Genomic DNA, 141,428 nt, shown 5'->3' with positions numbered 1-141,428 from the left:
TAAAAGCTTTGAAGAGAAAGGAGACGAGGAAAGGTGAATGGAAATCAGAGGGTGATGTGAGCACAGCAGTTGACAGCAAGAGGTGCTGCAGCCTCAGGGCCTCTGGGTCGGCTCCACGCTGGGAGCGGAGCTGGCCTGTGCCATGATGCAGCCGCAGCTGCGCTTGCCTCCCTGCATCAAAGCCCTTTGCAGTCCATGCGCCGCAACGTGGCACAGGGCCTCGGCCGCGTTCACCGTGGATTGCCCTCAACGCCGGTGCGCTGGCATCCTTGCCGCTAGCAGAGGGCTTCAGGGATCGTGGCCACCCACCCTGTCCCCAACAGGACACCTCACCTGAAGGGCAGCTTTTGCAGGGGGGGCTTGGAAGTCTTTCCCCTTCTGAGACTGAAGCCACGGTGCTATGAGCTCCAGTTGCAGACCCTTTGCTCAGCCTACACAGCCTCTGCTCTACCATCTCTTTCCAATGATACCTCCCCTCCTGCTTCTGATTCAAGCCCCTTGTCCCCTTGCCTGCTTATGACCCCATCTGTACTCTGTCCAAGTTTGCAGATGACACAAAGCTATGGGGAGAAGTGGACACGCCGGAGGGCAGGGAACAGCTGCAGGCAGACCTGGATAGGTTGGACAAGTGGGCAGAAAACAACAGGATGCAGTTCTACAAGGAGAAATGCAAAGTGCTGCACCTAGGGAGGAAAAATGTCCAGCACACCTACAGCCTAGGGAATGACCTGCTGGGTGGCACAGAGGTGGAAAGGGACCTTGGAGTCCTAGTGGACTCCAAGATGAACATGAGCTGGCAGTGTGACGAAGCCATCAGAAAAGCCAATGACACTTTATCGTGCATCAGCAGATGCATGACAAATAGGTCCAGGGAGGTGATACTTCCCCTCTATCGGGCACTGGTCAGACCGCAGTTGGAGTACTGCGTGCAATTCTGGGCGCCGCACTTCAAGAAGGATGCGGATAACCTGGAGAGGGTCCAGAGAAGGGCCACTCGTATGGTCAAGGGCCTGCAGACCAAGCCCTACGAGGAGAGACTAGAGAAACTGGATCTTTTCAGCCTCCGCAAGAGAAGGTTGAGAGGCGACCTTGTGGCTGCCTATAAGTTCATCACGGGGGCACAGAAGGGAATTGGTGAGGATTTATTCACCAAGGCGCCCCCGGGGGTTACAACAAATAATGGCCACAAGCTAGCAGAGAGCAGATTTAGACTGGACATTAGGAAGAACTTCTTCACAGTTCGAGTGGCCAAGGTCTGGAACGGGCTCCCAAGGGAGGTGGTGCTCTCCCCTACCCTGGGGGTCTTCAAGAGGAGGTTAGATAGGCATCTAGCTGGGGTCATCTAGACCCAGCACTCCTTCCTGCTTATGCAGGGGGTCGGACTCGATGATCTATTGAGGTCCCTTCCGACCCTAACATCTATGAATTTATGAATCTGTTGAAATCAGAGGCCATGTTTTGTAACCATGAAAATGGAGGCAATATTGAGTGATAGCCCCCACCGCACTGGCCAAAGAGCGAAGCACTAAAGGTGAAAGCCACCATGCCCATAGCAGGCTGGGGCATGAGACAGCCCAACAGTTGTGTGCATCATTCGGCTGGTGAGGGTCCGTGGTAACCCCAGCGGTGCATCCTCCCTCCTCAGCCCCGCGTGACATTTGCAGAGCCTTCCCACAATCCCGTGCCAACTCTTTTAAAGCTCCTGCTTGGCAGCTGCCAGCCCAATTAGCTCCCTGTTATTTGACAACGCCAACACTTCCCATTCGCCTGACGGAGGTGACAGCTGCGCTTCCCTCCCAGGCCTGGAGAAGGAGATGTCAGGGCAGGTGGGAGATGCCGTCTTCCTACGTCCTTTGTGGAGGTTAACCCCGGTCTAATGACACGACACTTACCATCGTGCCAGCGCCGTGGCTGCGATGCGGGCGCCTGTCTCCAGGCTGTTGCATGCTCTCAGCCTGCAGAGTTTCACACAGGGCCATCTTCTTCCTCTTGACAGGGATTCAGCTAGATCAGCTGCTGAGCTGGGACCCAGCAATCAAACCTGCTAAGGGATCTGCTTCCAGTGCCACCATGCCCCAGCCTCGCAGCTGCAAATTGCTCCCCAATGGTCACCTCCTTGAACCTTGCAGGTGCCGGAGGGAGCATGAGGTATCCTGGCGTGGCAATAGGTCAAGCCCATCAGGTCCTGCCCAGGCCTCCAAAACCACGTGCATTGCAACCACATCTCTGCTGGTTATTTGTAGGATGCCAGAGGCTGCCCAGTTCGTCGGTACTGCCTGACAGCAGCAATGTGGCATGGTGGAAGGAACCTGTATTACAGCCAAGCAGGGCGACAGGGAGGAGATGCAGACAGAGGCTGGGTTCACAGAGCTTTATTCATAATCAAACAGCCACTCCTGAAAAAGTTTCACCTGCTTTTGAAACAGTCCCTGATAAAAGAAGTCCGAGACGGCCAGGCCACACCACGGCTTGGTCCCCGGCTTGCAGCTGAGCTGTCAACCAGGACCTGAGTGTTAGCAGGCATCATCAGAGCTGCAACCACAGCATGGCTCTCCGGGCATGGCTTTTCTGGTAGGGGATCCTGGAGTCCTAGGGGTTTTCCTCCCACACAGAGACTGTGGATCAGGCCGGCCAGTCTTTGCAGTGGCTCGCAGGCAATCCCTGCAGCTAGCACCATTGGGATCCAGCCACATGCAGCAGCACAGGGCACACTGCTTGGGCTGGGTAGTCTGGAGGGAAGGACTTCCTTCAGCATAGACCCGCTGGGCAGCCTCCGCACTGGAGACCTTGTCTCCATCCCCCAGGTCCTCCTGCCTGTGTGTGGGGCTCTGGAGGCACTCGGGCAGCCCAGGTGCAGAGCAGCCGGGCGCAAGCTCAGGTCAGGCTGAAGGAAGAGCTCAGGGAAGAAACTGCGGCAGGAGGCAGGTTCCCATCAGAGTCTGGGGGCATCTCCACCTCCACAGGCTGCCTCATGCTACAGCTCTGGTTCTCCCTGGTTTCTGGGGCTGCCCTACGACTAGCCACCTGCATCATTTCTAAGGGCAGGACCTCAGCCTTGAAGTGAGCAGCGCTTGCAAGTCTGCACATCTGGGTACTGGGAAGGGCACTGGCATTCCCAGCCTTTCTGGGGGGCACAGGTGAGATGGTCTGGCTTATCAGCAGCCACTATTGGCTACTCCTCCAAACCACCTGGTGCTCAGGCTGTCTGAACCCTTTGCCTCGGGCCTAGATCCTCGCCTGTCATGCACAACAGGGATTGCCTGCAGCTAGAAATGTTGGTGCCTTCCTTCCAGATGCCTTGAAACCTGGAGACAAACAGCCGTCAGCCACCCCTGAGAGGAGGGGCAGCAAGCTACAGCCCTGTCCTCAGGGCGACGGGGTCACTTGGTCCTGCTGGGTGATGCTCCTGCCAGGCCCCCACTGCAGCATCTGCCCTGCCACATTATGGATGACCCGCAGGCTTCGCAAGGACAGCCCACTCCATCAAAAAGAAATGCAAAGGGGAAAGGAGCTTGGAGGCAAAGGGAGGAAAGAGCTCCCTCTTGCCTGGCACTTGATTTAGCTTCGGCCTGAGTCGAGCCTGTTTACAGTGATTTAAGCCACTGAGGGGAGGCTGGAAATGGCAGGCTGGGCCCACAATGGAAAAACTCCCTATAAATCACAGCAGTGTGGCACCGTCTCCCCCCGCTCGCCCCGAATCCAGCCCCATCCATCAGTCCCATCGGCTGCTGCCAGAGACGAGCTGCCTGGCTAATTACTTAACATGCCACAGCTTGCTGGAGTTTGTAATAGTGTGAAAGTCCCAGCAGTGAGGTATATGCAGATCCATTAATAAATCTTTAATAAACCCAGTCCGAGGGAAGGAGCGGGGGGAAGAAGAAAACAGAATACACGGTGCAGATGGACTCCCAGGCAAGCTGTTCACAGCGTCTGAGAAATAGCACGGGTGCTTTAATGCGCTCTCCAGCCTCCCCTCGCGCTCGGCGCGGCTTGTATTCTCACAGCATCTGTCTCAGCAGTTGTTGCTCAGAGGATCTTCACCTGGCTGCCTGGTGTCTCTCGACAGCGCCATGCCCGTGGGGGTAGGAGGTGTGATGATAATAGCCGGGACTTTCAGGTGTTTGTCATTCAAGGCGGGTGCCTCGCTGCTGCCGCCACCACTTCCACTGCTCACGCACGTCTTGACGCCTAGAGAGCAAGATGAGGGGAAGACAGAGAGCACGAGTGAGTCAGGGCCGTCGGGGAGCAGATTGGGAATGGGGCAGGGACAGGGCATTAGGGGTCTGCCAGATCTTTTGTGCTTCTGCATGGCTGGGCATTGCAGGATTGCCATGCGTTATGTAGGCATGCTACATGGAGCGATGCCTGAGGCTCCCGAGCTGGCCATGAGGCAGTAGAGCTGCCTTGGGGTGGCCCCGCAGTCAGCCCAGGAGCAGCCCCGAGCATGCACCAGGCAGCTGAGACGGTGCTGGACGCGTGCTCATGACTGCTTGCAGCCAGGTCATTCCTGACCATCAGCCCACATGGAGTGGGAGCGAACGGGTGGGACGTACGTGAAGGCGTGCCTTTAGGGACCCCAATCACAGCCCCGGCTCCACGGTGCTAGGTGCTGTACAAACACAACCCTGGGGACAGCCTTGTCTGGCAGCACCCCACTTCGGGTCACACGTAGGTAGGAAACTGGGACTGTCCCAGGAGAGCCGGCATTTAAAAAGATCAAAATTGAATCACTCTCCCCTGCCCAACACAGCAAGACACCTTGGTGCCCCTCTCGCTACAGCCCAGTCTGGTCCCATAAAATCAAAGGGAAAGAAGTCACGCTCTTAACCAAACAGGTTGTGCTGGGATAGACTGGGTTATATAGCTAACCTGCCATCACAAAGATACAAACGTCCGAGGGGGCAGCTTTCATTCCCATGCAGGCTAGAAGATTTGGTGAGTTAAAGGAACTTAAACTCTGCGCTGAATGAACAGCATCCTCCAGGGAGCCCAGACTTTTCTCCTGCCAGGGGGCAGTGGGACAGGTACCCCAGGAAGGTGAGGAAACTCACCCTTTCCAACAGGTTTTCTAAATCTGGCCAGAGAGGCTCCCTCCCAGCCCACCCACCACCCCCTCAGTGTGCTGCACCCCAGAGCTGGGCGCAAATGCTCCCTCCTTCCTCCCAGTGAATCAGCCCACGGAAGCATCAGAGAATCGGACCCCCTCTCCCATTCATGAAAACCCCTGGAAATCCTGGAGCCAGAGCTGCCAGAGGAGAGCAAAGGGCTTTTTTCTTGCCTTGAGATTTTATTGTCATAAAAACCTGGCTAGTGGGAGCTGAGACCCAGCCCAGAGGTCAGCCCAGAGACCCTGACAGGTCTCCCAAGGCGGGGAAGGCTTCTGGGATGCAGGTGCTGCCATGTCAGAGAGCTTTATCCTTGAGCCAAATGCTGAACCGTTTTGGGACCCCCTGCAACGTCTTGCTCAGTGGCATCCAGATGCAGGGAGCTCCACTGGTTTGTCCTGCCTTGCATTTCCACTACCCGCCATCCTTGCTGTCACAGCAGGGCGGTGCGGGGACGGGGACTGGGAAAGCTTGTCCCAGACTAGGCCTTATTTCGTATTCCTTGATCATCTCCATTCCCAGCCATGCTCCAGCTGCACGATGCAGCCTCCGGTCTTTTGCTGCCCTCCCCATACCTGTCCCCTTTCCCCCTTGGTGGAGCTCAAGGGACCCGCTCCTTGCCTGACTTCCTAGCACCCCCATCTCCCCGCTGCAGGCCTACCCCCATGCTCTGGAGGTGAGACAGCATGTGCGGCACTCCCCAGGATACCACCCTGCCTGCTGTTCTCTAATGCGGTAAGATTGATCGCTCCTCCAGTCCTTCAGATGCTGGGCCATATGGGGAAAGCCTGCTCAGCTATGCCGGGTACCGCCGAGCAGCTTGGCTATGCTTTGCAACACCCCGCAGCACATCTCGGCATGGGAAAAATGACCTGTGGTTATCCCCTGGTAGTTACATGACACCAAAGAAATGCCAGGCTTCTGGGAGCATGTCACAGAGGGGATGGAGCAGAAGCAAAGGGATTAGAAACAGCATGTCAGTGCTTTGCACGGCAATGAGCCCAGCGGCCAAAGATGTCCCGCGAGTGCCTTCTAGTGGGCAGACGGCGGGCACGCAGCTCCCCTCTGACCGGGGTGCGCAGCTTACAGAGGTTCACTGATGAGAAGAAAATGTGTAATTAAGGCTTTTCCCAGCCATGGTGCTTGTTGGCTGATCTAGCTGGAGTAATTAAAAAGCTGCGTGGTGCAGGCTAGTCAGGAAGGGAGAGTATGTCAGAGCCATGCGGCGAATAAATAAAGGCCTGAGAGTCTGCTGGGAGGGCAGTCCTGGGTGGTAACATCACTTAGGGTCTGTAGCTTGTAAACTCGGCAGGGGAAGGGACCACAGCCGGACTCCTCCTCCTACACATGGGCCTGTTACCCCATCTTCAGAAGCTGAAGAGGAGCCAGCTCTTGTTGCCAAAAAAGCCAGACACATCCTGGGTGGCATTAGCAGGAGTGTTGCTTGCAAATCAAGGGAAGGGATTCTTCCGCTCTATTCAGCTTGGGGCTAGAGGGGCTCAGTTTTGGACTCACGCTTCAAGAAGGATGTGGCCAGACTGGAAAGAGTCCAGTGCAGAGGGATAAAAACGACGCGAAGCACGACTTAATGCAGAAAGGCTGAAAGAGCTAGGGTTACATCGTCTGGAGGAGGAAGACTCGGGGCAGATCCCTGAAGGATGACAACACAGAGAATGGAGGCAGATTATTCCCTGTGACCATAAGGGACAATGGCCACAAGCTGCAGCAGAGGAAATTTAGGCTGGAGCTGAGGAGGATACTTTCCACAAGGGTGCTCAGGAGCTGGAACGAGCAGCCTAGAGGCGCTGCGGGATCTCCATCCTTGGAAGTTTTTAAGAGCAGGGTGGACAGACCCTCAGGTGCGGTGCATTAGTGAGGAATGACCCTGCCTGGAGCAGGTGGGGGGCTGGAGTAGACGTGACCATGTGAGGTCCCCTCCAGACCTGCTTTCCTATGATCCTAGCAATGCACGTCTGTCTGCGCACAAATGCTGCCATGATACCTTCCAGTCAATAGAAGACCCCTGGAAGGTATCTGAGCCCATCCGTGCCATCCCTTTGATGGCCCGAGGAGGGTGCTATTGAAAGACAGTCAACCCCCTGCACAGAGCTGCTCCAAAGTCCCCATCTGTTTAGATGGGTGCTGCCCAGGCTACAGCTATGTGCACCCAGGGCCCACACCCAAGGGCCTTACAAGTCTCAAGCACTTACAGCTGCCAGATATCCTTGCCATCCACTTAACCCAAGAGCTTTCAGGCCTCCCAAGCCAGCAAGTCAGCCCATTTTGGATCCACCCACTGCCGGAAACCTTGCCATTATCCGTCACCCCAGCGAAGTGCAAGGGGCACATGCAGCACTGACCGTGCCACAGCTGCGTGGGAGCTGAGATGAGACAGGGCAGCTTGTCTGCAGTGCATCACTGCACAGTATTGCCAACCTGGAGGCAAAGTCCTCGTGAATAAAGGAGCCCCCTGCTCTAGGAAAAAGCAGCTGCCATGAGGATGGACGGGGCTGGGAGACACGTCAGGGGACTTGTTTTGCCTCATCTCCAGGCCACCAGAAGGAAGTTGCTTTGACAATTTTGGTGGAGCCCGGACATATTGGGGGGCAATTTCTGCTCAGCAGAGACCAAAGGGAAGGTGCTGGGATGGGGGTGAGCGGGAGAAGAGCAGGGGCCTGCATCAGGCATGCCTAGAAGGAAGCAAGGCAGTTCCACTTCTGCATCCCCTGTGAATGCACCGAGCATGTAAACCCCAAATCTGGTTTTGGACTAAAGAGCTGTGTTTGGGTCAGGGTGGGGCAGTGGGTGGGTACGTGGGAGCGCAGGGGAGAGGGTGAGTTTGTTGTAACGGGGGCGCGGGTTCCTTAATGCGGTTTAAGGTTGTGATGGAAAGTTGATGATGGAGGATGTATATATACACCCCCTACCACCGAGCAAATGAGTGTTACGGGACCCATGCAGGTGTCTGTTAGGGGCTTGCACTCCCTAAGTCAGCTCTGGGGATGCCGGGGCATGGGCAGTGCCACCATGTGCCCTTCTTACACCCACAGCACGGTCATCAGGCACAGGCCCCCCTGCAAGGATGTGAGAAAGGGGTCAGAAGGGGAACAAGGAGAAGTGCATAGATGCATGGCAACCAAATGCTGGAGCAGACCCATCTTCAAGGCTGGGGTGGGGTGGAGGAAAATGTCTGTGTGGCTGGCCCATGCCTTAGCTTGTCACCTGCCTTTTCACCCCCCCCCCCCCCCCGGCTTTATTCAGGAAAGACCCTGCTGCTATTCATTCAGCAAGAGGTAAGCAGAGGGCTACAGGCCTGGGCCTCCTTCCCCTCCCCATGAATGCAGCCACCTCTGGGGTGGAGCGCAGCAGCAAGCCTCTGTGAACTGGAACAACATGGGCCAAAGCCCTTTCATCACCAGAAACCAAAGGACATGGACCACAAAGGCCCCCCAGGCTGCCCAGAGCATCTGAGGAGGGACTCTAGCAGCTACCACCTTCCTTGCCCCCTCCAAAAGGTCAGGGGAGGCCAAGCCCCGCCGGCAGCACCATCATTATACCCACTTCAGCCTGCTGCCTCCCACCTTGTCCAGCACAGCTGCTCATTAGCTGTCCCGTGGGCACCAGGGAAAGAGGCAGGCAACCAAAACAATAATTAAACAGTCCAAGGGACTGCAACCGGATCTACAGGCTGGTGCCTCAGTTTTCCCTTGCTGAGAGCCCTCCCTCCAGACCCACAGCCCTTCAACCCTATTGCTCTGGGTGTGAGGTTTAGCTTAGCAGGACTCTCTCTGGCCTGTGCCAGGCCCTGTGAGGGGGTCTTATGTGGCCTTCAGTTGCCACCACCTCTCTACCCAGCAAGCTCCCACCCGTCTCAGCAGACCCCACTCCCCAAACCTAAGCCAGAATGGCCCTACCTGCTCTCAGGCTGCCGTTATATCCCCCAGCTGGCCCGGCCCCACCCCAGGCTCCTCCCCTCACCTGTGCAGGTGCCCCAGGTGTGTGCAACCCTGTCCCTCCTCCAGGCCCACTGGCAGGTACATCCCAGCACCTGGCCCCTCACCCCCTGGAGAGATCAGAGGCTTAATCTGTTTTAATCAAGAGAAAAGCCCTTGATGGGAGTGGGAGGGCGGAGAGACAAACAGCGTTAACTCTTCAGAGGCAGGACAAGCCCGGTGGGGACAGCCCCTGGTATTTTTAATCTCTCTTTAATTATGGATAAAGCCTGCTCTGAGTAAGAGGCTGATTGCATTTTTGTTTTTTTAAGGCTGAGAAAGAAATGAGAGGGTGAGGGGGCCGGGGGTTTAGAAGGGGCGACAGCTGCTCTGAATAGCCGCTGGCACATGCACTGGGAGAGAGCTCACCTGGGAGCTGGGCTTGCACCTGCTCTGGGACCTTCTGCACGAGCTCTCCGGCCTCCACCTGCTTGGTGCTTCCCTCCAGGAAGGGATGCAGAATGCAGCTTGGAGGAGACTGCCTCCTGCTAGCCTTCCCTGAAGCACCCCCAAGCCCTGAGGGTTGGATCTGAGACCCTTTCTTAATGGACCTAAGCCTGGACAGAAGCTATGAAGCAGCATGAAAGCATCTGCTGGCAACAGGACCGGGCTTGTTGCCCTGGAGAAGGAAGCTGGCGTGGCCTCGTGGATGGCATTCAGATTAGCTCTATGCTCTGCCACTGACTGCCCTGTGTGACCCTGACCAAGTTGCTTAATCTACCCCGTGCCAGCATAACCTACCCAGCATACAATGGAGATAGCACATGCTCAGAGGAGCTGGACTCGATCAAGGTTTGCACCCAAATAATATCCTTTATTGCCTTGTATACTGCAGCACCAGGCCCTGCTTTTTTTGGCTGTCTGTATATTTAAAATATGAACCTATCAGGGTGGGGACTCTCTCACCTCTAACTCTGTACAGGGCACAAAGGGGGCTCTGATCCTTCTTGTGGCGGGACCATCAGATAAATACTTACTACTACTAGCCATAGAGGGGGCTTGGCTCCAAAAAAGACAGAGCTGAAGCTGTCTACACAGCCAAGTCGGGGAGAAAATCCATAACACCACCCGCACACAGTAAGACAGAGGAAACCTAGGCGGAGGGGTTTCTGTCCAGCCAGAGAGGTTTAAATGGACCAGAAAAATCAACCTTTAAAGCAGGCGCCCGCAAAGGGGCTATTAAACCGCCAGGGCGAGTGCAGCTCTTTTGCCTTCATAAATATTAAAGGCATTTTTGGAAAACTTTTCTCCGAGGACCGCGGCAAGCTCGTACATTAGCCAGGCCCGGGGTGGGGGAAACCTCTGCTCCAAAGTAGCTCCAGCCCCTGCTGTTATGCTCTGCATGTCAGATCATTGATCATCCAGGATTTACTGCTGCCCGCTGCTAAAGCAGGCCGTGCGATTTTATCAGAGCAGTTACAGGTCTGGGCTGGATCTGACAAGACCGGACGTCTCCAGCAGCTGCCGAATCCCAGCAGCAGCCTCAGCCATAGGAACAAAGCCTCCAGCTGGTTTTCCTCCGCCGTGGGTGTGTTGGAAAGGTGTTGGCTCAGGTGCTCGTGGGCATGTACAGCACCTAGCGCAATGGGACCCTCGTCTTTCTTCACTGCCCATACCCTCCAGTGGCAGCCTGCTTGCAGATAAGATATGTGTGTGATACACAAGTGCATGTATTTGCAGCCGGCACGTACTTATGAGCCTTTTTTCATGCAGGGGACTCTGTGTGTGTGTGTGCGTGCGCACATGCATGGGCTTGCATGTGGCTTCCTTTTCCTGGTCACGTGTACGGTGATGTCTCAGTGGCATGCTCGCTTTCTCATGTTGCCTAAACCACAACTGCTGCTGGCCATGCTATAGCCTGGGGCGGGGGCTGACTTCTCACCTCTGCCCGCACATTGCACCCAGCCGCTTACTGCAATTTTGCTCCTAGCATCGGCACCCAGGTGAGCTATGTCATGCAAATGTCTTTCCAGCAGCACAACACAGCTGTGCTCCCCACTTCACACCCCGCTGATAACTGCAGCCTCATGTGATGTACAGTAAATAGGCATGAAAGAATAATCAACCTCAAGTCTTTCCACGGCAGTCACCCAACACCTTGCTTCCTGCAGCCACTGCCAGGATTAGCACCACCAAAACATCCCCCCACCATCTGTATCAGGGGGTTGGACTGCCCCCATCTCACCATCGCATCATGGAGATTTCTATGACTGAGGGTTTATCTTGAGACACCCTTGCTAGGGGAGGAGCGGGGAGATGGCAGCAGATTAAACTGGTAATCTCCGCTGCATCAGCAGCTTGACCGGAGCGGGTGTGACTCTAAGAACCGAGCACGGGTGGCTTACTAGGAAAACAGTAAGAAAAAGGAATAGGCAGGAACGGCGAACTCTGGGTTAACCTTAGGTTTCCTCCCCACCAAGCTGGGATCAATGAGAGTTGGTCACTGGCAGAGCTGGGCCTTAGAGAGGGGCTTTAGATGCTGGAGAAGTAATGGTGGGAGCATCCTAGAGCAGCTGAGCCATGGGACCCATTAGCCAGTGCCCCAGCTGGCCCACGGGGAAGTCGCGCCAGCTGGGAACTTGCAGTCTAGTCTGGACCATGCACGGAGGGAGGCTATCTTGTGGTGGAAGACATGGGCTTTAATGATCTCCACTTTTCCAGCCGACGGCGTCATGGGTTTGCAAACAGGACCTGGGAACCCTGCCCGGACCAGGTCTCTGTAGGCAGAGTGTGCGCATGTCTGTATGCACACAAGTGCAAGCTCTGGATCCACCACTGATTTTTGCAGGAGGCTTGTCCCATCTCCAAATGCCAGAGGGTTTTCCGTGAGCCCTGTTCCCTTCCCTAGCGACCAGACCTGCCACTTCCAGGTCGGTGCCAGGGACTCAGCCTCTCATCTGTTATTAATGAAGATTGATGAGCGGGCGGCAGGGGGTTGATGGAGACCTCTGCTGTGCTGACAGAGGAGCATTTCTGCCCGGGCTAGGGAAGCACGCCTGCAAATGTGTTGCCTTCAGACATGCATGCAAATGTGTTGCTTTCATATGCGCAAACATATCCCCTTCACGCACACGTGCAGGCCATTTGGCAAAGGGGAGAGTTTCCTTTTGGGAATCCATGGGACTGGGTCATGGAGCCCAGGCCCTAGTACACGGGACCGGATGGGACTCCTGGGGTCATGGAGCCCAGGCTTTGGCTGTCAGACCCAGCCACCTCGTGGCATCCCAGCCCTCATCCCTAGCAAGCTCCAATTTCCACGTGTGCGTGAGCTCCACCAGCTCCTTGCAGATCATCACATTTCTCCCAGCCCCTCCCCACTCCCCTCTGTGGTGCAGCTTGGCAGGAGCTGCTCCTTTAACCAACTCTTGCTCCGCGGAGGGGGGAATGAGTTATCCGCCTGGCCTTTCTCTGTGAGCAGAGGGGCTTCCTGCTGGTCCTTGCTTTAGCCACCTTCTCCCTGCCCAAGCAGAGCTGGGAGTGGGGGGGGGATGCACCATCTGGGCTGAGGCTGTTGGCCAGCTGGGGTTTGCCGGCAAGTGTCTTTGCCCCTCAGGGCCCTTGAAAGGTTGATTTTTCTGGTCCATTTAAACCTCTCCGGCTGGGCAGATGCTATAGGGGGGTTCTGCAGTGAACCCAAGAGCCAGCCCCTCTCCTTGGAGAGGATCTTCCTGCCCGCTGGCGAGGCCGCAGGACGGGGCTGGTGGGGCAGGACGGCGCGGGACGTTCCCAGGAGGGTCGGCAGGGAGAGAAGGGCTAGAGCCGGGTCAGCAGGTCCCTTGGAAAGCCGCTCCCCAGGCTGCAGGGTGAGGATGGGAGCTGAGCTCAGGGAGCTATGAGTCACCTTGCAGGGGAACCGGTGGCTGGGGAGGGGCTCTGGCAAGGCCAAAGGGGCAGGCGGCTTAGCTCATCCACCCTCCCAGCCTGGGTTGCATGCACAAGGAGCTGGCACGCGTGTGTGCCAGCTACCCGCCCGCCAGCCACCGGCCCGCACAGGCACGTCCCGCTGCACCAGCCCCCCGCCACCTTCCCTACCGAACCCACTGGTGAAGCTGGCACTGGGCAGCTCTGAGTGGGGCCAGACGGCAGCCCCTGGCCGCTCGGCCCAGCTGCCGAGCTCCCGGGATTGGCATCGTGCCCAGCCGCCTCCTGCCAACGGTGGTTTTAGCAAGATGGAAAAATAAATCACCAACAGCTTCCAGCTTCCCTTCAATCTCCAACGCCCGTGTCACCGAGCCACCAGACACCCCACTGCGCCAGCCTTAGTGAAACCTGGCACCTACCACCCACGAGAAGGGTCTGTGCCCACCGCTCACGCTCACCACGGGGTGCTTTGAGCCCTGTCAACACAGCAGCCAAAAACCCTGAGTCTGAGCCCTGGAAATCGTGAGAAGACTCATGATTTTTAAAGCTATTTTGGGTTTTTTGGGCGGGGGGGGGGGGTGGGTTTCAGCCTTCTGGTTTTTGAACCTTCAAAATAGTTTCACACCATATGGGGTAGAATAAAAGCCATATTATTAAAAAAAGATAAGAAAGGAAACTGAGTTTCTCATTTCGTCATCACGGGCCTCCGGGAGCTGGAGCCTCGAAGGATAACGCAGAGTCGCTCCGCGAGAGCTGGCCGCGTGGCTGGGCTCCCTGCCTGGCTTGGCTGCTGTTTTCTCTCTGACTTCTCTGCATCGGGTTCCCCGGGCTGATAAAAGGGGATAGCTCTCGCCCACATCTTGCAGGACCCCTTGAGGAGGCGCCTCGCACCCGGCACCGCGGATCCGGGGTCCCGGGAGGAGGCAGGCGCCTCTCTCGCAGGGTCCGCTCCGTTTTCAGGCCGCGTTGGTGCGAAGGAAAGAGGCCTCTGCCGGGGGATGCTCTTCTCCCAGGTGAGGACCCAAGTGCAGCCATCGGCCGCCCGCAGAGGATGCAGCGGGGGGTGAGACAATTGTGCACCCCAACTCTCCTCGGCATTTATAAGGCCTTCTAATAACCTCCCTTCTTCGCACGACGCCCGCACCCCGAAGCCCCCGCCGACATCCGTGCCAGACGCTGCACACGCACCCTGCCACAAAGACCTTCTGACCCAAGGAGGCCAGAGATGTCTCGCTACCTCCATTTTACAGACAAGACGCTTGGGTTGCAGGGGGGAGCTGTGGTCACAGCAGGGGCTCCCCAGAGCCAGCCGGTGCCTTAACCACAGACCAGCTCTCCGCTGTGTTGTGAGAGACAGGAAAGGTCCGTGACTGGATTAGGGAGCTGGGGCACTTGTGCCCCAGAGGATGGAGCTGCTACGTTTGCAAGACTGCTCAGGGTGGCTCTCGGTTTCCCATTGCTATCTACAGCCTAGTACAACAGAGATGCTTTCCCCGGCTACCAACTCGGAGCTGCAGCTGCTCCAGCATTTGGAGGGGGCTGGAAACGGTTCCAAGGAAGGAAACCCTCCGGGAACCAGTCCAGTTACTTTGGCCCCCGCTCTGCTCCTCTCCTCGCCGCTGTGCAGGCTGCTGCGAGAAGCAGAGAGGTGCAAAGGGCATCCCAGAGACTTACCTTTCAGGCAGGAGGGCTTAAGTCCCATGTTTTCATCCTTTTAGCGTGGAGTGGCTCATGAATCAAGCCCGCGGTGCCCAGCTCAGCTTCTCTGTTCAGCTCCTGCTGCAAAGAGACAAGCACTTCAGAAAGCGCTGAGAGGGGGAAAAGATCACTGGCAGGTTTCACTTGCTTTGCATCTGAAACGTCGGTCTCTGCCTAAGCCAGAGCGTGTGTGTACACACACACACACGCACGCACATAAATATACACGGCCAGCGCTGAACTAGTGCACAACAGGAAGCCGTGGTTATTCATGACAGCCAAACCACCAACTGATGTCATGGCATTTACCGACTCAATCTCGGTTGTTTAGTTTAAAGGAGAACTTGGGGGAAACTTTTTGGCTGGCTGCTGTTTTGGAGAGAATCCACTAGCTGCAGGTGCTTTCAGCACCGCTTCACCCTGGCTAGATGGGAACACTTGCCTTGCCAAGCCCCTTCTCCCGTTACAGGATCCTGCCCTGCCTGGGACTGTATTTATGATGCTGTTATTGTTTCCGGAGCAACAGAAGAGGAGATGACAAGCAGAGGAATAGGATTATTATTTATGCAACGGCCGTGCATGGCTTGGAGATCCAGACTGAGGGCTGCCCACGCCCATAGCCCTGGGGGGCTGCTTTGGGGCTGCCTCTAGCAGGGAGATGAAGCCTAGGTCCCAAAGAGCCCCCTTTTCCCCTGGGCTGTGTGCCCCATTGCAGCAGAGCTTGGCACTAATTTGGGCAGACATTTGTGCTCCCGTTGATGGTCTGCTAGCTCCGTGCAAGGGGTTCAGGCAGGTGCAATGCAAAGAACAAGGGCTCAAGCCTGTCGCTGGTGGTACAGAGAAGGAGTGTGACGACAGGAGGAGAGGGGCAAGGGGAAGGTCCTGGGCGCCCCTGCACCAATTCAAGCCCATGGACTTCCACAGAGCGACTGCCAAGGTCCTCTTGCACGAAGTCCCCCGCGGCAGGACAACACGCTGCGGATCGCTCTGGGATCCAGCAGGAATTTTCCATCTCCGCGGTTTACGATCGTACACCAAACCCAAGATGGGTCAATATCCACATGAAGCAAACACTCAGAGGATGCAGTTTTGCACGTAATCATTAACTCCCACTCAGCCCCAGCCCTGGCGCCGGGCCGTAAAATGCCCATTTTGCTTTACGTGGATGTTGGGTGGCAACGCGGACACCGCTGCCAGCAGTTTGCTCTTTGGAAATTCCTCCCTGGACATCAGCTACATCCCCAGGGCTTGGGGGAGAAAGGGATTTGGGAGCTGTTTGCACACAGCCAGCTGAAGAATAAAGCCAGAGGTGATGCGTAGGGAGCAGAAAGCCAGGCGTCCCGGCCAGATGTGTAAATACCCAAGACTGTCATTTTCCTCCCCCACAAAAGCGGCCGACCAGACCCAGGCGACATTACTGCCGGGCACACGCTGAGGTTTCGCTGCCTCGCCTGCTCCTCTGCACTGAGGCAGAAGAGATGTCAAATAATCTGTGTGTGTCCCCGGCGCACATCCATCCTAATGAAACACATGGGAGGGAGGATCGGGTGGGCAGCTGCTGTGCTCCAGCGTGCAATGCTGTTGAGTTTTGCTTTCTTAGTGCTCTACCTAAGCCCACAGACTTTACCACTCCTGGGCAGAGAAGCACATGAGAGAGAGGAAAATTAAACACCTTGCTTGGGAGCCTCCTAGTAATAGCATCACAAATTGATGCTGGGTATGCCTTGACCCAGGTGTACTTGCTAAGAAACAGCCTCGTCCCCTCCTTAAAGCCCTGGCTCCTGGCTGCATTACAGTAACAAGAGCCTCCTGCTCCAAGACAAAGCCATTCGCCCAGTGCCTCCCAGCACTTTGCAGAACAGGAATGGCTGAAATGCAGCCATCTCAGGGGTGGAACTGGCTTGCTGCACAGGAACGCGACACATCGTATTAGGACCAGAAGTAGTCAAGTGTGCTAGAAACTGCTGGCTGCTGCCCTGCTGGCGTGGGCCCCAGGGTGCGTTTGCAACACATAGCATGAAACGGCTTGATCTGAAATATTTAACTGCTCGCTTTGGAAGCAGAGGACAAGACTGGATGGAGGACACGGGCAAGGTTTGCACCCCATGCACCCACTCATGCCTGGTAAAACACCCACTCGCTTGCCCTGTTTCCCTGCAGCTGCTCCGGACAGCGCTGCATTTATCTCACTGTATTTTGTTCTCACCTTTTCAGTGCATGTCGCAGATCGGAGTGATGCAACCTCTGGTTTCGTCCTGTTCGGCTATTTAGGCCTGCGCTCAGGTGCAGACTCGCATCCAACAGCCCGTGTGCTGGTGTGGAAGGACACGGCATGCACCGGCAAAGGGGATCTACTGCAACGGGCAGTTTCAGTAAGTTTGGAATTGGTTTTAATTCTGCGTTCTCCAGGCCCCGCTCAGACCGACACGGGAAAGCATCTTTCCCTCCTCTAGCATGTGCGGCAGGCAGAGAGTCTGGGGACAGCCAAGCAGCAAACAAGCCTGGGAGGGGCATGGGGCTTGGGGACAGTCCTGCAGCACGGGAGATGGATGCTCTGCCGGAGAGAGCTCTGGGATGAAAAGCTTTGCTGGGAGGGCTCCTGTATCCCAAGTCAGACTCCTCCTCACCTGGCTGTTCCCTAGCCCCTTCCCAGGCCTGAAGGGCACTGATGGAGACTGGATGCAAACTTTGCGAAATGTTTTAGTCCAGCAGACTATATATGAGAGCTGGTTGGGAGCAATAGGAACCAGCCTCTTCCACCAGATGCTGCCCCTGCAGCCTGGCGCCTCTCTCACAAGGGTAACAAATCCTAGCCTCATCCTCAAAAGACATCTTTATCCCCTCCTCCCCACACAGCCTCCAAAGCCCTCCTGCTCGGGCCTGCGAGGTCCCCAAGTGCTATTAGGATGCTGGGGGCATGCTACCTCTGCCCCTGGGACCATCTCAAGGGGCATGCTTCTCATGGGAGGCACAAGGCAGGCCTGTAGCTGGTCCACCCTGGAGCTGTCCCCAGGCTCCAGCCCTGCTGCTTCTCGCCAGGATCCTGGCCTGTCCCAAATGCCCTCCTCTCCTCTGGATTTGGGAGCTGAGCCTCCCTCAGAGGCATTTGGTGCTGGCTGTAGCCCAGGCTGGGGATGGGGACTGGGCTGTGCCAATGCTCCTGCTGGGATTAAAGGCACTCAGGACAAATGAAACATCTTTGGGTTATTTTTGCCTCCTTTGTTGTGTTTGTGTATGTAATATATGATATAGCAAATTAATGCACATTCCCATAAAGGTTTTTATCTATTTCTTTTTGCAGAAGACCATAAGAATGGCCATTGACTGGGTCGGACCATAGCTCCCTCTTGCCCAGTCCCGTGCCAGGCAGCGGCAGAGAGCGGATGCTGAAAGGGAGAGCGAACAGGGCATAACCAGGGCTTTTCCTCACTGGTCCTCTTACTTACAGCCTCCAGCAATGAAGGCCCTTGCTTCGGAGGCCGTGCCCTTCACCCCTTTCTCAATGGCTGCTGCCCCTGTCCTCCAAGAACTTGCCCAACCCTTTTTGAATCTGTCTAGACTGTCAGCTTCCACCACATCTGGTGGCAACAAGTCCCACCCTTTAATGGCCCACTGGGGGAAAAAGAGTTTCCTTGTGTTAGTTTTAAACTTACAACCTACTGGATCCCTTTTGTGACCCCCTCATACTTATATCAAGAGCTAGTAACGAATAAATCCCTATGGACGTCCACTTTGCTAGTTAGCATTTTGTAAACCCTTCCCATGTTCCCCCTTCAGCATCTCTCTTCTAAACCAAACAGGCCTGGCCTCTTTACTCTCTCCTCCCCTCCATGCCCCTCATCCTCCTGGTTGCCCTTCTCTAGCTTTCCTATATCCTTTTCGAGGTGTGGGAGACCAGAACCGGGCACAGGATTCAAGGTGCGGATGCAGTGTGCATTTATAAAAGGGCACGATGATACTTTCCTCTCTTATTTATAAATCCCTTCTTAATAAACCCTAATTTCAGTCTTAAATGGCTTCAATGTTAAGTTGAATTATACAGCTCTAGGCCCTACTTATTAGTGAAGCGTCTAGTTTCTTTCTGACTGGAGAAAAATGTGTGGTGTGGTGTGCTCTGCGAGATGGTGCGCCACAGCATCTGCACCTCCCCTTTCAAACTCCTAGATCCTCCTGGTAGTTCCTCCCTACCAGGGGCAAAATTCAGGCTTTGCGGCCCTGATCCTGACTCCTAAGGGTGAGAGCTGGGGGCTACGTGCACTTTAATAGCCTTCTGGGGCAGTTGCTCTCACCTGGGGCCCCTTGAGATCCACTCCAGGGCGCCACAGGGTACCACAGTGTTAGCACCGTTAGGGCCACAAGATCGACTCGGAGGTGTCACACAGGAATCCAGGGTGTTGAGGACATTATGACCAATATTGGCAATACGGAAACAGGTAGCATCTCATCCAGCCCTTGAAAACCTCCTTGTGCTTTAGGAACTACCCGCGTGTGAATAGAGCCGGACCGCATGTGAACAGAGATGCCAAGCACCCATCGTTCCGGCTGGGCGGCCTCAGTATCCCACAATGCACTGCTGCCACATCCCACAGTGCATTGCATTGCCTCGGGGATGCCTTACTAGTGTGCTGGGCGTGCAGCCAGCGCTGGCACAGTGTGGTGCCTACACGCTCCAGAGGCTCAGCAGCATCAGCGATTGTGAGTTGACAAAACTGCTGCCGACAAGCCCGTCTGGGGAAGTGGGCATAGTGCTAGCGTCGGGGCCGTGTGGTCGCCGCTCTGTGACAGCTCCAGCCACAGGTCCTGCGAGAGCGGCTAGAAACCTCCTCCCCCTCCTGGTTTCAGTTCTCTTCAACGTGCAGTTGCTCCAGCTCTCAGCCCACGGCAGCCTTGCTGCTGCTAGAGTTGGGCAGAAGGACCGCGTGGGACCGGAGATGACGGGTCATCCTGCACGACTGAGAATAGCAGCCATTCAGGCTGGGCTGGTTGGGAGGCTCGGGTGCGTCCAAGCGGCCGGCCACCTCCTGCGCTTCCTACCCCTGGGGCATCTCAAAGCCTGTAGGCCCCTTGGGAGGTCTAGGACGTGAGAGCAAGTTGCCCCAAATCCCACCCGCAGTTTGCAGACCAGGCGAGGAGCTCTGCTGCCGGTCCCACGCCTTCCTTGCAGCATCCATCAGGCTTCCTCTCAACCACGATGCCAACCCAGTGCCCTCTGACTGCTGTAGCTCCCGCCAGCTGCCTCGGGAGTAGGATTCAGGGTCTTTCCTTTGAGGCCGATTAGGCTCCCCGGCTCATCGGCTGTAGGGAAGGGGTTAGGGCTCGTTGTTCAGCATTTCCGCACATCTCCATCTGTAACAGCGGCCCTGCCGGTCAGGACGGCATCTCAGACAGGACTGGATTGCTGTCTAATCAGATGGCAGTCTTCAGCCAAGAGCAGCCATGCCATGGCAAGCTCCCTTTGCCCCTCGAACGACTGGCTCCAGGGACACAAGCACCACCCCAGCTGTTCCAGGGCAGAGCCCAAGGGCCTGGCCTCATGTAGCACAACCCCTTCATGCTAAGAGCAGCTAGTAGCCCAGCCGAGCCCTGCCTTGCCCTAGGGAAGACAAACAGCTTCCTGAAGAGGCTCATCAAAGCCTGGCTTGGCTCCAAGGGGCAGCTGGAGCTTTTCACCTCTTAAGTGTTCACGGAAGAGTCCTCTCCCCTCGAGTACATTAGCATGAATTATGAATCCAGAGAAGTAGCGAGCAGCGGCATCGCTGTAGGCTCCACAGGGCATTGCCTCCGTCGCATGCAGGCTGTAACCCTCGCTCCGGTCTCCTGCAGCATGGTGTCCTCCTGCGTCCACCCATTGCTTCTTCCCCATTTCCCGCCAGTAGAACGGCCTCCATCCTGCGGCCATCTAAGTCTGAGCTCCCTGCTAGGAGCATGGGGGTCATTCCAGCTGGAGGAGGGAGTTACCAAAGGCTTTTCCTGTTAAATAGGCTCTTTCACTGTCACTGGTATACCGCCAGTACCTCCTTTGCAATCTTATCTGGACTATGAACAACCGTGGAAGCAAGCACCCAAAGGGAGCGCTGGGGAAAGGGGGTGTGCCGACAGCTTGCAGCCTCCATACATCGTGCTATGGGACGCATCTCTGCCCCGTCCTGCCCACATACCTCAGACAGACAGAGGGGTGGGGGCTTGCTATGCAAAGGTTTCCTATCAGGACCCTAAGCTGTCCTACTAAACCATACCTCTAATGCAGTGGGGGCCTCTGGCCAGCTCTGCAACCTAGCACCTGCACGGTACGCACTTTTCTGCCTCCCCTCCCCACCCACCTGCAACTCCGGTGCATCCATGCGCCGAGTCTGCACACCCGAGATTGTATCGCGCAAACCCTGTGCCACTGATGCAAAACCTATAGGAGTGGTTCCCCCATGCTCCTGTCCCCATACCTGTGACCAAATGTTGGGGCTTCCCTAGGCAGGATTGTTTTACCCCTCCTTTAAAATCCCTGGTGGGTCGCAGCAATGCCCCTCTTCACACTAGAAACAGGAGTCCTAGGAGTTTTGCATTTCTTTGAGTCTTAGACCAACACGGCTACCAAATACACCCCTCTTCGCGCTGGCTCCCCTTTGCTACCTTCACTCCAAGACACAGGAGCTAAGAAAAGTTCTGATGTGCCCCAGGCTGAGGCCGGGTCAAGGGAAGACGTCCTGGGTGCTCCTTGTCCATGGGGAGAGGCGGCGGTCTGAACCCAGCTGTGCAACTGGCACAGAAGGAAAGACACCTCCATGGAGCCTTGCGGAGGGTTTGAGATAGAAACAAAGGAAACAGCAGCAGTGAGCAAAAGGGAAGGGACTACATCCCTCGAAAGGCAAAGGAGGCATCCCACGGGTGAGGGGCCTGTGATGGCCCCTGTTTGCAGAGCTGGGTGCCATCATGGCCAGGGATCCTGTAACCAGCCAGGGAGCGATGGGAGAAAGGAAGAGCAGAAATGTAAACCAATGACGGGACTGAAACGATGCAGCTCCAGAGACCCAGGAGCTCTTCAAGCCAACTTGAACCCAACAGATACACCCAGACATGCATCCAAGCAGGGAAGGGGAAGGGAGCTCACAGAGGCTTATTTCTGTATGCTTTGTTTCCTTCGTTCAGAAATGCACCCTCACCTCTGCTGTCTCATCTCCAAACAGGGGCCAGGCACGTGCAGACAGAACAAAGGATCTGCCTTTGGAAATAGCATGCATGGGGGAATCCTGTGGGCTTGCTTACAGTATTCCTGCCTGCCTTTGGTTACAGCTGCCAGTGCAGGTTCAAAACCTCCAGCTGTCAGCAAGGCAGGAAGAGACTCTAGCAACATAAACCAAAGGGTTGAGAGCAGCAAAACACCGACCCCACTGCATGCACCTGAGCGTTCAAAGCCTGTAACTAAGCCTTGCTAGCAATGCAGTGCCTGCCCACGAAGACATGATCTTTATGAACAGATGTGCAATGCAAACATGCAGGGCAAACACAACCACAGCCTGCTGGTTCCCCCAGTCAGAGTCCAAGTCCAGAACAAAGCGCTTAAATCCGGGTCGTGGAGCGAGGTTAGGAATGGCTTTATTGCTAGCCCGGAGAGGTGCTTGGCTTAAAGAACAAGGCAGAAGCAACTCCGATCTCTTGTGTGCAGAGTTTCAGGTTAATCTTAGCCTGGATATCTTGTCCAGCCCCTGGGTCAATTCCAGCAAGGCTCTCAGTCGGGTACGCATTCAGCTCTGATGGCACATCTCTAGGAAGAGGAAGGTCTCCTGTGATCCGCCTGCCACAAATGAGCTCTGGTGGGATCACTGATGAGAACTGGCTGGCAACACGCAGGCTGGGGCAACCTCCAGCTACCTGTTTTCTCAGAAACGATGCATCAGCCACAGCCACCCCTGCCTGTGACAGGGGTAGAAGCAGTGTTTACTGCACTATCCCCACCCACCTTCACCGCGACAATATCCTCTCTGCCATCTGCCACAAATACAACTCGGAAGAGCGTCCGCATATGCTTTGCCACGCCAAGTCCTGCAGGTCTGTCTCGAACTGTCATTTCTTGCACGCTGCCCAGTTACGGTCCTGCGAAGTAGAACAGGTTTGTGGCCTTGAAGCAGCTGGAGGATGACTGCCTCCACACTGGAAGTTTCCAGGATTGCACTAAGTGCCCGGGGACCGATGGCAACGTAGGAGCTGCAAGCTTCTCATCTGAATGCCCCAACTCCTATTCCCGAGCGTGGGCCGGCTCGGCACATGACCCCATCAGACATGGCCTTCTTCTTTTGGGAGTCCCATGACCACTGCTGGTCACAAATCGCCTGCAGTATATTATGGCTCCCATTCATTGCCTATTCCTATTCATGACTGGGTGCTGTGAGAGTTGCTGAAGTCCTGTGGATGAAGCAGCAGGCAGGCACCCTGCTTCTAAATTAGGGGTGCTCAACCCCCAGCCCATGGGCCTACCCACCAGTCCCAAAATTTGGGGGACATCGTGGGCTGTGGCTGTGCGTACAAGATCAGGCCATGCAGGGCAGTGTAGGGTCCCATCCCAAGGCAGGCAGGGGTGGCGTGGGGCCAGCCAAGGTCACGTGGAGGCAGGGTGGGCTCCGATCCAGCCCGTGGACTGGCTCCAAACCACTCGTCTAGCCCATGAGAGCAAGGGTGAGCTCCACTGCTCTAAAGCAAGCACAGACATGCTGATCGGTGCAGCAAGTCTGCTTCCGGAGGTGGAGAGACGGGCACCACCACGAAGAAGAGTACGCTCTAGGAAGGACTGGAGAACTGCAGGAGTGCAAACAGAGGATTATGGGATAGAACAGAAGGAATTGTGGGAACTGGAATATACTAAAAAATGTCCCACGTGGCACTAGGCTGGATGGCAGCATAGGGGTCCGAGGGAGGCTAACCCACAAAGCAGCCCCGCTTTCACCAATGCAACCAAGTGCAGCGAGGACACGCCACACTTCCAAAGGCAGCCAAGCGCGTGCCAATTGTGTACACCAGTGCGCTGCTGATAGCATGGCAAGTGCTACAGACAAACATCCCCTTGCTTCACTCCTTGCCCCACTTCATACCCTCGGGAGTCACCTTTCCCTGCTCACATCAGATCAGAACCGTGATCCAAACCCAAGTGAAACCTCCTGGGTCAGTATGTTCTGGAGACAAATCTTAGTACTTAGACTTAGGAAGACCCCAAATTTTTGTTCTTCTCTTTTTTAAATGGGATACCTGCTCTATTGGACAATTTCAGACATTGCAGTGTTAAAATCTCACATCAGCAGCCTGGGGTGATCATCGCACCTTCCTGGTGGCCATCTAAATCTGAGACAGAGGTTTGGAAGGGCTATGATAAAATCATGGCCCAGCAACCTTATGGCAAGGGTAGGTCTTGAATGACTGCAGGAGCTGGATTCTCCCCGGCACTGCGGTGTGTGATTAAGGGATTGCCCCTTGCCTTTGCAGAAATGACTTCATCCCATTTCAAGGAACCACTGCTGTATGTCCAGACCCTCGCAACTACTGTACGTCAGATCTCCAAGCCTGCTAAGAACAAAATCAAGGTCAGTGCACAGAATGGGAAATATTTGATCTGCCTATACTGAAACTCTCAAGGAAGCTGTTATGTTTCCAAAGAAACTTGAACACAAACCTGTCCCTCTGGTAACCAAAGTCTGATGGCTGAATAATTATTTCAGCGGGAGAGCTTTTGTCTAGGCACGTTCTGTTCAATTATCTTTTGAAGGACTACAGCTTTCACAAACCAGCTTGGAAGAAGAACTGTTTTGTACTTTCCGCTAGGACTCTCCTCAGGGCTCTGTATTACCCTGTGGCTGTACCTTTTCAGTCCATCGCTCCGCCTTGCTCCACAGCCTGGTAAGATTTGCAAAACCAACGAGAACAGCTAGACAAAGGGCATTCAGGGCCACCTTCACACAGTGAAAATGAGGACCAAGCTCACTTTTCATGTGATGCTATTATTGCAACAGCAGCCAAGTCTGTCCCAGTTCAGTGCGCTGGCAGGCCTGTAACCTTTCACAACCACAGACAAAACTGCGAGAGGGGCCTAGCTAGCACAGCAGCCGAATGGCTTTTGCATGAGAGATGTGGGTTAAAACCAAGTGACAACAAAATCAATGGTTTCAGTTAAGTCTCTAGTGGATTCTACATGGCAAAAGTCACCACCTGTTGTGGAAGGCTATGTGGCAAGGAGGTTTGGGAGTTGAATGGCAAGGAACGGTGCATCGCGGGACTCGGAGGCAGTGGAGGAGCAGCGCGAGGACCCAGAGCCCGAGTAATGAGATACTGATGAAGCGTGAGCAGAAGGGAAGAGAAGCAGCAGGTCCCCCCGGATGACTTACAGGCATTAGGCTCCTCTCCAGCAGCAGAACAGAATGCATGGAGAAGTGTGGCTCACAAGTGCTGGGTAAGCATGTTTCCCCTCAGGAACATCCGCTGAGTTAGGAGAAAACACAAGTTCCTCCCAGCTGGCATCCTCTGGCAGCGAGCATCTGCTTGCTGCAGCCAAGGATCTCAAAGCACTTTTCCAGGCAGGGGCAGTGAGTTCCAGCAAGCAGGCCCCTGAAACGGGACTTTGAGCCAAGACAGGACTTCAGACACCACGTTCCTTCAACTGTAATGTGCCTTTGAATGGAAGATGCACCAACCTTTTCTGACTCTCGATTGAAGGGAAAGCTGTATTTGTTGCTTAAGACACATTTACAAGGATATAACCACTGTGATAAATGCGAGAGCTTTTCCCCCGCTCCCCCCAAACTTTGACTTGAATGCAAGACAGGCCATTTTTAGAGTAGTTCACTTTTGAAAAGCGCATCTTATATTCAAAGGAATACAGCAACTAGCTTCCCTCTCTCTCTACCTGTTTCCACTTCCCCCTGCTTGTGTCTTCTCCATTTGGCCCGTCAGTTCTCAGGGCAGTGACCATCTCTCGCTATGAGCTTGTACAGCACCTAATGTACCAGCAGGGCCTCTGTCTCAAGTAAAGCTCTGCTGGGCAGGTTAAAAACACAAATAAAATATCCAAGGAAGCTACCGCAGTTGTTAAGTAGCATTGTCCGCACTGCACGGGGCTGAACACAGATAACAGTTAGAAGCCAAATTTTGGGGGAAACTTTTAGCAAATCACAAACGTGCTGAGGTGCAAGGGCTACATGGTGTTGATCACGGTTGAAAATAAGCTCTGAAATCCCTGGCTAGAGACCTCATAGTGAGTTTGTGGCAGAACTAGGAACAAGAATCAGTTTTCCCCAGTCTATTTATCTGTAATGATGCCCATCAGCTCATTCCTGTGTTTTAACCACTTTGCATTACGGGCCCTCCTGATAGGCTTAGTTGCACCAGCATTAACAGCAACACAAGGCAGCCTTTGCCAGAGGCATCAACTTGCTACAGAAAATCTACCTACAATGGGACCTGAGCACTTGGCCAGCTGTACTGGTAGGAAGAGGGAGAGATCACCCATAACATGGTGAACACTAGATATAGGTATACCTCCCATGCAGTGAAGCTGCCAGCTACCAGTTCCCATTCTTTTAACCATCCCCATTTGTCTGAGCAGGATGGGACACTTGTTCTTCCCATCACCAAACCCTTGAGTCGACCCTGACAAGACTCCCTCTCCCATGGAACTATTCTTGGTCAGACAGCGCCACCCCAGCCAATATTTTCAGTGTCTAGTGATTTGGGGTGACAGTTTATGGGTGCCCAAAAGTAAATACTTCTGAAAGGCCCCCAACTTAGAGGCAAGGTGTTCAACACTCTTTGGAAATCAGATGTCTTTAGTGTCTCAGAAAATCTATAGATTGTTAGCTATTGATGGACTTCTTGGCCAGTGTATTGTGTAGAATTGTAGAACTATCGAAAATTAGGGTTGGAAGGGACCTCAGGAGGTCCCGTCTAGTCTAACCCCCTGTACAAAGCAGGAGCAGCCCCAACTCGATCATCCCAGATGAGGCTTTGTCTACTTAGGTCTTCAAAACCTCCAAGGATGGAGAATCTACAGTCTCCCTGGGTAGCCTGTTCCAGTGCTTTACTACCTTCCTTGTGAGAAAGTTTTTACTAATATCCAACCTCAACTCCCCTTGCTGCAACTTGAGTCCATTGCTCCTTGCCCTGTCATCTGCCCTCACTGAGAACAGTCCAGCTCCATCCTCTTTGCAAGCCCGCTGCAGGGAGGTGAAGGCTGCTATTCAATCCCCCCTCAGTCTTCTCTTCTCCAGACTAAATAAGCACTGTATGCCCTTTGCCTATCATGGGGTCTCTTTGGGTCTTTGGTCAACTCACTATACCTACCTGAGTAGGAAGCAGGATCTCATTCAAACAAAACAAACAAAAAAATAATAATAATAAAAAAACCCAAAAAAACAAAAAACCCGAGATGCTACAGCCAAACCAAGCTCTCTTTCTTACTCATATACTGAGGAAAGGTCTTTGTGCCCAGAAGTACATCTAACATCTCTCCTAACTGGGTAGATGGTCCAATAAAGATAATCACCAAAAAAAAAAGAGTCCTTCTTCACATATATTGCTCTAGAATTAGCACTCATCCCCATGCCTGCCACAGAACTGGATTCAGCAAAGGGTAATCACCACTGGAAACCACTTGCACTCATTCAATAGGCCATTATTCCAACTCATTCAACAGGCCATAATCCCTTGCCCACATTTACACAAAAGCAGAATTTTGCCAAATGGAACCCTTTTGTGCCATTTTCACTCGTTAATTGCTGGAACTGCTTGTCACCAATGTTGCTAACAGCAACACAGGTATCGCCTAATCTCAGGAAGTTGGACTGGTAAGGGCAGGCAAACTAAAGAGGTGACTATTTAAGACCTCGGGTGATGGCGGGCAAAGGAAGAGAAGCCTGAATGGCACTCCTTAATAACCCGCTGGGCTGATGAAGAAAGTTACGTGGCTATGCTCTGAAGGCAGATTTCTTAGTTGGGAGAATCCTGGCTATGACACAGAAGAGAAGAAAACAGAAGAAAGACAATTACCAAGATGCAGTTAATGAGAGATTCAGCCCCCAGGCTCCTCCTGACCACCAGATCTCGTTTCCCCCAGAAGGTTAAAAGGGCGTGTTAGCTTGAATTCCTAAAAAAAAAAATAATCCAGTGGCTCCACCTGCCAAGAACTACCCAGCTGCTTTCACGGGTCAGCTTACTAAATACGCAGCAAAAAATAAATAAAAAAAATCACAATGCAAAGAAGAGTGTACAGCCCTCATGGAGACCAACCGCCTTCTCACTTTTCTTCACAAGCCAACATGAATCAAAGCAGGTTCAGGCTTTGCCTTCATAAAACTGCTGCCTTTTGTCCACCCTTCAATGCAAATGAAGCAGGCGGGATGGGAAGTGAGCCTTGCAACACTGGCCCATTTTTGTTTAAAACCAGCCTCTGCCTTTCTTGGTGGGCACTATGCCCGTTGGACCTCATTAAAAACCTACCAGCAAACAAAAGAACGAGTGAGAGGAGGGAAAAGCATTATATGATACTTCTTTCCCCTCCCTTCCAGCAAAGCCTCTTAGTGTTTAACAATACGCTGCTGCTGCTCAGTTACTAATAGCGTTCATCATGTCTATCAGATTACAGCTCCCAATGATACATATTTTGCTTTGTGCTAATTTTATTTTACAACTGCAAAAATTGATCTGTACCAAACATTTAGCATTTTGGGAAGGCTTAAGAGGGGAAGAGATGAATTCATGCCAGAACAAATTAGAGCATGTAAATGTATATATAGTCAAAAACTTGATTATATGACATCCTAGTTGGGAAGAATGGGAAATACATTTCCTTTAGTTTAGAAGAAATATCAGCTTGCGGTTCAGTGCTGTTTAATGATGTTGCATCTTAAGATAATCTGTCCCTGGAAACAACAAGTTTAGACTTTACAAGATGTGTGCTGAAATAAAGCAAAGGTTTTTGTTATACAATGCGTGCGATTCCTACTGTTTATCCTGGAACGTTATAGTACCTAGTAGAGTTAAAATTGCAGTGGATCTGTAGCATACCAGAGACTAAAATGCATCTCTTACAAGCTGCAAGCTGGATTTCAGTTTCACTTGTTCAATGAAGACTCTGCAGATCACATTCTCACTTCTTGGGAGAATGCTTCTACAAGTCGCTTTGTTTTCTCTCTGAAATAAGAGCACCTGTCATTTCTGTAACCACCCCCTCAACTGCACACACTTTTTAGTGCGGGGCAGGAATTCTGAAAGTGTCACTTCTCAGAGTTGGCTTTTTGTTTGGAACCCTGTGCCAGAACTGGAGGAAAGCAACAAAAAGTAGGAGATTGAGTACTGCGAATCTTTTGTTTTTGTTTTGTAGATAGGCCAACAGAAACAATGACAGGAAGTGTAACTGGGGCGAGAACTCTCCATGCATCAGCTGCTCTGTACTTCCTATTTGTGTCTTGCTTTCTCCTGCAGTAAAAGAACAATCAGACTGCACTAACTTCCCTCTCCCTCACTCAGGGTTAAGCTACCATGACTGAGCTTTCACTGACTGTTGGAAAAGAAGAGGCAGACAGTCCCTGCAGAACAGTTCACGCATGGTCAAGCACCTGGATGCCCCTTACTTGCTGTGCCTCCTTTGCTTGTCCATGCCCTCCATGGACTAAGCAGCATTAATTTGTATAACCCAAGATAGTTCTACTAGAATCAAATCATCTTGCTAATTAAGACTGGATGTTTTGAGATTAAAAATGAGTTTGTTCCCTAACCGCCCTAAACCGAGGCCATTTATCTTGCTCCCCTTCTCTCCTACCCCATCAAAGAGTCCACAATGTCCAAGTGGCGTTCCCCACATCAAGTTTATTTTCAAGTAGCGGGGGGAAAAGCTACAACAGCAGTTGGTCAACTAAAGCATTTTCCTGCCATTTGGAATGGCTGTTACTGTTAAAAAAGTGTTGAGCAATATAAAAATCAATCCTTTCAAGTTCATTAGGTTTGCTAGGTTGCGTTGTTCCAAGTCCTGTAATAATGTCGAAGGAAAGACAGTAAATAAGGTACAATGGCTTTGGTGTACCCGATAGAAAAGAATACATATAAAAATAAGGTCAAAGAAAATGAAGTTATAAAACGTCCCCATCAACTGATCAAGTTGTGCTAGAAACAAAGATATTAAATTAGAAAGATGAATGTAAGATGAAACTGGAGTGTATCTTGGCTCCACAGATCTACCTTCTAGAGACAGATCAGTTGCCCTTAACTTAACAGATAAATATATTTGAATGGACAGTGAATGAATCAGCTCAAAATTAAATATATCCATTTAAAAACCAGATAGAAAGACTGCATATAATTGAAACAGTATTCCACTGTCCTTTCTTATTTTCCTCACTTTTGTCAGAGCTTTTCTATTCATTTAAAACCATTAACAAGCTTCAAGTCCTTTTTTTTTTTTAAATACAAACCACAAGGTTAAGATTAGTTTTTACCTTCGTCGTAACAGTTTTTCAGGCAGCTACCGTGGTTGTATTCCCACTGGCGTTGGGAATCATTGCAGCATTTGGGAATATTGCTTTCAGTATGTTATTCTGTAGCTGTGACATGCTAAACTGCTGCAAAACAAACGCAGTATGTGCGCAGGGCATAATCTTTAGCAGTTCATGTTATTGGACTGCATCAATATAATGCCAGTTAAGAACCAGGTCAAAAGACCAGTTGCCACTGGATTCTGTTTACATATTTGTGACGTAAGAGTTTAAAAACATCTCATCTCGGGATGAGATTCGTTTTTGAAAGATATTTCATAAATCTTTAAAAATTACTCTCTCTAAAGATTACAAAAGGTTAGTCAAAACTTTTTAATATGAACAATTTGGACAAGCAGAAGTTGTTTGGATTCGGAAGGTTATAGCAACATTCAACTACATTTGGGACGGAATCCACAAGAATGGCTAACTGATGATTTGTATTTCTAAGGATCCTCATTAAAAAGAGTTGACTGCTTATAGGCCCTATCACTCTTGACCAAGTGATGTGCCACTTTTAATCTGCTGGGTTTCCACTTAAGGTACTGAATATTATCTTATTTACATTCAAAAATATCATTTTTATATCTTCAGCATACAGTGGAAATGCCAATAAATTAGTCAGTGGGAGCCTTCCTAGCACAGGTGTAGGACAGCTTTGTTGATCTCTGGGTTTGTCCAGTCATTCCGGATGTCATCCAGGTGATTATCAAAATCCACAAGGGTTTCATAGGACCTGCTGTCCAAGAGAGATGCAGAGATCCTCTGGGCTTCAGGCCAGTCTTCACAATAATCCCTAGAATGTAAAATAACTAGGAATTAACAGTAATCACAGAGAAAATAGCCTCCATAATCTGTTTCCATTTGCAAATAAGCCATAACATTGTGTAAAGTGGCTGTAGCTGAGGAAGCAGAAGACTGGCTTTGAGAAAGGGTTTTTATAAGCCATTAATGTTATGAAAAAACAAGGCTTTCAAAGCATGGCCAATTACAGCCAACTCTTTTGTTTTGCAAGTGCTGTAAGAAAATTTTACTTTTTCTGAATATGTATTTGTAATGGGACACCACCCCTTCATCATATTTTAGGGCTTACTCACAAACGTGGGTCTTTGCATCTCCATTTGTTTTCATGATGCTCATACACATGAATAGCGGGCACTATGCACTCCATCGTAACCTTTGTGTTGTCCACCTAAGATGCAACAGAAACAAATAATGGTCTTTCCCCACACCATCCCAAATAAAGAGGTCATGTGAAGGAGGACTATGGTTCTGAATACACTGATGCCGCCTTCTGCTAACCTAATTACTGCTGCATTTTGTTGCAGGCTTTGAGGTATCCACTTTTCAGTGGTTTAAAGTCATTTCTATCTAAAGCATCAACAATCCTTGTTGATGCAGCAAAAGTGGAGCTGGGCTTCTGATACATGCAAGCTGAGACTTTAAATGAGAAAAGGGTTTGGAAGGAGGAAATGAGTCTTTCAGGAAACTCCTCTTTAATTCACATGCCAGAGGCGCAGAATGCAGCAACTTTTTCTAGAACCCATGATGGGTAGAAGCAATCTTTCTTCAGACGGATCAGCAGATCTGCTAGACAAAAGGGGCTTTTGGAAAGCCCCGCAAGGGATTCCCCAGGGCATTCCGAAGAACGCAGCAAATTAATCATTACTAACAGATCCAAGATTTGTACTTAAATGCTCATTTCTGCATTGATAATCTGAAAAAAACCCTGATAAACGGAATTACATACCATTATGAGTGCCGTGTCATTAAAGCCCTCTGCAATCCTGGAAGCTACCTTCTCAGCAACCTGGTTTGGACTACAGAAGAAGGTCAAGTTAATCGTATTCCTTGTACTGTAGCATTTCAGCTGAAACAATATGAAATAATACTGAGAACACACTTGAGAAAAAAAGTACCAACAAACAGGAACAAGGTATTAAATGGAGGCTATGCTTGATTTAAGTCAGACCATGAAAAAAAAACCAAAAAACTAACTTCAGGTTATGATCACTATCTTAAGTATGCTCAAGATTTTTTGGGGGTTTTTTTGCAGCAAATATTTATTGAAGACGTGATGCAGTACGTTGCAGCCATCAACTCCCTCTCACAAGATCAGGAGCAACAGCTAAGTTTTGCTCTCTTCACAGGAGTCTGGAAAGTGACCTTTTTATTTATTTATTTATTTACTTACTTATTTAATTAATTAATTTATTTATGCCGGTTCATTAATTTATTTATTACAGCCGGTTACCCAATCTGTAAAAACACACTCCCTACTCAGGTCCACACATCCAAACAATTAGTGGATGGTTATTTCTTTGAAACAGCAACCAAAGTTTCAAAACTAATAGTCACTGTATGATGAGAGTGTCATTTTAATAACTGAATCCAGAAATATAAGTGAATAGATGCACGGTATTTTTCTAATAAATCTAACCTGCTTAACAATTCTCTTGGAAATTATGTACTTCTCATAAGCTCACAGAAGTCTTTAGCAGATTTAAGAAAGCAGCAATGACCCTTAAACTTTAAATAGGAGGGAAACTTCTCTTTCAGACGCTCTCTTGCACCAGATTACTGCTGCTTACAACAGCCCTATTCATACTTCCTCTGCAACTCTAGGGCTCAGTCGCACAGAACAGGTTGTTTGAGAATAGAAAGCAGAAGACAGGTTCACTTTAATGGGATAAAGCAGGGGAATTCAATCTTGTAGTTTTGCGCTACCTGCATGGAGAGCTTTACATTGCGAAGTCCCAAATCTCTCTCGCTCCCTACGGTGCTGGCTGCTCTATTTTCCCCATGTCACTTCGCAATTTAGTTCTATCTTACCATACTTGTTACTCTGTCAGGGCTGGCGCAGAACATTAGATCACGGCTGAGCTGATCCACAAAGATAAAGCTGTGCAGTGTGCAGACAAGTGTGTGTACTTCAGTGTTGCTAGCCCAAAATGCATCTGGAAGTCTGACAGCAGCCCAGATTGCGCTATCACAGTAACAACACACCGTAGCTTGGAAACTGGCAGGTGCATCATCACCTGAGAAAAAATCAGCTCTTCAGACCACCTGGAAGTGCTGCACAGTAATATATGCACGCAGATTGCTCAGATGGATGAAATATGGTAATATTCACCACATTCAATCTTCATTATAGTTTTCGAATCTTTACAAGAATTTACCCATTTGCGAAAAAAGGACTTATTGCTAATACTGATAGAACAATGGTAGCACAAAAAAGCTGCAAAGGAGATCAAAGCCTCCACTGTGCTAGTCAGTGTGTGTGCTCATAGGGGAACAAGTCTGATGAAAGTCTCTTATGCAACTCATCTTATACCCTGCCACTCTTCTGACACTGTGTAAGTTAATGGGAACCGTTCCATAGGCTCGAGTCCAACAAGACACAGAGCTCAAGAACAAGTAGTACTAATGAAACAAAGTATTTCGGAATTAAATCTCCCTCATGTTTCTGCTATAGGACTTAACAGAGTCCAAATAGAAGCTGCATGAACTTAAAACATTAGCTATCAAACAGTAAGCCCATTCAAAAACTCTTGTGATCTGCCCAAAGATCATGAGTGTTTTCAGTTGTCAATAAGTCTTGAGGCTGAAAGATATTTTGGGCCAAGACGGCTTGACTATTTTCGAATGCTTCAAACAGGATGTTATCATTTAAATAGAGCAGATAAATACTTTCATTTGAATCTTAATATTGGGCAGCCTTAATTTATAGCTAGAAAAATACCTGGATGTATAAGCCTGAAAGCTTACAATGTTGTACCAGAGGAAGGTTCTCTTTTTGATTATATAATGAGCTGAATTCAAAGGGAAAGTTTAGCATACACCTGTTTGTGGATCAGGCTGCAGTTGCACATGCATTTGAGTATAATTTTGAAGATTTTTCACCCCAAATACTATTTTGTTGAACCAGAAAGTCTAAACAACTGCACTGAACTACTTCAGTGACACACAGCAAACAGTAAAGCTATTCTGTCACTCCTGTGCTTTGAAAATCTTGCAAAAAGGACTACAGATAAAATTACCCTGTTTTCCAGCTTTGTATCAGTGCAGCTATATCAGCATAAAGCCAGGTATTAGATGCAATGCCCTGGTATAAGATAGGATTTTCCCTGTTAAATATATGATTCAAACTCCTTTTGGCACAAGCTTTTGCCTGCAGTAGGGGTTTTCCACCAATGTGACTGTACATTAGTACAGTGATATGGATACAAACTTCCCTGGACTGGAAAAACCCTAAGCATGATCTTTAGTTGTAAAATATTTAGGGCACAATTTGTTCTTCAAGTAGGACTGACATGTGACAAAACTGTCTGAGTGAGTACACCTAGGGTAAAAATTTCAGGCTGACTGCAGACTTGATGTAGAGGAGCCCAACTCTAATTTTCAAAACCACCTAAATCATGCTGACCTCCAAGGGAACTTATACTCCTGAATGATTTATGGGCTTCTGAAAGTTTTCCCCCTTGCCAATAAGGACCATTCATCAGGCATGTGATGAGTAAGGAGTCTGGTTACCGCTCTATGTATGTGCTATTCTATTACAAGGCAGCTCCATAACTAAGTAACTAAGAGCTTCAATGAAACTCAGAAGCAATTAAGGATTAAATCACTTCAGATATAGTTCCCAAAGGATTCAGAGATTCATGAATTAGGAGTTCACAAGATATTAGGTAGGCAAGTGAATACGCTTGTGAATTCCAGTTATTTCCCCAATATCTGCCAATTAAATTGGTTGGCAAGCTTTCAAATACCTGGCAATTCAATAATAACCATCAGAGAGGAGTAATTCTGGAAAGATAGGGGTTTCCTCAAACTGCACAAAAGACCTTTCACAGATATCCAGCAGTATGCAGGAAATAAGGTGCAACCACATGACAGTTGTCAAAGTTAATCAACATTCACAGATTTTTTTATGTGCAATGATTTTTGTTGGCAGAGTACAAAGTGCAGCACAAAAGAGTAAACAGAAGGAGATATTGTACCAACACACCTGGCATCTTTCACACGTTCGTTAGCTTGGTAATATCCAGCTATCACGTAACTATTCTCTTTGCACCAAGAATCAATCTGAAAAAGTAATTAAAACAATTGAGCTCAGGAAAACATGACAAAACACGTAAATTATATATCTTTCCTGAGAATAAACTGGCAACTGAAGTGTTGTAATGTGTCAGCTAGCGGCTGCTGAATTTAACCCAGTACTAATATTCTTAACCACGTCAAGGAACAAAAAGTAAGTTAGAGGGAAAGAGATGGAAAATATGAGCCAAACAAGAGAAAGTAGACATTTGAATTATAAGCATTCAGCTGTGCTTTAGCAACAGGATTTGATAGGAAGAGCTTGAGTATATCAACTGACACATATTTTTAAGTCTTTCCTATTACTATTTCTGGCTTTTTTTTTTAAGCAAGTAGTTGGTGATGGAAGGTTGGGCAATGTACAGGATGTGGATGAGGGGCAATGGCACCATTTCAAAAGCCACTTTTACAGATTCTACTCAACTTGCTGGGGAAAAAACCCCAAATCAGATAGTGTTACCATGTATACGCTGTTTATTTTTTTTAAAAGCAACTGATCCCTCATATGAAAATGAAAGATATGGCAAAGAAAAATTCTATCCCTTGCGTCATTCTTTCAACCCACCCTTGTGACTAGGGGTGCTCTGCTTGTATTAGAACGGGATTCTTTTTCCCTTAAGAGTTGATCAGTGAAGATAATCTACCATTGGAACAACTTTAAAGGCGCGTGGGTGGATTTTCTATCACTTGAAGTCTTTAAATCAAGATGGAATGTTTTTCTGAAAATATATTCTTGCTCTACCACAAGGTATAGGCTTGATGACAGGATTACTGGGTTAGATTCTCTGGTCCCTGTTGTGCAGGAGGTCAGGGTAGATGATGTTAAGGCCAAAAGGGAAAAAGACTTCACCCTGTACAAACATCAAGAAGTCTACAACAGCTGATATTGTGTTTTTAAACATAAAGGAACACATTAAAATGACTTGTAAAACAGGAAAGAATCAGTGAAAGACAATAGGTTATATTGACTCTGCATCTGGTCCATAATTTCATTGTTGCTTTGAAACTATACAGTGACCATTTTTCTTGCTCACAATTAAAGAGCATCAGGTCAGGATAACCTGGGGATTTGAGAAAGAGAGAGACCAGCTAGTTTGTCCCCCACCGATATGGCTATGCAATTTAAAAACTCAAAATTGATTTGATTTACAGGATGCCAAAATTTGGTATCAAGTATATTTTGGAATCCATTTTAATCAATCTCTCACACATTTAGCAAAATAATGACAGTATTAAACTCTCTAAGCAGAAGGAAGCCACATGAATAATCCCTCATCTGCAATCTGACACAGATTGGCATTTTAATAAAATATCATCCTTTAGCATTGCTACACAATCAAGGTCCAACCACTGTTTCAATTTTAAACCCCCCTTCAAAGGTTTATGACTGCAGCTTTAATTGCTAGTGGGCTGAAACCTTGGCACAAAAGCCAATAGCCCAGACACATTTTATCAAAGAGCCTGTCAAAAAAGTTTTAAAATAAGGTTGGCTGCTCTTGAAACTGATTCCTTTTAATAGTAGACTTGTTTTCAGGGAAAAGGAACTAACCTTTAGTATTTAACAGTAGTCTGGCTGTGTTCACAATGGCTGCTTTTAAGAAACATCAGGTTGCTATAACAGTACCAATGCTAGCCCTTAGCATCAACAAGACCCTGATATTTTATCGCATTACTGTCTAATCCCGATTGGAGCGGGTCAACATAAGACAAGATAAGACCTAGCACTTATGTAGTGCTTGTCGAGCAGAAATGTCAAGTGCTTACAAAGGGGAAAAAAGTAAATAGCCAGCAGAGGCCAGAGAGAAAATCAGCAGGGAGGATAAATTAGAGGAGCTAAGGGCCAGGCACTGCTAAAGCCCCATCCATAATAATGCCATTCAAGGAAGATTTCATAAGACTTGTGAGTTGAGATGAGCAGACAGGCAGTTTCACAACTGTTCTTTTGAACAGACAGCATCTAGACATCAGCAGGGAGTGAGGTTTTTCCTTTGCTTTGTTTTAAAGAAAACAAATAAAAAACCTCTTTAAAAAAAGGAAAATGTGGTTGTAAAACCACTCCGGTTAACCAGGGGACTCAAAGCCAGGTACAGCCTCCAAACTTATCGTGACTCAACTTTTCTCAAATGATAAGATTTCACTCTGATAAACACAATGCATACCTATTTCCCTCAATCATTTTCAGAACTACTGTACTTAATGACAGAAATGATTGCTGGCTTCCCTCATGAGCACACTGTAGCCAAAGCACCATCCAAAAACTAACATCTCTTTGAACCCAGTCTTGACAGGCCACAAGCACTCAGTGGATGCTGAAGATGCTCGAGTACTTTGCAGGACTCTTCCAATACTCTTTATGGCCTTTTTAAAAAAAAAGATATAAATAGAATGGTAAAGATCTGAACTGAGAAGTGATAACTGTCAATACCCCCTCATTGGTTTTCAAGGAATTTTTATCTTTGTTGGAAGAAAAAAGCCATAACATGCTTTTTTACAGCTGCAGTTTCTGAAAGGGCCACTGGCCAGCGTAATGCATTCCTTCTCCCATGCTGATTTGAAGATGATTGAAGAGGTTGCTTCAACTGCCATCTGAAAAACAGGATTTTGGGGGAGGGCTCTTTCAAACACTAATTTTTAGCGTTCAAAAATGACCATATGGCCAAGTCCTGCACTGAAAAGATCCCCCACCTCCCCCTTGACTAACAAGTATAGAATGATGTCTGGAGATTACTAATTTCATCTAACGCTCATATATAAATCAAAACAGTTTGAGCTGAAAACCATCACTCACAAACGGCCCAATTCACTTTCAGAACAACCGACACGAGCAAAAGTTTAAGGTAACAGTCCCTAGAAAAACTCAATCCTCTAAAGCTGGCCAATGCTTCAAGACCCTTTAACTATCTAAGTGTTTCTGGCTTAGGATAATAGCTTAACTGCATGCATTGCACCGACTTGCTCGTTTAAGCTGGCTTTCTAACTTGGGGCATTTTGCACTCATATTACTACACTGTATGTAAACTGACAAGACAGCCTCTATTTTAAAAGCCAAAACAATGCAGTTGAGCTCTATGAGCGGCTATATAAATATTTACAGCCATCCTTAGCCTTTGCACAAACAAAAAAAGCTTTGTGCTCTTCTTGATGTCTCAACATTGCCAAGGATTATAATTTGCAACCCATATAGATGAGCTTTATAATTAGGACTTGCAGAAACTGATTAACTGTGAAGGGAGAAAAAAAAAAAATCAAATCAAATCAGGATTCCCCCCCCCACCTTTTTTTCCTTTTAAAAATCAATTACTTCGGAACAAATAAAAAGCTTTGAGGAGTCAGCAATGTGAGGACCATAAAGTTTTATTAGCTCTCTGACAATTTCATACTTCTATTTTTCAGCTGTGTAAGAAACCAGATCCATGGAGTAGGACCCAATCCTGCAATAAGCTGTACAAAGGATCAATATGGATCTTTAAAATACTTTCCACGACACGGGCAATTTCCCCTCATAATATAATTACTGACCCATTCTCCTGCATCCTCATTTCAGCCAACTTTCCAAGTACTAAAATACACAGCAAAAGTGCTTGGTACAGCAGTCTCCTAGCACGTTGCGTGCTCGTAGCGTTGGAGTTTGAGTTTTGAACGTGGTTACTCTGGTTCTGGAGCTTAGGCTTAGAAAGGCTTGGCAATGCCCGTCTTGCTCTCGCAGCACCCACTATGGTTAATCACTGGCTTCATAAGCTGATCTGCATACTCCACGTTGCAGGATCGGGGTCTAAGAAACCAAGGCCCCCAACCTGAATAATTTACTGTTAACACTAGAAAAAAAACAAGCCTAAGGAAGACCTTTTCAAACCCAAACGCTTGTCTACGTCCCTCTCAACTACACTGCAGATCCAATAAAAGAAGTCATCCATCCTGCAAAAAGTCTTGCCTCTCACACAAGTGTCTTTGCAATGTTTGCAGTCATTTAAAAAAACAAAGATATCACCATTTTTCACTAGGACCACACTGCTCAAACTCGATCGCTTGCAATTAAGCAGCTAACACCTCGCTCTGCGTGCAACCTGCTCCGAGGGTACAGCCCCGTACACCTCCACAGACGCCCAACTCACAGACCCATCCTCCTGGCTCGGGCAAAAATGTATGTACGTATCTAGGCATCCACATGTGACAGCTGAGCCGCTTCCTGAGCGCTGCCAGAGGTATTACGTGTAAAGAAAGCACAGAGGATTTATCGTTTTTGATGACTGGTATAATTCCCATTTTTCATACGGTGAAAACTCCCGGGCCTATCGGTCACGAAACCGTAGCTCGGCCCGTTCGGGCACGAGCCAGTTTGACGGGGAAGGCTTGCATCGACGTACCGCGAGGTTTGGAAAGTCGCAATTTCAGGTCGTTTAAAGTAAAGGATGAGAAACTCCTGCCAAAACGGTCAGCGTTGGCATGCGTCTGCTTGAACCGACTTTAACGGTGGGGTTTGAAGGCTCGAAGGGACCGTGCCGGCGATCTCATCCGACCTCCTCTACGCCACGGACACCGTAACCGTTACGTCCAGTGCCTCCCGCGCCTCGTCTGGCTTCGGTCTGCGCGCGACGGCCTATCTTCCAAAGCCATCTTGATTTAAAGACGTTACGAACGCACCCAGCACACGCCGAAAAAATACTAACGAAGAAATTTCAACTTTTAAGACCATTAATTTTTTTTTTTTTTTTACTATTCATCTGCAGCCGGATACGTACCTATTTCAGAAGCAGTTAAATCACTGCCTGATTACATGGATGAAAATGCAATGACTCCGATATGATCCAGTAACGTGCCAGTACATAACATGGAGTTAGCTAATTCAGATTAAAGATACTTAAAATTTTTTTTTTTTTTTTGGGGGGGGGGTTGTTGCGGTTTTTTGTTTTTTTTAAAAGAAGTCTGGCACCCCCGTTATGGCGCCGTATTCCCTCCTTTACAGCGCCTTATCCCCCGTTACAGCGCATTAGCCCCTTTTTACAGCGTCGTACTCCCCCTCCTTTTACAGCGCCGAATCCCCCCCCCTTACCAGGCTGAGCGCCACCTCGAGCATGGGCGCGAGGGCCAGGGTGCCGTGGAAGAGCGGGACGCAGTCCACGAAGAGCGTGGGGGGCGCCGAGTCCTTGCGCGCCGGCGGCGGCAGCTTCTCGGCCACGAGCAGCCCGTTGACGGCGCAGTGCGGGTACTTGGCGCCGTGCAGCACCATCTTGCAGTAGGCCTGCGTCGTCAGCTTCATCGTACCCCGCGCGGGCCCCACCGGGCCCGGCTCCCTCAGCACCGCCGTCGCGAAACGGCCGTCAAGCAGCGCCGGGGGACGGCGCGCGGCGAGGGACAAAAAGGGCCCCGCCCCCTCCTGCCGGCCGTAAAGGGCCGCCGGCGGCTGGCGACGGGACGCGCAGAGGGACAAACACAGTCCGTTCTGCAGCGTGCGGCCCTACCCGCATCCCGGCGTGCTTTGCGTTTCCGCCGCGCCTGTGTCTCTTCCGTTCTCGACCGCAGGCCTGGAGGACAGGCCAGGTCGTTGGCAGCGGCGGGTGCGCGGGGTCGGGGCCGGGGCTGTTGCTAAAGGGAATGCGTTACGTGGTGTCGGGGGAGGAGGGGCTGTTGCTAAGGGCACGTTGCGAGGGGCGGTTGCCGAAGGAACACGTTGCACGGTGATGGGAGGGGGCTGTTCCTTCTTAAGGCGTTGTTGCTAAGGGAGCACAGTGCATGGTAACGGTGGGGAGGGGGCTGTTGCTAAGGGAACATGTTGCACGGGGAGGGGGCTGTTGCTAAGGGAACATGTTGCATGGTGGGGAGGGGGCTGTTGCTAAGGGACCACGCTGCATGAAGGGGGCTGTTGCTAAGGGCATGTTGCTAAGGGAACAGTTTCCGTGGTGATGGGAGGGGGCTGTTGCCAAGGGGATGCATTGCATGATGACATGGGGGGAGGCGCTGTTCCTAGGGGCCATTGCTAAGCAAATGGGTTGCATGATAATGGGAGGAGGGTAGGCGGCTGTTCCTAAGGGGTTGTTGCCAAGGGACCATGTTGCCTGGTGACGTGGGGGGCAGCAGGGGGCTGTTTCCAGGCATCACCTTGCGAAAAAGCTATTGCTACGGGGCTGTGTTGCAGGGCGATGTGGGGTAGGGGGCTGCTGCTAAGGGGCAGTTGCTATGGGGATGTGTTGTATGGTGATGGGTAGGGAGCTGTTGCTAAGGGAACGCATTGCATGGTGATGGGGGGGGGCCCCCAGTGCCTGCCCGCTTCCCCTTCCCCTGCAGCTTCCTGGTTCCCTGCAGCTGGGGGAGGGGACCCAGGCGCTGTGTTTAAAGGACAGGGCAGGGCAGGGCAGCTGGTATGGAGCAGAGCCCCTTCGTTGGGGTGGTTTTGCATCCAGCAGGATGAAAGGGGTGCGGTGACCAGCTCTATCTGTAAAATCCCTGCAAGGATATAATGGGTTCAGGCAGAGAATTGAGGCCTCCTCGGTCCTTCCAGCAGGCTGTGTCTGGCAGGTCAGGCGGGAGCGGAGGTGCTGTTGTGGCGTCACCAAGAGACGCTTGCTTTCTGGTCCCTGGTGCAGTCCCCTTGCAAGGTCAGGTGTTCCCTGCCAGGCCTTGAAGCGCGCACACAGTGTTTTTAGGCCTGATGTTACCTTTTCAGACGCCGCTACCTCCTTTCTACATTTTCTATAAATATAAGGTGCTTGTGAGAACTTGTGGCTGAGCTCAGGGTTAATCCACTGAAGCGCTGGCGACCCGCTTCCCTTGACAGCACCTCGGACTAGGCTCTGCGCAGGGGCCAGTGGAAAAGCCTGAATAAGGAGTCCAAGATTTTTGAAAAAGGATTGATTTGTTGCAGTGTTTTTCCTTACGCTTTCTCCACACTTTTTGTGGGTGCAGAAATTTTTTGGGGGGGCATATGCATACCCACCTCCTGGCCCACACACTGAGCGGCTGGAGTCTGGGAGTGGGAGGGGGGCAGCTGTTTGGGAGTGAGGGGCTGCGGGGCTGCAGGTCAAGAGCGAGGCCTTGAGTCCAAAAAGGTTGGGAATGCTGTTCTAATGCATAGGGTGTAGATTTCCTCCATTTATATGTATGAATCTGCCATCTTTGGCTGGTAACTATCTGCTTTTTTTTCCCTCTCCCATAGGATGTTGGCTTCTAGGGCATTTAGTTTAGTTGGCAAGCGAGCCATTTCTACATCCATCTGCATGAGAGGACATGGACAAGGTATGCTGTGTGCTTTTCCTGTTGCACAGAGATAGGAAAAGAGAAAACCTTCAGTTATTTCTATGTCCCCTTATCCTGAGCTTTAAATTTTGACAAATGCAAGCGCCTATCAAATCCAGGTTAATCACTGGTAGAAGTAAGGAGGAGTAGAAAGCTGGCTGACATGTTGTAACAAGACTTTGCTTAGAAAGAACATCCATTTTTTTTTTTTTTTAATGACTACTACATTGTTCAGTAAAATTGTGGTCTGCCCCTTTTCACATTTCTCAAGAGCAAAGCAACATAAAGCTTCCTTAAGACTTAAGTGCACACTGAAATTATAATTACTCTGAGCGTGCACCTTTATTTCCTTTTAATAGCAACTTCTATAGGGCCAAACGTGCTGCATTCAGTGCAGTTATTCTAGCAATACACTCTGTCAGGGATCAGGCCTTTTTTTGGGTGTGTGGCTAGCTGAAGAAATAACATGCTAACGTAGGTTGAACATTTGTGACTTTCTGTGTTTGAAGATGGAGGAATATTAGATGGATATCTAGCAAAAACTACCTGGAGGGGGTGGAAGCAAGACAACAGAAGCAGAACCGAGGAATGGTGAAACACAAGTGCCTGGGTGATTGAAAGCATGTTATTAATCTGTGCCATCACCAGTAGGTGGTGTCAGAGAACAGCATTAGCACTTCAGGGATCCTGGAATTGCAAGATCCAGAGAGAGGGGATTGGAAGAAATTGTAAAGGAAAACATAAATACTTAAAGGAAGATCTACTATTTGAAATGTCAGGGAGAATAGTACTTAGTGGGAGGTGTGCTAATTGAAGCTGGGACACCCTCTGCCAAACTTTGTATTTCAGAATGTTTTAAAATCCTTCTCTTCTTTGCTGTATGATTGATGCACATAAGGTAACCTGGATATAGAGCAAATGTAATCTTCTTGGTTACTGTTATTTCCCCCTCGTTGCTGTTGAAGATAACTTGTCTAGAAGCACACTTCCCTTAAGACTTCTTGACATCCGCTTTATTTGTGGGGAATCTTAATATTGTTGCTGATAGAACTTCAATTTTTTTGGCTCTAGTATGTCAAATAAAAATTCTGAGTTTCCCTTTCTTTCTTCCCACCCTTTATTGCAGCTGTTGTGGGCATGGAGGACGCCAGCCTCCCGTCTTATGTGGATCGTCGTAACATTCCCCTGCCTGATGCGCGATACACGAAGACTCTCTCTGTTGAGCAGAAGGCCCTGAAGGAAAAGGAAAAGGCATCATGGAACGCCTTGACCATTGATGAGAAAGTTGCACGTAGGTATTTCATTTTTGAAAGCCAATCGACCCTCCTGCTGCCAGTCTGATCTCTTACGCATTCACTGTTGATGGAAATGCTCCTGGGAAAGGACAAAGCATACAGTAAGGGTCTAAGGCTAATCCTGTAAATGGATTTTTGTGGGTTGAAAGTCTTGAGGCAGTGCAGAGATACTTGTGGGGGTTAATCGACTGAAGCCGATAGGAAAGAGTGCAGTATCAGCAGTTGGCTAAAGCACTAAACACCTGGACATCTTTGAGGTTTTAGAGCAGTTAGAAGTGCTGACTTAGAAGCAGAGACAAGGGTCATGCAAAGCAACTTTGAAACAGCCTCAAGCTGCTGAGTGCCTGGCTGTTTCAGCCAATAGCTTTTCTTAAGAGCCCTGTTTTCAGAGGTCTTTCTCTTAAGCTGGACTGGTGTGTAGGCCATATCCTGTGCTCATGAGCAGCAAGCATGGCTGGTTTACTCTGCCTTCCTTGGAAATATCTTGTGTGGTAGATCTTTAGATCTCCTGTCTTTCCCTCTTTCTACTTCACCCCTATTTTGCAGCCACCATCTGTGTCTAAGTCCTTCAGTTGGATGGTTCAGACAAAGCCCCTTACATCCTGTAGATGAAGTTGCTGGCTGAAGGAGGGGGAAACTGGAAAGTGAACCTAGGTTTCAAACTTGGCTTAACACTTTGCACCTTCTGACTCCTTATCTAACCCAGCTTTTCTGACATTGCATGGTGCTATGTTCTGTGGTGAGCCAACTGCCAGAAGTTCAAGAAGGTCTTGTACCTTGCTACTTTGAACAATGGCTGATCATATTAATTGCACAGAACTGTAATAAAGTAAGAAACTAACCTAAACATTGCCCTAAGTTTGGTTAAAGTGATGGGAGAGATGAAAGTCTGTTGGTGCAGGTATTAAGTGAGGGCTTTTCAGTACAGGATTGGCACAGAGAATGCTAGTGTCTTTATTAAAATGACTCTAGATGCATGTAGTTGGCCTGCAAGCCATGATGTTCTGTCTCTTCGAAGCATCTCTTAAATGCAAGAAACATTTGATCTGCCCCCGCCACCCCCAGTAACTTTAAAAAAAAGCTATGAGGCTTGACTCAGACCAGAACGGAAATAGCTTTCTTAAAAGCCTTAAGAAACTTAAAAGCGGGGATAAGACCCAGATACCCTGACTCGCTTAGCTGTAAAACCATTCCTGTTCAAACAAATCTGGTGGGTGAATCCGTCAGACTCTTTGCAAGACTTCCAGCAAAAGATCTTTCTTGCTAGTGCATTGGTTTCTCCATCTACAGAGTGGGCAGTGCAGTTCAACAGCATGTATTAACCTTTGTGAAATACCTTAGTCTTTCTGCATGAAAGATGCAGCTTAATTGCAAAGTTGTTATAACATCCTTGTGCTTTAGAACTGGCCTTACAAATCTCTCATCCCTGCAAAGGGGAGACCCATCTGAATGTCTGCAGTGTTTGCACCCTGGAGTATAAAGAGAACATCTTGAAACTTTCTTTTCAGTGTATCATATCAAATTCAATCAGACTTATGCTGAAATGAACAAGGGAACAAAGGAGTGGAAGACTGTAGTTGGTGCCACTGCCGCCTTCCTTGGCTTCTGCGGCTTGTTCCTCGTGTGGGAGAAAATGTACGGTAAGTAAATGGCTTGGAAGAATCACCTTACTACTTTTAAATCCTTCCCATCCCAAAGCTTCTGTGCACTTCAGACAAAAAATAAAATAAGAAAACTTGGAAACTGCCAAAACTCTAGTCTTGCATTACACTGCTGTACTGATAACTACTACTGTTTGTCGTCAAGTGATGATTCACAAAATCCTGAGCCTTTTTGAGCTTTACAGTTGCAGATAAATGACTTAATCAGTGGGGGACTACAACTGCAGAAAGATGTAATTTAGGAAACTGTCTTGCAGCCATCCCACTGCTCTACTTCTCTGCTGCAAAATTCAGGCAATTCTGTACAGTCTGACTTCATCCCTTCCTGCACATTTGGTTCTAACTGGAAAGAAATGAAGAACAGCAGATTCTCCCTAAGCCTGCTTGCTGTGTCAGGCTGCTCTCTGGTTCCTCTCGTGTTCAAAATCTCCAGGCTAGATAAGAAAGCGGCTCCTCTGCCCATCATGTGCACACTGCAGTCAAACTAGCTTTGTGCAGCAGTGAGTCATTAGGACTCCTAGCCATCATATGATCACCTGGTAACGGTGTAGGCTAGCAGGAGAAGGCTGGCTTTTTGTCCCTGATATTTTTGGTAAAATAGCTGTAACAGGAGGCTCAGAATCTGCAGGAAACAAGGTGAAAGCATTTCAGAATAGTTCTCAGGTGACCTATGCTGGGCGGGTATTTGAATATGTATTAGCAATAGGGCAGTTGCTCTGAGAATGGGGAAGAGCATATTCCATTCCCTAGTAACTTTTGTGCCTAACTCCCTTGTATCTCAAAACTCCAACTGATTTTTTGAATTGCAGTTTTTGCGCCTGTCCCTCACACCCTTTCTGAAGACTGGGTGGCCAAGCAGACCAAGAGAATGCTGGATATGAGAGTTAATCCCATTGAAGGCCTTTCTTCCAAGTGGGATTATGAGAAGAACGAATGGAAGAAATAAAATGACTCCCGGAACCACTGGACCTGTTCTGCTTGAATTTGCAATGATTCCATTACGTATCTGTGACCTCATTGCTTCTGTACTGGAACAAATCCTCCATTTCAATATACCTGCTAATAAACATCTGGTTTACTTGAAAGTTTTTTTTCATATTGATCTTAAGTGCTTTCATTGTTGGCTGTAATTTGCTAAAGGACAAAGTCCTTTCTAAACACTACCATGTTGTCATGACTTGATGTATGGATCAGCATTAGAGTTGGCAAAAGGGAACAAAGTGCTCATCTTTCCAGTTCATAGAGGGGGTCTTATTTCTTGGAGAGCAAGATTAAAGATGCAGTTTAAAAAGCTTCAGCATGTGAGCTCGCATTCATTTGTGCTGAGAGTTGGGGGGGTTTTGTGTGTTCTTGCAGTAGTGCAGTGCTCTGCTCATGTACTTCTGTCTGGCAGCAGGACTTCCAGCTTTCATTAGCAGTTCCTGTGCCAAGGTCATAGCAGAGGGATGCTGAAGTGTCTGGGAAGGTTTTTTTCCTTCAGATCCAATCAGAAATTTGTGCTGCTGCCTGGAGTACGCAGAGAAGCAGATCAGTTTCCATGACCCCTGTGTCTTCCTCTTTGGAACAATCTCATTCTTCTCAACATAGTTGCAAGAACCAATCTGGTTTGGATTCGGTGATATTTAAAGGGCAGGGTTGACAATTCACTTTTAACTCAGTTCACCTTCATTGCTTTCATGCTCCTATAGGGGAGGGGAACACTTCCCAGCACTGAGCCCCTTGCTCTGAGGAATGGCAGCAGCACTGCTCCTGTGGAAATACATAGCACTGCCTTGTGTTAGGAAAAAGTTCTGCACTTTTCTCTAGATCCAATTCCCATACTACAAAGAGACAGAGGAGCTTCATTTGGGGGCCTCACATTTAAGAGATGTAAAGACAAAGTACCTCCTTTGTGCAGCTGGAAATGCTTTCACAGTAAGGGGACTTGGTGCTATAGGAAACCCAAGGTAGATAATCCATGTCTCTTTAACATTGTGCTATACAATTAGGTCCTTCACTGCTGACACTGGCATGTGCCATGTGAAGCATCCCATTCCACTTCCTGAATGCTGGTCTGCATTTCTATGAGCAAATTGCTTAGTCTAAAAGGCTCAAAAGCAGCCTTTTGGCATAAGTTTTGCTGTGCTTCAGGAAAGCCTTGTCCTCTGAGTTTAAAGTTGGGCATCTACATTCAGGGACCACTTCTATAAATATGATTGTTTTAATTTCGGCCTCTTTCCCTGCATGCAGAAGTGAAGATAATGCTTCCCTTCCTCCCCTGTTTGCATGTGGATGGCATGAATGCAAGGGGGAGGGCGGCTGTGGAGACACTTGGGCATTAAATGTGAGCATGGAAAGGGGCTAGAGAGTATCTGCCTGAGCCATGGTCAAAGCTTCTTCAATACAGGGCCTGTTCAACATGCATAGTGGTTGGAGGAAGCCTGCCACAGGCAGTCCTACTGACTTCATGGGAGCGGTTCAAACATTTGTGCTCTTGAAAAATCTTCCCTTACCTAAAATGTGCTGTCTTGGGGGCAGTGTGTTAGAGGTGGCTGCAATGTAGTTGGTTCAACTGTATTAGTGGTAAAGATGACTTTTCTGCTGCCTTGGAAAGGAAGGTTGGTGATGAGTTTACCAGGGGGCTGCCCTTTGTGCGTTGCAGTGCCGGTTCGCTAAATGCAGGGAAGGCATTATGCTTAAAGTGTTGAAGGATTATTTCTCCCAGTCAAATTTGGGAAGCTAGAGCTGGGTGTCCTTCCCTCTCCCTCCCCCCACACTGCTTGACTGCTTCCTGAGAATTTGGTCCACTCAAGCAGATTTAGGCACAGAATCATAGACAGTTAGAGTTGGAAGGGACCTCAGGAGGTCACATCTAGTCCTACCCCCTGCTCAAAGCAAGACCAGCCCCAACTACACCATCCCAGCCAAGGCTTTGTCTAGTCGGGTGTGCAAAACCTCCAAGGATGGAGAGTGCACCACCTCTCTGGGTAACCTGTTCCAGTGTTTTACTACCTTCCTCATGAGAGTTTTTCCTAACTTTAGTGCTCCATCTCAGGCTGTAAGGTGGATATTTAACTTCAGGACTTTAACTGTGTTCACAGAGGAAAAGCAACGCAAGCAAATCAGCTGTCTTGACCATCACTTGAGGGCAATTACCCGTATCCATTTTATAAACTTAGATTTCAGGAACGGGGGAATCCAATCTTGTGCTGCTTCAGAGAAGAGCTTGTCTCATCCACTCTGCGGGGAGGGAGGGACAGATGCTGGAAGCCTTCCCTTATGCAAATATATGGTCCATTACTTGATGTTTCAGTGTGGGTCCAAATGAAGATGCTCTGTTACAATACGTGTGCCCGAATCCGATCTCATGCCTGTAAGTGTGAATCAAAATGCCACGTGATTTAATGAAGTGATTCTGCATTTCCATGAGTGCCAACCAGAGAATTTTGCCCTAATCTTGCTTTCAGCCCAGCACTGTCAGGAATAATATTGCTGATTTTAGCAGAATGGAAGGGAATTTGGACCAGGAAGGAAAATAATGGGAAACTTGACTCGTATGGAGGCTTCTGCTACTGGGAGAGCAGTGAAGGCAAATACCTGGAGCAAATCCTGAAAGGGGGAAGGGAAGATTCAAATATTTGGCAGAGGAAGGAGCCAGGCTGCAGCAGAGATGCTACCCGGCTGCACTGGGGAAGGTGTCCTGTTACTGTCTGACTGTGTTGGCTTGGGGCTTTTGATCACCTTCCTGCGAGCTCCAGGGATGAAGGAAGCCAGGTGGCACTGGGGAGTGACAGCGAGATGAGCGACTTAGCTGAGAAAGCTTGGCTGTGTGGGCAGGAGCCCCAGAGAGACAGGGAATCCGGAAGAGAAACCTGAGCCACGGCACGTCCTGAGAACCGTATTTCATCCTCTGCCCTGCAGCAGCTGCAGTCCTCCCCGGTCTCTCATCCCACGAAGAGGCTGAGCCCTGGGCAGAGCTGCTGCGGCTGGTAAGTGAGCTGAGTTTCCTGGGGCTCTGCAAACTCACCTGTGCAGCTTGGCAGGCGGTGGATCTCACGAGCCTGTTTTCTTTTTTCTCTGCAGGTACCCGAGCGAGAACCCACGTCGAGCTGTCATGGGGAGTGGAATGAGCAAGGTACCTGTCCAGCCCTACTCTTGCTGTTACAATCTAGGCAAAAAAACCCTTGTTTTGCTGCTGTCCAGCTTGTGAATCCTGCAGGCTTGCTGGGGGGGGAGAGGGGATAGGAGGGGATCTCTCAGCTGTGAGCTAAGAAGCCTTTTCCTTCTCTTCTCATTGTGATTCTTGCATGTGAGAGGCTTCAGGTGGTTCTCCTTGGGAAAAGCAAAGCAAAAAGTGAGCAGTGATTGTTGGCTTTAAACGTGGGTTGCATTGTGCGGAGACATCTCTATCTGGAGAATGAGAGAAACCCGCACCATTAGCCTCTTATGGGGGCAGCACTCACTCTTCTAGTCCCTTCCTGAATTCCAGGTCAGGGTTGTATTTTGGGGAGAACTTATTTCCTCCCCTATTTTTAACCGCTTTTTTCATTTCTTTTGGATCTAACGGGGGCTGAAAATCATTAAGGGGCGAAGCAAGATTTCAGTGATGTGTTTGCACTTGAGGGCAAGCAGTGGGAGGATCGATTACTGTTTGTGTCCTTAAAAAACAGAGAGGCATGAGTTGTCCAATTTAAAATTAGCTTCTGGATCCAAAACAGAGATCAAGACGGGCTCTGGCTGTCACTGGACACCGGATCAGTACGGGCGCTGCCTTGCATTACTGTCGTGGAGCAAGATGAGGGTTGCACAAATAGGATGCCTGGCTTCCCTGTATAGCAGGCTGTTTTATGATGAATGTAGAGTCCTAGAAAAATAGGAGTAGAAGGGATCCCAGACAGGATCACTCCCTCTCTAAAACACCCCAGAAAAATGCATTGAATCTATGCTTTAAAACTCCCACATATGGAGATCCTATGACCTCCAGGGAACCTGTCCTGAAGTATAACCACCTTCATTGTTAGCTGATCTAAATCTCCTCCACTGCATTATATTTGGCCCCTTTACTTCTAGTTCTGTCCCCTGCAAACATGAGGAAAATGTGACTGCCATCCTCTTGGTTATAATCTTCTGCAAAGACAGTCTCAACATGCTGCTGTGACTGGCCCCATTGCTATTGAGAAAAAGCCCTGCCAAGGCCCACATGCAGAATTGGGTTTGATATCTTGTGGTCCCAAATCCAAATCTGGCATTTGGAAACTTGGTCGCAGCTCGGAGCTGAATGTTGTAGCTTTTCAGGCCTGGTTTGGTTTTAGGGAACTTGCTGTGATGGCTAGCCCAGTACTGGCCTGACCATGCTCATTTTGTTCTCAGATCAGTGCGTTATCTGTAGGTCCCTGATGCTGCAATACAGTTTATTCAGCATCATTCAGATTTCCAAATGGGTTATTTTCAAGGCTATCGGTAAGAGCCGCTTCAGTACTCAAAGTCAGGAACTCCCAGCAGTCATCATACTTAAAGGACCTGCACTTCTACACCTTGTACACCTATTTTGAGGGGCATGTTTCATTGCTAGTTCTTGTGGCGTTAGCTCCTTCAAGTTCAAAGTGGGGTTAAATACTAGTAGCTTACCCTTCCTCTCTCTCTAGTGCAATTTTTCTGTTCTAGCATACGTAGTGCCCTTATACATTGCTGACTCAGTTTGCTATACATAATAGTTGTGCTCTGAGGCTCTTTGATTTGGACATAGCTATTTTTAGAACAACTTCTGTAACCCTAAGTGAAATGCTGTCTTGTGTGAGAAGAGAGGACAGGCGGCAGAAAAGGGGGTGGGCAACGAGAACAACCCCGTGGCATGGCAAAGATCCAGACATGGCAACGTCTCCTATCTCGAGTACTGGATTTTGCAGCAGTGGGTAAGCCATGGGGTGTAACACAGAAAAGCGTGCCCACAGCCCCAGGAGAGGACAGCTGAACTGGCAGGATGACTTGCACCTCAGCAGCCCCAGGACGAGATCACTGCTTCTGTGGAGGACAGAAAATAAGTTCATGGACATGCCAGTGGCATGCGGTTTCCTAACCCTCCCATTTTAGCACCTCAGCTTGCAAGTAAGCGATCGGGGATGGTTAGAAGTCATTTGTAGCAGCAGCAGGAGTAGATTTTTAAATTATTTAAGCAGATCGACAGCTTTTAAACATTTATAGGCCGGGGAGCCAGTGTGCAGGGTTTGGCAGGTTGCTTTCTTGGTAAGGTTACCAAGGTTGGTGTGATGCACACGTTACCTCTGCTGACAAGCAGTGTCAGCGCGGGGTAAGGTGGCACTGCCAGCGTGTGCACTAGAAGTCTTATGATAGGGGTGCCAGGAAACTTGCCGTATAGGTTAGGATGGTAACAAACCCACATCCCCTTAGGGAATGTGATGGCCAGCATTGTGTTACCTGTCATAGGGACAGCACTTTGGCAGCGTGGGTAGATCATGCCACCGCCAGGTGAGCTCTCGGAGAATCTGTCCATGTTTAGCGGTATGGGGTCTCTGACACGTTGTTGCACAGTTCTGAATCCATTCGGTGAATGCCAGTGGTGCACGTGCATCTCATAGCATCTACTACTAGGACTCATTGAAAATTGGCAAGGCAAAGCATGAAAAATCCAAGCAAAACGGCCAAAATCTTGCAATGTTGCTTCATGGAGCCGCTGTATTGCACTTCTGAGGACTTCACAGAGCCCGCCTCCTTGCCCCTTGGAAAACCCCATTTCTGTACTGAAGCCCTCCCTTGAGCCACTCAGCTGGGCTTGCCGATAAGCGCTCAGAGCTCCCTGCACCTGTTCCTACCGCCCAGGAAAGCCTAGGCCAAGTCTGGCGGAAATGGAAAAGGCAGTCACATCTATAACTTGCAGGGCACGCGAGGTGTCTGAGGAGGGGCTGGCTGCCAGTGGCTGAGTGAATATGCTTCTACACAGACCGGGAATTGGGGAGCCAGCTGCCAAGTCAGTGTTAAGGGATGGGCCTCCAAAGCCAGGCAGTGGACTTAAAACAGGAGGTTATCATCGTCATCGTTCATTATAATGCTAGTAGGAATAAGAGCAGGGCTTGGTTTGCCTTCTGGGTTCTGAGCCTCGGATGTGCACTTGCTAGACAAGCCTTTCTCTGCCGTCGTGAGAGGTAGAGACTCACTGATTTCAAAAGACAGCTGAGAGGCTCATACAGTGCCCTCGTTGCAGCTGCTGGGGTGTGTAGGGAAGCACTAACATGCACAAAATTGGTGCTAAAGGCATGGGATGTGGGAGCACGGCAACCTCCCATGAATGCTGGGGTTTCCCCAGTGGGTTATGCTTCTGGGCTGAGCATTGGTGAAGCCCTTTGCTAGTTGTACCCATTTGCCCATAACTGAATGAAGAGCATTGCAGAGGCTGAAAGAGTAAAGCCCTGTGGCCAATGAGTTTGCCCCAGGTATTTTAAATAGAAAAATTCCTCCCTGAGTCTCCTGAGGAGGAGCATGGTCTCGCCCCAGCCCCCACAGACACTCCCAGCTCTGGGTGAGATCACGGTGCTTTCAGCACCGCCCTGGGTCTGTATTTAGAGATTTCCTCTGCTGACCCCCAGCCCCTTCTGCTAGCTTGTGGGATGCTCCAGAGATCAAAAGACACCTGCATCCTTTGAAACTAGGTCCCTCACTTTCCACAAGACAATGCAACAATCCCAGTCAGGGGCTTTGGACAACCCGTTAGATGTGCACCGGTCTGTCCAAACCAAGCCAGCAATACAAAGCAGCCTGTCTCACTAGCTTGGCAAAGGCATGCTGGTTTCTGCAGCCAATAGCACACACCAGAGTGATGTGGCCAGCATCACATCCTCTTGTCTTTGCCTCCCTGGCTTGATGAGCAGGTGCCCTCTCACAGCTAGGTCACAGCCTTTGGCAGGAGTCCGAAGTCAGGCTTGAACTCACAGCCCTGGAGCTGCAGCCAGGCATCCTCGTGGTTGCATTCCAGCATCCTGCAGCAGCACTTCAAAGACAAAGCATAAGGTGCTGGAGAGGAAATATGAAGGAGTTGGAGGGAGATGAGATGGCCTGCTCCACGCACACCCTGATGGGACTGTTGCCTTCTTCATTGACTTAATAGACTGGCACGCTCCTGGCCTGCTGATTGATGGCCTTGTCTAGGCTGGCACTGAGCCTAATGAGCCGAGGGAGGGTGGCACAGGGCCTCCGTGAGGAACACGGTGGCTTTGTACACACACGCGCACGTCGTGCTTGGCAGCAGAGCTCTCCCAACGCAGCCGTGAGCTTTGTCAGACATTACTCACAGCCGCCGCGAGAGCCCCAGAGAAACGCCGTGAGCCATGCAGCAGATGGTCGGGGGCTCGGAGAGCCTGGGGAGGTGCACGGCAGAGCGCTGGGCACAGCTGGGCAGCACAGAGGGTGTTTTTCCTGCATCCGGGGTGATGCATGGTGGCGCAGACACGAAGCAGGGCCCTGGGGACGTTCGCTGCTTTGTAATCCCAGGGAAAGGTATGGACGTGCATCCGCTCTAAGCCCCCCAGCTGCTCCCCCAGCTTCTCCAGCCCTCGCAGATGCTCTCCTGCTGGAGGGGGGCTTCCACTTGCTGCAGCTTTGGGTTCAGTTGCTGGGGTGCAGTGCTACCTGCCCCCTCTTCATCTTATGGTGGGCTCAGTCAGATGCCAATGAGCGATGCCTTTCAGGTTGGCCTCTGTCAGATGTGCCTTGGAGGCACAGAGCCATTCTGGTCCTGCATCGTGTGAAGAGGATGCTTTAGGAAGGGGCTTTTCCACCTGCTCTGTGCAGCAGGAATCCCTCACCTCTTATGGCAGAAATCAGCTGCTTTCACCTTCTCTTCCACCATGGATTTCTGCCTCTGGACTCCCTACTCCTCCTGTCCTGCCCAACCTTCATCATCATCATCATCATCATCATCATCAGATATGCCAGTATAGATGACTCACTGGCTGTCTGATCTTGCTTTGTCTGATCTAGGGGGCATGGGGCTGGAGTTGTGGGCTAGACCCTTTCCATCTGAGCACATCTGGATTGAGATGGGGGCAGAAAGGGCTTTGCGGTCCCCCCATGTCCCTAAGCACACGGGGTTTCATGGCTGTGCCAGGCTGCCATGGCCTCCAAGAGGCTGGGAATCACTGGCAAACAGTGATGCTTTGATCCTGTTTTCTTCTTCCCGGCTTAGCCAATGCTAGGAGTCAGCTCTCTGAGGTCAGAGCCACCTGGGAATGAGGAAAATACCCCCAGCAACCTTCCTCTCACCTTTGCAAAGTGCCCTCAAAGATTATTGCGCTATATAAATATTCATGGCTACCCCCTCCCCTCCTGGTGACCAGCAGCAGAGGGCTGGGGACGAGACCTGTTTGCTCAGAAACGCTGGCGGACGTGTCCTGAGCAGAAACAGTCCGCGCCTCTGCCATCTATTTCCAGCTCCTCCATCCTCCGAGCCAACCTCTCAAACTGTTTGGAAGAGGAGGTTGCCATAGAAATGCAAAACAAAGTCCCCAGTGTCTCCGGGCACAGCCCTTGCTCATCATTCACAGTCAAACCTCCTCTATTAAAAGTTCTCGGTGGGAGCTGTTTGTGTTTTTGTTACCAGGCAACTCAATGTGCCCTGGGCTTTGCCAACATGTTGGGCAAGCTAGTTTGGCACCTGAGTCACATTCCCCGATGGTGTCACCTGCCGGTCAGATAAGCTTTGATGCCTCTTCTTATGGCATCGTGGCAGGATGGGTAACATGCAGGATCTTAGGGGACTGGAGTGCCCGCGGCACAGGCAATGCGGTGGTGGGGGCCTTTTGTGTCTGCTGCCAGTCACTGGGTTGCTAATGACTGAGATAATACGCTTAGGTATGAGGATAAGCTCATGCATCTCGGATTTAATTTGTCTATAAGGCACAAATCTACACTGCCTTCCAAAGACTAAGACTAAAAACAGATATCTTGGTTTCTGTCCCATTGTACAAGCCCATTGTCCCCCTTTGGACCTGTGAAGCATCCAAGATAACACGTCTCCTTGGAACAATCTTGGCTAACAGGAGTTCAAGCTGTGTGTGTAAATCATTATCCCCTGCCTGTTCAGATGCAGTTCAAAGCCTGGGACCATCAGACCCAGGATAAACCCCCCATCTGTTGTCACCCTGAGAGGTATTCCCATGGGTCAGCTATGTGAAGGGAGATGAGGGTCTCAGTCCCAAGTCCAACCGCCACTGTAAAGCCACTTTGTCAGCGGGGCACTGCTTGACGGGAGGAAGACTGAGCCCCTGAATTGCACCCTTTGCATGAAGGCTGAGGAACCCAGCCCTGGCCCTGCAGCCACCTGCACTGCGCAATCAGCAGTGCCTCCAGCCCCGCGCCCTTTGTCCGTGGGTTAGCAAATCCCCTGCATTTCTGTGCTTTTGCTTTATATTCGACCCATGGTGCTTGCAGCCAGAGGTCCTGATCCCATGAACGCTTGCAGCATGTACGTAGGTTTAAGCTTGTGAGTGGTCCCATGGGGTGCATGCAGGGGACCGATTGCACATTATGCCATTCATGCATATGTTATGTCAGAAGTGTTAAGTGCATCCTTTGGGATATACCATCATCCTCACGGTGGTTTCCCCACGGGCAGGGGATGACCACTTTCTGGCATGGGGTAGTACCCGCGGAGGTAATATATAGTGATGAACTCTCCTATGTTCATTGCCCGTGGGAAGATCTTGGCTTTACACCCACTTTATGGAAATGGCTAGTTTGCTCCTGCGGCCTTATGGTTGAGGGTGAGCAAAACCCGGGGGCATCCGAACCTCAAGCCTCTGGGCTTGGGCCTGCACATAGGATGCCTGCCAAAGGGTTTGGAAACATTTGAAGCCCCAGGTGGGGGTGAAGGATGTTTGCCGGTAGCAGGGCCACATATGGTTCTTGAATGACTCATGGATTTGGAATTGATTTGGATGATTTGGCTTGGAACATGAAAAATTTTACTTAAAAAAAAGTGTTAAGTGCATACTTTGGCTTGCAGAGCAGGGCATAAGTGAACAGGCAGACTGAGCTGAGAAAGGAGAGGATGGAAGAAGAGGGGGTCATAGGAAACTCCAGCTGGAAGGGGCCTCGTGAGTCAAGGCAGAATCAGCTCTGGTTTTGCCCTCCTCCTCAGGCCCAGTGAGTCCCAGATCCACAGGGTCTGCTCCCACGGTGGCTCCCTTACTTTTGGGACTAGCTAGCAGACTGTGTAGTGTCAGCCCTTGCTATTTTGTGCAGGCTCAGCATCCCTTTATTACCCAGCTTTCCATTGAAAACATTATAAAAGGTGCACAGGGGTTGGTGCAAGCTGTGGGCAAAGTATTACAGCCTCTCCTACCCTGCTGCAGCCCCAGGTTCAGGGTAGAGAAACTTTTGTATTGTACAGCCCCCAGCGCCCCCCGGACTCCACGGTAATGGTAACAAGACTGTCGTGCTTTATATCACACGTGTTCTTGCTGCATCACGGCCTGTCCTCAGTGCAAACACAGCCCTGTCATCTGCTGCATCTGATGCCCTATCATTGGCACCTGATACCCTCCAAGCAGGTCCCCGCAGCTCTTCCCATTGCCCCGGTTCGTTGCAGGGCTGCAGTTCTCCCTGCCCGAGCTGCAGAACTCCTTCTGAAGTGTCTCTTTCTTTGTCTCCCAGGTGGTTAAAGGTCTCTACCTTGGGAACATCCGGGGTAAGTGTCTTTTGCCAACTGCTTGCTGTTTCCCGGGCACATTTCCTATCACCGGTGTTGTCCAGGATGTCAAGCACAGCACAGTTCCTGCTGCCAGCAGTGAAGAGAGGGCAAAGGCCTGATCCTGGCAGGTGCAAAGTACCTCCCAGAGGATGTGAACTTGCTCAAACAACCATTGACTTCACTGTGAGTTGAGGTCTCAGCACCTCCAGGCTAGGGACCCGGGTTCTTTCTCATCTGTGTTTGGCCCTGAAATCCCAGCCCGGCGGAGCCTGCCGTGACATTGCGCTCGGTCTCGGATCTTCAGCAGCGTGATGTTTGCTTCTGGGGTCGAGGGTCCTGACCTAAGCAAACCCTCCCTGCAGGCTCCAGCTCCTTGCATGCGTGCTGCATATGCAGTCCAGTTTCTAGCAGCCTGGCGGGAGACTCGGTGCTGATATTTGCATGTCATTACCCCCGTGCCCTTCTGCACCAGAGAGCTCACCTGGTGATATAAATGAGGGACATATCCCAGAGCAGGCTGTCTCGAGGGAAGCCTTCTTTGGTACATTTTTCCAGACTGGGCTATAACACTCCAAGGACTCATTTATAAGGTCTTACAGTGCCTTTTCCTCCTCCCTAGGCTTCCTTCAGACCCACCTTAGCTGCGAAGCCTCTGTGAAATCAGCCTGTTAAATGGCTTCGCAGGCAGGCTGGGATATAATTGCCAAGAGATGAGACCCCCAAGTCTCCCTCTAGAACAACTCTTGCATCTCTCTGGTGCTGCTCCTAACTCCTGGCCTCAGTTTCTTGTCTTAGACTATGACTCTACAGGTCAGGCTTCTTGCATGATATGATTCTGCCTCTGACCAGGGCTTCTGCATGCAGCTGCAGTGTATCTACTCAATACCGCTCCTGGTCCCGTTGCTAGCTACCCTGCGGCACGCATGTCATAAGTGGCACAGGAAGCCTCCTGGAATGGCTTGTGGCAGACTGGGGAGGGAGCAGAAAGCAGAGCAGCAAATTGGCCAGGGCAAGGGGATCAGAGTAACACCTGGGGAGGGTGTGGGGCTTAAACTGTGGCACACCTGCCCTCTCCCTTTCCCACTGGCCTGGAGCATCGTAGTGAGTGCTGCAGATGCTGTGCAAGTCTAGGGCAGCAGAAAGGGGCCAGGAGCTTGAGCACCAGCTGGAGACTTGGGGACCGTGCAACCGACCCCTTGTGTAACCTTGGGGAAATCACTTAGCCTCTCTGTGCTCATCAGGAAATCAGGATCACAGTACCGCCCAGCCTAGGAGGGTTATGATAATGGTGAGGGGTGGCCCAGACATTATATTACCAGGGAGCAGGCAGAGAGGTTGCAGGCTAACGGCTGTGTCTTTAGCTCGCTAGCTCCAATGCCAATGGAAAAAGTTGGCCTTGTTATTCAAAGGATCTAATTTCTACCTGGCCAGGAATCCTGGTGCAAAAAGAGACTCTCTTTAAAGGTCAGGGAAAGGCTGGATGGATGTCCCATGAAGAAACGTTCCTCGTGATTATAAACTATTTCTCACCCCAGCCCTCATTTAAAAGTGGGTCAGACAGCTCTTCCGTGACCAGGAAACAGGTCAGGTCCCAGGGCTAATTTAGGCCGGGCGGTGACACTGCAAGGGAAGTGGTGGAGAGAGCAAGGCTGTGGGCTGGTGTGTCTGGGGAGCCTTCCCACCTAGAGACAGCAGAAGCACGAACAGCCTCTGTGTGTTTGCACCCCAGCAGGATAAGGGGGTAGTCTGGCACTACATCTAACACCATCTGCTACAGGTCTCACATAGTCCCCACACTGCTAATAGGGATCGTCCTTTAGGACAGGGGCAAGCCTATCCTTTTGGAGAGGGAAGAAGCTGCCTCCCGTGGTGCTGCGAGGTCCTGAACGAGCACCAAGGTGCAGCTGCCTACAGGCCTTTTAATTCTGCATGCCCCCGGTGGGCGTTAATGCACTAATCCTCACATCCCTCCAGCGACAGGGCTTGGCTTCGGGACGTCCCGTGCAATGGCTCAGTTTCAGACCCTTACTCTTTGCTTTCCAGCCCAGCTAAAAGCTTCACGGTGATGCAGCAGAGGCTCTGCCATGAGTTACCACTGCCCCGAGGCAGATGGGCTGCTCATATGATTGACCCCCATCTTCACAAGGGGGGAAACTGAGGCACAGAGCATCTGAGCAGCTTGCTCAGGCTCACCGAGGGAGCCGGCATCAAGGCCGCTGGTACTGGATTTCTGGCTGTGGGGACCTTTCTGTGCAGAGCTGTACCCCACATGGAAATCCTCGTGATCCACCCTGAGAGCTATCAGAGCCTGTCAGTTTTCATTTTTGTCCAAATTATTCTTGAGGAAAAGTCAAACATTTCTTCTCTAAATGCCAAGAACATGGCATTTTTAGGAGGAGGGGAAAAAAAACCCCTTTCCATTTCCCAATGATTTCTTGTTCCTAGTAACATCAGAGCCATTAGCACCAGGAAAGACCTATTGGATTATTGATTTCATTATCGTGCTCCGGAGACCGATCGGATAGTAAATGGGTGCTATGTGGGATGGTAGCCAGAAGACCGCTGCGTATTTTCAATGCAGCAGAGAAAGTGCTACCCCTTAGAGCTGCGTGAGGCTGATTTTAAAAGAGAGGACGGGCACTTATGAGAATTTTGTATCTGCAGATTCTGAGGACAAAGAAAATTTGGCAAGGAACGGGGTCACCCACATCCTGTCTGTGCATAACAACGCCAAGCCTGTGCTGGAGGTGAGTGTGTTAGGGGCACGGGGATGGGGAGGGGAGGGGGCTTGTGTACCTCTGCTCACAAGTGCTTTTGAGATCCCTGGCCCATGCACGGTCAGGGTCACTAGAGGGCACTGCAGCCCCGTGCAAAGTCACCAGGATTGTTGCAGGCGAGGAAAGGGGCACACGCATGGGCGCAGAAGCTGTACCCACGTGGAGGCAATTAGCGTGCACTTGCAGATAGTTTTTGCTGCATGCACGTGCCCTCTTGCACCCAGGCCCTTTCTCAGCCTCAGGCTTCTGTTCCTGCCACACGCTCTGTTCAGTCGGATCGGCTGGGGCTGCAACCCCTCAGCGTATTGGTGCCTCTCTGGGCACCGGAGTCAGATTCAAATTGGTGCCTCTCTCACTGGGACTCACTGAGGTGGGAGCTGCCATGAGGATTCCCACAGGCGCCTTTGGAGCTGCCTGGGTGAACCATTATGCCCTGGCCAGATGACCTCTAGGCCCAAAGCAAGGACCTCCAGCTGGGTCTGGATGGGGACATCTCCCTAGGAAGAAATAGCTCCTGCCCCTGTCCTCCGCTGAACCTAGTGCTCCATTTCCCAGGTAGGTATAACAGGTCCCCAACCCCATCTCCACAGCCCAGGGAACACCATGCACCCGCTCCTCTGTAAACACATCCTCCCCCCAAACTCGTGAGGTTTCCTGAAGAACGGGCCAAGGCGTCCTGCTTTGCACCTCAGCCTAGATTGCAGCCAGCCCGTGATCCTGTTAGCTCTGCTCTAAGCCTCTTCCTTGCAGCCATGCAGCAGCTGGATGCTGCCCCATTCAATGGGACTTTGGTGGGAACGAGTCAGCAGCATGGATGCAAGGACCCCATGTCTGGGGCCCTTTACTTTATTGAGAGACAAGGTACTTTTTGTTGACTGATGGACCGTGCTGTAATGCAACACAGCCTGTGCCATTTGCATTGCTTCCCACTGTCCTGGCATCTGCTAGAAGGATAAAAACCTTGCTGCTGCTTCAATTAGAGGAGTTTCCCTTTGGGTCACAAGGAGGAGGCTTGTGGTTCTACAGGGACAAGGGTTTTGGTCCCCCCGGATATGAGGGTGCTGCCTTTGGCTGCTTGCAGCTCCTGGGTTTGGAGCAGCACCTCTACCGGGGGTTGTTCCTCCTCCAAGGAGCATACGCAGCGCCATACTGGGTCAGGCCCGTGGTCCATCTAGTGCAGTAGGCAGTCCCTGACAGTGGCAGAAGGGGATGCTATAGAGGGAGAGCACTGAATTGGATATCTCTAGAGATCCATTTCCGATTCAATATCCTCCCTGGCATCATAGAAATTGTAGGGGAGGGCTGGAAGAGACCTCTGCAAGTCATCTAGTCCAACCCCCGTGTAGTCCATCCACTATTCTACATTTAGAAATGCCAGAGGAAACCTCTCCTACCATCCTGTTCAATAGCCATTAATAGATCTATCACCCATCCGTTTATCCAGTCCCTTGGTGAACCTGGCTCTGCTCTCTGCCTCCATCACCTCCTGTGGCCATGAGTACCACAAGTTAAATACACATTGCATTAAAAACTCAGTGCCTATGCTCCTCTTTACACACTCGGAGGGTTGTCATGGGCCAGGAAAGCTGGAGGAACAGCTGGCTGCTGGAGAGGTTTTATTTTTACCCAGCTGCTGTGCAGGTCGGCGGGGCCGGGGACACATTGCAATGGGATGCAGTTCTCAGGGGAGTCGTACAAATGCCGTCCGTGCACAGAGGGACTGGGAAAGGGTCTGTTTCCTGCTCCAGTGTCTGGGGCAAGTTGTCTTGTTTTCTTTGAGAGAGGGAGAAACCATCTCTCAGAGGAGCCTGAGCTGCAAACCCTGACTTCAGCACTCCCTTTGGGCATGCAGGCAGCTCAGCGGTGCTACGAGCATTGCTGGCTGGGGCTGGAAAGGAGGTGCTGAGAGCTCCTGGGGTTCTCCAAAGACCTCTGAGAGCCACAGGTCTTACTTGTCTTTCTCTGGGTGCATGCACATATCTGAAGCTGCATGTACACATGGCATGACTGCTATCTGTAGCATTTCCCTCTTCTCCTGGGATTTAACTCTGTCCCAGCACTGGCTTTTGGACTAAATCTCAGGACACATACAGAGACCGGTCTCTCTGCCTCCTCCTGACCCAGGGCTCTGCAAGGAGGCTCCTGCCATAAGAAGGGCGGAACAGCATGGCAGAAAATAGTGGGCGAGAGAGGGGGAAAAATGACCAGAGAGAAATTGAGACCCAATATAAGGTGCTGGGCTTTCCCAGTTGTTCCTGCGAGCATGGTCCTTCCCCACTATGGTCAGGACAGCAAGCATGTGTGTTTTAGGGCAGATAACCTGCCAGGTGTGTTGGGCCTGGCTAGAGAAATTCATGTCTCTCCTGTGCATCTCTGTGTCAGCAGCACCCAGGCCCCCTGCTATCGCCCTTCAACCCCTCCATGCTTATTCCTCTTGCCGATTATTATGAGCAGAGTCTCATCCTAAAGGCTACGACCAAACCAGGCTCCCCGTACACTAGGCATTGAGCTCAATGAGAGGCAAACCTTATTCTGAAGAACTTGTGGGCTAACCAGCTGGGGCAAGTCCAGGCAAAGTGACTTGCCCAGGGACACCCAGCAGATCAGTGGCAGAGTCAGGAAGAGGCCCTCCCCCGCCAACAAGGGCCAGGCTGCGTGTTACTCCCTGGGCCTATCTGCTGAGCCAGGAAACAGCCTCAAACCCTATCCCTGTGTGAACACCCCTGCCTGGGAATACCAAGGCCTGTCCTCTCTCCTTCCCCCAAGAGAACCGCAAATAGAAATAACAGCTGGAGCATTTTCCTCGTTAAGGGCCATTGGGTAATTTGCAGGGGGGAAAGGAATCAGAAACGGCTCCTGGCGCCAGGAGAGCAGCAGCTGCCGGGTGCAGGAGCAGGGCCACAGCAGACGATGGTGAACCACAGCCAGATCTTACAACACACGCGTGCTCGCGGCGCTGCCGGCAAAGGGGGAACCGGAAAGGGAGCTGGGCAAGGGGTTGAGCAACGTGTCAATCACAGAGCGGGGCCAGGAACCACAAACCCAGCGCCGTTCCCATGCAGGGAGCAGCCGGGCCGGTGCCTCCCTTCCTCCGCTCTGGGGGTCCCGGCTCCCGCAGGGAAGAGGGGGCTGTTTGCTGTATGTGGGAGGTGTCACTGGCCTGGACCAGCGTCCAGTTGCAACATCCTCCCTGGCTGGGCTTCGCACTTCGGTGGGAAGCAGGCGTCAGCCGCGCAGCTCCGCGCCTGCGTGTGCCCATCCCACATTGCCTAATGCACCTCGCTCCTGCCTGTCCTGCTTGCCTGACGCTCCCCTCCTGCATGCAGGGCCACGGTCCTGTTGCCACGCACCAGGCCCAGCTCCCGGCTCTGTTAATGCCCCTCATTCCCTGCCCACAGCCCCCTGCCCCTCCAAGCTAAATCTCTGGTCTGCTGCACTGCCAGCGCTCTCCCTCCTGGGTTGCACTCCACCACCCTGGGCTCCCTGCAGTCAGCTCTGTCCATGCCCTGTGGTTCCCTCGAAGTCTGCAGAGGCTGGCAGTCGTGCCAGGGCGGGCAGTGGTTTGGTCCGGAGTAAGGAGTAGGAAACCACTAAACCCCTTGTCCCCGGGCTCCATTGGAGTCTCTCTGCTGGGAGAGGTCAGTTCTCACGCTATGCTGAGGTTTCGGGCAATGCGTGGCTGTGCACTAAGCTCAGCCTGTGCTTTCCAGCTCCTCCATGAGGTTTGGCACGTGTGGGTGGGTGGGGGGTGCTGGGAAACTGCAAGGATGCAAGGCTGGAAGGAAGGAGCCTGCTTTGCAGAGCAACAGAGCTGTCGGCAGGCTGGGCCGTTCAGTCTCGTATCCCGGTCATACCCCTGTTTTTGCTCGTATGCCAATCTCACTCAAACCTGCATTCGTCCTGCTGTCCCAAGCCTGGGCTCCCCTTAGGCAGCGCTGCCAATGCCCCTCAGCTCCGAGCTGTGCCCCAAGCCCCTCACCTCCACCTCCTGGACGTCCACCCCCAACGTGAGAGTCGTGTGGGTCCAGGATCATGCCCAGCAGGTAAGGAGGAGACCGTAAGGTAAGGAGGTCTGACCTGCCCTCTCTGACCTTGGCTTCATCCTGGGGTCAGGGCAGGAGCAATCATGTTTTGCTTCCTCGGTGGACTGCTCCTCGCATCACTTCTTGGAGGTGGGGAGGAGAGGGGGATGTCTCCACCGTGCCGAAGGGGAAGCAGCAGACCTGACTCCCCTCCAGATGTGGGAGGGAAGGTTTGAATTCAGGAGCTCCTGGCTCCCACATCTGTGTTCAGGCCGTGGACTCCCTGTAGCAGTGCCCTTTCTGTTTGGATGCCTCCTGACCCAGCTGCTGGCCTCAAAGGGGCCATGAAACCCAGGTTGTATTTGTCAAGAACTGGGGGGCCATTTCCTTGCTGTGAAGCAACATAACGTCTTCCCCCAGCTGTTCTCATGTCAACAGCTGCTCTATACGAGCACAGCCTGCCCCTCCGCCTGCTTATCTAGAGATACCCACGAGTCTGTATGGAGGTGAAGCTGCTTTGGGGAGGGGGGCAGCTGGTGGAGGGGAGTGCTGCTTCGCACTGCTTGATCCATGACATACAAAAATGCAGTGAATGCATGTAATGAAAGGCTTGAAACAGGACGTGCATGTGGTACCACCCTCTGTCTTCTGCAGGAGACAAGGAATTAGAGCAATGGCTTCTGGCCTAAGACTCATGTTTTCCATGGTCCCTGTTTCAGATATATAGTCCCAAAGCCAGATGCTCCCTGCAAACTTGTGCCAAAGTGCACTGAACCCAAGGGAAGTCTTTCCATTGCCTTCAGCGCACTCAGACTTTTCTGTGTTCTTATGGGGCGCTTGACAAAAATTGCCCCTTTTTTTGCAGTTTAATTGCATCACACTTTACACATACAGGTTTTTATTTTTTTATTTTTTTGCAATTTAAATGAGTTTGTTGCAGTGCAAAAGAAACTGCAGGCTGTAATGCAGTTTATCCCAGACACCCTCAGAGGGACGGGCGAGTGGGAGACTCTCCATGACCCAGGACATTGTTCAGGCAGGATTTCCATCCACTTCACTGGGTAGAAAAATCCCTTTTCTCATTTTAGTGCAGCCCTAAAGGGAGGGAGGCAGCATTGTTTTAAAGAAACGAATAGCAGCGCCCTCCCAACAGCGCAGCATTCCTGATGGATGTGTGTATTTAAATAGCTGAAAGAGGAAATGGCATTTGTGAGAGCAGTTTCCTCCATCCCTGTCGATAGAGCCTCTTCCTGACCAGCATCTGACCCCTCCAGGAGAAATCCATCTATGTCCATTATAGCACACTATCCCCAACTTGAGCCCATGACAGCTCTACATCATGGAGTAGATGGGAACGAACTGTTTTACCCATAGACTCGTAGGGGTGGAAGAGCTGTGTAAGTTCAAGCCCTTGCACAAAAGCAGGAGTTGCCATTCCCAAACCAGCCCAGGGAGATACTCATCCACTCTCTGTTTGAACCACGTGCCCAGACTGCTGAATTCATGGTGTTAGCACAGTTTCAGTGCGTGGCGAAAGCCCCATCTGCAGCCGCAACCGCGATGCACCTGGGCAGGGAGATTGCATTGTGTCGAGGCCCCCGGCCAACTCTTAACCACGGGTTTGTGGGATGCTGAGAGTCTCGTGTGCTTCCTTCAGGTTCACCATGGGAAGCCCAGGATTTCAGAGCTGATACACTGGCTGCATTTCAATTTTTTCCAGGTTAACCCTCAAGCATGTAAAGGAAAGGAAGGCCCTTTTCATTTGAATTAAAGCTGGGCTCACTGTATTATTTGTTAATTCACTCCAGTGGGTGGATGGACCCCTTCATGTCAATGGAAAAAAATCTCTTGGGTTCAGTCCAGCCATGGCTGTGGGTAGCCGGAGGTTAGCAGAATGACCTTGATAGCATTAAGTGATGGACATTGCTTTAAGTCAGGAACAAATACAAATCATGTCAAGCCTGAAGTGGATTTTATGAATGATCTAGTTGACCGAGCCCAGAAAATCAGTGCCAGTTGCTTGGGGAAACCTTTGTATTGGCCGGTCTCTTCTAAGGTTTAGGGGCTGGAAGGGACCTCATGAGACCATGGGGTGCAGTGAATCTGGGTGAATCTGCAACCACTGTAGATCTGGTGTAGTAAGGGGTGGTATGCTGAGGCTATAGGAGCTCCTTTCTCTCTGAAATCAATAGGGAAACTCCTGGGTTTCAGGAGGGTCTGCATTTCATCTCAGGATGGTAGCACTTCGAGTGGGGAGGGCGAGCATTCATCGTTCAAAGCAGCAAAGGGATCTTCATGATGTTACTTTCTTTCTGTGTCAGGACGTGACGTACCTCTGCATATCAGCGTCGGATTCGTCCGCTCAGAACCTGTAAGTCCTCGCTCGCACCAAGCATCAATTTTTAAATCGATGAGAAGTTCACATTTTAATCGCCTCGCTAGCATGATCTCGACATTATGCTGAACTTAAACACAGCCTGCATCGTTTAAGACTGTTAGTCATAATTTTAGATTTGAAACCACACGCCCAGCTGTATACATGCCTGTGCACTCTGGGCTGGTAAAAACACGAAAAAGTAGTTTCCTCAAAAATGTCCAAGTTGTTTCTGTTACACAGGATTCAGAACGGATTCATTTTTCATTTGCTTTAAAATAAAAAGATTGTGGTATTTTGAGGTAGCAGTGATGCTGGAGAAACCTGGCCTGTCTCCAGCCTATGGAGAGCTCACTCACAAGGAGTAGCGGATCTGCTGCCGGGTAACCTGTCCTCAGAAGCATTATTGCCAACAAGAGCAAAATGATTATCAGCGTTTTTGCAAATGAAAACCATCGATAAGCATTTTGATAAAAATAGATAACATTCCCCGTGCACATATTGCAAGTAGTACTGTGAAAAGTCACCGAATATTTCATGAAAAAAGTCAACAGCATTGCCGTTTTGGGTGAAAAATTGTTTCTGAAAAAAAGACTTTTTTTTCCAATGCAAGTGGAGAAATTTGGACTAGTTGTATCAAGTGGTATCTGTAATTGTGAGCATAGAGGCACATGGTTTTCTGTCCTTTACAGAGCCCCATGTCTTCCACCCACAGCGCCGTCCCCTGGAGTACCGATTAGTTTTACTGCCGCAAGGTGCGCACGGCTGACCTCACGGTGTTTCCCAACCAATGGGATGTATCCTACTGGTGGGACGCGAAGGTCGTGTAGGTGGGACTTTTAACGTCCTTCAAAATTTCCATTAACGATTAATGCAATACTAAAATGCATGTAAATGTAAAAATGCACTTCTTGGAAAAAAAGTGGGGTTTTGTTTTTATCATGGTGGGACCAGGGATTTTGGAGAAAATGCTTGGTGGGACGTAAGGTGCAAAAGGTTAAGGGCTGCGGGTCTAGCAGACATAGTAGGTTCCCTCCTATGGACTAATTGTGTCTGTTTGCTCAGCATGAAACCCTCTTTCTCCTTAAAAGCAGGTGCTGGAGCAAAGGTGATGGCATCTTGGACTTCATGCCCCACTTACTTTGCTTTTGGAGTACCATGATGGGGTGTTGTCTGAGGGGGATAGGCACTGACAGGGTCAATATTTGGGAATCTGGGATCTAGGAGCTGCTAGTGCTTTAGACACTGGAGACATTATTGAGTCGAGTCTTTCTCTGAAGGTGATCATGCAACCTGCAATGGGCTGCCTCAGCCATATAGATGTTTAAGATTGTGATTAACATTGGGAGAAAGGTTTGGTAAATGGTCACTTTGCTGAGAAACTGAGTTTTGAAGGCACCTAAATTATTAATGAAACAGGGGTGAGTTTAGAAAATAGTTTCAGATGGAAAAGTGTGTGTGTGTGGGGGGGGGATTTTTGAAAAAAACCCTTCAAAACAGCTTGTTTTAACTGAAGACTTTTGTTCATTTGTTTGAAAGACTCTTGTTTCGGAAATGCCAAAATCTTCTAATTTTTGACATGTTGGAACCTCGGCTTTTCACTCCGAAGTGGCATGTCTTAAAAAGGAAGAAGTAGAAAAGCCAGAAAGAAGAGTTTTGGTAGGATGAAGTGACACAGAAACCAAACAGCATAATGTCGAGATCACGCTAGCAAGGTACTGATTCAGGTCAAATGAAAGCTTTTGGGTCCTCCCACGCCCATTTTTCTGTGCGTTTTTCTTTGTAAAATTTGAGGCTATCCTGTGTTGCTTTGAGCCCAAGTGATATTTCCCTTCGGTTTTCTGGTTCTGCCATCTGACCAAAGAGTCCATTTTCCACCCAGCTCCAGCTGCTACTGTCTTCAGCTGGCTGGAGTATATTAGATGCGATGGAAACCCTTTTGCTCCCTTCCCAGGTGTAGACGGATTACAGCCATGCTCAAGTCCCCTTCAGGGCATGTCAATCTTAGCCAAAGTGTCACCCAAAGCAGTTCTGCTTCTGCTACCCATCCCAGGGGCTTCATCTCTTCAGTCCCCCTTGCTTCTCAGTCTATATGGGCTTTTCTTTAAAGGGAACACCGTACTGTCCAGAAAACTGTGCATTGCTGGCTGGGCCCTTGAAGAGGCAGGCCACCCTATTAATGTCACCCTGGGCACATGCATGTTGTCAGGTCTCCCTATGGCAGGAGTGAAGATCCTGCCATCTCCTCCCAAGATCTGCTCATTTTTATCATCGCAGAAGCACCCCGACATGATGTCAGATTTTCAAGTGGCCTCTTTACTGCTCGTACGTCGCTATGTCCTGAGTGCTAGCGCTGGATTGGAAACTGAATCTTTCGGGGAAAGACATTCCTGTCCCAGTAATACTGCTTGCTCATGTTCCCACTGAGCAGAAGGAGAAGCTTTACAAGAAAAGTCCTTCTTCAGCAAGATTAGGGATTTTTTTTTTTTTTTTAAACTCATCACTGCACTTGTAACATGTCTACGAAGATTTGGCCACAGGAAGGAAGACTTGTTCAACAAGCTATTTTTTGCGCATCGGTTTGTGCCATGGATTTCACAATCCTGGTGAATTTAGAAAGGATTTCTAAGAGAAGCTTAGCACCAGAGACCTTGCCAACGCTGAGCATCCTGCAAGCTGCAAAAAGGACGGTGGGAATCTGTACCTGTTACTGGGCGGTGGCTCAGGAAGAGCATTTGGTCCACGGGGCTGATATTTGGAAGCACAAGGGTGCTGACATGCAAAAGTCAGCAAAAGACGGTTCCCTTGGTGGGGAAGTCAGCACTAGGAGAAAAACCCTAAAGCAAACAGTTTTGCAAACTGTCCTGGCTAGCAGGGCACTTCTGGGGCTGGAGTACTGCAGAGTGGAAAGCCAGAGGTTTCAAAGAACCAAGTACTCCCATAATTACAAGCCTAAGAGTGTTTTTTTTCCCATTACAAGTATAATGGAAAGTATTTAAGAGAAATTCCTATGCGTGTTAGCGCCGGAGAATGACTCACGGAAAATATTGCCCAGTCAGAGAGCGGCTCTAGTGACCTAACGATACAGATCCGTGATGACACGGAAAGACTCAGTCTTCATTCATAGCCTTTGCTTTCCACTTCCTAAGCTGGGATGAGCAGGGAGAGGGGGTGGGTATGACTAAATGGAGCCTGGGTGGAACTGGGGGTCTGTCATGGGTCGGGCTCCCTGGGCCGAGTTAGGTGTTTGGGCAGCATTTGAGTGTGACCCCAGTGTTCGGCCAAGAATGCAAAGGAGCACAGAAAGAAGACCGGCGAGTGATGATAATGCACAACCCCATCCATTTCTATGAGACACATTAGGGGTCAGGACCAAGCAGGGAAATAAGGACAGCGAGAAGGGGCAAAATGCTGAAGAGTGCATGGAAACGCGAAGGCCGGGAGGCAGGAACTAAGAGTTGAGAGCAACTGTTGTTGAGGGCCCAGGATGTTTCCAGCCAGTCGGTGAAAAAGGGGAAAGTGTGTGGATGAGCCGTGTGCCTTTGTTAGATTTGTTCGGAAGAGGAGAGGCTGAAGATCACCGGAGGCTCACGTGCCACCTGCTCTCTCTACTGCCTGCCTGCAAGGGATATGTCTGCAGAGAGCAGGTGGGTCCTGGAGGAATGGTCTCTCCCTGCTTTGGGCACTTGCTGCCTTGTTAAAACACTGTCGGTGCCTAGAGACGTATGATGCAGCCCCCTAAAGTGGGGTAGCTGTTGCCCATCCAGTGATGAGGGACACCTGAAAGATGAGGGATAGGACTGCATTACACCGGTGCACACGTCATCTGTCTGCAACACGCTCTTGGACGGCGCGGAGCTCAGCACCGGGGTGCTGTAGATGGTACAAGGGAAAACCCTGGAGACCCCCAGATCCTGGTGCTAAGCTCTGGAGGAGATGGTTTCTGCCCCAGAGTGCTCCCAGTTATAGGCCAGAGGTGGGAGAAAGCCAGGATAACCACCCTCTGTGTTACAGGTCAGTGCCATCCATACCAGCCCCATGTATGCCACTGCCCTCCAGATCTGCCTCTTGATGCCCTCCTGAAACCATGGTGGGGGGAGAGTAAGTGACTGGACCAAGGTCTCTTAGGGAGGCTGTGGCAGAACCAGGAGCTGACAGCAGGTCTGTGGAGTCCCAGTCTGGTGCGAGGCTATGGTGTAGTGCCCGGGCAGGCAGGTGGGTACCTAGGGACTCCTGGGTTCTCCTCTTGCCTCGGCCCCTTCCTCGCTGTAGATGGGGAAGACTTCTGCCTCAGTTTGCTAACTGCATACAGGGGTTAACTTCATTCTGGCCCCGGCTGGGCCCTGCCTCAGGAACGTAACCCGCTCTCCACATGCAATCATTTGCTTCTTGGCACCAGCCCTGGCCTGCCCCCACTTCCCGGGTCACTCAGGGCTGCGCTTTCTAAGCTGTCCCGTCAAACCTCATCGCCTGTAGCGGGAACAGACTTGTCCACTCTCTTCACAGCTCATTCCTAATAAAGCAAGCCAGCAACCCTCCCCAGGGGAGGTGCTTTCCCGTGCAAACCTGCCGCCTGGGAGAAGTGACAAACCTCTGCTCATGAACAAGCCTTTCCTTCCCATCCCTCGCCGCCTTTGGATCTGGGGGGCTGCATGATGTTGGCTCCATTCATCAACCAGGGCAGAGTTCAGGGCCCAGATCCCCCGCATGGTTGTGGAGTTAAACTTATCCGGATGTGGCTGTCTGGGTGACTGGCCCCTTCCCACGTGTGGGGCAGGAAATCTCTCTAGCAGATGCACCGAACGTGCCCCTCTTGTCCTAGAGGTTAGCTTCATTGCTGAAGTGGTTGAGTACTTAAGCGATGCCCCAAACTGTCATGCTTAAACCCCGCTAATGCACCTGGCCAACATGAACGTGTCCAATCCCCTTTTGAACCTGGTTAAATGACCAGCCTCATCACATCTTGCGCAAGGAGCTCTTTCAAAAGCATCTCGCTGCTCCGCTCTGGACAGCTGGGAAACCCCAAGAAGCCCTGTCCCAGTCACATCCCTTCTCCTTGAGTTTTCTGGTTTTTAGCTTTGAGTCAGAGGACAAGCTCCCAGCCCCTGCCAACAATCCCAGCCACCTACAGCCAACGCAGCTGCAATGGCCTAGCAATTCTAAGAAATTATGTCTCCCAAAGGCTGTCCCCTGCCCTGAGAATTACTTAGTGTTTTTTACTGGGAATCAGAAAGGAGGAGCTTCCTTGAAAACAGTTTGACCCAGATCCACCAGCTCTGCTCTGCCTAACTTTGCCATTTCTCTTCTCCTAGGATACAGCATTTTAAGGAGTGCATCAAATTTATTCACGAATGCCGGCTGCATGGGGGAGGCTGCCTCATTCACTGGTCAGTATTGCCGCCAGCTTCCCCATTTCCTAATGTTCTTCCCTTCTCATCCCCTCCCATTTCTTGTCACTAGCTTTGTTGCTATGACCATCGTGCCAAGAGGACTCAGTCGAGACCTGAACTCCACCACGCTGCACGAGCACACAAGCTAGGAACAGACGTCAAATTATACCCGTGTATCCTGGAACAGAAATCTCCCGGGATTGCCGTGAACACACACCACTCTCCTACTCAGGGTGTAGAGAGCAGCTGAAGGCACTGCCACTTTTCTGCCATTGATTCAATGGTGCAATCCCGGGATGATCATTCAGGTGCACTTTGTGATGTCCTGGGATAAATTTTTAGTACTTCTTATCCCGTGAATCTTTTAAGGATTTGTCTCAGGACAGGGGGCGTGGATGACTGAACAAGTGTGCTTTGTCCTGGCATAAAATGGTTTATACTGGGACAGATTTGATGTCTGTTTGTTGCCATGGAGGAAAAACATCAGAGAGGGGAAGTGGGAGCAAACTCCAGGTCTCCTGAGACCCTGTGCAGTTCCTCCTTCCCCAGGTTAATATGCAGAAGGCTCTCCCGACCCTTGTTTCCATTGCACTGCCTGTAACCATCTCCCCAGTGCACTGGCGTGCTTGCCTCTGCTCTACAGTTTGGACATTTTAGCAGCTGGAGACCACACTGGCTACAGCCATGCCCAGCCCTTCCAGGCTCATTTCCCCAGGGCTTCCACCACCTATCGACTTGGGGTCACGCTGTGGTTTCATGATGCCGATCAAAGTGCAATTCAGCTCACGCTGCTAAGATGAGGCCCAGTTTTGCATCCCAGGCAGGCAACCTGTATGAGGGGTTCATGATTTCTGCCTGAACACTGAGTGCAGCTTTGGGCTTGAATCTTAGCTCTGAGCTGGTCCAAGAGCACGTCCGTGCTTCAGTCACTGCAGCAACTGCAGCTCACGTCCCCAAACCACTAGCAGAGGGGCCACAGCAACAAGGACCCCCCAAGGCTGAGTTAACACTTCACTCCAGTGACTGCCACGTAGGCAGACTCCAAAGCTCAACCCCCTCAACTGGGGCTGGTGCTGAGACTGGCCCCGGATCTTGGCCTGGGTCGATTCAATATATGGGTGCATCCGGGCTGAGCCATGCAAAGCGGAAGGCAAGTTCTGCACTGCTCAGGACTTCAGGATTAGTTCAGGGGATGAAACAGAAAAGAAAACCAAGCCCTGGTATTGAACTGACAGCACTGACAATAGTCCCTAGGCAACGAATTGCCCATTTCTCATGCAACCTGAGTCACCGTGATATGGAAAAGCCTCCCCCGGGCTCGCAACGTACCCACGTGCACTTCTTTTTTTCCCCTTCCCATGTCTCCGGCTATGCCAGCCTGGCTGGGGTTTCCCGCAGCACCACCATCCTGGTGGCGTACCTCATGACCGTGACGGACCTCAGCTGGGAAGAGTGTCTGGCGGCCACCAGAGCGGTCCGCTCCTACGTGAGCCCCAACTTCGGCTTCCAGCAGCAGCTGCAGGAGTACGAGAGGACGCTGCTCAAGGAGGTACGGCCATCTCCGCTTATTCCTGCTGGATTTGCACTTAGCTGGGTGGTGCTCAAAGGCTCCCATTTCCTGGGTGACACAATGGGGCCATGAAAGTGCATGTGCATGTTGTGTCGTTGGCCCTTCCCTCTTGTGCAGAGAAGAGTAGGTTCAGATAACCAGGCAGGAGCTGCAGGAGACGGTGCATGAAGCTCTATTATTCCTTCAGGAAAAAGGAGGCATGAAAGGCCATTCATGACCCATGGTTGCTGCATTCACACAGTGACAGCTTTTTAAGGGTGTAGACCAGGGGCTGGCAACCATGTAGGAGCAGTGGGCCAGATCAGTGCAGCTCTGAAGGTGGGTCACGCTCCCTTTGCCAGCCCATACTGCACAATTGCCACTGGGTGGGCCGGATCCAGCCTGCATGCTGTAGGTTGCCAACCCCTGGTGTAGGTAGATGTAACATTTGTATTGCTATGGAGTGATACTGGTGTAAGGTAGTAGGGTGCAACTGTTAGGTCTGCATGCTCCATCCCAGCGGCAGCAAAACCAATGCAACTTGAATTCCTTTCAGGGTTCAAGTTGCAGTGGTTTAGCTCACCTGTATCAGTAATGGATCAAGCAGACATAACTATGCCACTGCAGCAGAAAATGCATGTTCTCCGAAGGCAACTCCCCCACTTTTCAAAGCACGTGGAAGTTAGGCTGTTGACAGATGAGCCTCAGCTGTGCACACCTGCTGGGTATCATGCCTATATGACTCACGGTCACCCATTGCTTTGTGACAAACCAGAAGCTTCAACTACTGAGCAAACACGGACACGAATTTTGCTTCTGGCTTCCACATGTGCCCATGGCTTTTCCAGGGTTCTTCTGCAATCATAGTGGTTGCCTAAGTTGCACCCATGATAGACCGATGCAGTGTCATCCTGGCTGGGCATCCAAAATGAACCAGGGACTTTTATGCCCACCTTTTTTTAGAGGGTCCCGTCATGTGCGTGACCAAAATTGGCCAGCTTTGCATTCGTACAGTCGTTCGTGGATTGTGCCAGTGCCAAATTCTAGCAGAAGTGCGGGTTTGTGCAGGTTATGATTCCTGGGGATTTAGTCTTTTGTGCAATAATAATAATAAAAAGCCCAAACACATGGCGAGTGAATTGAAGAGGACTGGCTGAGTACTTGGTGGTATCACTTTCTGGTGAGCCCTGTTAGCGGGTTATGGGAGTGACTCGTGAAAATCCAGCATGCACTGCAAATTTCACAGCACATGGAGCTTGAGTATAATTCCAGGAGACATATTAATCCTTCCCTAGAGCAACCAGGGACTGGGCAAAGCCTGTGCAGGAGACAGCCAGAACTAAGACAGTGGGAGTAGGTATTAAGGGTCTTGCCAGGCAGGGCTGTGGTGCTTTGGAGCCTTGGACAGGGTCCCCTATAAGCAGAGCCTCACCTGAAAGCAAATCTCCCACCTCCAGAAAGACTCACTTTTAGGGAGAGATGCATCCTCCCACAAATGAAACAGAGGGCAAGGAATTCACAGAAAGTCGGAAAGCTCCACCACTGCCTGGGCATGCCAGTCTCTGATCTATGAGCTGGGGGCTTTTGCAGAGAGAAGACTAGGCTAAATAGCTCTAACACATGCACACACTTTCATAGTCCATCTGCATCTGGCATGCAATGTTGAGCTGGAATACAGGTCTCTGCACACTGAGGTGGAGGATCTGCTGGCGGGTGCTTGCAGGATTATGGGGCATCTCTCTTGGAACAATGTTTTCCTTGCCTGAATGGTCCCCGTTGGGGCTGAGCATCTCCAAGGCAGAGATGCTCCTCAGGTGGCCCTAGTATGCTCCATGCCAAGTCCCTGGGTACCTGCAGGGGATTTTTTTCTCCTTTCTGAAGGAGCCCTTGTGCCAGCATGTGATACTGCTCTGAATGTCAACAGCTTCCCATCCAGCCCTGGATTCTGTGTAGGCCAACTTCCTTCCTTCTCAGGGCTGCTGGATGCTGGGGTGAGGTCAGGTCCTTCTGAGCCAGCACTGGGTGGGATGGGGTGGGCTGCGGTGTCACATGATGAGCAGCAGCCTGACAGTCACCAGCCCTGATACTTCTGCAGGAAGTCAACCCGATTACAAAACGCACTCCTCCGTGGAGATTCCCTGCGGGGCTTCCCCTGTGTGCACGGCCCCCGCTGGGCTGCAGGGACTGGGAGGCACTTGACAGGACCCAGCCAAGTCCCAGCAGGTCAAGGCGGAAGGGAGAGCCACGCAGGAAAGTTGCTGCGGTGGAGAATCCTCCAAGTTCAGCCAGGTTTTCCAGCTTCGAACAGCGGATGTCATGAGTCAGCTTCCCCCCTCCACTTCCACCCTCAATCTTTGGCTTAAACATCCTGAGATCCCTCATGCTTTGTCTCTGCCTTTGGTCACACCCCGGTCCCTGTTTCCAGCTTTCCTCAACAACATGAGGGTGAGAAACTCCTACACACAGAGAATATATATGGGTGTGTGTGTGTGTGTGTGTGTGTGTATCTATCTATACAGACATACACATGCACACACATACACACACACATATACACACGTATATATACATACACACACATACATACATATATATACATACACATATACATACACACATATACACACGTATACATACATACATGCATACATACACACATACATATACACACACATACACATGTATACATACATACACACATACATATATACACATACACACATATATATACACACATACACATATACATACACACATATACACACATACATACACACACATACATATATACACACATGCATATATACATACACACACATATATACACACGCACATAAATATATACATACATGTATATACACATACACACGCACGCACTGAGTGTATATATACTGAGACTCATATAGTTAATAATCACGTAGCTCCAGGACTTGGGATTTTCCTGCAAGCACCCATTATTGCAAGATCCGTGACAAAACCATGCGAGTTGGCTCCATTGCTCGTCTCGTCTCTGCCAGCTACCTTATCGGAGAACAGCAGGGTGGACGGAGCCAGTCTACTGCATCCTTTTAGGGTAAAAGTTGATTTGAGTGCAGACTGCCAGCGCATATTATGCAGGCTTTCCATGGGATTTTAATAGGGGCGGGAAGCATGAGAGTTCAGGTGAATCCAGACTCCTGGCAGACATGAGAGTGTCCTGCTGGCAGCAGCTGATGCTTCTTGAGTCACTAAGCTAAGAGGATAGGAATAGGATAGCAATTCCAGACTTAGCCTGAAACGACTGCGATACCTCCACTTCTGGCCTGGACAGGCAGGTGAGAAAAGCCTGTTACTTAGGAAAGAGCAAGGTCATGTATGAGGGCACAGTTTGCAACAGTTCTGGGCATTTGGAGTGCAAGCCCCGTTACTGCACGTGTGTGCACAGATCAGGTACATGTGTGCCTATGACTCACTTTACACAAAATTCTCTGCCTTTGTGCAGCTGGTCACAAAAATAAAATTGCATGTGCAACTATGCCTGCATGTGCATGCCTTTAATAGTGGAGCATCGCTGTCTGTATCCATTTGAGTTTGATTGGCTTGTTTTCCTGCTGTGTTGATGGACTAAGAATTGCTCTGCAGCCTGTGGTATTTTATCTCCTGGACAATAGGAGATAACCTGATCTTGCATGAATCAGCCCCAAACATATACACAAATACACAGACAAATAGATCAAATACCCACATGCAAATACAAGGGATGAGAAGGCCCACAGGGGCAGTGGAAGTGTCCTATAAGCTTGACAATCAGTAGGTTGGGTTCTGGCCTCTAGTATCCCTTTCAGTGCCTCAGTTTATGGACTGGGTGTATAAAGCAGCACCCCAGGAGTTAGAGATGGGGAAGACCTGCCGACTGGTGTCACTCCGACTGCTCCAGACCTCAATTAAAAGGAAACTTGGATTTAAGTGGGAGGTACAGCTCCCTAAAACAGCTGGGGGTTAGTGATGGAGGAATGGCAGTGGAAGAGGCTAGCTAGATGAAGCAGGAAGGGAGGAGCTGGTGATGGATGCACTTATAAAAGGAAGTAGCCAAGTGCAGGACAGAAAACACTCGGGCGGGGAAGAGAACAAGCCAGAAATACCCAGTGGTCACGATAGACCTCACGTGGAGAATACCTCCGCCTCCCACATAGGGAGGTTCATCCAGATGGCACCAATTCCAGATGATCCTGTGCCTCTTGCACCATACCTGGTGCTCAGGCCTGTGGGAGGGCTAGAGAAAAATGCAGTCCTAAAAAGGGAGGCAGCTAAGTGGGCTGGGACGGGGGTGGGGGAAGTGGGTGCAGGCTGGATGAAGTGGGTGTGAAATGCATCTTAGTTGTCCCTGGGTGCAGAGAGAGTTTTCCCTGTGAGTCAGACCCCGTCTTTTGTGGCTGGCTTTCACTTTCCCCTTTCCGTAAGTCAGAGTCAGCACCCGGGCTAGGGCTCCCGGGGAGGGGGAGCTGAAACTTGGCCTTGCAGGCTGGTGCTTGTTCCTGCTGTGGAGGTGGCTCCCCTGGGCTTGCCATTCATGCCCGACGAGCGACTGGCAATGCACCTGTGCGAAGGGAGCCTGGCGGTGCAGAGACCTGCCGATGCTGCTGCAATGTGAATGCCCCGTCGGTGCCCAGAGCAGACCCAGGAGGTATCTGGGTGCCACCAGCTAGAGAACAGGAGCAGCAGGTGCCTCAGCACCTGGAGTATTGGGTCATGTGGGGATGAGGGCTGCTCCTTTATAGCTGAGCTTTGATGACAATATGCAGGGATAGGAACTGGCAGTGAGTTTCTTTCTGGGAAATCCCTCTCGGCAAGCCACAGCCAGGCTGTTTATTAGTACAGGCTCCCTGCCAGCTCCCTTTCCGCTGCTCGCTCCCTTGTCCTATTGCCCTTTCCACTCCTGTGGAGCAGCTGAACTCTTACCACCAGTGTGGAATCAGAGAAAATCAGGGTTGGGAGGGAGCTCAGGAGGTCACATCTAGTCTAACTCCCTGCTCCAAACAGGACCAGCCCCAGCTACATCATCCCAGACAAGGCTTTGTCAAGCTGGGTTTTAAAAACCTCCAAGGATGGAGACTCCACAGTCTGTCTGCAGAGCCTGTTCAGGTGCTTCACCACCCTCCTAGTGAGACAGTTTTTCCTAATATCCAACCTCAACTTTTCTTGCTGCAGCTTGAACCCATTGCTCCTTGTCCTGTCATCTGCCCCCACTGAGAACAACTCCATCCTCTTTGCAACTGCCCTGCAGGAAGTTGAAGGCTATTATTAAACCCTCCCTCAGTCAGTCTTCTCTTTTCCAGTCTCAGTAAGCCAGTTCCCTCAACCTCTTCTCATAAGCCAGGTGCCCCAGCCCATGAACCATTTTCATTGCCCTCCGCTGGACTCTCTCCAGTTTGTCCACATCCTTTCTGTAGTGGGGGATGCACAACTGGACCCAGGACTCCAGATGTGACCTCCCCAGTGTAGAATAGAGGAGAAGAATCACTTCCCTTGACCTGCTAGCAATTCTCCTACTAGTGCAGCTCAGGATGCCCTTAGCCTTTTTTGCAACAAGGACACACTGTCAGCTCCTATCCATCTTACTGTCTGCTGTCACCCCCAGTGCAGGATGCTCCCACTGTACAGGCCAAATGCAAGGTCAAGGAGACCCCAAGTAGGTTTGCACAGCAAATCCTTCCAAGGTCTTGTTTCATGAGCTCCTATAAAAACCTCTGTGCAGAAGACCAGGCATCATAATATCAGACCTGCTAGTCCCATCCCGCTGGAATCAGTCAGTGGAACCAGAGAGCTAAACCGGTATAAGCCCCGAACATATACGCATATACATAATATCCTCTGCAAACAAGGGGGGAGCGAGATCTGTGGGATTTCAGTGCACCGTTTGCTTGAGGCCGACTCCAGTTTGCGGGGGAGTCGATCCGGTGATCCTATAGGATTCCCCTGCCGATGTGCTGTTTCCTAGCACGGAAATGGAGCTATTGTGAGTCTTCCTGGTTCACGGCAGCGAGCGCACACTAGATGCAGCGGGCTCTGCAGCTGGCAAGTGATTCGAACTGGAAACACAGAAATTCCCAATGGAAAGTCCCGGGATGTTGGCGGAAGCTACCCATTCAAGAGCTAAGCTTGGGGGCACCCTTCGTGGTCAGAAAGGGAGTGGATGGGGGTGGAGAGCTTTCCTTGGGCAGACACGGAGTTGCAGAAGAGAAATACCGCAAAGGATTCGGCCTCAACCTTCTTCCCTGTCCAGCTTCACACCTAGGTTTTCTCATGACCATGCCCCATCCCACCGGCTCGCAGTCCTGTTCCCATATTTCTCCTGTGGCCACTACAAAGCTTAGTTTAGTCGAATTATTTGTAGTGTGTAGACACCAGGGCTTCATTGTGTGAGACAGCCTTTGCCCTGAAGAGATTATAGTCTGGATTACACCGGGAGTTTCAAGGAGCATAGGGGACATTGGAGTTGCTTTTGTGGGTCCAAGCCCTGACCCATCCCTGCCATCCAGTCTCCTCCAGGAGGAAGTTTCAAGGTTTCTCAGACACTTGGCCATGACGTGTGCAGAACCTGTGCAGCTATACCTTTAGACATAGCTGTCCACACGCTGTCTCCTTCCTGTCGTGACCTGGCCGGGAGAATAATGTGCATGTCCCAAGGGGTCACATTAGCCATGCTCTGTTTTCCAACTACCCCCGAATCTCAGCCCAAATCCAGTTGGCCATATTTTTTACGATGGGCTGGTGATACCGATAAGACATCAATTCGGCAGAGCATGCAGTGATGCTGGTTGTCCAAGTTCCCATCCACAAAAGACACGAGGTCACGCCGCGGCATTAGAAAGAGCAGGAACTTCAGAAGTGTCTCGGGCCTAAAAGTGCAGAACAGCGTCGCACTGTTGTGATATGAAGCAGATGCACGAGCAAGAGCAAGTGTGGTTACACAACTCCATCTGTGCTATGATTAGCGCTGCTGAACAGTTTGTCGCACTGCCTCTCCTGCTATGTTCAGCAGAAATGGTACTGAGCTTTTCTGCTCCTGCCTCAGCTGTCCTGAAAAGGGAGGGCAGTTCTTTTTTGAGTTGGAAATTTCTGGTTTCAAGCTTTGAAATGCAGCTGAGGACAGGTCTGCCGGGCAGACTCCCCACCCCCCGTGGCAGCACCCTCGAGCGTATTGCAACAGGTACACATGTCTAGTGTCTCGCTAGCTATGTGTGTGTGTAACTGGACATGTGGATGCAGTATCCGTGTGCACAAATTAGGCTCACAGGGGTGGATACAAAGGGGTCCTTTAAATATTTTATGACCTTAGGCCGCACCCTGAGCCCCTCTGCTCTCACAGGACAAAGTTTTACTATCCCTGTAGTGAAAGCATGCATAGAAACAAGCCCGATTTCATTTGGCATTGCAAGAATTCGAGGTAGAATAGGGAACAGGTTGTCTTTCTGCAAGCACAACTGCTCATCTAACAAAAAAAAAGAGCTCTTTTGCATCTCCTCCGTGGCATTCACAACTCATTTTGGTTTTGTCCTGGCAGTACCGAGCCTGGATTCGATGCGAGTATGGCAGGAACCCGTTTAATGACCAAGAGGAGCTTCGGCGCTTGCTTGTGCAGCAGGAAGAGAAGCAGAGGTCACAGAGAACAGTTGATCACTGGCTCAATGCTCCCGAACCCACGTACTCCCTGCCTTACAATGCCTATGGTACCAGCAGAAACAGGTGGATGAATAGATAAGAAAAGACTTGCTAAGACATTATCCCTGCTGGGGTGGAAGACTCTGTGTTGGTCTTTGTGTGAGGAATTGCTTTGATATTTGTGTGTAGGGCGGAGAGCTAGCCGAATGCCACCTGCTCAGCCGGGCTGCTGGGATCTAGCCGTAAAAGCAGAGGATGGAGGTCGGCATTTCGGGGTTCTGCTCCCAGCTCTGCCACTGCCTCAGTGTGTGACCCCAGGCAAATCCCTTTCTCCTTCTGTGCCTCTGCTTGCCCATGTACAAAATCTCTCAGGGGCGTGGAGAGACATCACTAATTACCAGCAGCAAAGGTGCTTTGAGAGCCTTGGAGGAACAAAGCTGTGGAAGCGAACATCTTGATATTAGTGGACTGGCCCTTTGGTCGTGAATCTTTTAGCCTGATGGTGCCCATTGGTCCCCTTCTGATCTGCACTTGCCATGCGGTGGTATGAAGGGCATCGTGGCTATTACACATGCTGGGCCCAATTCACTGCTGGGAGAAGCAGGCACCATGCCATTGAACTCAAGGGAGGTGTGCCTATTCATCCTACCAGACTAGATCTACCCTACAAATTGTTGTCAGGGCACTGGGTTGCAGTCAGAACATGGGCAATAGCTACTGAAAACCCAGCTAGGTCTTCATCGACCACCAGGTCTTCATTGCTTTCCTAGTATTCGCAGCGCTGTATCAGGCAATGTACCAATCCACCCATGCCCTGGCTTTCCTAGTCCTTGCAGCGCTGTATCAGGCAGTGGAAGCCAGAGGTAGGCGAGTCCTGCTATCGCCTCTCTTTCCCACTTGCCCAATATTTTGCCAAGGCAGGTTCACTAAAGCTGGAGGGAATTTGGTTTTAAGATACTTGAGCAGGAGGTTTCTGGAGCTGGACTGTGCCCTCCAAGGATACTGGGGGACTTATCTGAATAATTGTTCAGCAGAAGAGATGAGGCAAGCATAACCCGAGCCCGTGTCCCAATGGATCTCACTGACAGGTGACTTCTCTATCCGGCCTGCCTGTTTTTGTGATCCATTTCTTCTCCCCCTTGGGCCACCCCAAAGACTCTTTCCTTCCTTGGTGTTTTCACCCTAAATGTCTGATGACCCCCTTGGACTTTCTGGCCTCGGGCCTCTCCCTTGCCCACACCTGTGCATCAAAATCATAGAAGTGCAGGGCTGGAAGGGAGATGGTCTAGTCCAGGGGTGGCCAGCCTGCAGCACGTATGCCACAAGTAGCATGGGCAGCCCCTGTGCATGGTACACAGCAGATCAGGGGAAACAGTGGCAGAGTGGCAGGGAGCAGAAAGCAGAGCAGCAGATGGAACAGGAAGCCTAGGGCAGGGAGCAGAAAGCAAAGCTGCGGATCAGGTAGGGAGTCGAAAGCAGAGCAGCAGATCAGGTAGGGGAAGGGGATCAGATTCCCCTGCACCTCAGTATCTAACCTCACTGCACATGAAGCCAGTTACTACTTCTGTGACCCTCAAAAGACTCAAAGAGTAATTTGATTACTGCCATCTTTGTAACAACCTTTTACATACTAGAAGCCTATTGTCATTCTCTCCCCCAAGTCATGTCCTTTCTAGATGAAGCAAAGCCAGTTCCTCCAGCCTGTCCTCAACGTACTTGCATTGCATTGATGTTCCCTTATGGCATGGCTAGGGTTGCACCATGCCTTGGGATGTCTGCTGCTTTGGCCGCTTAGAGTATGGGAAGACCTTGAATTCACTCCATTTGCCCGTTTTGCTCCAGGAAACATGAACGGGGTGCCAAGGGACAGCATGGGGGAAGCCTGCCCCGTCATAGCTTGCACTCCTGTCCCTAATTGCACGGCCATCACAGGAGTTTGTCTAGAACAAACAGCTCAGTGCACTGATTTCTTTAACCCAGATGGGCTCAGATTGTGTGTGATGCCAAGACCCCTTGGCCTAACTCGGGTAGCAGAAAGGGACTTTAAAATAAGAGCAAACACAGCAAACTGGGAACAAATTTAATTAGTGTCCACCCAGCCTAAGGCCCTTTTTACATTTCCAGGTAAATCCAGTGCAAACAGGCCCAGAGGTCTTCAAATCATTGTAAAGGCCTAGCAGGAAACAATTGTTTCGGGTGCTGTGATATTGAAAAGCAATTGCCAACAAAACAGTCAGTGAGGCCTTGATTAGAACAGCACTTAAGCAGATGAATTGTTTAATTGAGTTAATCGGGACTGCAGTCCCTTGGGCTGAGAAAAGGCTATCAGGACTGGGTACTTGCCTAAACACAGTGCAAACAATAACAGGAAGAGCCTGCCTAAATGTTTTACATCTCATTAAGGCACCAGATCTTGTTTCTCAGAGGGCCTCATGTTTCTATTAGTAGTCTTGAAATTGCCTGGGCCTAGTCAGCTCCAGGCAGCTTTAGAAGCCTTAAAATTCAGCCTTCAGATGATACAGGCCACATCTACATGTGCATTAATGTACTTTAGTTAATACGCATTAAATCTAGTAACTCCAGGCATTTTTGCACGTGTAAGCGCTGCAGTCCTGGGCACTTTGAAAAGTGCCTGGAGCTGCGACGCTTGCATTTGTATAAGTGGCAAAATGTGCGTCAGCGCTGAAGAAGTGGTGGCACCACGCTTTTGAACCAAAACTCATTGGAGGTGCTTTAGTTCAAAAGCACACCGCCATCATTTTCTATGCGCTGACACGCATTTTGGCACTTGTACAACTGCATGTGGTGCAGCACAGTTTGAATCAGCTTGTGTGCGGAGCGGACTCGATTAATCGAGTCTGCTGCGAAGCAGTGGATCTCTGGTGTGTCGTAGAGTAAAAAAGTCTGTGTATAAATGCCCTCCATTGGGGGTACTAGGAACATGTGCACTAGCCTGTCTTAATACGCATTAACTAAAGAGCCCAGGGCATTTATGGATGTGCTCTGGGAGGCGGAGGGCACTTCAGTTAGTGAGTCACGCTAATTAAAAGTGCCCAAGTGTCACGTGTATCAATGTTCCCAGGCTGAAAAATGGCAGCGGGGAGCTTTGAACTAAAGCTCATCAAACAGGCTTTAATTCAAAGTGCTGGATTTACAGCATGTCAGAGCAGCCTTGCTGCACGTCCATAGGAGCCCAAAGTTTTTAAGTAACGCTTAATGCTTATAGTCTATTTTAATGTACATTAACTAAAACATCTACACATGCATTAATGTGCTTTAGTTAGTACGCATTAAATCCAGTACCACCATTGTGAGGTACTAAGAAAATGTGCATTATCTTATTTTAATGCACTTTAAATAGCACGGGTTTTTAGTGATGCTTTAATGCACATTTAGATAGGCTAATGCACATTAAAGTGCATGTGTAGATGCACCCCACCATTTTAGTGACATGTTAAGGCACATTAAAATAGGCTAATGCATATTAAATCACGTGTCAATACACTCAGTGTTAAACTGCACACAGCTACCTTACAAACTAGATATGTAGATAATGGGGTCAAAGTGTTTCTATGCATTTAAATGCACTTAACCATGCCTAATGCACGTCTGTTCCAATGTAAATATTAGGCAAACATCTGGAACGGGTGTCCTGTTTTGCAGTTACATGAATTATGCACTTTTCCATGGATACATAGAATGGAGTACACTATATTCCCATATTTACAGTTAGGTACTGCTTAAATAACAGCTTCTTGAACTGTGGCTTCAGAGTTTGCCTGAGAAAGATAGGATCAGACATGAGGTGGCTATCTATATTTATATCCAACATAAGATTATGGAAGACAAAGCATGGAAATACAACTTAACCCCAAAGAATGACCAACCCTATGTTGTCATTTGTGCTGTTTCCTTGCTGACACTACAGGCTTCTGTAATGACTTAAAATGCAAACATCATTTCCATCCATCCACATACTTATTTGAACATAAGCGTCAGAGCCTCTGGAAAATGTAAAAAACACACGATATTTTTATCCTTCATCAAAAAAATGCTATAAATATCTTTCGTGAATTCTCAGAACTGTAATACCAGATGCCATCTTTTCTCAGAAAAAAAAGGATGTTTAAAATATGTCACAATTCAGTTGATTGTAGTTTCTGGGCCCTGGAGTGTGTTGAGTGTGGTGGAGTGGCAGACAACCAGATAAATATTTACGTTGATAGTAGAATAAAAAAAGAAATTTGCTACAAATGGGGAATTCCTGTTCTTCATATTTGCTGGGGATAAATTTACTCTGGATGCAACTTCACTGGAATCAGAGGCATGGTGCGATTGCTGGTGTCTTGCATGTAGAGGGCCACAGTCAAAATGAAATGATGAGTTCATTTAAAAAGGCCCATCTTTGGAGTTTAGCCAATATCAAAGGAAATCCTAACAAATCCTGATGGAGCATCTCAGCTTCTTTTTCTACTCATCTTATCCGTGCATTGCTCCCTAGCCTTCACAGCAGAGGGCTGATAACCAGCAGAAGAAAGTACCTGCAGCCTGCCCTACCTGGGAATGCACCCCTCATTAGTATTTATGACGGTTAAATTAACTAATGCGGATTGAATGGATAGAGAGGAAGTCAAGCAGACTCATAGATATTGCATCTAATAAACTTGGTTAATCTTTTAGGAAGCAGAACATGGAACTTGTGAATAGGAAAAGAGAAGAGAGTTGGTTTCTGGTGTTAATAGGAAGTCATAGTAGATATGTGATAAGCAGAGATTACATGTGCGTTAGGTGTTAGGAGTTCCCACAGCCAAGCCTAGAGCCGATTGCTGCAATATCCCTCCATTGCTCGCTTATCGGGGGCTGTAACACGGGGCCTTTCTGAACGCCATAGGTGTGCGAACGCAGGAGTGATCAGCTCTTCCACATGCTTGTGAGTGACAAGCCGTGCTATTTAGGATATACTTCTCTATAAAGCCAGCATCAGGTCTGGGATTTGATCTATGACGATGCTACAGGGTACCAACAGTCTCTGAGTGCATATTACAACATGGGTTGGGCCTCAGCTGGAGTACCCTGTCCGGTCCGAGGCACCACACCTCCAGAAAAACACGGATCAACTCAAGAGAGTCCAGAGATCAAGCAAGATAGCCCAGCAAGCATGACCTATGAAGAAAGATCGAAAGAGCTGGGCTAGTTTAGTTTAGCAAAGACTGACAGTAATGGCCTTCAAATGGGTTGCAGATTACTTTAAAGTACCCGGCTTTGACTTGTTCCTCCTGGCCCCAGGATATCATATGAGAAATATTTGGCTTAAAATGTAGCAATGGTGACGTCGATCGGACCCGAAGGAAAACATATGAAACCATAAGGTCAGCTAAACACCGGAGAGGTTGTGGACTCTCCATCACTGGAGGGTTTTAAGCACAGTTTAGACAAACCTTGAGCACATATTGACAAATTAGCAGCAGCACGATGCTGGCTGCTGTGGTCCTCCTGATTTACCTGGGGTATGTCTTGGGCCTGGCAAAATATTGGGCATGGGCAATATGATGCCGTGGCAAAATATTGGGCAAGTGGGAAAGAGAGGCTATAGCAGGACTCGCCTACCTCTGGCTTCCACAACCTGTGTCAGGGGTGACTGAGTAGTTTTGCTAAGAGGGTTTGTCTGGGGTGGTTTGGGCAGGGACGGTCCTGCCTCAGGCAGGGGGTTGGACTAGATGATCCCTATTGCAGCCCCACTGCTCTACGATTATATGAACCCTGCCAGGAATAGTTTAGCTGACCCTCTCTCTGGGGTAGGAGGGATGCATTACATTAGCTGACCTCTTGAGGACCCTTATCATTGGGTGATTCTTTGGAAACGGCGATCCTACATTTAAAAACCAGCGTCGTGAACTAGGAGGATGCCACCATCAGCGGTGTTACTAAACTCCAGGTACTAAGACTGTCCAGAAACACCCCATCCCCATACCTTCTCTCATGTATGCAACGTTGCCTTTTTGTCCAGGACACTGCCGGGTTACCCCAAGACTTACGACCCATTCATCCTTCTGAGTGCTGGTGGATGGGCACGATTCAGAGTTTTACTTCCTACACATAAGGGAACATAGCGATTGAGGTTGGGGGGGTGGTGACATTTTACATGAAAAACAGAGTCTCTCTTTTCTAGTGAGGATTTTCTTAAACCAAGTGGCGTGACATCTTCTATAATTTGGGTCCAGTCAGTAGGTGTCACCACATACATGAGAAGAGCTGTCTGCAAGCTCAAGGCCTGGAAACTTTCGAGATTGAGCAGGATGCTTCTGATTGTAGGTTGGAGCCTGCAGAAGCGGTGGGTGATTGGACACCTTTAATAATCAAGGTTTCTGGGGGCTGACCCGGTGGCGTGTGGGACTCTCCGTTCTGATTGACTTCCCAGTGCAGCTGCTAGCAACCTTTTCCAGCCACGAGCTCAGTCCAGCACGGGCCGCATGGCTTCTGGGGCAAGTCACTAGCAGGGGGATTTCCTTGTGCCCATGCTGGGCCAGGCAAGTGGGAGCTGCACCTGTGCTGCTGCCACTTCCCCCAGTGCCTCACTCTGTCACGGGGCACGGCCACTGCTGCCAGCTGGTGGGAAACCAGGAGGTGAGGAGCAGTGAGGTGGCAACAGCGTGGTGGACACAGCATCCAGCTGCCTGGCCCTGGCATAGCTCCCACAGGCACACTTTGCGGTTGGATTTGGGGATGCCAGGGGAGAAGCACCAACAGCAATGGCTGGAAGTTGCCCATGCCAACCCTGGCACAGCTCCCTGCTGCTTAGCCCTGGGGATGGGCATAGGCAAAGCCCTCGGGGTCTGCAGAGCAGATCAGTGACTTGGTGACCCCCCCCACCTGCCTTAGGGCACCAGGGGCACTCAGCAACTTGGAGGATCATTGCATTTTTTTAACTGTATTTTATTGCCTCTTATGCATTTCCTGGGCCATCCCAGCTCCAGCAGCGCTCTGACCCAGCTACTCTGACCGCACATCCTTTAATTAGCTGTATTCAACATGTTGCCTCTTGTGTGTTTGGAATTCATGTAGTCGACACACAGACGGGCACGTTAGTATTTACACACCGGGGAAGGTGTTTGCTTAAGAGACATTTTTGGCAACTCCATTTGCCCAAGAACTTGTTCTCTTGGGTTACTTAAGCCATTGCCAGCTACTGATGGGAAAGCTGGTGGGCATTTCTCAAGTGCATGTGCTATGGTTTCAGGCATGACGACAGTGCCGATGGGCATTGGAGCAGTATGGGAGAGCCTGGCCGGAAGGAAATGTGCAAAAGGGGATTTTGTGGGGGAGGCTATTAGCTGACAGCCAGCCAGGGGTCACTTTTTTTCTCCAAGTTATTACCACTTCCAGTCAGGCCACCACTAAACTAGAAAAAACACTTGGCTCTGATTTCACATACCCCAGGGTGATTGCATCGAGTGCAGTCAAGCTCTCCTGATTTAGGGCAAGGTGGGAGCACAGGTTGCAGGTCTGTGCCTGTCTGGTAGGGACGTTAGGGCCAGGACTGTCTTCTGGTCCGTGTTTGCGCAGTGCTTAGTGCAACGGGGCCCTGATCCTGGCCGGGAACTCAGTTGCTACTGTACTATATTAAATACCTTTTATTAACAATGATGAGAAAGCTTCCACGGTGGTTTATGGAAGAGCTGAGTTTCTCAGGGCTGAGCTGAATGTGGATGATGGCAAAGCTGAATGCCTCGCTAACGCTAAGTCAAGCCTGGATGTAAACCACACAGCTCCTGTCTCACTTAAGCGATGCAGACTTGTTCCTTCTGAACCTCCCCGGGGCTCTTTCTGACTTTTGTGGATGCTGACTTCCATGAGGTGACAACATTTTACACTGCAGTCAGTCCCGGGTTTCTGGATTCGTGGGCCGGAGGTGGAACGGATGTCTTGTAGGGATGGATGGGCAGCTAAAGACGGAGATTTGTACAGCAAACAGCTTTTAAAATGTCACAGACTACTTTTGTGCTACAAAGAAAAGTCTTTTATTTTTTTTAATACCTTTTTATGGCTGCAAAATAGATGCAGCCCAGGGCCCAGTCTTGAGTGTGGCCCATTGCTGTTTGTACTCCCAAAAGCAGCCCAAAGGCTCTGGGGTGAGCACCAAGTGGATGAGAGACCCCTTCTTCACTAAAGCAGAGATCATCCTCTATATAACCCTAACTGACCTTTTCTTCGTGGTTATTCCCTAAATCACATCTGCAATAATATTGATGAGGCTGAAGAGAGTGTGGATTAGGCTGGAGATAGTGTTTAAAGACCAAATGATTAAGATGGGGAGTTGTCACCAGTTCCAATAATGCGTTTATATCTGAGCTTATCACTTCTCTTATATGTGTTATCTTTATAGCTCTAAACACTCCCTCATTATGTGGCAATGGTCCCTTAACCGCAGTCCCAAACCTCTGAACCTCCAGGAGCAGAGCTCCTCCTATCCCTGCAACTGCAGTTCATCTCGTTTTCGGGTGCTTTTCTCTTCCCGACAAAACTGGGAAAGCCAGTTGGATGGAGCATCTTCCATTCAGAGGTCGGTGGAATGGAGAACAAACTGAGAAACAGGGCAAAAACATGCAGTTATCCTCCTTCCTTTGAGTTTGCATCTTCTTCCTCCCCCTTTTAAATGTCCGGCCATCCATCCCCAGCTGGGATGCGCTTGGTGCCCTTACCTCCCGCTCCATCCCATGCGGATGGCACTTGCAGCCCTTACTGAAACGGCCTGTTGGCACTGAGCCGCCGAACGGTGCTGCAACCTCAACCAAGCGGCTACTTGTTTCGAGGTTGAGCATCTCGCTCTTGCAGAGGAAGGAAAAGGGGGCAGGTCTGTCTCTCCTCGGCCCCCCCAAGCCCCATCCACGAACCGTGGCAGCGAACGGAGGGGTCGCGGAGGACGAGGCACGCTGGGTGTACGGGCTCAAGCTTCTCGTCCAAAACTGGCCATCGTCTCGGTGGCTGGGGCTGAGACCTGGCCACCTGCGTACAGAGCCAGGGCTTGCTCCAGCCCTGCACCTGCGACTCGGACAGGTGGGACCCGGGGGGGGGCTCTATCCCAAGGCAAGAGCCGGGCACGGGGGAGAGCATCCCCCCTCCAGCTGCGGGGGCTGCCGCGGCCGGCGATGTCGGGGGGGCACCCGACGTCCAGCGCCCGCCGCCCCCGGCCGGGACAGCCTGATTTCTCGGAAAAGCGGAGCTTAGGAGAAAGCCGGCGGGCTGGCTCGGCCCCATTGGCCCGGCGGCGGCGCCTGCTGCTCCACATTGGCCGCGGGCCCCCGCGGGGCGGGACGCGCCGAACCCGCCCCCGGCGCTTATATGTGCGGCCGCGGGAGCGCGTCCCGCCGCGCCCGGACCTCGAGCCCCGGACAGGTGCGTGCGGGGTGCGCTCGCGCTGCCGCTCCGCTTGCTGCTCCAAGCTCACCAGCCAAGTTGCTTTCTGCCCCCATCCGGTGTGGGGCTCTGCTTTCTGCCCCCCTCCCCGTTGCTTTCTGATCCCGTTTGATGTGCTGCTCTGCTTTCTGCCCCCATCCGATGTGCTGCTCTGCTTTCTGCCCCCCTCCCCGCTGCTTTCTGACCCTGTTTGATGTGCTGCTCTGCTTTCTGCCCCCAACCGGTGTGCTGCTCTGCTTTCTGCCCCCCTCCCCGCTGCTTTCTGACCCCGTTTGATGTGCTGCTCTGCTTTCTGCCCCCATCCGATGTGCTGCTCAACTTTCTGCTCTCCACCCTGTTGCTTTTTGCCTCCATCTGATGTGCTGCTCTGCTTTCTGCCCCCCTCCCCATTGTTTTTTGTCCCCATCTGATGTGCTGCTCTGCTTTCTGCCCCCCCATTGCTTTTTGTCCCCATCTGATGTGCTGCTCTGCTTTCTGCCCCCCTCCCTGTTGCTTTTTCCCCCCATCTGATGTGCTGCTCTACTTTCTGCCCCCATATGATACACTGCTCTGCTTTCTGCCCCCCATCTGATATACTGCTCTGCTTTCTGCTTTCCATGCTCTTGCTTTCTGCCCCCACCTAAGGTGCTGCTCTGCTTTCTGATCCACACCCTGTCGGTTTCTGCCCCGCATCTGATGTGCCGCTCTGCTTTCTGCTCCCCACCTCATTGTTTTTTGCCCCCACCTAGTTTGCTGCTCCCCCCGCCCGGTCCCCCAGCACTTCTGTTTTCTGCCCCTTGCCCCATTTGCTGCTCTGCTTTTTATCCTTTTCTCAGTTTGGCACGGAGGCTTCCCGTGCCACTCGTGGCCTCTGTGCTGTGGGTTGGCTGTGCCGGCTTTAAAAGCTTCGCTGGGGAGGTTGATAAGAAATATGTGGAGTCTTCTTCGCCGTGGCAGGTGTGGCTTGACAGCCTCGTTCGGGCTCGGTGTCACCTCTGAGCGCCTCTGGCAGGGCTGGCTGGGGAGCAGGAAGGTGATGCTCCCCTCGCAGCCGGCCAGATTGCGGGATGAGGGAGGGAGGGAGGGAGGGGAAGCCTCAGGTGGACCACGTGCTCTGACTGCTGAGATGGGCGGCCAGCCAAAGTGGCACGTGCAGGGAGTTACCTCTGGAGCGGTCTCCTGAACCAACGGAGAAGCCGGGATGTGGGAAGGAGGAGGAGGAAGCAGCTTTCCAAATGCCAAGCTCCTGCCTTTAGGCCTCAGCTTGAGGGCAGTGGTCCTCAGCCTTTGCAGACCCGTGGCACTCCTCGGGCAATGCCAGCTCTTGGGTGTTATGTGCTTTTTGACTGCAGAGAAGTACTAGGTGCCAGAATGGCTATAACACTATGAATTCCTGCTTGGTATCTCTGGGTTTGTCTTGTGAATCACGTTTGCACACCTAACAGTGCTACATGGCACCCTGCGGCACCCTTGAAAGGGTCTTGAGGACCCCCAGGGTCCTGTGCACCCTGGTTGAGAATCGCTGCTTTAGGGAATTGGAGCTGGGAGCAATACCCCCAATGGTGGGGGGGTGTCTTGCTTGGAGAGATGGGCTGCATGCCTTGTCAGTCTGTCCTGAGCGATCTGTCTTAGAACAAGGTTTGAACATTGCCTAGGCAAGCTGAGATTTACTGGCGTTTAAGAATGCAGGTTTTCGGGACTATTTAGGCTAGATACGGATGATGCACTCCTTGTCCACCCTGTACCTTGGCATAACTTAGGCTGCTGTTGATAGGAAAATGGGCTGAGTAACCAGCCAGCAAGCAGTGCTGAATGAAGCCTGCCTTGGCTTCAATGAGCCTGAAGCCATCTTTCTTCTGCATTGCCCATCCTATTAATGATGGGCCGAATGGAAGTGGGAGTCTCTTATTTCAGTGAGGTGGTGACTTCTCTTTGGCCCTGTGTCCATAAGGCTTATATAGCAGAGTAGTAACTTAAAAGGACTGGCCTGGGTTGAATAGACATAAGCAAAGCCATTCCTATGTCTAGTGTGCTCCCAGACCATGCCTCCACTTGGAGGGCTTCACCAGGTTAATATATTGGTTGATACAATAGACCGTCAAAAGACTCATGACGCTAAACCGGTTGTGCTGGTGTAGAAAAACACCCCTCCCATTAGTGAAAAACTGTGCTGGTAAAAAATCACAATCTTTAACTGGCTTCTTTGTTCCTGTGTATTGCAAGCGATCTCCAATCAGTGTGTGGTTTTAGCATGCCATGACCATCTCCGCTGCTTTCGAGCTCTTGCATCATGTAAACCCCAGATATCAGTCGCAGAGGGTTTGCGTGACTTTTCATGGCACAGAAGCAAGGCCAAGCTCTGGGGGAGCCTAAAATAATGGGAGAGAGAAATTGTAGGGACAAAGGAAGGAGCTAAAGACCGAGTCGCCCCTTTAAACCAATTTTTTTCAGATATTGGATATTTCAGAAACGAGGCGTTTTTTGTTGGAGAAGCTCATAAGTAGATTCAGAAGATGTTCAGTCATACCACTAGTCCCTAGCGAAAAATAAAAATCCTTATGAGAGACTATCTGAAGAGATGCCAGGTTTATTTTTAAAATTGAAGACTTTGCCTGAATATGACAGCTAGAAAAATGTTATTTGGAGTCAGGAGAGATCGGTGTCCATCTAATCTCTGGAGCTGTTTACAATGCTTGTCTTAAGGTTGCTTTGCACCACTTTGCAGGGAAGAGAGCCAGCAAATGCTAAATGAGGACATCTGCGAGTTTGTCCCGGAGTCCTTGACAAGTCAGTTATTAGTGCCTGGGGCAAAATAGGAAGTATGAGAAGGGTGAAGAAAATTGGAGGGGGAGGAGAGGAAAGCTTTAGTTTTGAGCGCTTGCTCTTCTAAGTATTGCTGCTTTCACCTCTGGTAGGAAGCCAAGGAGGGAAATGCAGTGTTGTAGGAATGCCTAAATCACGATTGGCAACTCCAGTCTCCTAAAAACAAGATGCAAGTTAACATGAGACAGCATGGGGAGAGAGGAAAAAGTCCTTTAAACATCTGGAAATAATGAGTAGCTTGAAATCAGGAAGCTGGGTGGGTGGGGGAACTTAGACTCAGCTGCTGGGATACTGTTGACATCTATTTTTTTTCCAGCCCTGTGGCCTCCTGTCACTGGGAATTGGTGCTTGAGGTGACATCACCCAAAAAGACCCGCAGAGCGGGGGGCCACATTGGTCTGGGTAGTCCGCAGTCCAGCCCACTTCATTATTTAGCTGTAGGTCATTTTAACCTGATAGTGCATGGCTTGTGGTTCTCTAAGTACTTTTATGCGGGGTTGTGGGACCCCGACCGTGCTCCCATTGCCGCTGTCATGCTCTGAACCTGTGGCCAGAACTTGTGCATGATGGCATTTGACGAATAGGACACTGCATTCTCTTGTGCATTCAATGCACACTTGAAATCCAGGCTTGAACTAGGTGGTGGACCACAAAATGGTTTTAACGTAATCAGGTGTGTTCATGTGCAGGTGTTTTTTAATGCTGCTGACATATTCAATGAATGACCTTGCTTGGATCGGGTAAAGTGGCTCTCTTCTACTTTGCCCTCGGTTTGCATTCATGAGCCCCTGCCACCAGAAGGCTGATTCTGGGATCCTTCCTGGTCCAAACAAATGGTGCTAAGTGTGTGAGTCCAGAAGGCAGAGTTATTAATATTAGTGACCGCTCGAATGGCTTCACGACCCAAAACGAAATAAAATGACATTGGGACGCTGAGACGTGTATCAAAACTGCTGAGCTATAGTGGGAGGTCTGTGGCCTAAAGGAAATTCTCAGTTTCTAACTATAGTGGTGCTGCTGCGTGCACTAAAATTAGACAGTTCTCGAAACGCTTGGTGTATTTTGCTTGAGTTTGTACCTGCAGTCGCCCACTTCTTGCTTGGGCCCCCGTGCTGTTGGGACCTAATGAGCGTTTGCTCAGGGGAACAGACTGCCATAGGTTGCTAAAGTTTAGGACTTCATTATAAACTCAGTGGAGGCGACTCTTCTCTCGCAGCGGTGCAACTCTGCTGAAGTTGGGGTAAGCAACAGCAGAATCAGGCCGTATATTTGTCCTTTTGGAGGTAAGAAGTCTGTCAAACCAGGTCCTCGGTGGGTGTAGCTGCATTTAAGTCAGAGTTGCATCCTACCAGCTCACTAATGCAGTCTAGTTTTGACACTTACTGCTGCACTCTGTGGTGTCAAACGCAGGTTCCTTTCAGCAGCGCCGGTGCAAGGCTTGAAGTGGTTGATTTAGGGAGGATATGTCAGGCTTTTCACCTGCGATTCAGCAGTCATCCGGCACCGTGGGAGGTTTTTATTTATTTATTTTTTAATTGAAGATAACAGGAGGAAACAGGGGTTAGACGCAGGCTTAGTTACTGGGTGGGCGTCTGTCTAGCAACTTAGGGGATTTCTAGCGGACGGGACTTCTTGTGAATGGTGAGCGTATTCCCAGGAAGAGGATCCTTTACACAGCAGCCCTTTTGAGTGGGTAAGGAAGGCCTCCTAGGGGCACGGCGTCCGCAGAAATAGTTGTCAGTGGCAAAATTCAAAGAAGTGCTGTGTTCTGCAGCGCAGGAAGTTTGCATCCCGAGAAGTACCTATTATAACCAATTCATGGAAGTGCCAGCCAAGAATATCATTTCTGCGAACTTGGGTTTTATTCCCATTTCTTTGGCTATTTCTAACCCTTTCCAAATGTGTAAGCAGATGCGTGTGCACCCCACGCAGACCGCAACGCAGCTTCAGGCCAGATTCTGTTTTTTTTGGCTCTGAGCAATGCACTCCCCCGAAGTCAGTGCAGTTACTGTCGATTTATGTGAGCGTGGCCCAGAGCAGAATTTGTTCTTTCAGGCTTAAAGCGTGTGCTTTGATCCCCTAGCATGGTGCTTGCTACACAAATGCATATTAATATTAATAATAATCTATAATGGGCTGTTTCTCTTGTAGTTTTGGAGCCTGATAGGTGGGATGTGTGTACTCTATTTGGGATACTTTGGCAGGACCATACATTAAGTACTGACAACATACAAGATGCAGAAGCATTGACAACTCCTGCCCCGCCGTGCAACCTGTTTCGCTTTCCTCCAGGTGCCGTTAACTCTCCATCTCTGGCGACAGGACAGCAGACCTTTGATTTCCGCATACGACAGCGACGCGTTTCTTGGAAGCCCTTAATAGATCCCTGCCCATTCTCCCTTGCAGGATGTGCGACAGAAATGGTGGAAGGAGGCTCCGGCAGTGGCTGATTGAACAGATCGACAGCGGGATGTATCCCGGGCTGATCTGGGAGAACGAAGAGAAAAACATGTTCCGTATCCCCTGGAAACACGCCGGGAAACAGGATTACAACCAGGAGGTGGATGCCTCCATCTTCAAGGTAAGGGCTGCTCTCAACTCCGCTAGGGCATTGCTGTCTCTGGTCGTTACTGATATATTAGCACAGCCCCTGTCCCTGCACCTGCTTGTGTAGCCTCTTGCATGCCTTATGCTTCCATGTTCCACTGACTGGCTTTGCTTGCAGGATTCTCTCAGCACCTGTACCAGTTTTGGTATAAGAGTAAAACAGGTTACCTCCCCGCAGGTGCGTTTTGTGCTGTTTGGGGTTTTGTTCTTGGCTAGCAAGAATTGCCCAGAGCTCCTTTAAATAAATCCAAATTGGGCATGCACTAAATAACATCTCCTAATGAACGGCCTGATTCAAGAGGTGTTGTATACCCATGCATAGGGCTGGTTTTGAATGGCCCATCCCAATTATTTGGGGATGGAAAATTGGAGCTATAAAGAAATGATAATGTTTGGGGAAAGAAAATGGCCCAGAGGTGCCAACTAAACTTTTTTATTTTTACCTGGAACAAATATATATATATATATATATATGTGTATGTATGTATGTATGCGTGTGTATATGTATGTATGTGTGTATGCGTGTGTATACGTATATATCTATAGCTATATGTATATATGTATGCATGTGTGTGTGTATATATACCTATATATATCTATATATGTGTATGTATATCTGTGTATATATATATATATATATATATATATTCCCACAGAGACAGAGCCTTGTTTTCTAAGCAGCTTTACTCATTGATTCTCTCAGGGGTTGCAGGTGCTCAGTAGCTGCCAGGATTAGGCCTGCGCGTATCCATGCTTGGCTGTGGCTCATAATTATAGCGGGATTAGCAAGGTTTTGGTGAATTCTTAAAACTGGTACATGTGCTTAAACTAGTCTCCTTTCAAAGAAAGCTCCCTCTCACCACAAAAGGTGAGTCACACTTTCTTCTTCAAAGAGAGGAGCTTTTTCCTGGGCAGCTGAAGGTTGAACATTAACCGAGTGGAAAGTGCTTTTTCTTTCTTTTTTTCATAAAAAGGCACTTGAAGCCTTTGATTGTTAAACCTGCTGCTGCTTCCAACACAATTCCCAGCATCCCCAAATGGCTTTTCCGGACTTGCTTGTGTGGCAAGATGATATCATATTCTGTCCTGGCTCCAGAATAAAGCACAGGGTCACGGGCAATGGGCCAAATCTTGCTCTGTTACACTGGTGCTAATCTTCCGGCCAGCAGAAATGTGCAGAATTTGGCCCTATGAGTTACTGCCTCTCTCTTTTTTACCAGGGTTTATAACTTCTACTTTAAAGTGTGTTCCCAAGGGCTCAAGTACAGACATTGCCTTTTACTGGTGACAAATTGGCCTGGTCTCTGAGAATTTTTGATCTATTTATTTTTACTGTAGACATTTATTCACAGAAAGTGAGAGCGCCTTCGGATACTAAGGCAGGTGCATAACTATCCTCACTGCAAATGACTGCGGTCAAGTCTCAATATGGGTTTTGGACACATTTAAACCCCTGCAAAGAGATCAAGTTGGGTTGTTTTCCAAATCAATATATTCAGATTATGTTGCTGAGGTAATTCTTTTGATTCTTTAGTATCCCTGAATATAGATTTATTTTTTTTTCATTACACTGTGATACCACCAAGGCTGCCTATAAAATGTCAGCCTTCTCTGGGGGTGTGGCTTTTTAAAACGAACTTGACCTTATGCTCTTTTTTCCCCCAAAAGTGAGCCCTGCACCACAGTGCATCTGTTATATGAAGACTGTGGCCCTGGTCTCAACCACTGACACCTGTGCTGAACTTAGCTGTGGTGATCACCAGCGTATTTTTGGAAATCAGCTTTGACTGAGCATGCGCAAGAGGGCTTAGAATAGCTCCGGGTCAGGACAGACATGGGGGACAATGCAAAACTCTTCCTGCTGCACTCGCTAGTCTTCCCCGTTGAAATCAGAGCATTTGCAAGGCTCGTTTGGGGCCTCAGTTAATTGCTGCTGCCAAGTCTGGAAGGCAGAGCATGCTGCGTGATGGGAACAGTGGCCCTGTGTGGGCTTTTTGCCCAGAATGGCTGGTTTTCAGTGGAAGAGCCGCATTTTGTTTTAGAAAACTCTTTTGAAACCTATTGCAGCTTCCTCTTTGCAAGGGCTCACTTGCAAGTGCATTGCTCCAGAGGGCTGGATTATCTCTGGCTTTGAATGCCCTGCACTCCCACTTTTGCCCTCCTTCGTTCTGCCTGCCTCTCCCCAGCCGGGATCCCCGTCCTGCACCTTTCTGACAAAGTGGGACAGTGCCGGGGAAGTGACTGTCTTCCCCATACCGCTTTCCCGGGGTAGATTTCCATGCAGAGAGGCGTGGGGGCAGGCATGGTCTGTCCAGCTTGGGGCCCCAGGGCCAGCTTCAGTGCTTGTGGCACACAGATAGCCTCCGCTCTAGTGCATCTCACAAGATCCAGCCTCCTATGAGTGGGTGAAGTGTCTGGACAACACTGTCCTTGGAATAGGTGGCTGGAGAAGGTGGACTCCAGGCATTTCAAATAGGGCTTCCTGATGGCAGAAGATGCTGCATGCAGGAGACCTGGGCAGTGCACGGGGTGCTAACCTGCCTTCCTACCTGCATATCTTACCTGAAAGCAAGTTAAAACTTCCTGCATGCTGGTTATGGCCAGATGTTTATCGGCCCCGGGCTGTCAGCTGCCATCCTTCAGCCTCTGCTTTGGCTTCTGTGGGGCAAGAGGATGGTACCCTGCTTAGGACCCAGGAGATGAGGGTTCAGTTCCCATCCCCATCACAGGAGCTGTGCATGTCTCAGGCAAGCAGGTCTGTGTCTCAAGCCCCTGCCTGTAAAATGGAGGCTGGGGCACTTTGCTACCTGATAGGGATGGTGCGAGGTGAAGTAAAGATTCGGAGGTGGGTTGACAGGTGCCAGGTAGGTAATCTAAGATAGCTGAAGCGGCTCAAACTGGAGCTGGCCGTGGTGTCCCCATGAGCAAGGGCATTAGGAAATGGAGTAATGTGAGTTATGAGCATGAGATTTGGCTCCGGAGTCACAGCGCCAGTTGTCAGTGGACCTTGCTCTCTCTGCCCCTTGTTCCAGGCCTGGGCTGTTTTCAAAGGGAAGTTTAAAGAAGGTGACAAAGCGGAGCCCGCCACCTGGAAGACCAGACTCCGCTGCGCTTTGAACAAGAGCCCGGACTTCGAGGAGGTGACGGACAGGTCCCAGCTGGATATCTCGGAGCCGTACAAAGTGTACCGCATCGTCCCGGAGGAAGAACAGAAATGTAAGTGCTAGTGAGCGACGCGACTTCTCCGCAGCTGCCCTTGTACCTCCGAGGGGTCAGCGGCAGGGGGAGGCTGTGGCTGGCTATTAAAGCCAAGGGGTGGACCGAGTCCTGGACTAATAACAGCAGTGAAAGCCGGTGCCTTTGACCTACATGCAAATCTTAGGCTGCATTTCCTGTAGCATTCAGCTCTCACCAGCACGAATCTCTGCCGGGTCAGCCTGGGCCTGTCTGTCCCAGCGAGGTGCTAGGTGTTAGGGCAGCCCTTCCCACTCCTGCTAGATCTGCTCTCTGCATGCCTCTTCCCAGCCATGCATCCCTGCACCATTGCTTCTTGGGCAATGCAGCCACCTGGGAATCCCGGATAAGAGTTAATGCAGCCTCATTGCATTAACTTTTTCCCTAGCATTGGGACGTACTGCCCTGCTTCAAGAGAAGCCCGGATAGCGTGGCTGGGAGACCACTTCACGGGGGATCCCGCAGATGACCTTGGCTTCTAGTGGATCCAGTCCCAGGAGAGCAGACTCTGCTGGAGCCACAACATGGGTGGACCTGGGGAAATCTCCATGGGGGGAAGCTCAGGGGGCTTCCCAGCTGTCAGGCACAGACACCATGGTCTTATTTTCACATGCACCACTGTTTCTAGGGGGGCGGTGGGAATCAGTGCTTCAAAATTGTCCTTACTGAGGTTGCAGCAGTGATTCTGGCCCCGCCGTTGTTCCCCCCAAAAGGGTGCATTGCCCCACGCTGTGCAAATGGATTAAACCCCCCTCTCATTACCTCTCAGTAAAATCAATGATTATAGCCACAATTGTTCAGCAGTGAGCAGTTGTTGCAGTGGTGTCCGGTCTGGCGCTAGCTGTGCTAATTTTATCTTCATCTGTGGTTAGGGGCGCATGGTTAAAAGCAAAAGCATGCAAAATGCAAGTTGCCAGGAAACCTGCCTCCAGCCTGCTGGGCTTTGTCACCTTCATTCACCCTCGGGGCTCTTACATTTCTGTGCCCTTGTTACATGCATTATGCAAATTGCACGGCACGTTCCCAGCGGCAAGACTGAACTGTGCTTAGGCAGGAGGAGCAAAAAAATAAAAAAGAAAAAAGAAGAAGCAGCCTTATCCCCTCTCCATTTCCTTTAGATGGCTGAGAAAAGGACTGTGCTGCAGCAAAATTAGCTTCTTTCTAGTGCCTTGTTGAAGTCCCTATAACTCAGTCGGTTTGACCCCACTGTCCTTGCCCTGCCAAAACTCCCATTGACTTCACTGGGAATTTTCCCCGAGTCAAAACTACCAGCCTCAGATCTCATGTGATTTAAAGTAACATGATAAACAGGGCGGTTGACATGGGACAATGAGCAATAAGACACCACGGCTACAATTTTTTTTGTTGCTGTTGCTTTCCTTGCTTTTAGCAAATATGCACCCTTGTTGGTCTCCAGAGCCATCTGCTTGCTTTTGCAGTCTGCTCTTTCCGAGGATGCTGTATAAGGTAAAGTGCTGAATCCTTGTATTTCTCTGCAGGCAAAATTGGCCTTGCGAATGGGAACAGCTTGAACGAAGTCGCTGACATGGACTGCAGTCCCTCCACAATAGTAGATGACCTGATGAAAGAGGTAACGAATTGCTATGGCTAAGAGAGAGGTGGGATTTCTTGGCTGGAAGGGCTGCTGATGGCAAAGAGTTTCTCCCTGGATTTTTTTTGCCTTTTTTGGGGGGGGGTGGGATAGATGGGAGAACGAAGTTCTGATAATCAGTGTTGCAAGGTGGGCAAGTGATGGATTGCAAATGCGTTTGTCACATCTGTTTCCATAACATAATGCAGACGTCCGTGAGACCTGCTTGTCACATCACTGACTCTTTGCCTTGCCTTCCCTTGTATAAGCATTTCAGCTTGGGCCAGAGCTCAGTAGTCCTTGTTGCTCTTCCTGATGGTATAGATCTGGGCCAAATGCTGCTCGCAGCTTCCCAGGCACTTCCAGCGTTTCATCTGGGAGAAGCCCGACCCTTGGTCTCTTGGCTTGTCCATGTAGCCCTAGGCCCAGATTTCTAACCAGCCACAAAAAAGGCGAGTTCACTGACATCACAGACTCCTGGCTGCTTTATTATAACAGCCTTTCCCACCGTTCGTTATCTTGAAAATAACCTGTTGCAAATGAACACCGATTGCCTGAAATGGCAAAACTCATTCCAGGTTTGCTGTCCAGATAATTATAAAAATCACAGAATATGAGATCTGGAGGGGACCTCAGGAGGCCACATGTAATCCAACCCCCTGGTCCAAGCAGGACTAATCTCAACTACATCATCCCAGCTAGATCTAATGATTTTTCTTTCTTCCTCAGTCCCAGTGTGTGGATGAATACCTGGGAATAATAAAGAGAAGCCCTTCCCCACCTCAAGAAAGTTGCCGAAACCCTCCCATACCAGACTGGTGGATGCAGCCATCTAATCCCTGTAAGAAACAATAAATGTGATGTTTTAATAGAACGGAGTTTGGTTCAGTAGCCGCTGCGGAGCCAGACAAGAGATGCATGCGATCTCTGAGCAGCTGCCTATAGATATGCTCCTAACTGAGGAAGAAGCTGATTGTACATCAAATTATAAATCTTCCTGCAAACATTTTTATTTTTGCAGTGATTGGCCCTAACCTCCAATTTTTAATAGTTCATTAGGACTTTGTGACCAACTTTTCTGGATTCAGTATCCTCAGGTCTCTCCTATTAGCATGCCAGCTGCCTCTCAATGTCTCTGGGAGGTCTTCAAATTCCCATGAGAAACATGGGATCTGTAACATCCTGGACCCCTTGACCTTGACTGTGCCCTTGATATGGGCAAGAGTCTTTCAAAACCCCTCAAGGGCTGTGTATTTGAAGGTGACACCCGGGAGGAATAACGATGAGGGTTTGGCGTGAGGAGGTTGCGCTGAACCTAAACGAGTGGGCTGCGGTTGTGGAACGAGACCATACTTGTGCCAGAGCCCTATACACAGATGTAACTTTTGTTTCTTCTCTTCTAGCAGCTGTGCCCTTGATGAACGGGTACTCAAACTATGAGCAGCTCCAGGTTAATTCAGGTACATCACTACATGCTTCCTAGCTCAATGAAATGCCAGTCCCAGTGCTCCTAGATAGCTCTGCCATTATGGCACACAGTGATCATGGGACCACTCCCCCACCTTGGAGCTGAGGACACAGGCCATAAAGCATGAGGCAGTGAGCATAGAGAGAGGATAGAGAGCCACATACTAGGGCATTGGCCAGATCCCACCCAAAGGTATGGTGCTGGTGAACCTTTCCCAGCCATACCCGGTGTTGTCCCATAGAGCAAGCTGCTTTGCTGACATGGTTTACCCAAATCTAAACCCTAGATGTCTGTAGCCTGGAGACAGGAAGGGGACATGTGCTGGAGACCATGCTATAGTCACACATGGCATGTCCAGTACCAGCTGATAAAACCATAAGGGTCCTAGCTCCCGTGAACTGATGGCAATAAAAAGACATGCTTCAGGAGGTCTGCTCACGGCAGTAAGACCGGCAGGCTCTCTTTCTCTAAAAACACTGCTTGTTCCCACCCCAGCAAGCTGGTGGAGAGCCACGATGCCGACAGAGTAGCCAAGGCTGCTGGTAGCTGCATCCTTGGCACATCCGGGGCTCTTGTAGCTCTGTCCTGTGTGCAGCCGTGGGTTGCTGTCAGCCACGATGGAGAGATTGTCTGTGCATCCGCTGAGAGGCCATGTCTGCGTGTCTCCCCACAGCCTACTGTCAGATGGTGATCAGCTTCTACTACGGTGGGAAGCTGGTTGGCCACACCACAACCTCCTACCCCGAAGGCTGCCGGATCTCCCTCAGCCAGCCCCCGGCTCACAGCGAGAAGGTCTGCACCGACAGCCTGGAGCACATCCGGTTCCCTTCCGCTGACGCCATCCCCAACGACCGCCAGAAGCAGATCACGAGGAAGCTCTTTGGGCACTTGGAACGGGGCGTCCTCTTGCACAGCAACAAGCAGGGCATCTTCATCAAGAGGCTGTGCCAGGGCCGGGTCTTTTGGAGCGGGAACAACCTGCTCTTCAAGGACAGGCCCAACAAGCTGGGGAGGGACGAGGTGGTCAAGATATTCGACACCAACCAGTTCATCCGAGGTTGGTACCACGCTCTCTTTATGTCTCTGCCCCCTGCACTGTGGGGTCCCGTCTTCAGCTAGTGGAAACCTGCATGTCTTTTGTGAAGTCCATTGTAGTTGAAGGGGTTTAAATGCTCCATTTTCCATTAGAACAGCGCCTGGGTTTGATGCAGTCTTGAATGCATTTATCTGCAGGGTGTGAGAGTGCTGCATTGTACAGATGGGGAATGGAGGCTGAGTGACATGACTGAGGTCGCACAGGGAACCAGTGGCAGAGCACAATCTTGAAACCCAAGTATCTCAGGTCCCAGGCAGTACTCTGACCACCAGACCATCATCTTGAGGTCAGCTAACCTATGTAGGTTTATGTCACATGAAGATCTGGTGCTTGCTATGTAGAGTTCATCCTCAAAGTGCCCAGCTTCAGTGACGGCTCCAGATACCCCGTAGTTTTCTGCCGTCTTGTGTGATTTGGCATGATTTGCATGATGCACCGGAGGGTAGGGTTGGTTTTATACTGGTGAAGGATCATGCCTAGATGCCCTGGGGTCAAGGAAATACCTGTGCTCTCATGTCGGAGGGTCTCATCTGGATTGAAATGCAACTCTTACTGACCTTCTTGAGGTGGCTACTGATCAGGACCTGCAGTTATTCTTGCTTTTCTTAGTCATCCTCTTTAAAAAAATAAAAAAGTATAATACCCAATTTGAAATCACACCCCCGCCCCGTTTCTCCCCCCTGTAACTCCATCTGTCTCCTGAAAGGGTTTCCAAAAGTGTGGTGGGGGAGTGCTCTTTGCTAGGCTGAGAGAAGTATTAAACATTGGAGCTGGACTCTTGCCTTTTCCTACACACAAATGCAGACAAAGCACTTCAGCTTGGCACCCTTGAACTTCATCCTTGACATGGCCCAGCTTGCATCTTGCCACAAGCCCTTGTGGGCTTGGACCAGGAGCCCCTGCACTGAGATTTAAAAATCTCCAGTGGATGGGTGTGGACAACATGCGTGCTGCAGGTGGCTGGAGGCCTACAGCACCTGCTACATTGTGTGTGCAAGTGCAACACGCTCCCGTGATTCATTTCTATCCTTTTCCAACCACGTGCGTTTCTCCTCCCAGAGCTGCAGCAGTTCTACAGCAGTCAAGGCCGCTTCCCCGACAGCAAAGTCACGCTGTGCTTTGGCGAAGAGTTCCCGGACGCAGTGCCTCTGCGCTGTAAACTCATCCTCGTGCAGGTAAGATTAGATGTGGGGGAAGTTTACTACCTGACCTTCCCCCTTTTGTCTCCCACAGCTCGGCTCTGCCGCTCTCCCCTACCCTGTCTCTTTTGCTTCTAACATTCAAGGCCAGAGCCGTCAAACCTCAGAAGCACAGAGCTGTATGCCACTTGTGTGCGTATGTCCTGCAACCGCATGTTCAAAAGAGTTGTTTGCCCACACAAGCCGAAGGAGACAGCCATCCAGGCTGTCCATTTGAATCGTTTGCACCCAAGCCGAGCCAAATTGCATATGCAATCGTATTAATTGAAGTGCAAAATGGCATGCAGCCTTGCTGTCAGCTTAGCAATCTGACCCCACGTGACTAGGAAACGTATCTTTCCTCCCCTTTACCTTTTTACTTTCCTGTACCTTGCACTGTCATTGCCATTTGTTCAGTACTTGTACCTTGCCCCTCATTCCTCAGCTGTAAGCTTTCTTCTCATGAAGCTGACAAAGAAATCACTAGAACCGCTTGAGTTGTCACAAGCAGGGTTATGGTTTCAAGCGAGGAAGCAAGTGTGGGCAGTGAATGGTGGCAAACCTTCTGGGTGGCGAATTAAAAACTTAATGGCAGACGAGTGTATTGGCTCTAAAAGGGCTTCCAAAGTTTTTAAATGACAAATATCTTTGCTTTCTCATCTTTGGGAGTCATCAAGTAAAAACACCCCAGTTCTTGGTGCTGCTAAAGCAGTGACCGGCATCTCCAACCAAAATTAAGCTTCCGTTCTGCTTGGCACTTGATCTCCAGTGATCCCAGGACTGCCTTGAAATAAGCTGCACCTACTTATATTGTGTGGCAGGAGTTTGAGCTGGGTCAGGCATACCCAACAGTGCTCTCAAGAGCACAGCTGAGATCCTGGGCGTATGCCCAGGCATGCTCCAAAAGGCAGCCATGTGGGGCTTATTGCTTGCTGGTGGTCTCAGCATTGCTGCAGCAGTCATAGAGAGACACTCCCCTCTTTGAAGTGCGTAGCATTTAAATAGGCAAGGCAGACCAAGAGCAGGGGCAGGCACACAGCTTACATCCGCGTGTAGTGGCAGACAGCACAGACCCCTGACCTAGGGGACTTGGTCCATCTGCTGGAGAATGACCTTTATTTCCCTTGAAAGAGCTGGATAAATGCAATAAATAAATGCCACTAGGTTTTGTCCGTGTTCATCCCAGGGTAGCAGTTTGCTGAAGGCAAATACTTGCTCACCTAATGGTGCGGTATAGTAACAGCCCCATCCTGTGTGAGCCACCCCGGCATGGCTGCATGCCTGTCCAGTCTTGATCCCGACTTACAAACCAGTGTAAATCATGCTGGGGTATTTTATGTCTGCTCGTGGCCAGAGAAGGGCAGCTGAGGCATAAGGGGATTTAGTGACTTGCTCAAGATCATTGAGTTGTAGGCCAGTGTCTCCTCCATAAGAGCATCCTTCCTCCTTTTCCCAGTTCCTCTCGTGAAGGTTTTCCTGGCCCACTGGTACCTCTCTACCTGTGCCTTTTGTAACCAACCTCTCGCTTGTAGCACTGATGCGCTATACCGCACGCATTGGCTTTACCGTAGCAGTTGTATTGGTTAAACCATTAATAGCTAGCTCAGCTGGCAAGGTAATCGGGAGCGAAAGGAATCAGAGACTCTGAACCAGTGGTTCTCAATCATTTTGGACTTGAGACTGCCCTCGCAGGACGCACGGCCCCCTCCATAACTCTTGTGAGTCGAGTGGCATCCAATTTAAAAGATGAATTTACTTATGGCAATGCATACCTCCTTGCATAGGGGCTGGTTGATAGGGGGTCAGGAATTGTCCAGGCAGGGACAAGCCCAAGCCTTGTGGCACCTTTCAAAAGCCCCCATACCCCGGTTGAGAATCGCTGCTCTAAGTTCTCTCATTTTATTTAAGCATCTTGGTGGTCTTTTCTTCTGCCATAGGTGGAACAGGTGTTTGTTAGGCAGCTGGTGGAAGAAGGAGGAAAATCTTACAGCAGCGGCCCGATGTTTCCAGTCGTGGACGATCCGCAGCATGAGCAAATGTTCCGGATCTTCCAAGATATCTGCGGGCCGCATCAAAGGCCGCTCTTCCGAGAAAATCAACAAATCGCTGTCTGAGCGGTTTTGGGGATTTGGTTTTTTTAAGTGTCAGGGTTAGAATAAGTCCTTTCTGGTCCCGGCACTGACTAATCTTTGGAAAGCTTTTCAGCAGTGGATCAAGAAGCCCAGAGACATTCATTTTGTATTTTTATTGTTTATTTTTTGGTGCGGTTCATGGCCGAGACGTTCCAATAAACCCAGCGATGCAAAAGGTTCATTTGTTAGCAAAAGGGCTAGGCGCGACCCGTCCATTCTGGAAAGGTTTGCCTGCTGATCCTTGGCTTTTGTACACACAACCTCGTGCTTTTTTATGCTGTGCTTTGTCTGCATCCAGGATCAGCAGAAGGCGGGACCTTGGATGTCTTCAGTAGAAATCGCAGTACCGCTGGGACTTTTTCCGGTCACCTTCTGGCACCCCACACATCTAGCAGTAGATCTTAGCTTTGTTAGGATCAGCTGAGCTAGGATGGTTTGCATTTGCTGAGGTTTTGCCCCTCTCTTTAAAAAAAAAAAAAAAAAAAAAAAATACAGGTTGAGAGAACCTCAAATAAAATGGAAATCTCCAGGATCAAAGCAACCCCGTAGAGGTTGCGATCCCGTTGAGGGCGATGGACAGTGCAAACCTGTTTAAAATGCTGTTGTTAGCGGCCGAAGATTGGACGCCTGAAGACCCGTTTGTTTTTGACTATGGAGGAGTTTTTGTCTATGAGTACTTTGCAATTTGGAAACAACCCCTTTACATCCAGTATAAAACTATTGAATATAGGAAACTCTGATTTAAAAAAAAAAAAAATGTTCCTAGCCAAAGAGAGTTTTATGTATACATACGATATGCAAAATAATGTTCATTTTAAAGTTTGTGGCAAAATGTTACTAGGTTGGCTTTAACCTCAGGAGTGCATGTGCTCCTCATTTGAGATGGGTACATGCTAGGCAGGGCATGGGTATATGCAAATCCTGACTAACATGCTTTCTGTGCAATTGGAGCAGGTGTATTTCTGCAACGTCTGACGTGCGTGCTTTGCAGCTGAGAGCCCCAAGCAGTCCCTCATGTGAATTTCTACTAGGCTGCATATTTATTTTTATGCCTGATTTATAAAAGTTTTTTGGTTGTTTTTTTCCTTTTACAATTAAAGTACTCTATTTTTTAAATCTTTCTACCTGTTTTTCTTTTAACGGCAAAATGAACTTGGTTTGAGTTGGGTGGAGCGGGGATCCTTTTTCCCTTCCAAAAGGCGGGGATGTCGCTGTTGCATTTCTTCAAGGTCACCCATGGGAGGACGTCTTCTGCCTTGGTCAGCTAAGCTGGCTCTGTGTACCCCCATCCTCTGACCCTGTGAGACGCTGGTCCCTTATCTTCCACCGCACTGATTTCAGCCTTGGAGGAGGATCAGTGCCTGGGAGAATTAATTCCTGGGTGCAGTGTCCTTCTGCAGTATCAGGAAGCCATTTATTCATTAACAGGGGTTTATTCATTAACAGGGAGTTGAGTTTAGGGACTAAACTTTGGAAAACCAGCTGTTGAGTTTTGCGCACCTATTTTTAAGGTGCACAAGTTGAGCTGCTCCAGCCCGTGGCTTTTTGCAAGGACGAACTATCCAGTATTAATTCAGGCAGAGGAATTTGTAAGTCTGTCCCAAGTAGGGACTGATGTGTCCCCTACTCTTTCCATTTAACATGACGGCCCATGAGAGACGGCTCGCGGCGCACAGACTAAACTGGCAGAAGTGGGGAGAGGTTGCAATATTGTGCTGCCGTTGGCCCGAGTGACCCCGGATGTCGCACGCAGAGTTAGGTCCGAGGACTGGCACTCTCCAAGCCAGGCAGCTGAGGAGGGTGCTGCCCATAGGGAGCATCAAGGAGATGCCCGGGGTGGGGTGCCTGCCTCAGCATGGGATGCTCGGTCGTGTCCGCACAGGGCTGGCCTGGCTCCAGTTCTCCGCGAGAGGAGTGAGGCGAGACCTCTCTGACCCACAGCTTGGGGGCAAGGTTGCTTCCTGGGGACAGAGGGAAACCTGTTTTCACTTCCTTCACCCCCCAAATCCCTCCCTGTTCTGCCTGAGTTAGCAGCAGAGGCTGGACCCAGGTTGCTTGCCTCCCAAAACAGTGCCTAACTCCCAGCCTTTATGGCCAAGACTTTGCACCCGAGGAGCCTGGTCCAAGCCCCTGTGAAACAGCTTCTACCTCAGTTCCCTAGCTCCTGCCTATAGATACAGTTTCCCCACCATGATTGCTCTGCCCCGGGAAATAGTCTATAGAAACCAGCGTCAACAAGAGAAAACCAGCAATCACCCTAAAGTAACCAGTTGCCCAGTGATTTGGGCACCCTTCCCCGATGCGAGAGCCCTGGGTCAAGTCTGCACTTCACATCAGAGCGACCATCGAGGAGGTCCCCTCCCTCCCAGGTGAGCGAGGTGCAGGGTAAAATGGACCAGCCAGCATCCCTCGTCGTCTTCGGCATGAGCCCTGATTGAGTACACGGGCTCCCGAATTCCCATAGGATCAGGCCCTGCAGGTGGATAGGCATTAGGCAAGATAATGCCTACTTGAGGATGGAGGGGCTTAGACAACATGAGATGGGGTCATTTGGGGGTGGCATCGTGGAGGCACCTCAGTTACCATTGGTGGGGCACCCAGACTATCCAGACTTTATTGGTATCTGAAAGTGAGATGGCTCCTGGGTGGACGTCTTGGGGATCTCGGCAGTGCCTGCAATAGCTGCCGCGTGCCTACAGCAGATTTAGCCCCTGTATCTGTCTTACGGCAGGGTTATAGCAAGGTCCAGCTTCCTGCGACTGCCTTGTTCTGCCGTAATGGCCCCGTTCGACCGTGCTCCCCTTAATCCCAAACCTGCTGCAAAGAAACTAGCATCAGGCTTGTTCAGTCTGCATGCACGCACACGTCGCGGTAAGCCCCAGGACCCTGCCTCTGATGGTGGCAAATAATAGATGCTTTAGAGGGTGAATATAAGAAACCGGGCATGTGTACAGCGATCCCTTCCCTCCCAGGCACCGGCTGTCCAGAGTCCGCGGTAACATTCATAGCCCGAATGGAAACTGCTCTTCATACATTTGTCTGAGCTTGTTTCTGCACCCAGCCTTTGCAACAGTTTGGGGCAGCAAATTTATGATGTGTTGGTTATAAAAAAAAAAAGCTCTTTTTTTTTTTTGTTTCAAACCCGCTGCCTGCAAAATGTCACTGGCTGCTCTCTAGCTCTTGTGCGATGAGACGCGTATCCTAAATCGGGGCCACGGAGGTGGAAAGGGGGCAAGGCTCATTTTACTTCTGTCCCATCTCTAAGGGTCCTGTCTGAATGGAGGGTGCATCCCAAGGGCTGAATCCCCAGCACTGAAAGCTATTTTTCCACTGAAGCCTGTGAGACCCTGCTCCAGCCTGGGCTCCTTGTTCAAAGGAAACGTGGGTTTCTGCAAGGGCAAATAATGTGGGTTTCTGCAAGGGCGAATAACCAAAGAAGACCCACTTCTTTGCTCCTTGCCGTTCCTGAGAGGGTGGAGGTGGGGAGGCAACACGGCGGCACAAAATTAGCTTTGGTGGGTCACGGAACAATGTGTGCCAATGTGTGAAGCCTGTGACACGCCTGGGGCACAAACATGTCTTGCGGTTCTCACAGCTGTCTTGGAACAAGCTCTTCTCCAGAAACTACCACACTGCATTTGACTGGAGCCACCTGCTGCAAATGTTGACGGCTCTTTCTATTTCCACAGCAATACCGCTAAAGAATATAGCCGGGTGACGAGGCACGGTTGCGTTCTGACCTGGCAGAAAGCACGGTCTGTGTTGCTATTGCCCTGGCATCCCTGAGGCTGGGGCCAGGCCTCCCAAATGCAGACCCAGAACAGAGAGGAGGTCCCAAACTAACGTGGCATGTAACCCCACGGCGAGAGATGACAAGTGGATCCTGGTAGAGGAGGGAGTGCTTTTGGTCTGTGCAGGAGGTGATGGTCTGAACGCCCCTGGCCGAGCCGTTGTCACGCTTGCTGCAGTCACCGTGGCTGTGGGGGGAGCTCAGCTTCTGCTCAGGATGTGGAGTCTGTTCATCATGGATAAGTTATAAGGTCAGAGATGAATAGGGCTGACCTCAGGAGGCCATCTGGCCTAGCCCTCTGCCCTAGGTAGGGGCATCCCTTTCATTAAAAAGTCTCTCTAACTCTCATAACTCCCCAGGTTGCTCCTGGCTAAGGCTTCCTGTCTGCACAGCTATTCATTCTCCTTTAATATTTGGCTCTGGAGAGAAGGAATTGTTATGTGAAAGCCTCCTGCGCAGAAATCAGCATTAATGCCATTTCCATTGGCTTAAAAACAAAGGGTCCCATCCTCAGCTGATGTCAATTAACGCCAGTGGGATTAGGCTCCATCACATGCATGGAGGAGTTAGTAAGAGCTTTAGGGGCCCTGTTAAATAATAGCCAAGAGTTTGCTATAGCCATAGTCCTGCAAAAAAAATGGTTTGCTAAGGAATTAGGTGTTTTGAAGAAGAAACCGAGGGAGAGAGGTGGATTGTCTTGCCGTGTGGTCGGTGGCAGAGCCCGGAATAGATCCCGGTTATCTGGCATCTCAGGCTGGTGTCACCGTCTATCTACTAGGTGAAGCTAGAAATGCCAACGTACATTGGTAGATAAGGTTTTGTAGTCAAGGTTGAGTTGGTCTAATAAAAGATACCAGATTTGCACAAAGAATCTTGTCTGCCTGTGTCTTTAGACCAACGTGGCTACAACCTGCACCAGAGTACATTGGTGTCTCTTAGTGCTTGTCCTCTGGGGATCTCTGCATGAATCACTGACATTTTTGGAGTCTCAACCCCCTCGTTGCAAGGGTGTTCAGAATTATTCTCATTCCCCAGGTGGGTAAAGCAAGGTGCTCTGAAGTTTAGCCACTTGCCACATATGCGGTGTAAATGTGAGAGCCACCTGTGTCCATGCTCTGTACCTTAACCAGCTTGCACTCGAGTACGAAAACCCTACTTGGTGCAGCTGCATGAAACTTGGTGGTTTTGGGCTGCAGGGGGTTGTTCAGACACTTTCGTTGGTTCCTGTTCTCTTGGGTCTGAATGAAATGACATTTCGGTGCCTTGCCTTTAGCGAGCCCTTCCCACCAACACCCCTTCACTGGCCAAGAAGGGCCCCGTTACCCACCGCCCACTCCCCTACCGAGGATATTGCAAGTCTCTTGCATGCTCTAGCTGGCATCCAAAGTGCGGGCCATATACTTTAAGTGGCATGATTCATTATCTGCTGTGCTGATATAACATGCAGTTTATCAGCTGGCCAATTTACAAATACATGCTTTCCAGGCAGAGATCAGCCTATGTTTGCTTTTCTAAAGCAGTTGGCATGCCATGGCCTTGGGCCATCCAGTGCCAGCATCTTAGCTGGAGCTGCTAGGTGGCGAAATGCCAGAGCAACCGGGAACTTTTCCACCCACCTCTCCCTGCAGAGGCTGAGTCTCCCCAAGGGCTGGGTGACGGCATTTGCTAATTCATCCTGCTAGCAGGGTGGAGATGCCTAATAACCTTTTCTTGAAGGGCCTCATAATAAAATGCTGTGCATAGTAGGAAGCAAGGTGATGCTGTTTGATTTCTGGGAACACGGAGAGAATCTGAACCTACAGCCACTGCCCTCACTGGCTTAGAGCAGGTGTAAGGTCTAAAGCCAGCTTTATTATATTTAATAGCCAGAGGACCAAAGTGACTTTGGGTGATAATTTGCTTTCCCAGAAAAAGAGCCTGGTTTACAAGTTAAGAGATTTCAGCACCACCGAATGGTATGATATACTTTCCAATAGCTTTTCCTTCATTTAGGGTCAAAATGGAGCATGTGTTCTGCTCTTGCCAGCTTTTGGCCTCGATGCAAGCATTTAAAGTGGTGTTTTTTTCTAAATGCTGCATGATGACATACACTTGGATAGATCATCTGAATAAGGAATGGGAATGGGCTCCCCTCCGAACGGGGGAGAAACTAGACATCTGCAGGTGGTAGGATCAAGCAGGCTGATCCATACCCCCACAAGATTTGGGGTGTCTCTGATCTTGGCATCCATGGGTGGAGGTAGGATTTAGAAAAACGGGGTGCAGATGCTGTGGTGCATCATCACATATAACACAATACAACATCTGTATCCAGTTAAAGAGAAACTAGATGCTTTACTATATTAAATATACTAGCCCTATATTATTCACTTTAAGACCAAAGCAAAAACAAATTGAAATGGGCACTGATTCGCTAGATTATATAATAAGTAAAAAAAACCCAAAAGAAACTATGCAAAAATAGCCAAAATAGTCAAAAGACATTGTGTCATTAGTCCCATAGCCATCACAGTTAAATGTACATCTCTTAATTCAGATTCATAAAACAAAGTCTAGCCTTCTCGAGCATCTTGACAGTGCCTCCAATATTTCACTGTCAGTCAGTGCTACATGAACGCCTGAGTTAATATTACCATGCTTAAATTCAGGTTTTTAGCTAGAGATAGCTAAAAAAGTGTGAAATAAAAGAGGCACATTCCCAGGAAGGGTTAACAGAGAGCAAACATTTTCAAAGGAAGGATTGTTTGACTAGTGGAACATCAAGAGCATCGGAAAGGAGAAAGGAGCCTTCACACCCGTGGAGTGGAGACAGATTAGCAGGAATCGGGGAGATGACAATGAGCCATGAACTCGATCGGCTGTCTCCGCACTGCCCGTCTTATGCAGCTGGTTTTACCATTTGAGTGGTGCAGGAATCAAAGGAGGGGTGCAACTGCAGCCCCCCGGATCCACCCCTGCTGGCATCTGGTTCTTCTTCTTGAGCAAAGCAGCTCAGCCAGAGGAGCTCTCTAATGACGGAGGGTGTTTGCTACGGACTCAACTTGACTATCCATATCCAGGAAGTTGTACAACTGCAAAGACCAGCACCGACATACAACATACCCTATCCAGAAAGCTGTCTAGCCATTCTCTTTTATAATTCACTAGCCCAACCCAAGCTCACAGTTGAACTGCTCAGGGATACAACATAAACCAGCTCCATCTGCTTCCTCCCAACCTCTCGCGTTTGGTTTGGCCTCGCGCAGCCCCCATGGAAATGTGCGTTATAAAGCAAACAGTCACTTTTTATTTCTAGACACAGGAGGGTTTCAAACTGGCTTGATTGCTCAATGCATCATTTCAGTGCGGCCGCATGTCCACGAAGAGCATCTCTGGTTTCTTCCTGTCCTCGTGTTGTAATATGGGAAGCACTTGGCTGGATGTGCCCTCTTCCTCATGTTCGACAACTGAAGGAGATCTCAGAGATTTTTCTCCTCTGAAAGAGAGAGACAAAGAGAGAAGGGGGAAGCAATGGGGTGGATGCAAGGGCTTTGCTCAGGGGTCCCGAGTACTTCAAGTCCTGAAGTCACCAAGATAGCAATAATTTTGGGAGACTGGGGGGGCCACTAGACGGGACCAACCCATAACATTTGCATCTCGTTCTGAACTTTCCTACCGTTCTGGGTACTTCGGTTTGACCTATTCAAAATGCGGGTTATAAATGGGAGTATTAGCCCAGGTTGGGCTATAAGGTGCTTTCTTGGACACATCAGATCCCTGACATCTTCTTGGTGGGAGGGATTTTGCTTAGAGATGTCTTTAATGATCTCTTCACCTGGCCCATAACCATTTCCCAGAATGCAATGGGGGAAGCAATCAGAACAGTCTTCTGAACAGATCGTTCCTGGTCGAATTGGAAGTTGCCGACAAGTTTCCGGGATTCATAATTATCCAGAAACTTTGGGTTTACCCACGTTTGAAGAAGCCTGAAACAGTTCAGAGCCGCTGGGTTGCAAGGGAACCTCCTTTCCATGCCTTGGCCAAGATTTATCGGACTGCTTGCATCGAGGTTGTCCGAAACATCAGGCAGAGAGACTACTGCAATTTCAGCCGGTGATTGCTTTGGGGTTTTGGACTCTGTATGTGGGACTGGGGGGCTGTAAGGACACATCAACTGAAACCACAAGCAAAAAAAATAATTGATTCCTCTTTCCCCACTCCTCAAATATGCTGGAAATGCTGAGATTTGGGCAGGCTGGGAAGCAAGAAGAAAGCCTCGACGATGAAAAGGAGAGGTTAGACCCTCTTGAAAATCCATCACCCACCTGCTCGTTCAGAAGTCCCGTGCGACAGCAGCAAGTTCATTTTTGTCTCAATCCATTTCTGCCCCGTGACATTTTCCTCCTGCAACTCGACTCTGTGACATTCATTGTGAGAGCCTGAAAATAGACCCCACCCAAACCACAGCTGCAAAAAAAAAAGACACAGGGATGACAAGAAACACAGCTTTGCTTATTCCTTGGCTTCATTACAGTCGGGCAGATCTGAAATCCCCCCTGAAGTTTACAGGTGTCCAGATACACTGGCCTGGCTATGCTCTCTTCTTGGTTTACATGAACTGTTTGCAACAATGGGAGTGCACAGACACCAAGGGGACAGGAAGGACAAAATGTATCACTGCAGCAAACGAGAACGTCCTGTCTGTGTCCATGACGGGGTTGCGCATTACAAGACTGAGATTCAAAATCTGCTTTACATTTAGCAAAAACACCAAGCAAGGACTTTCTTGGCCGAGTCTAATAGCTGGACTGGGCAAGGAGGCATTTGGGGAGAGCAGCTTAAATTCCATGCAATTAAACAAAAAAAAAGAAAAGAAAAAGTATTTTAAATAATTTCTCTTCTCTATGCTGTTGCTGCCCGTAGAGAAGTGATAGCAACACACATCGAACTGCAAAGGGGGTTCAAGGGGCCCTCGTTGTACCTGAAAGGCACATAAAATTTGCAAAGGGTCTTCCTTAAAGCCAATAGCTTTAGGAGTCATGGGAAAGAGATGAAGGGAAGGCCCCCATGATTTCAGTAAGATCTTCTTTTTGAGGGTGCATTAAGGTTTTTCACTTTACTTCTAATCTAGTGGCTTCAGTAGGAGTTTTGCCCAAAGCAGGACCAGTTTTATACCCTTTGACTGCGACAAAACTGTTAACGCTGGGCGAGTGAAGCGGAGGCGATGACACCAACGCAGACACAGACCTCTAAGGTTGCTGCATCCACTCGTTTCAGCTGTAATTTGAACTGGTGCCTCATCAAACTGGGATCCCAGCAGGCTTCAGAACAAGTGTCCGAGTGACTCAGGACATGACACGTATCAGGGCTGCATAGCAGCTGGGGGAGGAAAGGGTGGTGGCAAGCTGCCTTTTGCTGGCTGCCGGTACATACGCCTCACCACGAATGGGACCTTTCCTGTTTATGACAAGCTGCAGGTCGGGTCTCAGGAGAGATTCCTGCTGTCGGCCGAACAACAGCTTTCAGGTTCCTCTCTGCTGGGAGAAGGAGGGTGTGCAGAGCTGACCCAAGACCCCAGCACAAGGTGCAGCCCTGGATTTCCCTTTATGCATCGGTCATAAGCAGCATCCAGCTGGCTCAAGCACTATAGGTAGCTGGACCGAGTCCTAATCAGAGGTTGGGTTTGCCTTACAGATCAAACATCAGCTTTGACATGGGGCCACAGATACAATTGCTATGGAGCTACGTTAGAGTAGTTCGGGACACCAATATCTCTGCGACCTAGTGATGCCCTAACTTAGCCTGAGACTTGCCACCTCCCGCGGTGCAGTTGAAGTCTGAGGAAGCATTCGGGTCCCGAGAATAACGTGGACACCGTGTTGGCTCTAATCAAAAAAGGCTCTCAGGATCAGTCTTCCCGGCCTGCTCAGTTGGGAGACATTCATCACGGGCATTGAGAAGGGTCCCAATTCACTTAGAGTATAAACCCGTGGCATTTTTTACACATGCCATGCAACTCAAAAGCTGGACTTGCTCTCCTTAGTGGGGCTGAGAGCATCTCTGGTTCAAGTATCCTTGTGAAGATGAGCAGGAAGACGCTGGAAGACATGAAAACAGTCCATTGGGGTGAACATGATAGACTTCTCCGAACGCTGGCTTGCTAGCAATGCACCTGCAAATTCAGAGAAGGGCGTGGAAAGCTCTAACAGAGCTCCAGACATCCTGAATTCAGCTGGGGCAGACGCGACCCCAGTGTTTTGTCCAGGGCCGGATCTGGAACCCAGTGCAATCAATAGGAGCCCTGGGCTTGGGCTCACATGGTTAGTCCATGCTACCTCGGTGCAATACGGAGGGTTAACTGGAATGTCCTACCCAAGCAATTGGCTGCCATTTCTGAACACTATTGCTGCAATGGCACAATCCATTGCTAACGAGTTTGGTTTTGCACCAATTGCCGACAGGAAACCGGAGAGCCGCCGCGGTGCACATGGAAGCGCCAGAGCGGTTCTGAAACACGGGCGAGTGTCTCACTTGGATCTTTCTGTTCTGTATTTCTCTGTACAAGTAACCACTTCTCCCCCAGATATATCTAGCTCCTGAAAGTTGGTGCAGGTTGCAAAGACGGTTCCGCATTGCAAAGTACCTCCAGCTGCAATTCCCGAGGGCCGAGGTCAGAAAACCAAAGTAGCATAGTGTTGATGGTGGGGAGAGGCCTGGTGAACTGGATACTTGTGGATGTGCATTATTTCCCAAAGGCATCACCAATGCAGTCATTTCTGGGCTGGAGAAGGAAGGCCTTGGGGGGGACTTTGGGTTCAATTAGATGTTGATTTCCAAAGCCAACGAACACATGCATCTATTCATTCACCATGCCAGGTAGCACCGAGGTGGCGTGTGAGCGACCTCTCAAACTGGGAGCATTCAGGTTGCATTTGCAGGGCGCTGAGTGAACTGGCTCCGTTGGCATGGGAAGTGAGCAGGATAGTCATTGGTAGCTCTTCCAAATGATAGAGGACACCATGAAAGCAGCTGTGCTATGGAGACTGCCCCGGGAAGGAGGTGGTCGGTAGTGTTTGGGACAAAGCAAGAGAGACTGCTAGTAGGAGGAAAGAGGGTGATGGAGAAGGATAGGGTGATGGAGAGAGAGGGAGAGAGCAATGCTTGGGGTGAAGCAAAGGAGAGGAGGTGGTAGAAACTGATGGTGGAGGAAGAGGAAGAGGAGGTGGAAGAAGAGTAGCACGCTTCTGTGAAGAAAGGAGGGTCACGGAGAAGATGACTCTGTTGCCAGTGGATCACGGGTCCGGTCAGGACTGCCCTGGGAAGGGAGGAATCTCAAAACAACCCCTCCGGTGCACTCTTTACACAAGAGATTATACATGTGGCCCCGTCTCAGTTCCTCTTTCTTGGCCACAGCGAGTTACGATACCGAATCTCATCCTCTTTGCAAAGGTGACATGAAAACTGAGGAGGCTAGCACAATACTCAAGAGCAGGGTGGGGAAAATAAGCTCTCCGTGCCTGGCCCAATACCTCCTCTCTTCATAGTGGATGTGGGAAACTCTCGGTCTCTACAAGAGATTGGAAATTCTGATACAATTATAACCTGGCCGTGGGTTGTGAGAAATGAAGGGGCTTTACAGGTTGGCGTGTGGGGCAGTCACAGTCACGGTCTGCAACTCCCCCAGGAGCAGTCTCTGAGTGACATCTGAACATCCGTCCAGAGAGGAGGGGGATTGATCAGAAAAGAAACAGCAGTCTAGACCGCTGGGCACTTTTGAGATGCTTCACCTATATCCTCAGGTTCCTTAGCAATCCACCTCGATCCCTTGCATCAGAAATCACTCCGGAAGAGACTTCCCCTTGCTCTGCAGAGTTAAATGCAGGGGCACGATCTGCCTCCTCGTAGCAATGACGTGTATCACCATAATACCTTTGGAAAGGGGCTGGGGGGAGGAATATTTGAGAAGGAAATGGAGCAGATGCCTCAGACAGTCCATTGCCAGGACTAGACAAAGCACCAGATACGGCCAGGCCTACATTGGGCTCAATAGAAAGGTCTTGTCCATCCCTAGCTGCTCCAATTCAAGCAGGACGGGGCATTAGGTTCTCAGCTGCACTTCATGCGAGCTCCCTGGGTCAAATTCATGCCATGCAGAGGGCTAGCCACAAAGCCAAGGCACCACGCTGCGAGACCTTGCCAGGCTGTTTTGAGGATGTCAGGGCTGCCGAGACCTCACACCCGCTGTCTGCCCAGGAGTGAATTTAGGTTGAAATCACCAGCCGTCAGCAAACAGGATATGATGATTTCAGTGCACCGAGGATGTGGAGGGACCTGCCTTGTTCAGCCCTGGAGCATCTCCATATTTGACTAGCTTTGCAACCTCAGTTAGAAAGGGTGAATTAGGAAACAAACCCCTTCTCATGTAGCAGATGCCTGCTGATTGCTTCTGCGTCCGTCTCTTCTGGCTGGACATGAGTTTTGCTAGTAGGTGACCTCCTTGGCTAGTGGGTGACCTCCATGGTTTCGGGCAGCAGTTCTCAACCAGGGTCCCATGACAACCTGGGGTGCCTTGAGATCCTTTCAAGGGTGCTGTGGGGTGCCACCAAATAGTAGCACTCTTTGGTGTGCCAACGTGAGTCATGGGATAAACCCAGAGATGTCAAATAGGATTGCACAGTGCCAGAAACCCTCCGACCCGTTGGATCCGAGTTCTCTGTGACAGAATTGCCCTCCTATTTTTCTGTAATCAAAAAACGAGTGAAAACTAAGAGCTGGCATTTCCCAAGGGGTGTCTTGAGTCTACGGAGAGATGCCTTGAGTCTATCATGGGGTGCCTTGAATCTAGAGGTTGAGAAACACTGGTTTAAGGCTTGCTTTTGCGGGTCTTACTGCACATTTCCTTTCTCAGTAAGTGGCCCCTTGCTGAGGCCAACGCACAGCTCATCGAGTTCACAGGGCAGGAGACCAACTGCTTCTGCTAAGAATTAAGACAACATTTTTCTCACCAAGACATCTCACAGTTCCTCCCACCCTCTTGTGAATTTAACTTTTCCGCTGAAACGCCCACTGAACCCAAAGGTGATTTTATTGTCGACTCTGGGGAACTTCGATCCTGACAGTCTGATTTTGGAATCTAATCCGTTTGTGCCCCCGGGATTTTATCTTCATTTAATGACTACAACTTAACCCGTTTTCTTTCCACTTTTTAACTGTGTGGATGCATCTCTGGTCCTCCAGGCACGGGCTCTGTTTTGCAAAGTTGGACCCTCAGGCCATGATCTGCAATCTCAGATCTCAGGTTCCCTAGCGTACCTGCAAAATAAGGTTGCAAGCACTCGTTTTCCAGCTGCGATGGGAAGCTGCAGGGTAACACAGCAAAACATGAAGTGGAACATGTTACTTGTGACGTCTGTGCCTGGATTGTAAAAAAATAATAAATTACTAATAAATACTTCTGCAATTTTGACCTGAATTTGAAAATGAAGTCACTTAAGCCCTCCTCACGCACATTGGTATTTTTCAGCCCTGATGAATGTGAGTTTTATTTGCATGTTTGTAGAAAGCAAATTGAGCTTTGCTTTCCCCAGGCATTCAGTCTAGAAACCTTGGGATGATCTGAGTTGTGCACTTGTCCAGTCAGGAAGAAGTGGTTTAATTGATCAGTCATCAGTAACTGTCACAGCTAGAGCTTAAAATTCAGAATTAAGCCAAAGAGTATTAAAAAAAATCCATTGATTAATAAAGAAATAATGAAAGTTGGAGACATATTTGTAAGAGGCAGAATTCACTGAAAAAAAAAATCCTCTGTGCAGTTAGATCACTGACCAAATCTCAGACAAAAGCCAGTCTGCTCCTTCAACGTTTTGCAATAAGTATTGATGGTGGAATAAAATATGGTTGTCAGATGCAGCTCCATCCGGGCTCACGATATCTTTGCAGACAAAAGAAACTTTCTTTAAAAAACCCACACTATGGCATATGCCAGGAATGATTTATCATGGATCTTGTGCTACAGCCTCACTCCAACTTCATTATTTAAGTCCTGGTCTTACTCTCTGTTGTGGTGAAAGTCAACTGACACCCATAAAATACTACTACTTGCCTCGATTGCTTCTACAATATGACACATAGTGTGATTTGAATTCATGGTTCGGTGTACCTTGAGCTGGCTTCTGGTGTCTTATCCTCCTCATTCCAGTACTGGGGATGCCCCTCATTTTGAACCCAGAATTTCCTCCCCTTAAATTGCTATTTCTTCTCACTTTCATTATACATGAAATGGTAGCTGAATGAGACTGGAAAAGATGAATGCCAGTAAAGAGGTTAATGCCCTATTGGCCCTGATTTCTATCTTCACAGACTGAGGTCTTGGGCATGAGCTATTCTTGCAGCAAGTCTTAGTCTGATCTGAAATTTGTGTTTGCTGTGCGCTGCTCAGAAGCAGGTGGTATTGGTGGGGTCTTGTCCTGCAAAAGGATTGCCGATAGTGGCAGGCCCAAGTCTTGGCACATGCCCGTTCCTCTGTTATTTCATGTTGCTGCATACTTATCTGACCAGATTCTCTCCAGGGAGACATTGCTGTGTATATATTTACTGGAGCTTGCCTTGACAGGTGCAAAATGCTGATTCACGTGACCGCCAGGAAACAGCTGCGAGCTCTCAGCTCAGAAAACCAGCACATGCCTTTGACTCCTTTTCTAGGCAATTCTTTTCAAGCGCTTTCTTAACACCCCTTTGCAAGCCACATGGGATTTTCCATCCTTCCCACCCTGTTTGCCTGAATGTACAGGTAGGGCGGGCATTGGGCGAGTGGCCGGTGCAGTCTGAAAGGCCCAATGAAAGGTCCTAACATTAGGCATTCCCTAGCAGGAAGCACCTCTAGCTCTGCTCTGCCATCTCCCACCTCCGCTTTTGTGGCAAGTCATGCAATGGTGTGTAGTTGGCAAGGCTCTTTGTGGCCAACGGGGTGCATCTACATGTGCATTTACTGCGCAGTAACTTACTGCACAGTATGTGGTTTTTGGGCTGGTGTCTACACATGCAGCCGTTAAAGTGCAGTAACGCTGTGCATGGACTGACTTGAGACCAAAGTTAGCCCTAAGTCAGTCCACACACACAGTGTTACTGTGCAATAAGGTGTCTACACGTGCATTACTGTGCAGTAACTCATTGGGCATAAATTTGATACCTGCACGATGCAGATATCAAATTTACACCCAAGGTCTCATAAGTCACCATAGTTACTGTGCAGGATGGGTGTGCACGTGTAGACACATGCCCATACTGCACAGTATTTTTCAGTTACTGCACAGTATAAATTACTGTGCAATAAATGTGCACGTGTAGATGCCCCCAGTCTCAACCTAGGTACAGACTGGACAGAACGGACCTGCATGCTAGCTGGTTAAAATAGTCACCAATGCAGGCTCAGTTTGATTGAGGCAACCCTCTGCCTTGGAGCAACCCGAGGCAGGGTGCCAGGGGCAGCCACCCACGTGAAATCAGAAAGGGAAGGGACTGGAAGACCTGGGCCATTTCCTCCTGGAGCAGGCAGGCCATCAAGGAGTTCACACAAAAGCAAGTCAGTGGGCACAGGCAGAAGCAAGATGGACTTGGTCCTGTAGTACCAAGCACTTGGGCCCCTTGGAGCACTTAAACACCTGCTTAACTGTAGATACAGAACAACCGCTCCCTCTGAGCTCACTATGCTCGTGCTCAAGGGAAGTCTACCAATACCTTGAAGTGGTGAACTTGGTAACAAAAAATTCATAAACTGGCTGGACACTAAGAACCAAGGACAACATTTTGATATCGGGGGGGGGGGGGGGGGTTCTTTCTCCAAGGTGAGAATGACCCTCCTTCTCTTTTAATAGGTCTTGATCAGTAATCAGGTGCTTTTCTTCTGCTAATTGTCTGCTATGCCTGATCTCTCTTCCCTGCTCCCCTGTGCTGTTTTTCATAGACTCATAGGAAATGAGGGTTGGGAGGGATCTCAGGAGGTCACATCTAGTCCAACCCCCTGCCCAAAGCAAGACCTTCTCCAACTACATCATCCCAGCCAAGGTTTTGTCAAGCCAGGCCTTAAAAACCTCCAAGGATGGAGACTCCACCACCTCTCTAGGTAACATCTTCCAATGCTTCACCACCCTCCTAATGAGAATTTTTTTCCTAATATCCAACCTAAAACTCCTTTGCTGCAACTTTTCACTATGCTGTGCCTCGCTCTCTGTGATTAGAGACCGAAGGAAGAATGTCCTACCTTTGAAAGCTTGTGCAACTTTATCCCAACCATGTAGTTGGTTCAATGAAAGATATCACCCTAAGAAATCCTTGCCTCTTAGACAAGAAGAGTCATTTTTGAAGGGCATGGAGCACCATGCCTGCTTGAAGTTAAATGTGCATAAGGCCAGAATACTTTGCATTTTGCAAGCCTAAGTGACTGAATTTCTGCAGTCTTCTCTCAGCTGGAGATGGCACTGGAGTCAGGCAAAAATTAGAACAGAGAGGAAGTAACTTGCTTTAAAATCCTATAAATCAAAGTGCAACATACTCTGGTTTGTACTGGGGAGAGACCTGGAAGCAGGCGAGAGATGAAAGGGAGCACAGAGATGTGTCACTTGGACATACAGCGCTACCCGCCGAGCAGTCATGGGTGTATTTGTGCTCTGGGGCATTATGAATAACAGAGGTCCCACTGCTCCTTGAATAAGACTGATGGTCATCTAATGCCCACTTGAGCAGCTTGCAATTTGTTTTGTCATCACTCTTTTTAATAAGAAACAGCCGTACCTTTTTGCAGCAAATTCTTGCTCGTTCCAAATTCTGAATGAAAATAGGATTTTTTTTTCCAGAACTAAAATTTAAGAAAAATCAGGGGGTTTCTTGAGTAAGATTTTAAAGTTTCTGAAAAACGGATCTTCTTTTAACCCGTAACCTGAGAGGTTGTAGGGTTTCGGGTTTCATATTTGGGGGCAGGTTGGTTTTGAATAAATGCAAACACTTTTCATCCTTTTGAAATTCCCCTTGTGTAACAATGGTCACTTTGCAACCTGGGCTAATACTCCCATTTATGGTCAGACTCATGCATTTTGGGCAGTGGACCTTGCTAATAGGAACGCGCTTATAGGAACATAGGAAAGTCAGGCTGCAAGGGACCTCACGAGGGCACCTAGTCCAGGCTCTTGCTCAAGGCAAAAATCAGTCCTAACTAAAGCTTCCCAGCCACGTGCCTGTTCGACCTGCTCTGAACATTTGCAGGGTGGGGATGCCACATTTTCCCTAGGCAGCCTGGTCAGTGCTTGACCACCCATGGAGGCAGCAAGTTCCTCCTCATCTCCAACTTCAGTTCCTTGGCTGCTGCTTGAGACCGTTGCTTCTATTCCTATCCTATAGCCACAGAGAAAAGCCTATCTCCATCCTCTGTATGAGTCACATTTCAGGTACTTGAAGACTTTTATCACACATGAAACACTTATCGACATGAACATGGTCACTTAAGCCATCTGTCCTTAAAGCAATGCTTTGGGGGTTGACCTAGATGTGACCTCCTGTGGTCCCTTCCAACCCTAACCCTTGGTAGACTCAAAGCACCCCTCTTTGAGTCAACTCTGACCCTTTATTTGTTTTTTTGACTGTGAAAAAATGATAGAGCAATTCGTCTGGGTTTATTTTGTGAATCGTGTAGAGGTTTGTACACCTTACAGTCCTAATCTTCTGCGGCACCCCCTGGAACCCTTAAAAGGATCTCTTATCACCCCAGGTGCTGTGGCCTTAAAAGTCTAGCGTAATTTAACAGTTCATTAGACAATACTATTGCAGCGGACCGGCTACAGGACGGAGCAGGGTGGTTCTGGCGTCATTCAGATAGCACGGTAGACATGCATCTTCATACAGCACAAGCTCTATAGCTTTTGTGCTTTCTAGAGCACAACTTCACTTCATCAGATGCTGTGAAAGGACAGCGCAGAGTGGAGCAGCAAGCATACAGCTTATGCGCTCCCTTTATACAGATATCTGATCTAGTTAGTCTATAAAGGTACATATCTCTACCCTGCCTTCTGACTGACTTCAGACTAACATAGCTACCTCCCTCTGGTGTCATTGCCATAGTGAATTTGCTGATGAAAGGGAGATCATCTTATATGTGCGGTGTCAGTTTAATGCAAGTTAATTTCCCGTTTCATGCAGTTTAATGCAAAACTCCCAAGAGAGTCTTCCCATTTCATCAACTTTGAATGCCAGGAGGTGGCCAGGGTGACACAGCTGGCTGGGGCATCATCCTTTTGTCTCAAGAAAGATCTGACTTCAAATCTTGTTTTGTCTCCTGCTAAAGATCCCACCTCTTGGGTTGAGAGTCCCTTCCACCCTGTGATTTGGTGATCTAGAACCGCCCAGCTCAGAACGAGGATGAGATTAGGGGAGACCCTCACAGCATACCACAGTTGGGATGGAGACACAGGAGAAAATGCAGATGCTTATCCAAAACCTCTGGGGTTTGCAAAACAGCTGGAAATCTCACAAGGCCAGGCTGTCTCATGAGATTTCTGGCACTTCCTACTTCTCTGGTTGGACCAGAAATACCACAAGAACAATGCTGCATCATCATTCTCAGCTCTGGCTCTCTGCTTCCCACAGTCCTGGAGGAATTTTCCTTGCGATATCCTTCAGACCATGGGCTTCTTCAGCCCAGCTGGAACGCTTAATTCCTAAGCTAGTCTGCATTGAGCACCGAACGCTCCCAGATGTCAGCTAGGTTATGCGCAAGCAGCTTTTCCCCGTTAGATTGAGAAGCCAAAGGGGAAGCTTTAAGTCAAGATATCAAAAGAACTGTTCATGGAGCTGAAGAGCTGCAAAGAAAATGGTGCAGAGAAAAGGACATATGTCTGGTTTGCCCTGGAGCCTCAGGTTTTTTCTGGACATTCATTCAATGCAATTCAAATGGATGTACAAAATGCCTCCCCCCCTGACATACTGGATTATGCAATCTGGCCCTACACATTCGATTTTGGTTCTTACCCTTTCCGCCCCAGGGTCTCTGTTTGTTGTGCAGAGGAAGCTTGCAAGGAGCACTGACAAACAGACAGGAAACCAAGTCTTACACTGAGTGTTCGCATTGTCTGTCTTGTGCTAATTTTGAACAGAACTGTATTTATTTCTTTTTTTTTAATTTATACATCCCTGAGCCTTTCGTTTTGCAGGCGCACGCATTCACGCTGGAGGCTGCAGGCTGAGCCAGTGTGCAAGAGGAAGCAGGGTCCATGCGTGGGGGGTGTGTGTGAGTGTGATTGTGAGAAGAGGAGTGGACTTGGCCCCCCTGATATATCACAGCTTGCTAGAACAGCTGGATCGTAGCCAGCCCCTGGAGGGTTGCATATGAAGAGCGCGGTGCAAAATTCAGACTGCTGCTGTCCCAGAGTGGGGCTGAGCACTACGGTCGCCCTAACGCTGTGAATAGAAAATCTGTTCAGTGCTACATGTCTCCTGGGTGCTCATGTCTGTGAGAAGATGGGGAAATGGCCTGCTCACACTAGCCACCAGCATGGCCCAGCTTTCTGGGTGATACCGCACCATCCAGAACGTCCCTTGGACAGGCGTAGTCTGGTGTCTGCCCCTCTCCTAGCCTGTAGCTTGGGATGCATTCGAGCACTGCGGACACGGGGCAGCATGGTGACATGGTCTATGGTCTACCTTGCAATATCACAAGAACATGTCACCACTGGAGAGTTGACTCAAAACCTGAACATTTGTATTCACTGTAGTGGGGATCCGATTCAAAACTCTTCCCGTGGTGGGGGTGGAAAAATAATCTCCCCCAAAGTAACAAAGAAAGGCAGTTAGCCACATTAGTTTGAAGTCAGGCAGGGTAGATATATGCACTTTATAGACGTGCTTACTATAGCTTATGCATTTTTGATTCAGTTAGTCTATAAGCTGCCACTCCACCTTGTCTTCTGCCCAAATAACAAGTCAGGCACTGCCTGATCTAGGTGTACAAGGCTAGGATGGCTGGAAAAAAGAAACCGGTTTTGAAATAATCAAGCCAGGCAAGACAAAGGTTAGCTTAACTTAACCCTTTGCCAGTGATTCAGAAACCCACCCATAGTAGGTGGATTCACTGCAATGGGCCATACATTGGTCTCCGTTGTGCTTGCGGCCAACACAGCCATTGGCTGCGCTTTTGATTGGCAAGCTGTAAAGATGTGGGATCCTACCGAGCCCTGTGCCAAATCTAAGAACTGCCCCATGTTTTATAGCATATCATTGTAACTAGCTATCGACTTGGGGTATTGTTATTTTAAACACTTAGCTTGATTCCCAGATAGTCAGCTTTAGGGCTTAATGGGCACCTATACACATGACGGAGCTTTGCTCCGACATGTGCTAATTAGCATGCATCTGAGCAGACTCAACTAAATGAGTCTGTTGCAAGTCTGCTGGATAGTGTGCTGGAGCACACTAATTAGTGTGCTCCAGCAGCCTCCGCATCATATGTAGTCATCGTCCCCGCACTTCAAAATGATGGCAGGGATGCTTTAAGTAAAGTTTGTTGAATGATCTTTAGTTAAAGCACCCCCACTGCCATTTTGAAGTGCAGGATGCTGAATACACGTGATGCTGCAGGTGCTTTAATTAGAAGTGCTCTAATTAAAGTGCCTCTGCCTCCACCCCAGAGCATTTGTATAGACGCTCAACGTAATTCGTGGTGTGCAATGCATGGTTGGCTCGGTGCCTATGTTATTAGCTACATAGCTTTGAACGCTTTTGCTGCCAGATGCTTAGACAAAGGGGATCTCTCTACTTCTTCCATCCACCTTTGAGGAGTGGAAAAATGTGTTGCTTATTAGCATCTTCCCTATTTATTCAGCATTTGTGAAATGCCTAAAAGGCCTCACTTGGAATCAGGGCTCCACTGTGCTCTGGGCTGGCTGAATGTATGATTACTACTTCAGAGAGTCTGTGGAAGACAAGACCAGGATGGGAGCAGAGAAATGAAGGGACTTAGTCAAGGGCACAAAGCAGAGCAGTGGCAGAGCCAGGAGAGAAGCCACAGCCTATGCATCCCAGCCTGCCCAGGGCCCGGGCGGCAAGCTCACACTCTCTGTTGCACTTCTCATTCCCATGCGTGGGCTTGCTTGGGATACTTCTGCATGGGCTGTCACCCTTCAGATGTTTCTCTTTATTGTTAGCAACCAGACCTAAAAACACCCCTTGAGGGTATGCAGGGCATATACGGAGCTGGCACTGTCCTTCTCTCCCCTTCCCAGACCCAGGTTAGTGGCATGGCAGTCAAGAAACCACCTTTTTGCTCCAGGCTGTATGTCTGGGCCCACTAGCAGCCAGCTCAGGTCTCTGAGACTTCAAGAGAAACCATTTAAAATGGGGATAAATGCAGCAGAACATGGCACCAGGCAAAGACCATTCCCCGAGGACCTGACACAGTCCCCCATGCGTCCCCAAAGGTTGATGATGGCTTTGAGCTCCGTTAAAGCTGTGATGAGCTGGGGTTTGTATCCCTCAGAGAAACAGCAAGGAGTGAACAGAAAAGGGTGAAGGAGACAACAAGACATTTCTGGGCATAATAGTTTCTATATTGGATCATTTCCATTGCAGCAGGATATGGGCACAGAAATAGGAGACCTGGATGCTATTCCCCGCTCCATCACTAACTTGTCTTGTGACCTTGGGAGGGCCACGTTGCTTCTCTATGCCCCAGATTCCCCGTCCAGCCCTTTAATATTGAGGTGACAAATGCACAATAGGACCGGGGTCTAAAGTCGGACAAATAAAAACACAATTAAAAAAAAAAAAGATTTAGCGGTGGGTATTTCCAGGGACAAGGTAATGTGATCAGGTTGGTCACGATATTAGTCATTTTCAGATTGTTTAAAAAGTGAAAACGTGAAGTCGAAAGCTGCAGACCTGCAGCCACTTCCCAAATCCCACCCTAAAGCAACGCCAGGCCCTGAAAACAGCCTGAAAAAGTAAAAGCTCCGGTCCTTTCGAAAAAGACGTGATTCAGAGAAAAGGGAAGTGCTCAGGGGGATACTCACTTCAGTGCTTTGCCCAAAGCCTTTCCTCGCCCTCCCCAAATGGCTGTGAGCAAATGCCAGCGGGGTCAGTTGCCTCCAGATGTCAGCCCCTTGCTGTCTGCCAGAGGCCAGCGCCAGTTCCAGCATCTGCTCAGGCCCGCTGTGGCCGGGGCCAAGTCATTGCAACACCAATACTGAGGTTTCTGTGGCTCTGCTGGTCAGAAACCGGCCCAGGTGCTGTGGGAAAGGATGCACATGTGCTACAGAACTGGAGTCTTCCTGGAGAAACCCACCCCTCATTCTGTTTTGCCCTTGGCACAGATGGGGCAGTGCATGCGATTGCTTAACAGTTTCCCGTGCCACCCCTCACCCCGCGGCGGGCACCGTCCAGCCGTCGTCTGGTTCTCAGAGGCAAACACCAAAGACATCTTTATTTAAGCCTGCCTGGCCCCCAAATTTCAGACTCACTTCCACTTTTCCAGTCGCTGTGATGTAAAAACTTTGAAAACCTCTCTGTTCCTCTGTGCCGTGGGGCTACGTTCAAGGCAGGTGTCAAAACCACATGCGGATTGTCCTGTTCCAGCGTACCCCTTTTTGCAGACAGACCTTGGATAAAAATACTATCGCTTTGCACCTTGTTTGCAACCGGTTTCCATTCGGTTAAGGAGGATCTCTCGTGCTGAGAGCAGCTGGCATCAAGGAGGGTGAAAAACAGGGGCAGCGCTGATGCCTCAAAAGATCTCCAAACTTCATGGACACTATAGAAGCAGGCTCTTTGACACTTCCTTTCCATGCAGGGTGGGATGAACATGCAGCTCTATGAATGAGGGGTTGAGTCTGCAGTCTTTGCACAGACAACACTCCCAGTGTCCACAGCGCTGAGTTTTAAGTTTGGCATCAGTTTAATTGTAAACGGAGTTAGTTTGGGATTGGAATTGCAATGCAACTACCTAGTGATACAACATCTGTAAATGCAGCCTTAGTCCTTTGGATTCTGCAGCCATGAGGCTTATGGATTCATGACAGCTTCACCCCCTGCTAGCTGGCAATGAGGAACATGTCAGGGCTTTAAGCTGGAGTGAATCAGAGTATTTCTAGGAAAGTCAAGTATCTAACCTCCGGCTTCCTGAGAAAAATCAGTGCATGTTTTCCTGTGCACAACATTTTGGTTTCTAAGTCGAGGGATCAGATGCGGCCAGAGGGCCAATAGAAAAAATGAGTAATAAGGGATAATAATGAGGGCTAATAGAAAACATGAAATCAGGTTTGTGTCTGAGCTAACTAGTTCACAGCTTTCCAAGTAGAACGGCACTGTGGTTATTTATTTCTTGCAGTGTCCAGAGCAACAAGGCATTCTTGCCTGCGAATGGAAATCTTGATTGACAGTGTCCTCTGTGAACTTCTAGTGTCTACATTCGTGTTTAAAGCCTTACCAATCTGCTTTCAACCACCCACCCAGCCCTGGTTTAATAATGCTTGGATTATCGTGCCTGTACGTCGTTCTCCACCTTTTCAGGATGGAGCGCAGCGCGGCAGCTGCAGGGAAGCTTTTGGAGGGGCAAATTTAGAAACATTTGGGCAATCCAGCCATACGTGCAAGGTCCCTTTGCTTCTGGTGGTGGGAAGTGGCCTTGTGGACTGGAGCATGAGGCCAAAGTATCTCAAAACATTGCATGATGGTGATATGAGATCAGCACATAGTTGGGGCCTGGCTTGCTCTACAGACTTTACAGACCCCACAGACTTTTTTTTTTTTTTTTTTACAAGGATATGTGAATAATTTGGAGTATTTTAAATTGGCATTTCCTTTTGTTATATGAGGTTACTGCATTCATGCCAGCAAGGGCTGCATTTTAGGTGCACGGTGCAGTGCCTGTGAGGAACATTGAGCAGATGGAAAAATATGGGCTGGAAAAGTATTGGCTAGATGGAAAATGACTGACCTTTCTTCAAGGCCCAGACTTGCTTGGCGGCGCCAAGTGCCGTCAACTTCCACCCTAGTAGGGGCTCAGTATTGCACAGCATCATGTCCAAAGGGTTGGCCATCTGTTGCCTCCAGTTTCATAGCTTTCACTTAATTTCCCTGGCTGAATGGCAAGAAAGGGGTTTTAATGAGGACCATCTCCCCCATGAACTGAGACAGCTCGAACTTCTTGGTGCAACAGGGAGCTGTGCTGTGAGATGGACCATCCCGATCCGTCAAAGCCGGGAAAAGCACTGAGAAGTAGGGATGCTTTGGAGCACCTCTTCAGACTGGGAATCTCACAAGTATAAATTAGATACAGCAAATGTTTTCCATTTTCTTCTAGCTTTGAGTCACCAGGTAGCCCCAGAGATTCCTGGCTAGGCAGCTCCCAGCCCAGCAAGAACCTGGTTTCAGTGTTGAGGACTGGCATGTGCTGATTTTAAGACCAAACCAACACCGGCATGGAGCTCAGGATCTCGGGTGACACGACCAAGCCTGGCTTCGGGGGAAAGAGCATTAAAATAATCTAAATCTAGCTGCCCTCCCATACGTGCACATCTCCATTGCCAGTTCCCAAGAAAGGCATGTCTGAAAGATGCCATCACAGTAAAGCCATCCCCTTTAGGATGGCTCCTGCTACTGTGCTGGACTTTCATCCTCCATTATGAGGGGTGCATTTGGCTGAACTGCACGATTTCTTCCACAATCAGTTCATCCCTTGGACAGATTCAGATTCGGTTGTACGCCTTGCCACCCAGGCTTAACCAGGTACCAGGTGTAAAGCGGCCTGCATATCCTTGTGGATTTGGCTCCGTAGGTGCAGACTGAATCCAAAGTTTGGGCCTAACCTTCCACCTTGTCACATCACTTGTATAATCCTTTAACTCCGTGTCCTTCAGTGCAATTCAGCTGTGCCGGTGAAATCAGACCTGTTTTTTCAAAGCAAATGGGGATCTTCCTCAATAAGCCAAAATCCAAGGCACAGCCAGCCAAAAAATGCATGGTCATAGGTAGGCAAAATAGCCTTCATTGAAAAAAAAAAAAATCTGAAACGATGGTCATGTGTTTTTTTTTCCGAATCCTTTCTGCTCTTGAGGTTTTTATTTCATTAACCTAAAAGCAAGGAAATACATTTTGTTTTGCTGACCTGTGCAAAATAAAAGGAAAAATGTCCAGGGTTTTGCTGAAGCAGCTCATGTTTGCTGGTTTGTTTGCATAATAAACACGAGCTGAGGGGGGGAAAAAAACCCTCCGAACTTCTGAAACAGAGGTCAGCATGAAAACCAGAGAAACTAGAGTTATACCCTGGGAAACAGGAGGGGTTGCAACAGTGGAACTCAGTTTAGCCTTTCTCTCTCTATTTTAGCTGCTCTGTGAAAAATAGTTTCATGACATTTATCTGTGAATCTGCTGCCCGGGTGTTTGGGAGCTGTTGACTGGCATAATTAACCACTGCACCAAAGCAGCAGCCAACAGAATTATTAGCAACTCTTAGCCCTGCTTTGCACAAGGAAGAATTCAATATAAATATGCCCGATGCATAAAGACGAATCTCCCAGGAAAACCGACTGGAAAGCTTGCGTTTTCTCTGTCCAAAACGCTGTTCAAACTCATGAAAAATTACGAGATTGCCTTAAAAAAATCATACGATTAAAAAAACCCCAAACCGTAAAAGTTGGGTGGTTTTAGGTTTTAGGGCTCTTGTTTTCCAGCTTTTCCTTGCAACCTTATTCTATAGTAAAAAGAAGCTGCGGCTCTCGTGCCATCCTGCGATTCTTTAGTTAACAGAGCAAATATCAGAAGACTTGAGATAAAAATCACAACTTTAACACTTTCTTCTGAGTTCCCTGAAACCCTTGATTTCCAGTTTCTTATTCTTTATTTTGCCAAGGAGAATGGTGTTTTCTAAGCCCTCCTGGAGACTTGTCCAGTGTGGTATTTCGACCAGCCTTTGCATGCAACCCTAGGAAATGACAAAGCATTAATACCCCTGCAGTGCACTCCATAAAAATCTTTGCAGGGATCCAGCAGTTATTTTCCAAGCCAACCACTTGCTCTTTCTTGGCCTTGCTCTGGTTTGCCAATCGCCTTCAACATTTATTAACAATTATTTATTTCCTTCCTCCTTGCCTCTTTATGGTGCAATTTTTCAACAAAATAGAGTTACTCAATAACAACCTCTGCAAAAATGCAATTATGAAATGAGACAAGCTATATTGCAAAGGCTGGATAGAAGGATTGGATGCCCCCTATTCTCTGAATCAATCAGGATTTCCAATCTAAGAGACCTTGAAAAGTCAGTCCTTCATGAGCGGAACTGCTCAGTGACTTCAGGAGTTATCCTCCTGGGACCTGATTTGAAACTCAGTGAAATCAATGGCAAGACTCCCATTCAAATGAATTGCAATGCAGATAATAGAAACTCCCGGGAGGAAGCATGGTTAGGGTATTTAGTGGGAGCAATGGCTCTGCCATTGATTGAGTGGGAGGTCTTAGGCACATCGCATTACTTCTTTGTCCTTCTGTGTCACCCATAATCCTTTGTGCACCATGATTACTTAAAATGGAGACGCTAGTGTAGGTCAAATGAATCATAATAATGATATTACTCAACACACTTATGATCTCCACTTTGCTTTGCAAATGAGAGCGCTAGAACTGTACTTTATATTAACTGGAAGTGGACATGGCTTTTGTTATAATGGACTCACACCCTTCCAGGGGCAGAAAGCTTTAGTTGAAGACTTGGGGTAACTTTTGTGGGCTTTGAAGCAGGGACTGTCCACCTTGACGCTGGTCCTGCTGTCTTGACCATGTGTGTGTGCATGCTTCATCAAAAGCTTGGTCTTGCAAACCGCAGAGATAATGATATTTCTCACTTCCATCTACATTATTTCTACCTGAGCAGTGTATTCCTGATGGAAGGCTACTGTCTGCATTGAAAACAGTGCCGTTCATAATTAGCTTGGCCAGGCTTCATTACATGCCAGGTGTTAACATTGGGATGAATGATGGCTCTTGAGATGTTCTGCCCTTCTGGATAAGGGCTTTTGTTTTGTGGTTGCCTGGCCCCTTGCACCAAGCAGATCTGAGTCAGGACTCAGTGCTGTTGCTGTTAAAAATATTACTCTTAGCAGCATCAGTAATACTAGCAATGACTTGCAAGAGATCTTTCCTGCCAGCAGTTGGAAATCTCTGAGCCAGCTTCCAGATTGGGTCATCTACGGCTCATCATATGCTAGGGTGTGACTCTATAGAGAATCAAAGGGATCAAGGTGTGTTGCTGCTATCAAAGGTGAATCAAAGGGATCAAGGTGTGTTGCTGCTATCGAAGGTGAATCAAAGGGATCAAGATGTGTTGCTGCTATCAAAGGTGAATCAAAGGGATCAAGGTGTGTTGCTGCTATCGAAGGTGAATCAAAAGGATCAAGGTGTCTTGCTGCTTTCAGTGGAAACTGGTTGTCCTCCTCCTTCAGCTGCACTTGAAGGTCATATGCCTAATCTTACATAGGTGCCCAAGGGGCACTAGCTGTTAGTGCGTTAACTCCCCGTTTGGCCCACTTTTTGTGGCTCCGTGGAGGTTTAGAGATCTAGTTTGCATTCTGGGGTGGGGGTAAAACCCCCTGTATCATGTTGTTTCTCGACATTTTTCAAAACTAGGACATTTTGAACAGTTTAGCTGAGCTCGGAGTCATCCAAGGTAATAGCATGACATGGAAGTTGCATTTGAATAACTCACGGGAAAGCTGATTAAAAGGGTACAGCTGCAAGGCCTTCATCATTTACCTCTGAGCACCCAGCAGGGAATAACTCAGCTCTGAGAAACTGGGATGATACCCTCGCCCCCTCAATGGCATGGAGGGCAGGAACGGCCAGGACTTCACGCCTGCAATCCTGATCTCCATGCGGAGCTGCTGATGCCTCAAGGAAATGAATAAGCAACATGTTGCTTTGAAATACCTAATTTTTTGGGTAGGTTTTATGTTTCTTCCTGCCCCTGTTGCGGATGCTTGTTCCATAATGAAAACGTTCCGAGCCGAAAGCCTCCCCCAAGTTTCCATGCAGTCACAAGCTATTACTAGACAAAACTCAACCTTAAGAAAAGGCTTATTTTAACAGCATTTCCCACTTTCAACCCACTTGGGTATTGAATGAATGGGCACACAACACCATCCAGCCAGTTTCTCCACCCACCATTTTTAATTCATCGGTCACCACAGTAAGAACGAAAACCCTTTGGTAGCATTCGAGGCTTTTTAATACATTCGTCAAGACCTATTTTGGGTCTTCAACCATGACGTGATGCAGAAGAAACTAAATTTAAATGTGAAAAAAAACCCCCTCTTCAGATAAAAAAAAATAAACCCGTTTCTTGCCTAAGGCTCCTAGCTCATTTTCATTCAGTGCCGAGTTTTAACGTCTTTGTACTTGCCCCCCAGGGCGGTACAGCGTTTCCATCCATTTCCACGGGCCTACTTCTCGGGAGTCATGCATGACATTGGTCACGACCTTCCACCTTTAATTATAGCTATAAATGAACACCTCATTTTCTGGGGTATAAAAGTTAAAAAAAAATATAGATATCTGGAAACCTCTTTTGCTTAGTTATAATACCATAAAAACGAGAGAGAAAAACACTGCCCTCTTGGGAAATATTTGTGGGCAGTGCTCAACAATATCACTTAAACAAGGTGAAGACAGGAAGCATGCTAGAAAAGTGTGAGATAATACGTGCTCTTTAAAGATGGGGACGGGCCGTGATCAGTTCTGCTTGATTGGCGAGAACACCTAAAATATCAACCTTTCTGCAGTACCGTTGCTGGCTAGACCACTTCATTTTAATTTTCCAACCAGCTTCCTCTTTGGGACTTGGTGCCACCCCTAACAGAGGGTTGTTTGCTGCTGCGTTATCTTGCCAGGAGGCTTGAGACTGAACAAGAGGGAATATTTGCTGCTAATTTATTTTCCCACCTAGCCTCGTCAGGCTCTAATACAGACTATATAGAAGGGCATCTATTCTGGGTCTCTCCTATTTGCAAACTAACCGATTTAAAGGAGCAAATCCCATAGTCCTTCCTCCGTTTTATGCAAGCAATGCTGCCGTTCACTTCAACAGCTTCTTTTTGGACTACTTAATGTGCTGAAAGTTAAGCATGAGCTCGAGTGTTTCGCTGAACTGCGATATATCACCGCAGGAGTAATGTCTGTCAGCAAGAATGGACTCCATTTATTATATTATCGCTGCCTACCACACTCTCAGATCCATAAAGATTAAAGACTGAATTCCATGCTATTTGTTCAGCAATGTTAATTTTGTGTCCAGACAAGTCATAATGATCTGTCTGTCTGCTCATTTTGCTGTGGGATATGAATTGCTGCATAATCTGGTTGTATTTTGGAATATACAACACAATGCTTTTGTAATGAAGTAATAAACCCCCCACCCTAATAAATTATGATAAACCTGTTAAATCACCCGCATCATAATGGATATAATAAAACTTCTGTATACACTCAGTACATCTTGATACAAGATTAAGTCCATAAATAACAAAGCTGATGGAGCTTTGACTATTTATATGAACCACCGAGGAATATGGACAGTTCATAATATATTTCTTTGAATATGCTGCATGAAATGTGCATCCCTGTAGTACTCAGCATCCACTACACAGAAATGTTTCAGTGAATAATATCCCCCACTTAACCTCTGCAATTCAAGTGACTGGGAATGGTTTTTTTAAAGTAAATATTAGGCTCCATAGTGAATGTTTTAAAGTCTCCAGAAAATAGTTTTACATCTGGGGCATGGCACATCTCAAGGCTTCTGCACTATATCCTCAATTATCGAAGAGCTGAGCCTGCTCTAATCACTAATTTTCCAACCTCTTGCCGTTTCTCAAAGAAGACGGCAAAGCACAATGCAAAGTGCACCTGCAAACCTCAGTCTTAAAGAAAATACAACTAGAATGGATTTCTAAACAATTCAGGCTTTTGCTTTTTTGTATATATAATTGAGCCTAAAAAGATACTGCAAGTAGAAACCCGTCCTCTGCGTCCAGACAATAATTGGCAAAAAGGAGAGATGACACCTATAGTTAAAAGAAACAAAAACAAAACTTGTTATTGAAACACAGCACTTAAAATACTCTCGAATGGTTTGCGGGAATGATGTGAAAGAAAACATCTTGTCCAAAATAAGGAATTGCTACAGAGGAAGCTCAAAACAATAGTACATAGTAGAGCTAGCACTGTCTAGGGTGAATGAAATACTTTGCAATCAAAGTTGAGTTCAGTTTGGTTTGAATGACAGAAGGCAAAACTGTTGCCTTGCAGGATTGTCAAAAGTGCCCGGTGGTGGCCTAACATTGCTCTCCTTGGTTTCAGCAGAAGCATAGATAGGTCAACGCTGAGTAGTTTTGAAAAGCTCGCTTGTAGTTTTTAATGGGGGAGCAGACAGGTGGGATTAGCAAAGGTTCTCAAGTGATTTAGGAGCATAAATCCCATTGCCTTGCAAAGGAAAAATCCTAGGCAGCTGCTTTGCATTAGTTTACTTTCAATGTTTAAGGGCTTAGACCTTGGAAGAGATGACCCCCAGGTGCATCTTAGGGTGGAAGCAGCCCAAGGCCACGCGGATGTGAACAAATGACCTCAGTGAATGTAGGGTAGGTCACCACATGCAAGGTATGAGCAACTCCTGTGGACTAGCTCCCGTTCTGTGACCTTGCACGTCAGACACGGGGGTGCCCTTCCCCATTGCAGGCTGTTGGGATGATCACGAAGACATCTCACAAGAACAGAGGAAGGTGCCTCCATGAATACACAGTGCTGCTGCCAAGGCAAAGGCAACCCAGCTCTGTAGTTGCACAGTGGGGACAATGGGGCATCTGGGGTCGAGCACTATGACCTGATTAGTAAGAATATTTTGGCTTCCTGCTTCCCTGCTGGCTCAGCTCTTCCCTCACTTGCAAGCCTGCCTTCGTTGGCCATTTCTCCTGATCTACGCTTGCAGAGATGATACCCTGCACCCAGTTTGGGTTCACCGGCAGAGGAAAGCCTGAGCTCCCCTGCCCTGAAGAGCTTTGCTCTTCAGAGAAAGTTTAACTTTGTGAAAACCACTTCCTCAAATTCGTTGCTGCTCTCTCACCATTGGAAATGATCGAAGCCGAACAAAAAATAGACACGTTCATGATTTGTTACTGGGTAAAGAAGAAAGCAGACACAGGCTGAAGGACAGCGAAGAGCCAGGGGCCTCTGCTGCCATCCAAAGCCTGGCACTGCCAAATGACATTGAGCATGCACTCGAGAGAGCCAGGCCAGGACCGGTCTTGTTAGCTGTGCAAAAGCAAATTGAGTACAGAGAGCCCTGTTTTGCATGGGTGCATCTCCTCTTGCAATAGTTTATTGTGGCATTGGGAGCTCATCTGCACCGGGGAGTCAGGGTGGTGGGTCTCCATACAGTAGCCCCACAGGGACGGCCACGATGCATGGGCTTCTAGCCATCAGTAAAACAGCTGGAGTGCACCCTTTCCTCACGGATGCCACAGATGTGCAAAGGAGTTTTTAAGGGTGTGCTCACCAGTTCCTTAGCAGTGGAAAGTCCCGAATTACTGCATACAATTCGCATGCTGGGAGAGGATGGCAATCCCAGTCTGCTTCCCAGCACAATCCTACCTGCATACAGCAGAGAGACCTCGAGCTCTTGCCTTGAGGAACAAATCAATGCACAAGGAACCTCTGGTTCAGACATTTTCCCCCTCCCCAGCTTTGCCGCTCCTTGGTTTCCTCTCTCGGGACGGCCGTGCCCAGCCAATTCATCTTTGGTTTGCAAAGAGCTGCTCCCACGTCCTTCAGATCCAGGAGGGCAGATGAGCCAGTGGCGCCCACTGGACACTCCCAAGCAGTCTCCAGAAAGAGGACTCATTTAGGCAAACAGCTGGCCTTTTGCATGCCTTCATGTGATCCTGGATGTACCCACGCATTGCAAAGTATTGCTGCATTACAACAGGAGCAGTCATTTGCAACAACGGAGCCCCTTTCCATCATGGGTTTATTCCGCAAGTTGTGCAATGCTACCCATTTTGCACTGAGGACAATGAAGTGACAGGCTAGGCTTTTGCAGCTGAACCCCGGTCAGAGGCATCGGTAAAGCTGATTTACCCAACTGATTTAGACCCATTGTCCAGGCACCCCAACATCCCATCTCTGACAGCGGTCAGTGCTAGAGGGTCCAGGGGAAGGCGTGTACACTAAGCAGGTGTGCGACAATCAATCCAAGTTTTCTCCTCACCTGTAATAGTTAGAAACGAGCTTTACCCCAAAGCTCTTCCTGTCACAATGTTTGGCTCTCGTTAGCAGGGAGGAGGGGTTTGCTGTGGCAGTCTGAAACCCAGCAGAGGGCGGGGCATAGGGTTGCACCTCGTAGACTAACTGACTCAGACATGCACGAGCTGTTGGAAGCAACAGTTCACTTGGTCAGGTGTTAAGAAAGGATGTGCCTGGAGTAGGTACTCAAGAAGGATTTAAATACAAAGGATAAGGAAGGGGGGGGAAGGTAGAGGGGGCACTGCTGAGAGGCAAAGGTGGGTTGAATAGAAAAACCAAGCAGTAAACACATATACGGACATGAAGGTTATAATGCTCCATAGTCTCTGATTAGTTAAGATAACTCTGGATAGCTTTGATCTCCACAGCCATGTCTAACCCTGCCAAGTTTTGGGCCTCGCTGACTCCCGGTGGCATTGCGGCCCATAACCTCACCATGCACTGTCTTGAAATAAAAGAGTTTCTCAAGTATTTCTCTTCACTGACTTTCGATTTCCTCCTTGTCATTTCTTGAATGCTTCTTTTATTGTATTCTGTGATGGGGAAGACAGACGTTCCCCAATACACCTTACCTGCAGCATTCCCCGCTTTACAGACTGTGTTACATCTCCTATCGTTTTTAACTGGTCCTTATATGACAGTTTTCCTACATCCTTGATCATTCTTAGCCCCCCTTCTCTAAACCCCCATTGTGCAGGCAATATGCTTTTTGCAATGGTCTATAGAAAGCCACTGTAATTTTTTTCTCTATTATTCACCTTTCTATTTCTTATGCCATTTGCCGTCTTGGTTACTTTTGCTCACGGCAGCTGCACATTGTGAGCAGTTTACTTTCTGAGCTGTCCACCATGTCACCTCAGTCCTTTTCTTGACTCCATCTAGTTCGTTTAGAAAATGTGGAAGTAGTTGAAGTGTTGCCCTATCACGCCCATCCCTTTGCATTTGTTGATGCTGAACTGCATTTACTATCATGTTACCCGTTCCCCACGGCTCCTATCCGTTCTGTTGGATCCTGAGCAAACTAACTACCGTCGCTTTGCATTTCTTGCAAATATTGCTGTCTTGTTGCTCACCCTACCCACTTCCCAGATTGCTAATAAATATGTTAGACCACAAACTCAGTCGGATGCTCTGCTGTTAATCTTTCTGCATGATAAAAGTTGACCTATTCTTTGCATTCTGCCTCACAGCCAGATTTGGACCTCTGCATTGGACTTTCCCTTTCACAGCAGGATAGGATCACATTACTTTCTTGCGGAGGGCTTGGCCCAATGCCTTCCTGGAAGTATAAAACACTGATAAGAGGTAGCAGTATATAAGACAGTGCTCAGATTGCCAATTCTGAATTGCTTATATTAGCACACACTACATAAATGTCACTATGCAGTATGCCGTTCTCAACCAACGCTACCCAAGCACTTACCATTTGATGGCTGTAGCCAGAAATGAACTGAAGAGGAAGAAAGACAAAACACATTTCTGATCTGCTTATAGACCAAATCCTGTGGTTTTTCCATGAACCTCCCACTGAAATGCATGGGAGTTTTGCTTGATTAGGATCAAAACATCTGACCCTTTTGCAATAAAGGCACTCAGCAGACATTTATTTCCCCACAATGTTAGCCTTGTTTCTAAAGCAATGCTTCCAGCTTTACTTTCCCTTGTAATGACAAGGATAGTGTTTTTTTATTATTATTATTATTATTATTATTATTATCATCATCATCATTATTATTAGGATACTGTGTGGGTTTTTTACTTGCAGATGCTGGTAGATCTCTAATAGCTCATGTCCCCAGGAAAATAGACCTGTCAACACAGAGAAAAGCCTTGCTCCTATCACTCTCATTGAAGAACAACATGAAAAGAACAGACTCATTAACCTCCTCTTGCTATGAATAATGAGAGGAACACATGCCTTTCATGCTCCTCTCAGATGCTAAGCCTTGATCAGGGAGGAATTGAGTCTGAATGAATACCAGACCTGAACAGCAACCAACAGCAAGAATAATTTTGCGGAGAATATTTGTTTCATGAAGTCATTTCTACCCTTTTCTTTATATAGGCCATTTGAAAGGCACCCCATGAAGAATTTACTTTTTAACTCTCATTTTAAAGTAAAGTGGTGCTATTATTCTCCCGAAATAGCTGTCTTCCTGGCAGAGACCCATGGCCAGTTTCAGCATGACGTCCTTTGTGCCTTGTTAGATCAAAAGCTAATCCCAGTGCAGCACTGTACCTAGACTCCTGGCAGTCCCAGGTGAACTTTTAGTATCGTCCCCCGCCCCTTTGCTAAAGATAATGATAATAATAATCTGGCAATGGGAAAAAAATTACTATTTGCTGGCCCGCTTTCTGTCCGGGCCTGGAGCAGCTGCCCGGTTCACCCATGCCTGTGTCCAGCCTTGCCCCAGTGTGCAAAACATTGGCCTCAATGCACTCAGAAACTCAGTGCCCACCATAACATCATGGGTATGCACCCAGCTCCAGTGCCCACGAGTCCCACTGCAACAAGACTTTACAAATCTAGGTTTTCTAACAAAGAAATCAATTCACTCGAGTCCATTAATAAAGCCCAAGTTTAATTTTAAAAGGCAGGTATTGCAGACACACATAGATACAGAGGGCTGGAGGGAGCCATTGCTTGGCATGACCGAGAAGGGGTAGGGTATCTTTGCAGATGAAAAGAGTTCACTTTTCTCTTTAAGGGTCCAGGCCTGTCTTAGTGGAGTCGAAAATATGCAAGACTACCCAGCAGCACCAAGAGGGTAAGTACAAAGCGATGAACCCAAAGCTGGATCTGAATCCCTGTCAGGTCCAAGTGTGGGCTCAGAGCTCCGACGGGTGTTTTAGGATTGCAAAGCCCGGGGGACAAGGCGGGTTTAAGCCAGACGGAGCTGCGCCCAGGTCACGCTGAGCCAAAGCTGCAGAGGAGTCACATGATCTGC

General features: G+C 49.3%; 4 protein-coding genes across 6 annotated transcripts; 3 read left to right on the top strand and 1 right to left on the bottom strand.

Moving 5' to 3' along the window:
• Positions 1-29,471: 29,471 nt before the first annotated feature.
• Positions 29,472-40,595, bottom strand: EMC8 (ER membrane protein complex subunit 8). Its single transcript, XM_019488244.2, has 5 exons — positions 40,301-40,595; positions 35,162-35,238; positions 31,904-31,973; positions 31,251-31,345; positions 29,472-30,949 (listed from the first exon to the last, which is right to left on the bottom strand). Exons 1-5 carry the CDS (start codon positions 40,505-40,507, stop codon positions 30,790-30,792), a joined length of 609 nt encoding a protein of 202 aa, XP_019343789.1. The 5' UTR covers positions 40,508-40,595; the 3' UTR covers positions 29,472-30,789.
• Positions 40,596-40,683: 88 nt separating this feature from the next.
• On the top strand, positions 40,684-46,733 carry LOC102574712 (cytochrome c oxidase subunit 4 isoform 1, mitochondrial). Of its 2 annotated transcripts, none has more exons than XM_019488246.2 (5): positions 40,684-40,788; positions 42,401-42,480; positions 43,607-43,771; positions 45,284-45,415; positions 46,246-46,733. In XM_019488246.2, the coding sequence occupies exons 2-5, from the start codon at positions 42,402-42,404 to the stop codon at positions 46,380-46,382; spliced, it is 513 nt and encodes a 170-aa protein (XP_019343791.1). In that variant the 5' UTR covers positions 40,684-40,788; position 42,401; the 3' UTR covers positions 46,383-46,733. The 2 variants fall into 2 exon arrangements, with proteins under 2 accessions (XP_019343791.1, XP_019343790.1); XM_019488245.2 differs by having other exon boundaries at positions 40,702-40,805.
• Positions 46,734-49,190: 2,457 nt separating this feature from the next.
• Positions 49,191-85,089, top strand: LOC102557828 (dual specificity protein phosphatase 22-A-like). Its single transcript, XM_019488252.2, has 8 exons — positions 49,191-49,404; positions 49,499-49,550; positions 57,080-57,113; positions 59,781-59,863; positions 66,237-66,286; positions 71,602-71,676; positions 73,057-73,228; positions 80,772-85,089. The coding sequence occupies exons 2-8, from the start codon at positions 49,530-49,532 to the stop codon at positions 80,967-80,969; spliced, it is 633 nt and encodes a 210-aa protein (XP_019343797.1). The 5' UTR covers positions 49,191-49,404; positions 49,499-49,529; the 3' UTR covers positions 80,970-85,089.
• Positions 85,090-90,216: 5,127 nt separating this feature from the next.
• IRF8 (interferon regulatory factor 8) lies at positions 90,217-107,507 on the top strand. Of its 2 annotated transcripts, none has more exons than XM_006276696.4 (9): positions 90,217-90,262; positions 95,492-95,666; positions 98,725-98,908; positions 100,426-100,517; positions 101,247-101,358; positions 101,924-101,977; positions 102,659-103,042; positions 104,141-104,256; positions 106,197-107,507. In XM_006276696.4, exons 2-9 carry the CDS (start codon positions 95,493-95,495, stop codon positions 106,371-106,373), a joined length of 1,293 nt encoding a protein of 430 aa, XP_006276758.1. In that variant the 5' UTR covers positions 90,217-90,262; position 95,492; the 3' UTR covers positions 106,374-107,507. The 2 variants fall into 2 exon arrangements, with proteins under 2 accessions (XP_006276758.1, XP_014464783.1); XM_014609297.3 differs by having other exon boundaries at positions 101,921-101,977.
• Positions 107,508-141,428: the final 33,921 nt, after the last annotated feature.

Source organism: Alligator mississippiensis, chromosome 10, assembly GCF_030867095.1.
Source record: "Alligator mississippiensis isolate rAllMis1 chromosome 10, rAllMis1, whole genome shotgun sequence".
NCBI classification, from domain to species: domain Eukaryota; kingdom Metazoa; phylum Chordata; order Crocodylia; family Alligatoridae; genus Alligator; species Alligator mississippiensis.
The sequence above is the reverse complement of the archived record's forward strand: the minus strand, read 5'-3'. Positions and strand labels throughout refer to the sequence as shown.

Excerpts from the sequence above, each read along its gene's own strand:
- LOC102557828 (XM_019488252.2), top strand. The coding sequence starts at position 49,530 with ATGGGGAGTGGAATGAGCAAG. Across the intron at positions 57,114-59,780 it reads CTACCTTGGGAACATCCGGG|ATTCTGAGGACAAAGAAAAT; the intron begins GTAAGTGTCTTT and ends TTGTATCTGCAG. Across the intron at positions 73,229-80,771 it reads AGAGGACGCTGCTCAAGGAG|TACCGAGCCTGGATTCGATG; the intron begins GTACGGCCATCT and ends TTGTCCTGGCAG.
- IRF8 (XM_014609297.3), top strand. The coding sequence starts at position 95,493 with ATGTGCGACAGAAATGGTGGAAGGAGGCTCCGGCAGTGGCTGATTGAA. Across the intron at positions 101,978-102,658 it reads GCAGCTCCAGGTTAATTCAG|CCTACTGTCAGATGGTGATC; the intron begins GTACATCACTAC and ends GTCTCCCCACAG. Across the intron at positions 104,257-106,196 it reads GTAAACTCATCCTCGTGCAG|GTGGAACAGGTGTTTGTTAG; the intron begins GTAAGATTAGAT and ends CTTCTGCCATAG.
- LOC102574712 (XM_019488246.2), top strand. The coding sequence starts at position 42,402 with ATGTTGGCTTCTAGGGCATTTAGTTTAGTTGGCAAGCGAGCCATTTCT. Across the intron at positions 42,481-43,606 it reads CATGAGAGGACATGGACAAG|CTGTTGTGGGCATGGAGGAC; the intron begins GTATGCTGTGTG and ends CCTTTATTGCAG. Across the intron at positions 45,416-46,245 it reads CGTGTGGGAGAAAATGTACG|TTTTTGCGCCTGTCCCTCAC; the intron begins GTAAGTAAATGG and ends TTTGAATTGCAG.
- EMC8 (XM_019488244.2), bottom strand. The coding sequence starts at position 40,507 with ATGAAGCTGACGACGCAGGCCTACTGCAAGATGGTGCTGCACGGCGCC. Across the intron at positions 31,974-35,161 it reads GAACGTGTGAAAGATGCCAG|TCCAAACCAGGTTGCTGAGA; the intron begins GTGTGTTGGTAC and ends CTTCTTCTGTAG. Across the intron at positions 31,346-31,903 it reads ATGACACGGCACTCATAATG|GTGGACAACACAAAGGTTAC; the intron begins GTATGTAATTCC and ends GTTGCATCTTAG.